The 144179-nt window shown below is 38.4% G+C and overlaps 5 protein-coding genes and 4 pseudogenes across 6 annotated transcripts; 4 read left to right on the top strand and 5 right to left on the bottom strand.

The window, feature by feature from the left end:
• Window positions 1-14724: 14724 nt before the first annotated feature.
• On the bottom strand, window positions 14725-18419 carry LOC143561012 (protein MID1-COMPLEMENTING ACTIVITY 1-like). Its single transcript, XM_077049175.1, has 7 exons — window positions 17767-18419; window positions 16036-16925; window positions 15845-15954; window positions 15680-15751; window positions 15237-15343; window positions 15068-15161; window positions 14725-14953 (listed from the first exon to the last, which is right to left on the bottom strand). The coding sequence occupies exons 1-7, from the start codon at window positions 18175-18177 to the stop codon at window positions 14901-14903; spliced, it is 1737 nt and encodes a 578-aa protein (XP_076905290.1). The 5' UTR covers window positions 18178-18419; the 3' UTR covers window positions 14725-14900.
• A 31748-nt stretch (window positions 18420-50167) lies between these two features.
• On the top strand, window positions 50168-50660 carry LOC143561011 (heavy metal-associated isoprenylated plant protein 27-like; annotated as a pseudogene).
• Window positions 50661-52763: 2103 nt separating this feature from the next.
• On the bottom strand, window positions 52764-56123 carry LOC143561022 (uncharacterized). The gene is made up of 3 exons (XM_077049183.1): window positions 56105-56123; window positions 55559-55749; window positions 52764-53461 (listed from the first exon to the last, which is right to left on the bottom strand). Exons 1-3 carry the CDS (start codon window positions 56121-56123, stop codon window positions 52868-52870), a joined length of 804 nt encoding a protein of 267 aa, XP_076905298.1. The 3' UTR covers window positions 52764-52867.
• A 10920-nt stretch (window positions 56124-67043) lies between these two features.
• On the bottom strand, window positions 67044-68123 carry LOC143561021 (uncharacterized). The gene has a single exon (XM_077049181.1). It carries the CDS (start codon window positions 68121-68123, stop codon window positions 67044-67046), a length of 1080 nt encoding a protein of 359 aa, XP_076905296.1.
• Window positions 68124-68294: 171 nt separating this feature from the next.
• Window positions 68295-70034, bottom strand: LOC143561020 (uncharacterized). Its single transcript, XM_077049180.1, has 3 exons — window positions 69375-70034; window positions 68887-69268; window positions 68295-68707 (listed from the first exon to the last, which is right to left on the bottom strand). The coding sequence occupies exons 1-3, from the start codon at window positions 70032-70034 to the stop codon at window positions 68295-68297; spliced, it is 1455 nt and encodes a 484-aa protein (XP_076905295.1).
• Window positions 70035-75460: 5426 nt separating this feature from the next.
• Window positions 75461-78163, bottom strand: LOC143561019 (replication protein A 70 kDa DNA-binding subunit C-like). The gene is made up of 11 exons (XM_077049179.1): window positions 78011-78163; window positions 77929-77968; window positions 77487-77586; window positions 77282-77406; window positions 77131-77215; window positions 76704-76836; window positions 76414-76625; window positions 76214-76334; window positions 75929-76108; window positions 75775-75843; window positions 75461-75682 (listed from the first exon to the last, which is right to left on the bottom strand). Exons 1-11 carry the CDS (start codon window positions 78161-78163, stop codon window positions 75461-75463), a joined length of 1440 nt encoding a protein of 479 aa, XP_076905294.1.
• An 18859-nt stretch (window positions 78164-97022) lies between these two features.
• On the top strand, window positions 97023-100190 carry LOC143561015 (uncharacterized; annotated as a pseudogene). Its single transcript, XR_013140221.1, has 2 exons — window positions 97023-99672; window positions 99762-100190. The product of XR_013140221.1 is annotated as an uncharacterized LOC143561015 (transcript).
• Window positions 100191-106038: 5848 nt separating this feature from the next.
• Window positions 106039-111097, top strand: LOC143561010 (NADH dehydrogenase [ubiquinone] iron-sulfur protein 7, mitochondrial-like; annotated as a pseudogene).
• A 5845-nt stretch (window positions 111098-116942) lies between these two features.
• On the top strand, window positions 116943-123422 carry LOC143561017 (uncharacterized; annotated as a pseudogene).
• Window positions 123423-144179: the final 20757 nt, after the last annotated feature.

Here is a 144179-nt window from a genome sequence, read left to right as displayed (position 1 = left end):
ACAATAAGCAAAACATAATTTGACTATAATAAGGAAACTAAATAAAAAATAAACTTTAAATAATAATAATAAACTTATTAGTATAATAAGATCGTATCAATTCTCGAACCCTTGCAAACGTCATTTTTCCCAAGGAAGAAATGTCGTTGCCATGGCGGTCGCCACTCAAGTCGTACAACGACAAGTGGGGCGGTCTCAACGTAGCACCACGGCGGCTACCATTCGCGTCTTCTGATGTTATTCGGGAGAATGTCAACGGACCACCACAAGGAGCACAACACAGGTCACCTTGTTGCACCTTTTAACGGTGTTGGCGCCAATGAGCTAATTGTATTGTTGTAAACTTGATTGGCATATTTATTAACCATCAAATTACCATTCGGTTGCTTATATTTATTATTATTTTCTGAAAGGAGATTACAATATATAGGAAAACAAAGACATAAAAATAGAAAAATATAAACAATAAGCAAAACATAATTTGACTATAATAAGGAAACTAAATAAAAAATAAACTTTAAATAATAATAATAAACTTATTAGTATAATAAGATCGTATCAATTCTCGAACCCTTGCAAACGTCATTTTTCCCAAGGAAGAAATGTCGTTGCCATGGCGGTCGCCACTCAAGTCGTACAACGACAAGTGGGGCGGTCTCAACGTAGCACCACGGCGGCTACCATTCGCGTCTTCTGATGTTATTCGGGAGAATGTCAACGGACCACCACAAGGAGCGCAACACAGGTCACCTTGTTGCACCTTTTAACGGTGTTGGCGCCAATGAGCTAATTGTATTGTTGTAAACTTGATTGGCATATTTATTAACCATCAAATTACCATTCGGTTGCTTATATTTACCAGTTGCATGCCCACCTAAGATCACATCCCCCAATCCTTGAGTAATTTCCTCATTAACAATGGTTTCAGGATCATACTTGGCAATTGTATTGACAGAACTAGCGTGGAATTGAGTAAACATTGTTGTAGTGAAATACCCAAGTAAGGAAGGGTGAACTCCGAAACCAACCATTGAACCACCAGAATGGTTCATCATCGAAAGAATTCAATGAATAGGGAAACCGCTCGTCGCCATAGATCGCGTAAAAGAGAAAATATCTTTCGGCCTGAGAGATCCACAGGGCGGGACTAGATACTGTAAAAAGAGGTAATCGTGGATTCTCTCGTGGATTCTCTCACGTTCGTCTGATTATGTCCTGTAATGTCCGTCCGGTAACGTCCGTCCGATATTGTAAGTGTTTAGATCTATCCAGTATTTTTAATTGTGGAATTTCTAGTGTTATTAATCACACTTTTGTATTGCTAGATATGTCTGATGTCTCTTATAATGATCCACTTTTTGTTAATATATTAAGTGCAAAGTATATTTGGATATTATATGGTGTAATTCTAAATTTGTAGGTGAAATTGTTTGGATTTATGTTTGGAATTAATATGTAATCGTTTATGTTTGTCCATTAGTGTATGTTGTCCATTAATATTCACATGTTTGTTTGTCAATTAATGTCCATTAGTGTCTGTTTGTCCATTATTGTCCGTTAATGTTCGTTTACAATATTAACGGACGGACACGGACAAACTCAATTTCTTAATGGACGGACATGAACATGAATTTCGTTCGGTAGAGTGTTCATGAACCGCCCGTTTGTCCATCAAAAGCTTAACGGACTGACACGGACATGCTATCGTCCGTCCGGTTTGGTCCGTGTACACCCCTAATCATAAATGACATTATAAGCTAAACTATAATAGCATTGTAACAAATAATAGCATTTTGAAAATGCCTTAGTTATTATGTATCCAGGATGGGTTGAATGAATTAGCATGGAAGGTGTTTGATGAAATGCCTGTAAGGGACTTGGAATCTATGGCATGTGGTTATATATGTAAAAGTTAGTAATATGGAAGATGCACATAAGTTGTTCAGCAAAATGCCCCAGAGAAATGTGATATCTTGGAATGTCATGATGAATGGGTATTCGGATATTAGGAACCGGGGACTTGTTGTTTTGAACGATGTTTAGGACATGTGTTACAATGAATGACGTTACGATTGTGAGTGTTGAAGAAACGTGGATCTACTCACTGGTAGCAGATCTACTTTCCTCGGGTATGATTAAACTGTTTCACCGATGGTTCCTTTGAATCCGTGTTCTTCCACCTACAAAATGAACAGCGCCGTTACTTACCCCTCAGAAAGGGACAGAGGGGTCCTCTTTGGGGTAACCCTCCGGCGTGAGAATCAGTATCTTTGTGGAGAAGATAATAAAGTGTGAGTCAGTGAAATCTCAAGAGTATTGCTGAATCGCTGAATACTCTTGATTGTGTGACTGTGTGTTTTTCTGTAACTGACTGTGAGTGAATATAATTCAATATGATTGAATGTGATATCACTGCTTGTAACTGTCAATGATTGAGTGTGAATGAATGTGTCATCAAAGTGGAGTTGATGCTGTATTTATAGTGCTAGGGTTTCCACTGGCTGGGCTCAGCCTCGTTGGCCTCCTCCAATCGCACTGCGCCACGTGTCCTCTGGGACACCTGGCGCTTTCTCGTTGGTTGAAATCATGTGGTAGCACATGTGTCATGCTGAGTTGTCGACCTTTCATTTGGCAGCTGTCAACATCAGCATATTCTTACTCCTTAAAAAGATGCCTTCTAGAAGAGTGTCTGACGTGCACAATCAAGGTTGCCCTGATCCTGATTTGGATAAGGACGAGGTTGATTATGTGCACGTGTGATATGCGCCCATCCTGAGGATGCGCGAAGTCTTCTTTTTATTCTCACGCGCAGATATTTCATGCGCAGGTGTGATATGCACGAGCGTGTGATATGCGCCGCGCGCTGGTGCGCCACGCGCATATGTGACACGCGAGCATATGTGATGTGCAAGAGCATGCGATATGCGCCGCGCGCATATGTGATGCGCGAGCATATGATGCCTGAGCATGTTTTGTATGCGCGATGCGCCTGGGTTTTGGCTTTGTGCCTTCATAATGTCTTTATCTTGTGGGTTGACCCGCCTTGCTTGGTGTTGAGGCGGGTACATACCTCTTCAAGCCCCCCCAGTCTAATGTGTGTCTTATCTTGCGCGAGCGTGGTAAGATAGATATTAGACTCACTGGATTGTCCTTTTATAGGGGGTTTTGTCGTTTTCTTTGTTGTTTCCATCGTCGCGCGAAGTTCTATCCATTTGGTTGAAAACGAAAGGTCCAAACACGTGGTTGGTTGGTGATGACGTGCGCCGTAAACGTGTCAGGCGTTTCGTGTGCTCGAGGTGCTACAGTTGCCTTTCACGTCCCCTCACACAGCTGTCTTGAACACGTGTCGCACTCGCATTGGTTAGTACCTGCGAGTGGGGGCGCGTCTCTGTTCCGTGGCAGGTCGGTTACATCTTTTTGTCCCCTCACACAGCTGTTAGGGACACGTGTCGCGCCGTCGTTGGGTTGCCCCTGCGAGTGGGGGCGCGTGAAACCCGATCAGCTGCCACATTTCTCTCTCCTGGGCCTATAAAAGCAGGCCCTTAGGAAATTTTTATCTTCATCTTCATTGTTGCTAAAATTCAAATTTCTGCTTTCACATTCTGATTTGAGTGTTTACATCGATTCGAATCCTCGATTATCGGCTATTACAGTTGTATGTCTGATAGTTCATACTCGTCTAGCCCTTCAATCACCTCCGTTGCCTCTCGAAGACGCCGTGTGAAATCTGTGGTGATGTCGACATTGAAGCAAAAGGGGAAGGGGAAGAAGGTTGTTGAGACCACATCGGAGGAAGTAGGGAGGACCAAGGCCACCAAAAGGTGGAATGAAATCCCCTGCAAATTGAAGCAGGCAGATCTCGACAACCTGATCACCTCTCAGGGCTTTCCCACCCTGTTTGGCTGCATGTTGCCTAGGTCCGGGCAAACGGCGGCGGACCCGCCTGCCGGCTATATATCCCTATATAGCCACTTTTTCTCCCACTGCAACCTTCGTCTCCCGATGACAAGGTTTGTGGGTGCACTGTTGAAGTTCTATGGGATTCACATATCCCAAGTCCATCCGTTTGGACTCGTGCGCGTGACTCACTTTGAGTTCATGTGCAAATCCCAGCGCGAGGAACCCACTCCTCGGCGCTTTCAATATTTTTATAAGGCCAAGATCCAAGACAATTGGATCTCTTTTATTCCTCGCAGTCAGAAAGTGAAGTGCTCCACTGTTTCATTCAAGAGCCTTCATGACTGGTCTGAGAGGTTTTTTTACATTAAGGCCGGTGTGATCCCCATCCGTATGACCATGCGCTCTATTACTTCTGCGCCTGCGGATGAGGGTGTCCTCAAGAACCCAACTGGCGCATGGGTTAAGAAACTGACCGCCGAACCATCCCCCGCGAAGAAAATTTGCGAGGAGGCGCTGGTTGGGGTCGGCATGAGCAGGCTCTGGGCCGACAGCGCGCTTGAGCCCGTTATCCAAGTCGACGGGTTGTGTAAGTTTTTTTTTTTTTTTTTTTTTTTTTTTTTTTTTTTTTTTTGTTTTTATATTTGCGCGAGCATCGTTCTTTTGCTGATATCATTTAACTTGGCTTTGCGCAGTCACCAAGGATTACATCCTTGCCGCTTATGATGAACATGTGGAGGGCGGCTCCGTCGAACTTGGCGCTGGGGAGGTTGGTTTCCCGGATCGCTTCGATGACCTGTTCATCCCAGTAGATCTGGATTTTGACTTTGACGGTGACGCGCCTGGTAAGTCTTCGCACTGCTGCTCATTCCTTTAGAATACCCAAGTTTATTAACATTTCTGTCGCTTGTTTTTGTAGATGCGCTTGAAAACTACGAGCTAGAGCTCGCGGAAGAGGAGGAGGAGGAAGAGGAGGCGCCTCTACTAAAGCGCAAAGCTAAGGGGAAATCTGGCGCAGGGGCCAGTAAGAAACAGAAGAAAGAGGACACCCCTGTCGCTCATCCCCATGCTCAAACGAAGGGACCTAAGGAAACCCAGGTGTTTACCACAAAGGTTTCTTTAGCTTCTCTGCCTGTGAGAGTGGGCAGACCTCCTGTCCACTTGAGGTATGGTGGCGTCGCCTCCTCCTTTCGCGCGGCTGAAGAGAGACGCAGTGCCGCGCCTGCAACAGGTATACTTTATTTATCTTCATCTGGCTGATTTGTTATTAAACCTTTGCTCCTTTAAATGTTTGCAGAGGCAGCGACGGTAACAGATCAGCCGCAGGCGCCACAAGGTGCCACGGCTGCGCCGGGGACTCCATCGAAGTCCCCTGTTCTACCCTCTGAAAAGGGTAGAATGGATTTTATGGCGATGTTCGATGCGCGAACAGAATTGCGCCAAGGTAAGTTTTGCACATATGTCTTCTAAATTTTTCCCTTTGGAGTCAGTCATAAACAATTTTTCCTTGTTTATTTGTTCATAGGAGTTGTAGCTGGCGCAACAGTTGCTGGTGATACTCCCGGCGGCACTTCCGGCGCCGCTGGTTCTGGTCCTGCTCCTGCTAGTGCTGAATCTCCCCTTATTGGGATTACCAAGGAGCAGGAAACCGTATTGCGCGCCGAACTGGCGGCGTCGAGACCTCCCTCGCCTCCTCCTGCACGAAGCCCTCCCCGCGAGGCTGGTTTGGAGCCTTCCAGGTCGCAGGAGAAGATGCCTGTTGAAGAAGACGAGGAGGACGAGGGGGTTCAAGTTGAAGACTCCTTGGGAGACCGCGCCAGCCCTGCGATGCCGCAAGTGTTCGCAGCGCAGACCTCTGGTGGGGCTGGCGCTTACTTTCCTGCTTCATCCCCGCAGGTATGTATTGATTTGTTGGTCCGCTGCGCGTATCTCCATATAAGTATGTTTTATGACTTAGAACTTTTCTTGTGTTTTGCAGGAAGGTGTCCCCGTTTACCGCCCGAGATGGAATATTAATGAAGAGAGTTCCTTTCAATCCATGGGCGTATGCGAGGACTTCTGGGCTCATGCCGTGCCTCCTACTGAAAGGAGGTATCAGGAGGAGCGCACCCGCGCGGACTTGCTGAACGACCATGTTTTCGCTGGGTCGGCTTTTTTCGCTGCTTCCCAAGAGCTTCGTCGTGATTATGTTAAAGTACGCGACGCTCTTGTGGAAGCCCAGCGAGAGGCTAAGGTGGCCGCCTGGAACCTGTCTGATGCTCGCGCGCGAGCTGAGAAACTCCAGGCGGAGCTCAGTGAAAACAGAGCAAGTGCCAACACCGCATACATCAAGCGCGGGCATGAGCTCCAAGCTGCGCGGGAGAAGCAGCAGTTGGCGGAGGCCGAAGTTGCCAAGTACGCGCGCAGAGTGCGTGTCTTGGAACAGCAGGCCGAGGCGCGTGACCAAGCTATCGTCCAGAGTATCACTGAGAAATCATCACTGGAGAGCGAGGTTGCGCGCCTGAAAAGGGATTTGGCGGCCGCGCAGGCCGATAGAGATGAGGCCTTAGCGACGGCGGCGTCTAGCCAGGAAGCACTTGGTGCTGCGCAGGCGGAGAAAGAAAAAATTTTGGCGGCAGCAGCGTCTGATAAGGAGGAACTAAAAAAGACTAAGGAAACTGTTGAGTTATTAAACTCTCAGGTTCCTGCCCTCGAGACGTCTGTTGCTGGCCTCGCGCAGGATCGCCAATGGCTGGTGTCACAGGGCATGGCTCGCTGCGCTTTGGCGATGAAATATTCCGCCGAGTTTCAAGCCCTTGTGATGGACTGCAATGCCGCCGCGCGTTTGGTGGGCCGAGCTGAAGGGTTTACGGATGGGTATGAATATGGCATGTTGAGGAAGAACCCATCCGAGTACCCTTACAAGAGCGATGCGGCCTGCGCGGACATGGCCGCGGTGGGGGAAAAGTACATGAATACTCCCATCCCCATCCTTATGCAGGTACCTTGATCTTAATGAGTTTTTCTTGACTAACTTTTCTAAGTGTTTTGTACTCATTACTTTCTAATGATTTACAGATAGCTGCGCTTGCTGACCAGCCCGACCTCGGCGCGCTAAAGAAGTTGCTTGATGATTGCGAGAGGGGTGGTGGCGATGATGGTGGCGCTGGGGATGTTGCCCCTGCCAGCGGCTCTGGCGCGGCGAAAGAATCTGCTCCTGACACCGTTGTGATCGAAGACTCCAATGAGGAGGAAGAACTTGACTATGGTCAGTTCGGGGATGAGGAGCAGACCGCGCCAGATGCTGCGGGAGATGATGAGGGTGATGAATCGGCTGACGTCGATGTGGAGACTTGAGAAGCCCTTCATCAAGTTTTATATATATTTTTTTTTATACTTGTAATTTGTAACTCATCATATTTGTAAATTTCGATCCAATGGAATGAAACTTGTTCTCTCCTTTTCATATCTTGCGCATTTCCATTCATCTCTTCATGTTTGGTTGTATAGATATAAGATATGCTTGCACGTTAAAATAAGAACAAGGTTGTATGGAAATTATTCACTTAACCTCTGTTCTATTTTGTTTGTGGTTCTCGCAGTATCTTGCTCATGCTGACATGCGCGCTAACTTTTCGTTATTTTCTTTTTCGCGCGTCGTTGTCGCGCGCTATGGAAGTATGAGTTTAGCCATTACATGTCAGCTTGTGTTACTCAGATATCCACTATGATTCCGCGCGCGGCCTCGACCTGAGACCTTAACATGATATGGCATGTACTTTGCCTTAGTTGTGTTTAAGGATTTTTATGATCAGGCTGCGCGGGATGTAAGATGGATGTTTGTGAGTGTTTTGAGCTAAGGCTCTTTGTTTTGGGCTAAGGCCCTGACGTTTTTAGAGTTAAGACTCGTTAACGCGTTTGAGCTAAGGCTCGCGCATGTATGTTTTACTTCGCTTTATTTTGTTTTGAAGTCAATATAGTGTTGTCATATTGTTCCAATTTAATAAAGGAAGTGTGAAACATGTATGCAAAGGTAACAGAACAAATATTGAAAGATAGCGCGACAAATATTGAAAGATAGCGCGAATCATCATTCATGATGGCTTAAAAGCCTTGATTACAAATTTGAACTTTTACATGAAGCATTTTCTAAGTTGTGCCGCGTTCCACGAGCGCGGTATCTTTTTTCCATTCAAATCTTTTAAAGCGTACGCGCCTTTCCCCAAATCTTCTGAAATTTGATAAGGTCCCTCCCAATTGGGGGACATTTTTCCTGGGGGTATTGCGCGACTAGCTTCATTGTTTCGAAGGACAAAATCATTTTTCTTGAAGTGGCATTCTTTAACGCGCTGATTATAATATTTTTCCAGCTTTTTCTTGTATCTGGCTTCATTAATGATAGCCGCTTCTCTGCGTCCTTCAAGCAAGTTAAGGTCCAATCTTCTTTCGCGGTCGTTATCAGTTTTGCTCATCATGAGTACCCTATGGGATGGGCATCCAATTTCTGCTGGGATCATAGCCTCTGTCCCATAGGTTAGGCTGAACGGGGATTCGCCATTGCTAGTTTTGCTTAATGTCCTGTGCGCCCACAGGACATTAGGTAACTCTTCGACCCAAGAATGGGATTCTCCCTCCAACCTTTTCTTCAGCCCATTTAGCAAACTTTGATTCGCGCGCTCCACTTGACCATTCCCCTGAGGGTGGTAGACGGATGTGAAGATTTGGTTGATGTGCAATTCTCTGAGCCAGCTTGATATCTTCCTGTCAGTGAATTGTTTGCCATTGTCGCTCACAATTTCCATGGGAAGGCCAAAACGGCAAATGATGTGGCTCCAGATAAATTGCTTCATCGCCTCAGCTGTGATTTTTGCTAGTGGCTTGGCCTCAACCCATTTTGTGAAATAGTCTATCGCCACTACCAAAAATTTCACTCGCCCTTGCGCTTGCGGCAGGGGCCCTACAATATCAATGGCCCATTTGTGGAAAGGCCATGCGGAGGTGACTGGAATCAAGTTGTTCTTTGGACGCATGGTGTTTGGCGCGTAGCTCTGACATGCCTTGCATTTTTGGATTTCTTTTAGCGCATCCAAGTACATGCCTGGCCAATAGTAGCCTGAGCTCATCGCCTTGGCAACCACCATGCGCGGGCCAGCGTGAATTCCACAGATTCCTTCATGAATCTCCCTAATCACATAGGTTGCTTCTTCAGCATCCAGACACTTCATGAGCGGTCCAAGATAAGAGCGCCGATATAATGTACCATCAAGTAATTCATAGTTCTGTGCCTTGTGTCTTATCCTTCTCGCCTGTGCGCGATCGTCCGGTAACTTCCCCTTCATCAGGAATTCTGTTATTATAGTTATCCAGGATGAAGGGGTTGTATGAATTACAAGGACCGATTGCGTTTGCACTGACGGGCTGCTCATTACCTCCACCCTGACATCTTTGCCAAAGTGATCAAAATTAGTTGATGCCATTTTACTCAACGCGTCAGCGGACTTGTTTTCGCTGCGCGAGATGTGTATGATTCTGAAGAAGTCAAACTGCTCAACGAGCTTTTTTGCCTGCTCTAGATACAGAGGCATTGTGTTCTCCTTGGCGTCATATAGGCCGTTGACCTGAGCAGCTACCAAGTAAGAATCAACATGCGCCTCTAGTCTTTTAACCCCAAACTTGCGCGCGATGCGCAGACCAGCCAGCAGGGCTTCATACTCAGCCTCATTGTTGGTACTCTTGAAGTCCAACCTGATAGCATAAGTATATTCACGATTATCAGGGTCCATCAGTTTGAGGCCTGCGCCGGACCCTTCGCTGTTGGAGGCTCCATCAGTGAATAGCCTCCAAACATCCTCTTCATCATTTGCTCGCGGGGGATCTACCTCGCGCTGAGCTTCTTCAATCTTTCCGTCTGGGATTTCCGTGATGAAATCCGCCAAAACTTGACCCTTTATCGCTGGACGGGGCTTATAAGTGATCGTGTGTTCACCTAATTCCAGCGCCCACTTTGTCAGCCTTCCGGAGAGCGCGGGGCGTCGCAAGACTTGCTGGATGTTGTAACCAGTCAGAACTTCAATAGGATGACCATTGAAGTATCTATGGAGCTTGCGCGACGCGTGTGTTAGTGACAAAACTAACTTTTCCATGATGGAATAGCGCGTCTCAGGGTCTGTGAGCACCCGACTCACATAGTATATCGGCGTTTGTATCCCCTTGCGATCCACCAATAATACTGCGCCGATCGCGCGGTCTCCAGCTGACAGGTACAATGTAAGGGTCTCGCCAGGAAGTGGAGCTGTGAGCGCTGGCAATTTAATGAGACATTCTTTTATCTCAGTGAAAGCTTGCTCAGCCTCAGGCGTCCACTTGAATTGGCTCTTCTTCAAACAGTTCCTCAAGGTGTTAACGAATGGAGTAGATTTGCTGGCGTGGTTCGCTAGGAACCTGTTGATTGACACCAATCTACCATTCAGCTTCTGAACCTCTTTCATGGTGGATGGTGAAGGCATGTCAAGGATGGCTTCCACCTTTTCAGGGTTCACCTTGAAACCATCCTTAGTGACCATTACACCAAGAAATTTCCCCTCTTCTGCGCCGAAAGTACATTTGCTCGGGTTGAGCTTCATGTTAACCTCCGTTAGGCGCTGAAGAGTTTCCTCGATGTCTTTGAGCATTTGTCTCTCCTCCCTGCTCTTGATCACCAAATCATCGACGTAGACTTCTAGATTTCTTCCGATTTGTTCACTGAAAACCGAATCCATAAGTCTCTGATAGGTTGCGCCCGCATTCTTTAAACCAAAGGGCATTTTTGTGTAACAAAAAACACCCTTGTCGGTTCTGAAGGCCGTCTTGTCTTCATCCTGTGGTGCCATTTGAATCTGGTGATAGCCTTTGTAGGCATCCAGGAAACATTTGAGCTTGAATGGCGCCACGGAGTCCACCTTTGCGTCGATGTTTGGGAGGGGGTAACAATCTTTCGGACATGCTTTGTTGAGGTCCTTGAAGTCAATACACATTCTCCATGACCCGTTGCTTTTCTTTACCATCACAGGATTGGCTACCCATGTCTGGTATCGAATTGGGCGGATGATGTTTGCGCGCAACAGGTCCTCCACTTGCTCATTCATGGCCTTCGCCTTTTCATCCCCCATGATTCTCTTTTTCTGTGCAATTGGCTCCACCGACTTAAACGTGTTAAGAGAATGTTGCGCCAATTCTCGCGGGACCCCCGTCATATCGGAGTGTTGCCACGCGAAAACCGACGTGTATTTTGTAAGCAACTTTTTCATTCTCAATCTCGTTTCGTCTGAAATGGTAGCGCCAATTGTGACCGTTTGATCTGGGAATTTTGGGTTTAAAATCCACTTCTCTGGCGCATTGTCAGCCATTGTAAGTTTCATTCTCCCTTCCCGCGGCGTGCTTGTCACTGCGCACAAATGATCGCGGTAAACAAATGCTACGCCTGTTGGTGTAGGGATCCCCAATGCGCCGTGCGCTGGCGACGGTACAGCATTAAATTGGGCAATCGTTCCCCTACCCAGGATCATATTGTGGCATGACGTGGTGGGCAAGACCAAGAAGTTGACAACTTCAGCTCGCTTGTGCTCATCATCCCCCATAGTTAGTTCAAACTGAATCTGGCCTAGGGGATGTATGATTTCATTTGAGACACCACAGATTGGTGCGTTCACAATTTCGAGCCGCGCTTGGTCTGCCGGGTCTAACTTTCTGAAACACTGCTCATACATAATGTCAGATTCGCTTCCAGTGTCCACCAGGACCTTTGACACTTCGTAATGAGCAATGTGTGTGGTAATGACGAGAGGACTGCTTATTGAAGGGCCTCCCCTGATTCTTGGGAAGATGACTTGCTGCTCGCGCCAATCTCCGTGTATTTGCGCGCTTCTCTTTCTTGACGTCTGCCCTTGTCGTCCCCCCTCAGCCACACAGATTCTTTTGTACTTCTTGCTGGCAGAGGCTCCCTCCGGTTGCTCATCTTCTATTCTTTGGTTTTTTACCAAGTGAGCCAGCCTGCCCGACTTTACATCCTTCTCGATCGCATCCTTTAAATGATGGCATGCGTCGGTGTTGTGGCCCGGGGACCTGTGAAATTCACAATATTTACCACTGTTTTGCGGCCCCTTGTAGTGTAGTTGCTTGGGAGGCTTGAATTGGACATTCTCAGTAGTTAACACCTGTGACGGTGTTTTAGTGAGGGGAGTCCATATTCTTGGCAGAGGTCTGCTAGGATCTCTGCCGCCCTCCCTCTTGTCACCCTCCCCGTGTTTACGAGCATCCTTTTGGGGCTGGGGTGAGCTTGGTTGCGCTTGTTTTTCCGCGGAAGAAAAACTTGTTGGCTGCAACCTGGACCATACAGAGTTCTGTTTGGCCCTCTTCTCTTTGCTGCGCGGTGATTCAGTTTGATGCGCTCTTTCTCTTGCCCTATCTTGGGCAATCTGTTTCTCATTTCTCGCGAAAACTCGCGATGCCTCCATTAACTTGGCCCACGTGGTGGGCATACCATCTTTGCTTACGAGAGCTCGTCGTAACTGATCACTGCGTGCGCCTTGTATAAAGGCCACGCGCAGGAGCTGCTCAGTTATGCCCCCGATTGCCAGGGACTCCTGATTGAAACGAGTGATGTAATCTTCAATCGTTTCATCATTCCTGCGTATGCAGTGCATGATGTCATCAGGATCGCGCGTGTGCCTGCGCTGCTGTACGAAGTGGGCTTGGAACTTTTCTAATAGTTCCTCGAACCCATCAATTTGCCCTGTCGGCAAGCTCTCGAACCATACCCGCGCTGCACCCGTGAGGCAGCGAGCAAACATATGACACCATGTTGGCATCGTCCAGCTCTCTAGGTTTCCTGTGTTATAGAAACCCTGCAAAAAGTCATCTGGATCTGTTGTGCCATCATATTTGCCGAGACCACTTGGCATCTTGGTCTTGTGCTGGATGGGAGCCTGCGCGATGCGCGCAGTAAACTTTGAGTGTTTTACCAGGATGGCTGGTCTGTAGGGTGTGGTTACGTCAACTTGCCCTCTGACCGGTGGGCTGTATGGCATGTGCAGATCCAGATCTGCTCTGGCTCCAGGCGCCATGTTCACAGGCGCGCGGAGCTGCGAGCCTCCTGCATGAGTATCCCTTGTCTTCCTCATGCTATGCACTTCTTCATCACTGAACTCAGTGTGTGCAGTGTGAACAGAATGCCCTTCTTCCGGCGCGCGCGGCCTTTTTGTAGGCTGCTTATCAATCGCTTGCCTTTGTGTTTGGTCGGCTAGCTTCTTCTGTTTGATCATTTCAGTGTACTTTTCCATCAGACGCCGCTGCTCATTTATGAGCCATTCATTCGGATCGTTTGCTTCATCTTCTGGACCCATTGGTCCTTTCAGCTTCGCGCCGGCCATATTTTGTAACGTTTGATCGTCTGGAGGAGTTTCAGTCTGGCCGTGAGGGGTTGTGACGAAGGGACGGTTGCTGGTGGTACGCGTAGAATCACGCGGAACCCTCAGAACCTGCTGTCCGTCGTTAACACCCTCACGTTCAATATCCTCCAGAGCTTGATCAACGTTACGAAGTCCAGAAACCATGGTGATTGATTTTTTTTGTAGATCTGGATGAGATCTGATTGCCGTTTGTAACAGTGGATGGCGCCAATGAAGAAACGTGGATCTACTCACTGGTAGCAGATCTACTTTCCTCGGGTATGATTAAACTGTTTCACCGATGGTTCCTTTGAATCCGTGTTCTTCCACCTACAAAATGAACAGCGCCGTTACTTACCCCTCAGAAAGGGACAGAGGGGTCCTCTTTGGGGTAACCCTCCGGCGTGAGAATCAGTATCTTTGTGGAGAAGATAATAAAGTGTGAGTCAGTGAAATCTCAAGAGTATTGCTGAATCGCTGAATACTCTTGATTGTGTGACTGTGTGTTTTTCTGTAACTGACTGTGAGTGAATATAATTCAATATGATTGAATGTGATATCACTGCTTGTAACTGTCAATGATTGAGTGTGAATGAATGTGTCATCAAAGTGGAGTTGATGCTGTATTTATAGTGCTAGGGTTTCCACTGGCTGGGCTCAGCCTCGTTGGCCTCCTCCAATCGCACTGCGCCACGTGTCCTCTGGGACACCTGGCGCTTTCTCGTTGGTTGAAATCATGTGGTAGCACATGTGTCATGCTGAGTTGTCGACCTTTCATTTGGCAGCTGTCAACATCAGCATATTCTTACTCCTTAAAAAGATGCCTTCTAGAAGAGTGTCTGACGTGCACAATCAAGGTTGCCCTGATCCTGATTTGGATAAGGACGAGGTTGATTATGTGCACGTGTGATATGCGCCCATCCTGAGGATGCGCGAAGTCTTCTTTTTATTCTCACGCGCAGATATTTCATGCGCAGGTGTGATATGCACGAGCGTGTGATATGCGCCGCGCGCTGGTGCGCCACGCGCATATGTGACACGCGAGCATATGTGATGTGCAAGAGCATGCGATATGCGCCGCGCGCATATGTGATGCGCGAGCATATGATGCCTGAGCATGTTTTGTATGCGCGATGCGCCTGGGTTTTGGCTTTGTGCCTTCATAATGTCTTTATCTTGTGGGTTGACCCGCCTTGCTTGGTGTTGAGGCGGGTACATACCTCTTCAAGTGTGCTTATGTATTTGCACCAAGGGGTTAAGTTGTCGGATGCTTTTGCTGTCTTTCAGGTTTACTAATTTATATACATACATTTCAAGAAATAAGAGCTATTTCTTCACAAAAAAAGGGTATATTTTAGTTTGCTACGTACAATAACAATATATGTTAAGTAAAATATATTTTAGTGCAGTTAACTTATACTAAACAAATAGAATTGTTTGTTGATCATCAAGTCAAACTGTAATCATTTTCAAATTCATCGTCCACATATACAAAACAACTAACCATCATCAAACCAACAAAACAGATGAAAGAATCAAGAACACAATGATCCAAGACCACAATATGGGTTGTTGAAAATAATATGTTATATGGTCACTCTAGGATTCCATGTATTGCCATGAAGGAGGGCTTGTTTTTGTCTTTTGGGGACCTGCAAATGTTGATATGCAACCCATATTGATCACAAAATAATCGGTTATCCCCGAAAATAAATTTATGTTGACATCAACAAAAACAAAAAAAAAGAAACCTATTTATGGCATACCATGAATTCCTCGTATCTCAACTTCTCGAAGTTCTTGGACTAGGGCACAATAACAACAGAAAAAATGTACCAATAAATCATTACACCACCCTCCCTGTGAAATATTGCAGCATATATTAAGTTTTGGCATCTGAATGAATATTCAACTAATTTATGTTAAGAACATTACCTTGATGTTTAATGTATTCCGAAGCTTCCTCCTGATACAACAAGTATAGCAACAGCATGATGCTATTAGAGAGTATGCCAAAAGCTCATTGCAGGCATCTGCAGAAGCTGATGCAAACACAAATGTTGGTGTGAGCTTCTATACATTATAGAAAATTAATAAAAATAGAAAAGTGCCCACCTTTAGTTAAATGATCACATCAAGTTAAACTAGTCGGCAATTACAGTACTTTCAATTTAGTCTATTTGAGTTGTGTCGGATATTAAGAGGGTCAAATGAACCATTTAAATGGGTCAAACATGTCAAAAGGAAACTTTAATGCTTACAACTTCCTAAATCATTTATATCCAAAGATTTATATTATCATCGTATTAAAGTTGTCATTCAAATGAAAAAGGAAGATTCTAAGGTGCTAATTTGAATTGATAAGTATAGAATCTTACTCATGCGTCTGTTTGTAGCCACAGTAGCAATTTTGGAGAGGGTTCCACATGGGAAAAATAAGGTTTTTAGGCCTACACAAAGAATAACAACTTGCTTAGTTTACAAAACCAATAACGTCAAGATTTTAAATGGCTTACAACTTCAAGAATCACTGCAGGACATACACATCATAAGCTCGGAACAACAGCCAAGTGAGCCCGAATGCCATTCTTCATGTCGATGAATTCTTCTAGAAGAAAGTAAATCTTGTCTAGATGAAGTGGAAGAAGTGCTACTGCCATATCATCACATAAAAGTACTCTTACACGTCACACGTACATATATAGATCCTTATATGTGTAAAATATATACCGACCTTAAAGCTGATTGAATAGCTTGTTGCACGTCATTCCTAATTTCATGTCCTTCATTGCTGCTGACATTTGGATAATATGGTATAGCCTTCTCAAATTGAACATTCGAAACTGATTGAACAATTATTTGCATATCATCACTAGTTCCATGCTCTTGATTTCTGCTAACATATGGATAATATGGCATATCTTTGTCAGATTCATAGTTTGAAGCCGAATGAACAACTATTTGCATGTCATTACTGTTTTCGTATTCTTGATTGCTGCTGACATATGGATGATATGACATATCTTTGTCAGATTCATAATTTGAAGCTGAATGAAGAACAATCTGCATATCATTACTATTTTCATACTTTTGATTGCTGCTGACATATGGATAATATGGAATATCCTCCTCACATTGATAATTTGAACCCGAATGAACAACTAATTGCATATCATTACCATTTTCATATTCTTTATTGACATATGGATAATATGGCATGTCCTCCTGACATTGATAATTTGAACCCGAATGAACGACTATTTGCATATCACTACTAGTTTCATGTTCTTGATTGTCGCTGGCGTATGGATGATATGGGATATCTTTCGGACATTGGGGGTTTGAAGCAAAATCTTGGGCGATCTCCATCAAATTTTGAATAATTTCACTCGGGTCAGCATCCAGGTAAGATTGTGAATTCTGTAGTTCAGAATAAAGGTTTTCATTTTCTTTCTTGATAATCTCATTGAAAGGTGAGTTTGGGTAGCTATAAGAAAATGATCTCCTTAAAATGGCTACATTAGTAAAGGATGGATCAGGGTTCATAATAACTTCTTGCACTTTTCTGTCTTCATCATCCAATGTGTATTCGTGCCAGTCCATTTCTATATATTCCAATCTTTCCTGCTTAATAGATTTGATTGTAAATCTCTTTTGGGTTGAAACGGGTCATTTTAATATGAGCGCGTTGACTAACACACACGTTTTGTCAGTTAACTTTTTTTTTTTTTAAAGTAAGCCTTAGGTGAAGTTCGACACGTAATCCAAATCCACGACATACAAGTAAACGGGTTGAATTGTTTGGTTGAGAAGAGGGGTTGCAATTCCTAATTTGACACGGAAGTAATGAAGTTTTACTGATCATTTCTAACTTGCTTAATAAATACAACTGTTTAACATGTTTAATTAAACGGGTCAACCCGTTTTAAATTAGTATAAAAAATTAAAAAAGTTTATATATTGTCAACCCATTTAAAATAAAAAAATTGTATGTTCAACCCGTTTACTTCTCGTTAACCCATCTATAACCATCTGTTAACATGTATAACCGGTTTACAGCCCGTCAATCAGTTTGACTTGTTTAGATAAATGAATTTCACGGGTCGTGTTCAGGTTTACCTATTTTATCCATTTAATTAACAGGTTGACCTGTCAACCCGTTTAAAATTAGAATATAAAATACAGCTTTAATATTGTCAAACCACTTACATCCAGTTAACCCATTTATTACCACCCGTCAATCAGTTTAACTTGTTCAAATACACGGGTTGCATGGGTCGACGGTAAAAACTTTTAAATGTGTGTGGGTTAAGATCGATGTTTTTACACTAGTAATATTCGGTCGTATTCAAGTTCATCAATTAAACCCGTCAACCCAGTGTGACACTAATTTGGTCCACCCATTCGAAGCTGAGAATGCCAAACAAAATAGAAAATTCATTAATAAGAAAATCAAGTTATATACCCTAACTCGAGAATCATTGACGAGACTGATGAGCGGGATGATCTTCAAATACCGATCAATCTCATCTTGAGCCTTCCGGAACTGGTAAACAATGGTCCACCCCATTGCAAGCAGGTACAAATAGCTTCTAACTTGACACGAGTTAACCAAAATGTAAGACCTCCTCAATGCATCCTCAAGCTGCTCTAACGGCTCCCGGGTTGCTGGATACTTCTTAAGCTCAGTAATCTTTAACTGATCTAAAAGATTTCCAATCAACCTTAAATGCATTGCAAATTGCCTGCAGTTGTTCTTGTGCAAACGTGCTGTGCTTGCAGCTTTTATGATCATCCCGATTAACCTCACTGCATCAAACCCTGTTAGCTGAGCCACATTTGCAATCTCCCCCAAGTGATCCCAAGCGGTCGCCATTGTTGATGAGTTCAAGCTTTGATTTCAGGGTTTTGGTGAAGAAGAGATGCCATGCATTTTTTAAGCGGAATCATGGATTAAGCTACGGATAAAGAGTTTAAATTTGTCATATTTTGGAACATTTTAGATAGATGTAATCATATCTTAACATCACCATCTATGTTTGTGTTTGTGTGTCAATCTGAGAAGGGTGGTGTGTCACTTTTGTCTATGTTCTACGTCTACTTCATTTCCTTTACATGCACATAGATAAAATGGAACAAAATATATATGACTGCTTTCATTTCTTAATAATAATTAGATTACATGAGTGGCGTGAGACGGGTGCCTGTGTCTGTGTAGTCGATGATGTCTAATACTAAAATAATAATATAATTCATTTGCTAAATGATTTGTAAAATTAAGATTATATAGATATCATGTTATATACACATCAATTATTATGATAGTCAAGAAAGAAAAGAAGGTAAAAAGAACATGTTACGTTTAGTTATGGATGCTAACTTCCACTCTACTTCATGATTATAACAATCATATCACACCTAACACTTTCTATATGTATATGCTTTGGATTATAAATCCTTCTATATATTTTGATTTTTGCTATAATTTAAATGTTGAGAAATGTTTTACAAGTATTTGGACAACGAGAACTAGACTAGAAATGACAAGCTATCAAAGACGAGGGACTAAAACTGAAAAATAATATCCAGGGACCCATCGCGCTACGCGATGAGTCAAAGAGGACGGCCATCGCGTACCACGATGGGCCGTGATGACTCACGGACACGTGTCACATCCAGGTGACACGTGGCACACACCAGGACACGTGGTAGAACGTGTCAGACCACGTGGCGACACTTGGCACACATGTCAGGCCACGTGGCGTGATTTCAGAAAAGGAGCCGTCGCGGTACGCGTCGGCGGGAGAAGTAGGACCCATCGCGTACCGCGATGGGATCCAAAATTTGCTATAAATAGGGGGGTTGGCTCATTTGCATGCACACCACAACCACTCTCTCTAGAATTTACTCTCTCTACCTCGGTTTGCGTGCCGAACATCGTTTTGCGTGCAACCGCCCCGACAATTATAACCTCGTAATCCATGCCAAAACCCGGTGTTTCCTCGAAGTGCGTGCCACTCAAGAAACCCGACATTTCGTCTCGAAGTACGTGCACGACCCGGCGACACCCGAACGTTGTCTCGATTTGCGTGCCAAGAAGGGTTGATCAAGAACGCCTCGATAAACGTGCATATAGAGTAGAAGTGATGCCCATATAAACTTAGGAATATCTAACACCGAATACCCGTGCGAGGTAAGGGGTTCTGCCTAAGTTATTATATTATTATTATAAATGGCTTAGACCATAGTCGGAGTTATAGTCAAACCTTGATTATGATTAAGAGTTATATATAACTTTTCTTAAGCGAAGGTTATAGTTAAATAGTATTTCTTTATGATTAAGAAATATAATATTCATATAAAAAGAATATAAAATTAATGTTTCTTCTTGAAGAAGAAACATAGTATGAAAATGATAAACAAACAAAGGGACTAAAGGTCCAAATGTTTTGAATAAACAAAGGTTTTTATCAAGGTTAAAGCTATATAAAACGGACTAAAGGTTTGAAGCTAGATCGATGATCTAGTTATTTATATAAAGGTTATTCTCGTACTATAGGTCCGAGGTAACAAAACAAGAAGAAGGAATCAGAAAGCAGGAATCAGTATCAGAAACTGATTATAAACAGACATGGTGAATACGCCCCAAACCTTTTAAACTGAGTCTGACTGTTTAAAAACTTTGTGTACAATAATAAGAAACGTACACTCTGATTAAGAGTATACATGTGTCTGGATCCAAACATACATGGTGACTCGGAGTTCCCCGAGGCCATGCATATCATCAACATGCCTCTGAAGGTCTACGGGACTGTTCAGAGAAATGATATTATGTATATAATTAATCGTACATGGCACTTAAGGTAATTTTATCCCAATTTAGTTGGGTGCCTAATTAATGAGTAGTCACAAAGGTACTATTATTGGTTTCACAAAGGTATTGAAAAGAGATTTTAGAGTCAGCGTTATTCACCAGCTTTGTGCTGACGTATTTTTCCCCCATGTTACAGGGAACAAGAAAGGTTAGACAAGCAAGAAGGAATAAAAGATTGGAGTATAGTCATTAAATGCTATCTAATGGCTCGGATATTTTATTTCAAAATATTACAAAGAGTTGTGTTTTCTAAAGAAATGTATTTGAAACAATTGAACGGGTATTATAACACGAGAGTTTAATAAGTTTTCAAAGTAATAATATTTTATTTAAAGACTTCCGCTGAAATAAAACCCGCAACTCTGATATATTTACAAAACAGGTACCAACTATTGGTCACACGCCCAGGCCCTAAAGTGGGGTGTGACAAGTTGGTATCAAAGCCATCAATCTTAGCGAATTAGGTATTTAATTATACCTAAGCTTTGATTAAGGATAAGTTTTGAAAACTTATTATACAAGTATTGATTCAAGCAACATAGATACTTAGTTGAAAAGTATCCAGAAATCATTCGCAATTAAATACGGTTAAGATATAACAAATAAGATAGGAGCGTCTACCTATCCCTAAATTTAAATCTCGCGCAGATGTCCGATTGTCAATCTAGCGAAGAATCCGTTAAGCCTCGATCTGGTAAAGGAAAAGGATTTATGGGAACGTCCTTTCTCCCAATTCCTATATCTAGTGATGAAAGTACATGTCAAACAAAAATGGAGGAAGATTCGGATTCATATGATTCTGACATTCCACTAGCTCAGATAATTCCAAACACATATGGAGCAGGATCAAGTAGATCCAAGAAACCAACGATGTCAAGAGAAAAAGAATAAATAACTTATCCGGAAGAATATCCTCGGAAACAAGAATGTTTTCCGGCAACTCAAGATCCTTACTTCGCTTGCACTCAAAAGGAAGAGACAATGAAAGAGACGGAAGTGGAAGAAAAAGAAAAGGAGACTATCAAGAAAGATAGTAAAATTAAGAAATTAGTCATTCGATGGAAGTAATAGAACCTTAGTAGAAAGTATAATTGTAACAAGTAAATATGCACTCTTGTAACTATAATAAGATACATAAAAGATATGTTTTAAATTCTTCGAATATTTGACTTATCTTTTAAAATTTTATTGTAGTATGTCAAGAGAAGAAAGTGCAAACTCTCACAATAGTCCTCCAAAGAAAATTGTAAATGTAGAAAACAAGGATAATGAAATTCCCGCTCAATATATAAAGGGAATTCAAAAGATGATTAAGGAAGTTATAAATGACTTTTCTACGAGTCAAAGTCAACCAAAATCTAACAAGAGAAATCGAAGTAAGTCTGTTTCTTCGAGAAAGGAAGAAACTTATGATAGCTCTACGGCGATAATCATTCAAAGAATAAGAAACGAAAGAAACTCAAAATCAGTGGATGTTCGTTCAAAGACTTCAAATATTATGGACCAAAGGAGTTTCACAGAGATAAAGGAGCCATCACAACCGTGAGGTGGCTTGAGGAGATGGAAACAATAATGATAACAAGTAAGTGTACTGATGAAGAGAAGATTCAGTATTCCGCCTTAATGTTTAAAGAAGAGGCGCATGAGTGGTGGAATGCTCTGTTGATGAGTAAAGGGAGAGAAGTGATGTATAACTTAAGTTGGGAAACATTCAAAGGTCTAATATTAAAGAAATTTTGCCCAACTCATGAAATGGATAGAATTCAAACGGAGTTATGGAATCACAAGGTTGTTGGCACAAATCTTAGGGAATATAATACTAAATTCCTAGAATACTGCCGACTGGTTCCACATCTAGTAACTCTGGAATATAACAAAGTAACTCGTTACATATATGGACTACCAAGAGAAATAAGAGATATGGTACGATCCAATATGCCAGAAACAGTTGATTGGGCTATGGAATTGGCCGGATACTTAATCAATAGCATGATAAGGAATCAAGAAGAAGAAAAGAAGAATGATAAAGAAATTAAGAAACCAAAAGATTCCGGAAAATTAGAGAAAGAAGAAAGTACTCCCAAGTCAGCATGTAAGACTTTTGGAAGAAAACATATTGGCAAGTGTCGACTAGAAAATTCAAATAATTGTGCATACTGCAAGAGAGCAGGACACACAATAGATGAATGTCGTAAGAAACTAGGAATATGTTTTACATGTGGAGAAACGGGTCACTTTAAGACTGAATGCCCGAAAAGAAAAGCTAGTCAAGACTAAAGAATGACAAGATCATATCAAAGAAATGTCAAGATAAACTAGCTAACTTTTGTATAATAATTGTAACTCGTTCTTAAACGAGAAGTTTTGTAATCAAAGAAAGGATATTTAAATCCCTAAGTTATAAATAAAATATTAGCATATAGATCGTGTTAATATACAAGAATGCTTATATTTGTTACCTCTAAAGAACAATCAAGAGGTTCACATATTGAAAAGTTCATCTGAACTTATAACAAAGAAAACGTTGAGAAAATTATCATCTAAGAGGATGATATATCAAACGTTAGAAATATATATATATGCAAGGACAATATATTATCGAAAGGAGCTCATACAAGAATATCTACCCAGTAAGGTTGATCAAAAGGTGTAAGTCCCCCCGGGGCGTCGCCGATCGATACAAGATCCGCACGAGGTCTAGGAGTGCGGAATCCTCCTAGACTCGTTTATTGGTGTAGAAGACGAAGAACACAGTTACACATACATAAACACACGAACAAACACAAGAACGAAATAAACGAATCTGCAGATCCTTTCATATAATAATCATAACTCGTTACATACCAAACACGAAAACAAAGACACGGCCGACCCGAGGTGAGCTCTACCTCGGGTCGTCCCACACGACTCTCCCTCTCTGTTTCTCTCTAGACAATTGAACTACACAAAACACACTCTAACTTTTCTGGATTCCCAACTCTAAACAAGACACACCTATATATAGATACAAAACTTCGCGGGCTTGGGCTTGGGCCTGTAGGCGAAGTTGTTATAACTTCGCCTATGGCGAAGTTGTTCTAACTTCGTACTTCGTTTCCGCTGAACAGAATTGCATAGCGACGGTCACAAAATGCACCAACAAAAGTTTAAAGAAAAAGAGCTCGAATATATTCAAGAAAATACAATCGCTAAGTATAGCGCATGAAATTAAGTCAAAGGATACTATAGAGAACGTCATTGATCAAGATCAACGATAGAATGGATTCGATAGACTGAATCTAAGAAACAAGTTAATGGAATAGGTTTGATAGACTGAATCTGAATAGATTCGACAGACTGAATCAAAATAACAATGTAGTTAACATCGGTAAATGTTTAGAATACATAACGGTAAGGTAAAAAGTTAAACACAACTGATCAATGTGTTTAGCAATTTATATTTACTAATGATATTCTGAATAATTGACTGGTTACATCATTTAAGGATGTAAGTTAACAACAAAACGAAGAACCTAGCTATTCTGTATACAGATTGTTACAAAAGAACCAGATTAGATAGGATCTAATCATCAATCAAAATGTAAGAACTATTCACACTTCAAACAACGAATCTCGAGGACGAGATTCATTTCAAGGAGGGGAGGATGTAACATCCCCAAAATTTTGATCAAAATTTGACAAACTAAGGAAAGTTGAGGGATCAAAAATATTCTCAAAATAAGTAAAGAGAAAATATTAAATAAGGAAATATAAGAAAATTAAGGAAATAAAAATATTTCCTAAGTTAAGTTTACTTACATGAAAGAAATTTCATCCTACATTGGAATATGTAAGAAAGTGGAAGCATTCCACTAAGGTATAAATAAGGAAGATGGAATCCATCCCACATGGAAAGTGGTAAAGAAATGGAAGCTCTTTATAAGAAAGAGATTTTCCATAGTAATATTCTTTTATGAATATCATGCACCAAGTGGTCCTAGCGGAGGGTGCGTAGCACCCGACGCGCACGCGCTCGCGTTCGGGCGAGGACGCGGACGAGGACGATGGCGAAGGGCGTTGGGCGCAATGTGGCACTTTGATGGCGCTACGCGATGAGTCCAAGAGGACGGACATCGCGTACCGCGATGGGCCGTGATGACTCACGGACACGTGTCACATCCAGGTGACACGTGACAGCACACCAGGACACGTGGCAGACCACGTGGCGACACGTGGCACACGTGTCAGGCCACGTGGCGTGATTTCAGAAAAGGAGCCGTCACGGTACGCGGCGGCGGGAGAAGTAGGACCCATCGCGTACCGCGATGGGATCCAAAATTTGCTATAAATAGGGGGGTCGGCTCATTTGCATGCACACCACAGCCATTCTCTCTCTAGAATTTACTCTCTCTACCTCGGTTTGCGTGCCACAGACCTGACAATTATAACCTCGTAATCCGTGCCAAAACCCGGTGTTCCCTCGAAGTGTGTGCCACTCAAGAAACCCGACATTTCGTCTCGAAGTACGTGCATGACCCGGAGACACCCGAACGTTGTCTCGATTTGCGTGCCAAGAAGGGTTGATCAAGAACGACTCGATAAACGTGCATATAGAGTAGAAGTGCTGCCCGTATAAACTTAGGAATATCTAACTCCGAATACCCGTGCGAGGTAAGGGGTTCTGCCTAAGTTATTATATTATTATTATAAATGGCTTAGACCATAGTCGGAGTTATAGTCAAACCTTGATTATGATTATGAGTTATATATAACTTTTCTTAAGAGAAGGTTATAGTTAAATAGTATTTCTTTATGATTAAGAAATATAATATTCATATAAAAAGAATATAAAATTAATGTTTCTTCTTGAAGAAGAAACATAGTATGAAAATGATAAACAAACAAAGGGACTAAAGGTCCAAATGTTTTGAATAAACAAAGGTTTTTATCAATGTTAAAGCTATACAAAACGAACTAAAGGTCTGAAGCTAGATCGATGATCTAGTTATTTATATAAAGGTTATTCTCGTACTATAGGTCCGAGGTAACAAAACAAGAAGAAGGAATCAGAAAGGAGGAATCAGTATCAGAAACTGATTATAAACAGACAAGGTGAATACGCCCCAAACCTTTTATACTGAGTCTGACTGTTTAAAAACTTTGTGTACAATAATAAGAAACAGACACTCTGATTAAGAGTATACATGTGTCTGGATCCAAACATACATGGTGACTCGGAGTTCCCCGAGGCCATGCATATCATTAACATGCCTCTGAAGGTCTACGGGACTGTTCGGAGAAATGATATTGTGTATATAATTAATTGTACATGGTACTTAGGGTAATTTTATCCCAATTTAGTTGGGTGCCTAATGAGTAGTCACAAAGGTATTATTATTGGTTTCACAAAGGTATTGAAAAGAGATTTTAGAGTCAGCGTTATTCACCAGTTTTGTGCTGACGTATTTTTCCCCCATGTTACAGGGAACAAGAAAGGTTAGATAAGCAAGAAGGAATAAAAGATTGGAGTATAGTCATTAGATGCTATCTGATGGCTCAGATATTTTATTTCAAAATATTACAAAGAGTTGTGTTTTCTAAAGAAATGTATTTGAAACAATTGAACGGGTATTATAAACCGAGAGTTTAATAAGTTTTCAAAGTAATAATATTTTATTTAAAGACTTCCGCTGAAATAAAACCCGCAACTCTGATGTATTTACAAAACAGGTACCAACTATTGGTCACACGGCCAGGCCCTAAAGTGGGGTGTGACATCTTATTTGTTAATACTTTTTTATGTTCATTTAACGAATTAATTTTTTTGGGTTTTAACGCTGAAATTTTATCAATGGTGTCTATGTCATAACGAACGCAGCGGATACTGACCGAATTTGTGTCGACTCATTGTCGTAATGCTCGAGTTTTACCAATGCTCGTGTTTCAATGCTATGGTTTGCCAGCTGCCCTGGCGCGTTGCGCCAGATATAAAAACTAGTTTAACATATAATTTGAAATGGCCGCTACTTTTACAAGTTGTCGACATAAGAATACTCACTATCTGTAGCTTCGTATCTCGTGGTCTATGGTTGCACCATCGATATACTCCATACCGACAGTTTTTTTTGAAAGGCTAAATTTTATAAAAGATCACTTACTAGACGCAAGGGAACTCAAGATACAAGAAAACAAACCAGAATAACGACAAACAACCTATCCTTACAAACAAGTTGCTACAATGGAGAATTCACAAAATTAAAACGACACAATTATCCCACTCTAGACCCATACTCTTGTTTCAATTACTCACCCAAAGAAAAGACATTACCTTAACGTCATTTATCACTTTCACCGGCGAGAATGTCTTCTTGTTGAACACCATATCATTACTTGCCAACCAAATCACCCAACAAGTAACCATCACAATAGCATGAATCATCTCGCCTTCCATCTTATTCGTTTTGAGTTTCAGTGGATATTTAAATATTTTTCTAACTGATTCAAATGAGATAAAACCTAGTAATTTTACTCATTCAAGAATAATGGCATATATCCATCTTGCCACCATACACCGAACCATCAAGTGCACGGAGGACTCCAACGCCCCATCACACAAAACGCACCTACTATCGCACAAGTTTATACCTCTCACCATAAGTGCCTCTATTGTTGCAACCCTATCCGATAGGAGCCTCCAAACAAAAAATTAACTTTAACACGAATGCATTTATACCAATAATTACCTGCCACCAAATGACGATTTAGACTATCCACTTCTCATCTTAAGCTTTTCACTATGTAATTCACCTTTGATCCAACTGCTTCTTTCCACAACACAAGTCAGGCTTCTTTGTAATTTCCACCCTGGATAACAACCTGATACAATCTGCCAACTCCACTTTTGTTTGTGCAGCCCTTATGGCCCTGGCCTACCGCCATGTTATGTCCGCCTCTCTATTCTCATAACACTTTTATACCAATACATCCTTTTTTTTCTCTCTCCCATATAGTAAAGGGAACTCATCTTTCAAAGATTTTTCACTTGCCCAAATAGGCAAATATCAATCCAAAAAAGTGTCTTGTCCCTCCTACTCACTTGCACCTTTAGTCTAGCCGATAAGTTATGTTCTTTATTCGTTAATACCAACTCTGACATGTTAATATTCTTCCAAATACCGCCTACTGATTTTTTTACTTGGATGCTAGGCCAACTTTGTTTACTAGTATGAATAGCAGTGACGACTTTAACCCATATGGAGGAGTTTCCATTCTTGTACCGTGACCACCATTTTGCGAGTAACGCCACATTTGTTGCCTTTAGACTCCCCACTCATAATCCTCCTCTATTCTTGTCTCGTATTAACTTTTGCCATGCGACCCAACTAATTTTTTGTTTATCCCCATTACCACCCAAAAGAAATCTCCTTCGATTAATATCTAAATTTTTAAGAACATTTGTAGGAGCTTTAAAAGTAGAAAAATAATAAACCCCCAAACTTCCAAGTACCGACTTAACAAGCGTGAGTCTTCCACCGAATGATAATACATTCGCTTTCCACTTTGATAATTTGGAATTAGATTTATCAAGAATTGGTTTCCAATTGTTTATGAGATTCATATTGGCACCAATTGGTAGACCAAGATACACAAAAGGTAGTTTACCCACATTGCAATTTAAAATCGAGGCCATCGAACTAACTGTATCAAAGTCTACTTTAACCCCATACAATGTGCTTTTTTGTAAGTTTACTTTTAAAACGGGCGCCAAATGAAAACATACCGATAGTTAACCTTAATATTTGACGGGCATGTTGGAAATATGGACCGGTCCACTTAAGTTAACGCGGTTGACCGAGTTATGATCCGTAAGAGTTGCACCTTGGGTAACGATCGAAAAATCCGCTTGAATTAGTTAACCGGTATTGACGATATTTAACGGGCTTTTAAACGAGTTGAGCTTTGGGGTTAGGTTAAGTTTTTTTATTGATAATTAAGATTATCAATATATTATATATATAATATATATTAACCTAACGTGGAGGCATGCATAATATTGGAGCCGTAAAAGAACAAAAAACCAAACGCACGATTTTGGTTTTGACGGCAGCAAGCACACAAGTGCCGTACGGTGCCGCAAGCTCGTCTCCAGTCACCGCCGTTGCCAAACACGTCACCGGCCATCACCGCAGGAGTCACGCGCCACCTGCTGCCACGGTTCGTTGCTATCCCGAGCCTCGCTAGTGGCTACCGTAGTGCACCGACGCCGCCCCGTTGTTTGTTTCGTCACCTAGCGCCGCTTGTTAACTCTCGGTGTCTCAACCGGTTAATCATTAACCGAGGTATTATTTATCTCATCAGTAGTTAACAAGATATTGTGTATTATTACTGCTCTCGTATGGCTTTGTAACCGGATCCTGTAAGGTTCCATAAATTGGTGATTACTCGTTTTTGTATTCCGCTGCGTATTCATTATTAATATGATTAATAATTATGAAACCAATTTTATTAAACCGAATTTAAAAGTTAAACCGTTGACTGATCACCACTGGAACCCAACAGTGGTATCAGATCCTTGGTTACAACATACGAGTCGAACCGGTCTTTTCACCATATCTGCATCATAAACTTCAAGCTAGTTGAATTTTTTTGATCTAGATATGTTTTTTGAGCAATCTTGGTTTGGTCAATTTTTATTTATTTTATCTGACCAAAATATTGCTCAATTTTTTTTATTAAATATGTAAATCTGGCCCGACCTTGTGTGATTGGTTGTTTGATTTTGGCCATATGGTTGGTTCAAAAGTTGTATTTTTTTTCGGTTTTATTTTATGGTTTTTGGCCATTTTGATGGTTCAAAATTGTAATAGATAGGGTTTATTTTTTCATTACTTGTATTAGTGAATATTGTAATGAAGAAGACCCGAAGGAAAACCGAGGACGAGCTCATAGAGTTCTTGAAGTCAGTGGGAGTTAGCAAAGATGGCAGGATGCACCAGGAGTCCATCCATGTCGTTGTTTGTGTTGTGACCCCTTGACCTGATTGGTCTTGCTAATAGGCTCTAGCAAGACCAATCACCTTTTTGGCCATTTAAGATTTACATATTCTTGTTTGCTATTTTGGTTGCTTGCTTGATTATAATAGGTTATACCACCAACCTAATACCATATATATTAAAATAATTTTTTTATTAACCAATTGAGTTTTTGCAAAATTAAACTAAATTTGATTTTCCAAAACCTTATAACTTAATAGTTTAACTATTAACTTAAAATTGGTTAGTCATATCGCGACAAACTTAGTTTTAATAGGTTATTTAAAACTAAGTGTCCTGAGAGATGAAAGGGTTCATCAAGTTGTCTCGATTAATACAGTAAAACTGGACTTTTACTCTATTTGGTAATTCTAAAATTAATCACAATTTAAAACCAATAGTTTATGCCAATCCTACTACAAGTCACACTTGAGGCATACTGCGAAATTTCGAGTGTTTGGAGCTAAATCACCGTACTTGTTTTCTAGCCTATCCCCTCAAGGTGAAAGTGTTTCGTTGACACATCCGGCCCTTTCACACGTTACGGTACTAGGTCAACTATTACCTTACTCTCCTGTTACGTGCTACAACTGTCTGGAGACTTAAAGTGGGCTAAGATGAGGCTAAACGTATCTATACAGACAATCGTTGTCTCTATAGGCCTCATAACCGAGAGTTGTGCTCTATTCACAATTGACAATCGTTGTCAGTCTGCCTAACCACTTATTAATGTTGTGTGCTACAGCTGCATTTAATAACTGAAAGCCAGATTCTTATGCTCTTATTTTATTAATGTTATTGGGTCATTAATAATGGACTAAAACGTTGAAAATACTAATTAAATTTACTTTTGCTTTATTAGTCAGATGTCTTCAAACGAAAACTCACCCTACGCCCATAAGTCTATCCTAGAAAAGTAGAAACTAAACGGCATCAAGTTTATCGAATGGCACCACAACTTAAGACTCGTTCTTACAATGGCAAAGCGCCTGTATGTTCTCGATGGACCTGTTCCAAACGAGCTTGAAAACAACACAGCCGCTTCTCGAAAAGTTCTTGAGAAGCATAAGGATGACTCGGCTGAGGTCTCCTGTATTATGCTAGCCACCATGACTTCTGAGCTTGCTAAAGGCTTAGAAGACTTTGGTTCCTATGAGATGCTGGAGCAACTCAAGGGCATGTTCCAGAAACAAGCTCGTTAGGAAAGATTCGACACCATGAAGCAGCTCATCAGCTGCAAGATGGCAGAGGGGTCTCCCGTCAGTGCGCATGTCCTAAAGATGAAGGGGCACATCGATTAGCTTAGGAAACTTGTTTATCCCCTGCCTGATGAGATGGTAGCGGATTTGATCCTCAACTCTCTCCCAAGCTCTTACGACCAGTTCGTAATGAATTTCAACATGAATAGCTGGGTGAAGACAGTGCTGGAGCTTCATGGTATGCTCAAGACGGCCGAGATGAACCTTCCTACTAAAACTAATCAAGTTCTAATGGTTCGATCTGCTGTTGTCAAGAAGCCTAAACCCAAGAACCGGGGTTATAACGGTAAAGGCAAGAAGAAAGTTACTGTTGCTGCCACGCATGCCACCAACACTAACAGGAATGTTGCAAAGGCACCGCCGCCTCCTCCTAAGGAGCGCCAGTGCTACAAGTGCAACAAGATGGGGCACTGGATGCGTAAGTGCCCCGAGCATCTAGCTGAGCTAGCAAAGAGGAGGGCCAATGGTGAAGGCTCCTCTAAAGGTATTTCCATATACGTTATTGAACTTTTCACTGTTTCTAGCAACACATGGGTATTTGATACCGGATGTGGTTACCACATCGTTAATGTCTTGCAGGAACCTGAAAACTGGAAGAAACTGAAACAAGGCAGCATGGAACTCATCGTTGGTGATGGGAAGAGAGTCCCAGTTCTTGTAACTGGCACGTACCATTTTTCTTGTCCGTCTGGCCTTGTAGTTACTTTGAATAACTGTTTGTATGCACCTGGTTTGACCAGGAACATTATTTCGGTTTCTTTACCTTTTGAACAAGGTTTTAAGTACGCTTTTAATGGTATTGCTATTTCTGCCTACTTGAATGATATCTTTTATTTTGAGGCTAAACCTCGAAATGGTATTTATGAGATTGATGTTCAAATTAACAATAATGTATTTAATCTTTTTAAACGTATCAGATCTGGCATCAATGATACGTTTCTTTGGCATTGTCGACTTGGCCACATAAGCAAGGCACGAGTTAAAAGACTCCAATCCGAAGGGATTCTTGAATCCACAAGACCAAACTCTTTTGACAATTGTGAATCTTGCTTAGCTGGCAAACTCGCCAATGACTCCTTCACTCATAAGAATGAACGAGCAAAGGATCTGTTGGGACTCATACATACTGATGTGTGTGGACTTTTCAGAACCATGTCTAGAAACCACGAAAGACACTTCGTTTCTTTTATCAACAATTATAGTCGATACGCTTTTGTGTATCTTATGAAACACAAGTACGAAACTTTTGAAAGGTTCAAAGAGTTTCAAAACGAAGTGGAAGAACAACTTGGTAAAACCATTAAGATACTTCGATAAGATCGAGGTGGAGAGTATCTCAGCTCAGAGTTCATCAGTCATCTAAAAGAGTGTGGAATTGTTTCACAGCTCACTCCACCTGGCACACCCCAACACAATGGCGTGAGCGAGATGAGGAATCGAACTTTGCTAAACATGGTTCGAACGATGATGTGTAGAACTAACTTGCCTCACTCCTTTTGGAGTTTCGCCCTTATGACCGCCTCTCGCATTCGTCAAATACTACAACCAAAGCGGTTATTACTCCTTTCATCCTGATACAAATATGATTTCTATCAAGATGAAAGACCACTTCCTCGAGAAAGAATTTCTAGATCAAGGAACTGGAGATAACATTGTCGATCTTGAAGAAATTCAAGAACCACAATCAACCGCTGAGAAAGTTGGAGCGTCTGATCAACAAGTTGTTGTTGCTAATACATCAGACATGAACACGAGCGTTCACAGAAGTAGTAGGACTCCCGCGCCAAATTCTAAATACCCGTGGCATTTAGATGGTCCTGAAGTCTTATTAGTAGCTGAGTCTAATGACGAACCTGCTAACTACAAATCTGCAATCTTGGATCCGGAATCTGAGAAATGGCGAGATGCCATGAACGCCGAGATGCAATCTATGCATGATAACCAAGTTTGGAACTTAGTTGAGCTAACCCCCGATGGTTGGGCAGTAGGGAGAAAATGGATTTTCAAAAGAAAAACCTACATGCATGGAAATGTGCAAACCTATAAAGCACGACTAGTCGCGAAAGGTTTTACTCAAACTCAAGGGGTTGACTATGATGAAACTTTTTCGCCCGTTGCTATGACTAAGTCAATAAGGATATTACTTGCCATAGCCGCGTACTATGACTACGAGATATGGCAAATGGATGCCAAAACCGCTTTTCTTAATGGACATCTTTTTGAAGATGTTTATATGGTTCAGCCTGAAGGTTTTGTCGATCCTAAATATCCTAATATGGTTTGCAAATTGAACAAGTCCATTTATGGACTTAGGCAAGCATCTCGAAGCTGGAATCTACACTTTGATGAGAAAATCAAAGAGTTTAGTTTTGTCAAAAATGAAGATGAGCCTTGTGTTTACAGAAAGGCTAGTGGGAGCACTATATCATTCCTCATCTTGTATGTGGATGATATACTGATCATTGGAAATAGCATTCCTATGCTTAAGGAAGTTAAGCACTGGTGGGAATCTTGTTTTGCAATGAAGGATCTTGGTGAAGTTGCTTATATTCTGGGAATCAAGATCTACCGAGATAGATAAGCGGCTTCTAGGGCTAAGTCAAAGTGCATACATTAGCAAAGTCATGACACGCTTCTCAATGGACAAACTCCAAGATTGGAGCTGTTCCATTGCTAAAGGAACTGTGTTAAGCAAATCGCAATCTCCGGCAACGGACATTGAACCAAAACACATGTAAGCAATTCCATATGCTTCAGCGATTAGCTCTATCATGTATGCTATGTTATGCACTAGACCTGACGTCTCGTATGCTTTAATCATGACTAGCCGTTTTCAGCAGAGTCCTGGCGTTGCCCATTGGACTGCAGTAAAGAACATCTTGAGGTACCTGAAAAGGACCAAAGACATGTTCTTGGTGTTTGGAGGAGTGGAAGAGGAGCTCACTATAAGGTGTTACACTGAGGCTGACTTCCAGAATGACCGAGATATGTCTCGTTCATAATCTGTTTGGATGAAGAAATTCATAGCCAACCTCAATCAGGTTCCAAATTTAGGAAATTGATCGACGTGATATGTGATTACACATGTGCTATTGCTCAAGCCAAAAAGCCCAATTTTCATCACATGGCCAAGCACATTTTTAGTTCCACTATCTACGAGAAAAACTGGAACAAGATGACATCATAATAAGCAAAGTAGACACAGATCAAAACCTAGCAGACCCATTCACTAAGCCGATGACTGAGGACAAGCATGATCAGCATAGTGATGCTATCGGGCTTAGGCTTGCTAGTGATTGATTTAGTATTTGGATCTATGAACATTTAAACAGTTATACTTTTGAGTTCACTTTTTATTTAATGGTTAAATGCAAACGTTGAATATTATAACTGTGTTCATTTTAATACGTTTAATCCATGAATATTGTATTCTAAATTATCCGTAGTCGGTCAGACTCGTGGGAGCGATTCTGAATTAAGACTATTATGACTTTGGACTCAAAGGGTTGACTTCCAAACTTATAGACCTCATTATGAATGACGTTGGATGTAACTCGCATCAAATCATCTTCATGGATCTTAGTCATAAGATGCATTTGATGTTGGTATGCTCATTTAGTATCCTTAGACCTGAGATACATATTAGAACTCCCGTTTACCAAATGTATTATTTGATCAGTGTCAATCGCTGTCGCGTAACTGCCAGTCATAAAGACATTGGTTGGGGGTATTCTGAAGTTCAGTGGGAGTTGTATATAATCAAGATGGGATTCTGTACTCTTACATGAAATGTAACAGTTAGACATCATGGCGCCTTCGTTGATTCAAACTGGTGAAGTGTGAGGACAAACATGATGACTGAGGACAAGCATGCCGATGACTGAGGACAAGCATGATCAGCATAGTGATGCTATCGGGCTTAGGCTTGCTAGTGATTGATTTAGTATTTGGATCTATGAACATTTAAACAGTTATACTTTTGAGTTCACTTTTTATTTAATGGTTAAATGCAAACGTTGAATATTATAACTGTGTTCATTTTAATACGTTTAATCCATGAATATTGTATTCTAAATTATCCGTAGTCGGTCAGACTCGTGGGAGCGATTCTGAATTAAGACTATTATGACTTTGGACTCAAAGGGTTGACTTCCAAACTTATAGACCTCATTATGAATGACGTTGGATGTAACTCGCATCAAATCATCTTCATGGATCTTAGTCATAAGATGCATTTGATGTTGGTATGCTCATTTAGTATCCTTAGACCTGAGATACATATTAGAACTCCCGTTTACCAAATGTATTATTTGATCAGTGTCAATCGCTGTCGCGTAACTGCCAGTCATAAAGACATTGGTTGGGGGTATTCTGAAGTTCAGTGGGAGTTGTATATAATCAAGATGGGATTCTGTACTCTTACATGAAATGTAACAGTTAGACATCATGGCGCCTTCGTTGATTCAAACTGGTGAAGTGTGAGGCCTCACCCAAACTTGCTGTGTGTTTGATTGGACCACTTTGACTCGAGAACGAAAACAATAATGGTTGAACGCCATATGAGATTGATCTGATCCATGTCTTATTGTTCAACTGGTGTCTTATACGGAAAGGATAGATGACAACGATTACTATATTTTCATTATCTTGCAATAGTGTATTCCAAGATCCTTTGGTTAATGAATTTAAAATGTCATAACCTGTTGGGGGCAGCCATGTGTAGCTAGAGCACCGCTGGTTGTCAGCGTTGAGAAACCTAACCGAATTCGTCCAAGTAGGAGACTGTTGGAAATATGGACCGGTCCGCTTAAGTCAACGCGGCTGACCGAGTTATGATTCGTAAGAGTTACACCTTGGGTAACGAGCGAAAAATACGTTTGAATTAGTTAACCGGTATTGACGATATTTAACGGGCTTTTAAACGAGTTGGGCTTTGGGGTTAGGTTAAGTTTTATTATTGATAATTAAGATTATCAATATATTATATATATAATATATATTAACCTAACGTGGAGGCATGCATAATATTGGAGCCGTAAAAGAACAAAAAACCAAACGCACGATTTTGGTTTTGACGACAGCAAGCACACAAGTGCCGTACGGTGCCGCAAGCTCGTCTCCAGTCACCGCCGCTGCCAAACACGTCACCGGCCATCACTGCAGGAGTCACGCGCCACCTGCTGCCATGGTTTGTTGCTGTCCCAAGCCTCGCTAGTGGCTACCGTAGTGCACCGACGCCGCCCCGTTGTTTGTTTCGTCACCTAGCGCCGCTTGTTAACTCTCGGTGTCTCAACTGGTTAATCATTAACCGAGGTATTATTTATCTCATCGGTAGTTAACAAGATATTGTGTATTATTACTGTTCTCGTATGGCTTTGTAACCGGATCCTGTAAGGTTCCATAAGTTGGTGATTACTCGTTTTTGTATTCCGCTACGTATTCATTATTAATATGATTAATAATTATGAAACCAATTTTATTAAACTGGATTTAAAAGTTAAACCGTTGATTGATCACCACTAGAATCCAACAAGGCAAACATCTTAATGTAGTTGATACACAAATAACTCTTATCTTAGAGTCTACCTTGATTGAATCTTCAATAAATAGAACGTCGTTAACTTAATAACTGTATACTTTTGTCTATAAATACCACATACCTGACTTCATCCATAAATTAGTTTTGTGAGCGTTTTATTGTGTCCAAATCCATAATATTTCATTCCATTTCCTTCTCTACACCTCGAAGGAAAATATCGAATTGAATCCTAAATTAACGGATTAGTGTAAGCTTATACATGCGATCATGTACTCTTCTAATGTACAACTTTGGCAACAACTAAGAGATACAATCGAGGAACATGGGGACTAATTGGAGTAATAAGCCTACCAATATTGGGAGGCTCCTTATACTTCAATTGCGATAACGCAAAAACATTTCATTTTTTATTTGTTAGTTAAAAACAGTCTTGCCATAGAAAATTAATTCTCTATGTGGCCACTATCTGGCTTGTGAATCAGTAATAGAACGTCGCCGAATTATAAGTATGTCAGAAAGAGAAGGGGGAGCGCATGAACATATTTTGTGAGATATCACACACTAAAATTGAATTTGTTAGATGTTGCTATCATGATTATGGTCTTGTAAATGTTTGACATTCTTATTCTACAAGCCATAAGGTAGCACAAACATGGCTCTACTTAGTTTTTCAATCTTCATGTAGACGAAATATCATGAGTGGACCTGAAATAGTCCGGATCCTGTAGATCTGAACACCTTGAATTAAATTCAATCCAAATATTCGTGACCATACGTGAAGTCGATAATGAAAATTACCCGTCATCAGCAACAAGTGGTGATGATAGCATAGGCGGCTGAGCTCATTTCACATCTAATAAATTTGCCGTCATTTAATGACATATACGTGTCATCATAATAATAATAATAATAATAATAATAATAAATTCGTAATTTCAAAAAGTCGAAAATAAACTTTGCTATCACAATAATAGTACAAACTTAAAACTCATAATATAATTAACTTCCACCAAGCTAGTGAGATAATAAGTGAGAAGCCAAGAAAGTTCCACCACCTGGAGGATGTTTCCAGAGTCCATTGCCCACGTGGCGAACAAAGGCCCACCTCTCTTGCCACCACCACCACCACCACCACCTCCTTTATTAACACCGCCTTTCAACCCAACAAAATGCATGTTTTTAAAGCTCACGGCACTCGCTAGCTAATCAGTAATCACACAAACACTTACAAAGCCATGGGTATTGCAGATTGTCTATCGGACCTTTACGATTCCTGTCACGTAGGCCACCCTTCACGGAAGAAAATCAAGAAACGCAACCTTCAGGTCACTCTTCCCATTCCATCCTATAGAATATGTTAAATACTTAAATTAGTAGGTGGTTCAGAATTAAATAGCCTTTCTTCTTCTAATTTTTTATACCAACCAGACAAGTTCGTGTGGATGACAAGCCAAACTTCAAAGAGCTTTATGTAAAACTATAGACTACGTGAAGAAACACTAACCGGACCCCGGGCAGATTACTGGTAACCTGGGGGTTAGATAGATGTTTCCCTCGAAGGTTAGGTCCAGCAGAGTAAGTTGTACTTCAGGGAACCTGCAAAACAGACACCGTAAGCTCGTCACTGAGAAGGGGGGGGGGGGTTCCTCCTTGTGACCACCCTCCGGCGTGAGAATCAGTCTATATTGCTCTTTAAATATAAAAGTATATGAATACTATTAGAGCAATTATCAAGTAAGTTATACGAGATAGTAGATGATGAAATGATAATACCATTTGCTGTCTTTTATAGCCGAAGGTGGGTTTCCAAGGGGTTTAGCCGGCCCAACACGCTACCAACTGTAACCTATGCACGTGCCCTACCTGTGAGTGGTGGATAGGTAGCGGCTGACACAGAGCAGGCGTGCCGTGCACTCTTCGTCTTCTACCAACTGCAGGCTAGGCACGTGGTCTGGCAGGAGTTGGTGGGCAGGCGGCGGCTATTGGTCACAGTGCTGTGGCGTGCTGTCTGCCACGCTGCTGTCAGTGAGCTGTCGCATTCTTGGTCAGATCTTTTGTCTTTACCTCGTCAGGTATCACGCAAAAGATCCTCCATACGGACTGGCCCATTTTGGCGGGAGTTTTCCCCCTCCCGCCTTTGCTCATTCTTTCAGGTGACACTGAATATTTGTAAGTGTTAAGCCTTATGCGTGTAGCTATGCTGTGCGGGTAGCCTTCCCTGATGGCTTGTATCCGCAACTGCGGGAACAGGCGGGTTACTTTACCATTGGGAGGCTTTTCCCTGCGTATGCAGCTTGCATACTGCGCGTAGGCTTCTCTGAGCATGGTGGGTCCTGCGGGAGTAGATGGTCTTTGCGCAGACATCCCTGTTCAAGGTGAGTCATGCGGGACCAACTGAGCCCTGCTGGGACCTACCTCTTCAAGTCCCCCCAGTCCAATGTTCTTCTCACGAATGTCTAATAAAGTGAGGTGAACTTTTGGACTTAAGCAAAGGGTTTTGAAAAGGGGTTTTTGTAAGGTTTTCCATGGGGGTTCTTCCCGCGGAAGTCCTTGTCACTTGCAGAAATTCCCGAGTTTCCTGCTTGGTCTTTGGGTATGATGCGGGTAGGTCTGTAACCTCCTCGCAAGTCAGGAGCATTGAGTCTTAGTTGTGCGGATTCTCCCTGTGGTTCTGGTAGTTTTTGAACATAGTGATCAATTATGTTTAAACCACCAATTCCATCTTGGAGCCTCAAACAACGTAGTACTCGATGTTCCCGCTATGCGGGGATATTATTTCCGTTTTCACAAGCATTGCCCAGAAGATCCTTCCTGGTTTCAATTCTCAGCGGGTGCTAGGTATGTGAAGGGTTTTGCCTTTACACTGTACCTGCATCCGTCTTACGGTTACTTTACTTCCAAGGTATTCCTGGCGTCCATTCCCTGCGGGTGCTAGGTATGTGAAGGGTTTTGCCTTTACACTGTACCCGCACCCGTCTTATGGTTACTTGGTTGCCAAATATTTTGGCTTCAATTCCCTGCGGGTGTTAGGTATGTGAAGGGTTTTGCCTTTACACTGTACCCACACCCGGCTTATGGTTACTTGTTTGCCAAGGTAAGGGGTATTTTCCCGCTTACTTTTTTGAACCTTAGTCTTCAAATTTTTAAATTTTGAAATTTGAAGAGTTGGTGGATGGATAACAACCCAATACCTCAAACGTCGTGCGACGGTTTCTTCTGACTGTGTCAGGACGTGCCAGAAGTTATGGCGACATGACATTATGTGGTCATTCCAGTTGCTTTTTCAGGCGCGTGGGCACGGGATTTCGGGCGCGTAGCCGCGAAATCTCTGGCACACGTCCTTTTGACAGCTGTTGCCAGCTTGCCTTTGCCACGCGTCATAGTTTTATTGCACCTTTGATTTCTCTCTCTTCCGTATTAAATTCATCGCATTAATTGCGATTACTATATAAAGGGGGAGAGGGTTATTTGCAATTCACACTTTCCACTTTCATCTCTTCTTCTCCAGTAATTTCCGGCGAATTTCTCTTTTTCGGTAAAGCATTACTCTGAAATCTCTTCTTTCTTCCACCATGTCTTCTCACGATGCTGATGATCAGAAGACTGCTGGCGAATGCCAGTGTTCTCTTCCTGTCGAGCTGTACCAGTATATCGTCAGGAAGTTCATGCTCGGGTCTCTCGAGCCTGAGTTTCCTGAGCCCCACCATACTGTGTACGATGCCCCTAGTGGCAAGATCGGGGTTTATGCTGCATTCTTTGTCTACGGGAACCTTAGGTTTCCGTTGACAAAGTTTGTGTACCGTGTCCTAGAGAGGCACGGTGTGCACCTGACAGAGGTGCACCCCATGGCCATTGCCAAGGTCCGGCACTTTGAGTGGGTGTGCCGGATACTGGGCCTTGAGCCCCTCGTTGACCGCCTGATGACCTTCTATACTTGGAGGTGCATCCAAGGGTGGTACACTCTTACAACCCGTATCAAGGGTTTAAAGATTTGTACCACCGAGCGGAGTCTTCGCTCATGGAGAAGAGAGTTCTTCTTCATATCCGCTCGAGCCATCCCCATTGCCATGAAGTTCAAGAATGGCCAGACGCTTCCGAACCTTCCCGCCATCAACTATGAGGAGGCGGAATGGTTCGCGAAGATATCCCGGGTCCAGTCCCCGGTTTTCCGTTTTCCGGAGTCGGCGATGGTGATGCTGGGGATGAGCCGGGTATGGAAGGCGGCGAATGCGGATAAGGTTCCGATCGTCCTCGAATATGGTTCGAACTCTGTCCCTTATGGTATGTCTTGTTTCTTTTTGCTGACTTCGATTTTTTCTAACTTTCTTGTTGATTTCAGAGGGTAACGATCTTCAGTCGCTCCTGAATCCGCGGGATGAAGATGGTCCTGCGCGGATGGGTACTCGTGCTCTGGACGAGAACGAGTTGCCCATCTTAGAGCAGACCGCGGGTCGGTTCGTGGAGGTTTACCCGCCGGGCCAAGAGATCTTGAGCCACCGACGGCCAGGTAAGCCTATCTTCTATCCTGAACCCCTTAATGCTGTGCCTGCTGCTGGAGTTAACATGTCTTCTTCTGAGGAATCCGCAGAAGGTCCTCCGCTGGTGCGGAAGAAGAAGGCTGCCGTCGGGAAAGGCAAGGAGAAGGTCGCCTCTACGGCCGACCCGGTAGTCCTATCTGACTCAGAATCAGATAGTGCAGAAGTGGCGGGGAAACCCGGTGGTGAGGAGACCACCGCTCCGGAGGCTATAGCTGTTACCTCCGGGGAGGAAACGACGACGACGGTTACCGGTGTCAAGAGGCCGGTTCCCTCGGGTTCGCCCCCGCTCGTCCGTACGTTCAAGCTCAAGAGACCCCGTAAGTACCATCATGATTCTTGTCTAAATTTATTTCAAATAAATTTCTAACACTTTTGTTTGTGCAGGTGTGGATGTTAACGCATTCCAGGGTGGATTTGGAGCGAGTATTCCCCCGCCAATGACGGTAGGCTCGGTCAGCCTTCCCGAGGCGTCGACCCAGGCGCCTGCGCCTGGTTCCGCTGGTTCCAGCCTTCCTGAGGCTGTTCCGGCTGAGAAGATGTCTCCGCCGGCTGTAAGTGCAATTTTTACAGCATCTCTCACGGAGCCGGCGGTTACTGCTGCTGAGGAGGCGGCGCCAACAATGGCAACCACAGCGGCTGCCACTATGCCTGCGCCCCCGGCACCGACGGCCGAACCATCAGGTATGCGCCGGGCTTCCCGCCGATCTATGCCACCTTCCCGTCTGCCTGACCTGTTGGATGGATTTCCTTTAGGTTCAGGTGATGGGTCTGGCGGCTATCGGCCTGTTATTGACCCTACAGGTACGTAGGGTTCTTTTTCCCTTATATATTTTTATCATCTTTTCCTAACTGCCTTTGTTTCTTTTGCAGTGTCGGATTCCAATGAAGTGTATGTTCCAAGATGGAACATACGCCGAGGAACAACCCTTCGCACCCCTGTGGAGTGCGTGGACTGGGCTCCCCACGCTGCTCCTCATGGTGCGTTGGGGGAAGCCATGGCTAGCTACCAAGAGGGTAGGCTAACCAATGAGCTTCGGGTTCTCCAGGACCGGACGCAGCCCCGCGTCGAGCTGCTTTGTCGTGAAAACGACAAGTTAAAAGCAGCGCGCGCCAAAGATGTATCTGAAGCGCGGGCTCTTCGGGAGGAGAACCGGCAGTTGGCCGCTGCCGCAGCCGAGAAGGAGAAGGCATTCAAGGCCCTCGAGGTTGAAGTCCAGGCGCGACTCGAGGCCCGCTCCAAGGCTGCCCAAGCTGTGAATGAACAGCTTCGGCTGGCCAAGGAGACTGCGCGAAACTCAACTGAGAGGGCTGCCAAGGCTGAAGCTGTTGCTGAGCCACTTCGCGAAGAGAATGAGCAGCTTAAATGTAAATTAAAGGCTCTTCAGCATGCTCATGACGCCTTGGCAATGGAAGATGCCAAGAAGCTGCAGGAGATCCTTGACCAGAGGGGGGTGCTTGACCGCACTGAAAGGAAACTCAAAAGCGTCGAAGAAGCTGCCGCCAAGGAAGTTCAACTTGCCAACCTTGATAAAAGCGGAGCCGAACGTGCTTACAAAGAAAGTCAAGCTACCCTCCAATGGCTGCTTCGAGAAGCGTTGCCTCAGGTATCCTCTTTTTTTTCTTCTCTTTCTACTTGTAATTAGAAAATGTTCTAACTTGTAATTTTCTTTTGTAGGTTGTGCGTCGGGTCCTTTCAGAGACCTCTTACGACGATGCAATGAGCGCAGCCCTCAACGCTTCTCATGAGGATGGGGAGAAGACTGGCTTCCTGCTTGGTCTAGGGTTTGCTGAGAGAGGCTTTCCGCCCTCCAACTTCCCTTTATTCAATGTTAACACTGCAGCTGCTTATGACCAAGCAGTGAACCAGTACGCTGCCTTCCCGCATCCGGTGGTGGAGAAGGTGAATGAAGCTGCTGCTGCTGATGATGGGCTAAACATCCTTAAGACTTTCCTTGGACAGCCGCGCTCTGACGGTGCTGGTCCAAGCGGAGGTGGTCCTGAAGCCTGATCCTGAAGATCCCTTCCCACTGCTAGGATAGACTTAGCTTTGTATAGATTTCTTTTAGGCGGGTAGTTACCCGGCCACTGTTGTAATATATCATTGAAATATACGATTGTTATTCCTTTCATTGGATTCTTTGCTTTATAAACTTATGACTTGCATACTTAGTTTAAATTAGCAATTTTCCAAGTGTTTAGAATAAGTTAACCTGTGAACGTGGTTGATGATGGGTTAGAGTTTTGCTTCCTCCTTCGTGATTGTGCGGGTATAACCGTCACTTGCACTTGGTAGGATGGCTGAACTTTTGCCTTCATCTGACCGCGTGTAGGTTTTTCTTATCCTTTTTTAAGTGTTCATAAGTTAACCTTTTAACGTGGTAGATGGTAAGTTAAGTTTGGCTTCCTTGTTTGTGATTGTGCGGGTAAGACCGTCACTTGCACTTACAAGGATGGCTAAACTATACCTACATCTGACCTGCGTGTAGGTTTTCCTTAGAACTTTTTTAAGTGTTCATAAGTTAACCTTTTAACGTGGTAGATGGTAAGTTAAGTTTGGTTTCCTTGTTTGTGATTGTGCGGGTAAGACCGTCACTTGCACTTACAAGGATGGCTAAACTATACCTACATCTGACCTGCGTGTAGGTTTTCCTTAGAACTTTTTAACATTTTGGCGTTGTGTTTATGCGGGTATTGCCGCCTTCCACACGCAACTACTTCTTCCCGTAAGGGAAGTTCATAGGTTACAAGCTATCAATACATCATGAAAGGAGAATCATTTCCATTAGAAGTGGCTCTAGGCCTTTTCTTTACAAGTTGGAATTGATCTACATATAACATTTGCGTAATTGAGCTCCATTCCATGTTCTAGGGATGGGAGTGCCATCGAGCCTTTCGAGCCGGTATGCGCCCTTTCCCAGAACTTCTTTGATAACGTATGGCCCTTCCCAAATCGGGGCCAACTTTCCTGGGCGTTGTTGGTTCGAAGCCTCGTTGTTACGCAGTATGTAGTCTCCTTCATTGAAATTGCAGAGTTTTACCCGCGTGTTGTAGTATTTTTGCATTTGTCGTTTGTAGTTTTCTTCACGCACGGCGGCTAAGTCTCTGCGCTCTTCGGTTAGCATAAGGTCTAACCGTCTTTCCGCATCATTGTCTTCTGGTTGGATTAAGACCCTTGGTGAGGGTAGACCGATTTCGACTGGGATCATGGCTTCAGTGCCATAAGTGAGACTGAACGGGGTTTCTCCCGTACTGGTCTTCTTCAGCGTTCTGTTTGCCCAAAGGACGTGTGGAAGCTCGTCCACCCAACCGGATCTATGTTCCAAGAGTCTTCTCTTTATGCCTTCGACGATGCTCTTATTTGCTCTTTCCACCTCACCGTTACCTTGCGGGTGTGCCACTGAGGTAAAGGTGTGGGTGATTTGAAGTTCTTTCAGCCACTGCTGTAGCTTCTTGTCAGCAAAGTTGGTGCCATTATCGCTTACCAAATTCTGTGGAAGCCCAAAACGACAAATAATAAATTCCCAAATGAATTTTTTGATATGCTTTGCGGTTGTTTGGGCTAAAGGTTTCGCTTCTATCCATTTGGTGAAGTAGTCAATGGCTACCACTAGGAACTGAACATTCCCAGCTGCTGTAGGAAATGGGCTTGTCACGTCAATGGCCCACTTCTGAAATGGCCACGAGGAAGTGACAGGAACAAGTTCATTTTTCGGGCGATGCGTGTTGGGTGCGTAAAGCTGGCAAGATCTGCATTTTCTGATGTATGCCAACGCGTCCATATGCATCCCCGGCCAGAAGTATCCCGCGTTGTTTAGCTTGGCTACCACAGCGCGGGGGCCTGCGTGTACTCCACAGATGCCTTCGTGAACCTCCCTTAGGAGGTAGTCAGCATCTTGGTTGTCCACGCATCTTAACAATGGGCCAAGAAAGTTACGTCTGTAAAGGGTGTCATTGACCAGCTGATAATTCAGTGCTTTACAGCGTAGTTTTCTTGCCTGTGACTTTGACTCTGGTAACGTTCCTGCTTCAAGGTATTTTATTATTGGGGTCATCCATGTTTCTGTACCGGTTTGGATGACACAAATTTCCTTGTGCGGGACTGATGGTGTTTCGAGGAGTTCAACGCGGATGTCCTTTCCCAAGTGGGTGTAGGCCAGTGATGCAAGCTTGCTTAACGCATCCGCAGATTTGTTTTCGCTGCGCTTGACGTGTATCACTTTACAATCATTAAAATCGCGCATGATGGCTTTGGCCTGGGCAAGGTACAGGGCCATTGTGTCGTTCACAGCCGTGTACGTCCCGTTTATTTGGTTTGCCACTAGCATGGAATCTACATGGGCTTCCAAATTTTTTACACCCATTTTACGCGCAATCCTCAATCCGGCCAGGAATGCTTCATATTCAGCTTCGTTATTCGTACTTGGAAAATCCAGCCGAATAGCATAAGTATATTCCTGGCCTGCTGGATTTGTTAATTTTAACCCTGCGCCTGAACCCTCGTTACTAGCTGCTCCATCAGTGTAGAGTCGCCAGACCTCATTGATTTCGTGTGCTGGGGAGGGTTGAACCTCCTCCTGACACTCTTTCTCCCGTGAAGCGGGGACTTCTGCAATAAAATCAGCCAGGACCTGGCCTTTAATGGCTGGTCTCGGCTTGTATTGAATCGCATATTCTCCCAATTCAATTGCCCATTTGGCTAGACGTCCCGATAACTCGGGTTTGCCTAGAACATTTGAGAGTTTGAAGTTGGTGAGAATAGTGATTGGGTGACCCTGGAAATATCGTCTCAACCTGCGTGAAGCGTGTATAAGTGCCAAGACTAGTTTTTCCAGGGTAGAGTACCGGGTTTCCGCGTCTGCCAGCACGCGGCTAACATAATAGATTGGCATCTGGATGCCTTTTCGTTCTACAAGCAGGACTGCCCCGGTTGCTCTATCTGTTGCGGAGAGGTATAGGATTAACTCCTCCCCCGCTTGTGGTGCTGTGAGTGTTGGGAGTTCGATCAGGCGTGATCGAATCTCCTGAAAAGCTGCTTCCGCTTCTGGTGTCCAGCGGAAGTGCGTTTTCTTTAAACAATTTCTTAGCGTTGACACAAAAGGGAACGACCTATCCGCATGGTTTGCCAAAAAGCGGTTAAGCGCGACTAGTCGTCCATTCAGTGTTTGAGCCTGTTTTATGGTGGTAGGTGATTCCATTTTGACAATGGCTTCGACCTTTTCAGGGTTCGCTCTGAAGCCATCTTTAGTAATAATGACTCCCAAGAACTTCCCTTCTTCCACCCCAAATGAACACTTGCTCGGGTTGAGCTTCATGTTTATCTTTCTGAGCGTGTTGAAAGTTTCGTCAATGTCTTTCAACATCGCCTCTGGCTCGGGGCTTTTGATGACCAAATCATCCATATAGACTTCCAAGTTTCTCCCAATTTGGGCGTGAAACTCTTTGTCCATTAGTCGTTGGTACGTGGACCCCGCGTTCTTAAGTCCGAATGGCATCATTTTATAACAAAATGTGCCATCGGGCGTCCGAAAGGCGGTTTTGTCCTGGTCATCTACAGCCATGTGGATTTGATGGTACCCCTTATACGCATCCAAGAAGCATTTAAGGCGAAATGGTGCCACCGAATCCACCTTGAGATCAATTTCTGGCAACGGATAACAATCTTTGGGGCATGCTTTATTCAAATCTTTGAAATCTATGCACATGCGCCATTGTTTGTTATTCTTCGGTACCATTACGGGATTTGCAACCCATGTTTGATATTTGCTAACGCGCACGATGCCCGCGTCAAGGAGTTCCTTGACTTGGGTTCTGCACGCGTTGGTTTGCTCGGGCCCCATTACTCTGCGCTTTTGTACGATCGGCGTAACGGCCGGATCGCATTTGAGCTTATGCTCTGCCTTACTCCGGGGTACACCAGTCATGTCGGCTGGTGTCCACGCGAAGATGTCTGCGTTTCGCTGCAGTAAGCGCTTGAGTAAGGTGCGTGTTGGATCAACAATTGTCGGGCCAATGGTAACGGCCTGATCGGGATATTTCCCATTGAATGCCCACTTTTCAGGTTCAGTGATGGTTTGTTTGGCCATCTTCGGTTTGGGTTTAGAGGAGACGGATGCGATGCATACCTGGGGAATGCCCGTGATCATCGCTACGCCTTCAGTTGTTGGCCATCCCATCATGCCGTGGACTGAGGATACCACGGCGTTGAATCTTGCCATCCCGTCTCTCCCGAATAGGATGTCATACGTATGATGTGGTTTTTTCATTACAACAAAATCCACATCCTCCGTGCGTGAATAATTCCCATCGGTGAGAGTGACGGGGAAAGATAGGGTGCCCAAGGGAGTGTTCATGCTGCCGTCAAACCCTTCCATTGAAGCGTAGACCGTCTCCAGGCGTTCCTTGTCTTCATCGTCTAGCTTGTCGAAGAACTGCCTGTACATCACTGTCGACGATGCGCCATTGTCAACGAGGGTGCGGGAGGTGATGTAGTGCCCCAGCTGGCTTTTAATGACAATGGGGCCTTCTTTGTTTGGGCCTCCCGGCACTCGCGGGAAGCGCACTTCTGCTTCCTTCCATGCGCATGGTTCGGTCATCGGTCTCTTTCTTCCTCTGACCTTACCATGGACCATGTTGATGCTGATGTCGACGGGCTTTCGTCCGTTACCCCTGTACCTGTTGTCGTTCCTTCCTCCCTTCTTGATAGATGCCACGAGGTGTGCGAGCCTCCCATCCTTGACGAATGTCTCGACGATGTCCCTCAAGGATGTGCACTCCTCAGTGCTATGGCCCTTTGTCCCATGGAAGTCACAAGACTTGCTTTGATCCGCATTGGGTTTCTGTCGGATCGCTGGGGCTTTTGGCCATGGCAGTTTTTCCGTGGCAAATATCTCCGTGACGCTCTTGGTGAGTGGCGTCCAACGGTTTTTCCGGTTCGAAGGGTGCGTGTTGTCCCTTCCGCCAACCAGAGGGCGAGAGCTTGAGGGGGTGTCAAAATTTATCCTTGACTGCCAAATACCTTGCCGCCTCTTTTTGTTTAGCCGGGCGGTTCTCACATTGTTCTCCCTTGTCCTCTGTGTGTAGAGGTTTGTATTCTGGGGGAGATCTCTTCCCAGCTGTTTCTCCGTTTCGGCAAAGCGTTTGGCTGCCGTCATTATGGCATCCCATGTGGATGGCATGCCGTCTTTACCTGTCAGAGTGCGGATGAGCTCTGGGTCGTTCGCGCCCTGAATAAAGGCAGCGCGAACAAGATCTTCGCTAATGTTACCCAGACTTAGCTTCTTCGAGTTGAAGCGAGTGATGAAGTCCAGCAAAGATTCATCTTTCTCTCGAATGCATTTGAGGATTGTCCATTGCTCCTCGGTATACTTTCTTTGCTGGCTGAAGTGTTGGCTAAACTTCTGTTGGAAGTCAGCCCAGTCGTAGATGTGGTTGACCGGTAGGCGATCGAACCACGCTCTAGCAGCCCCGACCAGCGTCATTTGGAACATGTAACACCATGTAGGTTCCGTCCAACTACTGACGGTTGCCCCCGCTATGAATCTGTTCAAATGATCATCTGGGTCGGATATACCATCATATGTGCCTACGCTGGACATTTGTTTGGCACTTTTTGGGGCAATTGCTTCTGCAATGTCCCTTGCAAATTTGGACGTTCCCGCATTTGCAACGTTTGGTCTGAATGTTTTGGAGAAGTCTCGTGGACTTCCACCTGTGCTTTTTGGTTTGAAGGCTTGTCCAAAATGCATTCTCGGTTGGGAATCCGTTTCCTTACGCTTCCCTTTTGCCCTATGGCGAGGGTTCGCGTCGGAGTCGGATTCCTCCGAGTCATCCAAGTAATCTTCGAATTCGTCAGCCTGTTGGACGGAACGCAAGCGTTCGTCCAACTCAGCTTGGAATTCCCTTTGACGTGCCTCCGCCCATGCCTTAACTTCATCGAGTGTTTGGCGGGGGAGTCTTGTTCGTTTCTCTAACTGGGTATCGATGAATCCCAGTGAGCGATTATTTACTACACTTGCCCCAGCTTGGGTAGCTGGGGTAGTGTTCGTAAAATTTACTTCACTTGCCCCGGCTTGGGTAGCCGGGGTAGTGTTTGTAAAAACTGTGTTGCCGGTATTCCCCCCAGTAGCTGGGGTTGTGGTTACCGGAATTTCTTTAACCATCTTAGAAGTTTGAAAAAACTGTTGAAAAATGAAGTTCTAGCTTTTATGCACGGATGGCGCCAATGAAGAAACACTAACCGGACCCCGGGCAGATTACTGGTAACCTGGGGGTTAGATAGATGTTTCCCTCGAAGGTTAGGTCCAGCAGAGTAAGTTGTACTTCAGGGAACCTGCAAAACAGACACCGTGAGCTCGTCACTGAGAAGGGGGGGGGGGGTTCCTCATTGTGACCACCCTCCGGCGTGAGAATCAGTCTATATTGCTCTTTAAATATAAAAGTATATGAATACTATTAGAGCAATTATCAAGTAAGTTATACGAGATAGTAGATGATGAAATGATAATACCATTTGCTGTCTTTTATAGCCGAAGGTGGGTTTCCAAGGGGTTTAGCCGGCCCAACACGCTACCAACTGTAACCTATGCACGTGCCCTACCTGTGAGTGGTGGATAGGTAGCGGCTGACACAGAGCAGGCGTGCCGTGCACTCTTCGTCTTCTACCAACTGCAGGCTAGGCACGTGGTCTGGCAGGAGTTGGTGGGCAGGCGGCGGCTATTGGTCACAGTGCTGTGGCGTGCTGTCTGCCACGCTGCTGTCAGTGAGCTGTCGCATTCTTGGTCAGATCTTTTGTCTTTACCTCGTCAGGTATTACGCAAAAGATCCTCCATACGGACTGGCCCATTTTGGCGGGAGTTTTCCCCCTCCCGCCTTTGCTCATTCTTTCAGGTGACACTGAATATTTGTAAGTGTTAAGCCTTATGCGTGTAGCTATGCTGTGCGGGTAGCCTTCCCTGATGGCTTGTATCCGCAACTGCGGGAACAGGCGGGTTACTTTACCATTGGGAGGCTTTTCCCTGCGTATGCAGCTTGCATACTGCGCGTAGGCTTCTCTGAGCATGGTGGGTCCTGCGGGAGTAGATGGTCTTTGCGCAGACATCCCTGTTCAAGGTGAGTCATGCGGGACCAACTGAGCCCTGCTGGGACCTACCTCTTCACTACGGTTAAGTTAAAGTTTGGTGAAAAACTCTAAAAAGAAATTATGTCTATATATAATTAATTCGTTACCGAACTGTTTACAAATAAAGACAACTTTCAAAAAACGCGTAGAAATGTTTTAACGAATCTTAAACCGCAAACTAATAGAAGTCATTTGAATTATGAAGCTGTAAGCAACAGGTCATTTTCGCTGAAAAACACTCTTTTAAGTTCGCTTGTCACCCTAGCGAACTGCTTACAGGTATAAAACTTTAAAAAAAAATACTTAATACATAATAAAAAAAAGTACGGGAGAGAAAAGATGCAGGGTAAGTTGTTTGCTTGGCTAGTTAAGATGCAGGGCATTCCATTGCTGTCACTTTATATATATGTAGGGTTACAATTACATCTCTGTTCCCAATGCGCCATAATCAGTTTGAAAGACAACACAATACTGTTTATCACGCGAATCTTACGTTGTCTCCATATTTTGTCCGCAGACGGGAGATAAAGGTGAAGATGGACTGTGAAGGGTGCGAGAGGAGGGTCTGAAAGTCCGTAGAAGGCATGAAAGGAGTGACTTCGGTGGAGGTGGACCCAAAGAAAAGCAAGCTAACCGTTGTAGGCTACGTCGAGCCGAACAAGGTGTTGCATCGAGTCCGCCACCACACCGGTAAAAAAGCCGAAATGTGGCCGTATGTTCCCTATGATGTTGTTGACCATCCATATGTGCCGGGAGTTTATGATAAAAAGGCGCCGCCTGGATACGTTAGAAACGTGGAGTATGTGGATCCTCAGACCAGGAGTTTGGCTCGGGCGAGTTCGACTGAAATCAGGTATACGACGGCGTTTAGTGATGAAAACCCGACGGCTTGTACGGTTATGTAGTTGATTATGTTGTTCGTGTATGTAAATAAATCTGATAATTCTGTATGTGGTTTGCACAATTTTTTTGTTAATGGTTTGTGGATCGTTAATGTTTTTTTCTTTTAATATTTTTTTTGTAAACTAGAATGCATTATCGTTGTGTTTCCAAGTTTAATTTTAATATTCCAAGTTCAATTTTAATAATGATAGAAAGAGAAAAAAGTTCTAATTTTAATAATGATAGAAGGAGAAAAGAAGTGGAATTATGATAGAAAAGAAAGGAAGAAAAAGGAAATAGTATCATATTTCTGAGTTTAATGAAAAGAAGAGAAAAATGAAAAGAAGAGAAAAAGAAAAAATATTAAACATTTTATGTGTTGAGTAGGGAGAAATAGAGTTTAATGAAAAGAAGAGAAAAAGAAAAAATATTAAACATTTTATGTGTTGAGTAGGAAGAAATAGAAAAGAAAATTACACTTTTATTAATATACTCTTTTACTTGAATTAAATAATTATTACATGTAAAAACATTTTTGAGCTAGAGTTTGAATAAACCCAATTGTTTAATTTTCAACAGAAACAATTGGTTTATTGTTCCTCTAATCTTTGCGGGTGCCATTTCAGACAAATAAAGAGGAACCGTCTGCATAATCAAGAAACACGATAACATAGAGAATATATTAGCTCGATTTGATTAGTTTCTCTTTGTAATTATTCTTATTGTATCCTTGTATATATAAATATGTATAACTTGTTAATAATATGCATCTTACACAACTTTTATTGGTTTATACAAGAAAAAACTTTATCTTTAACTGAGAGTGTACACGAGCCAAGCCGCTCATGAATTACTCGATATTGGCTCGCTTTGCGCTTAATTAAAGCGAAGCTTAAACGAGCTCGAGCCCAAGCCCAAGCTCACACCTAAAATAGGCTTGTTCAATAAGCGAGCCCGAGTTTCACTTATTGAGCTTAAGCTGACTTGCGAGCCTAAAAAAGCATGCACTATATATTCATAACTTCTATTTAATATATTAAGTATCTGTCTATATAAGTGTTAGTTTACTATAATATATCAAACTATGATAAAACAGCTTCATATATATGCAATTGAATAAATGAAAACTATATGATACTATATATAAATTAACTAACAACAGCGCGAAACAAGTCAAACTCAATATGATGTGTAAATGAAGTTAATCAATTCACTTGCATTCAAATTCCACTACTGTGACCCACAAATCTGATTTTGCTCTCTCTCTTTAAAATGAATATAAATAAAAGCACAATAAACATTTACAAACAGATTCACTAGTGCATATGAAATCTTTGATTAAAGCAGATTTTTATGCATATGGCATCATCAGGTTGATCCGCACGACATTTATTTCAAACCATGGCATCTGCAACACTAGCCTCGCTCCTTCAAACAGCCTTCACCACTTGTTCCTCCACTGTTGGCCACAAAAAATACCCTTGAGAAAAAAACTTGATTAGCGGGTACTGCACCTTTGTTAGTTGCCAAAGTTCCAAATATACCCCCAGTAAAGGGAAATTTGAACACGTAACTGACTTGTATACGCTTTTTCAGCCACAAATTTTGACCCGTTAACAGTAGTTATTTATAATGTTCACAAAACTGTGATAAAACCCAAATTCAATTTCAGTTTAACTTGTTTCGACCGAAAGATAATTGTCATGACAGCACAGACCGCTAAAATAGACAAGCTAAACAAAATATGTGTATGCAATACATTAGCATTTTGACTATTATATCCTTTAAGTAAAACTAAAACAACTTGAGCACGTCTTGGTTTACGAGGGCTCTAGCTCAAGCTCGGCTCGTTTCAAGCTCTTTTTCTAAAATTCAAGCTCGACTCATGAGTTGGTTTCTCAAGATCGGGCTTGACTTTCTAATTAATTATTAATTAATTTGTATACACTTTTTAATTGTTTTGAATATTTATAGAAAAACCATTAACGGGCTTAAGCTCGGCTCAAGTTCGTTTAGTACCGTAGACGGGCCAAAGAAGGCCTGTGATTAACCACACAAAACACTGTGATTAACCACACAAAACACAGTATACATTATAGTTTTGTGTCAAAAACTGTTTTGGACAGATTTCTTCTTCTTTTTTCGTTTTATTGTTAAATTACTTATTTGTCCGTCTAATACCACTCATATAAACAACCCCAAAATACAATGTAAATTAGCATCATAAACTATCCAAAGATCCATAACGAAATAGTAAAATAACCAACAAAGAAATAGTCATAAATGTACGAAGTTACTAAGAAAAAAAGAAAAACTTCAACTAAATAAACGCATCCTAAAATCGTTTAGTTACCGGAATCCATCGTATCTCTTAGCAAGCCCAACCGTATTTGAGGAGGACAACTAAATAGCGCTCGTGCATCTGCTTGGGTGGCCACCATGTACCTTAAAGCCCTCCTTATTTCATGAGATTCCAAACCCATTGGTTCCATAGTATTGTAAATTTCCTCTCCTGTGTACTCGCGATGATAAACTCTGTCTAGTATTTTATTGTCTTCTAAATTAGCATTAGCTACACTACCAACGTTATTCATAATCATAGAGGCTAAATCTTCATTATCTTGTTCAACCTTTCTTTTTCTAGTTTTGCATTTCTTTGCACTTGATGACTGCTCAGCTAAAGAAGATGTGGGATGTAGCACTTGAATATCATCGTCATTATCAAATTGGGTTTCCAATATTACATCATTTGCAGCATAGAAATCATCCACTTCTGGAAAAGTTTCTAAGTTAATGTTTTCATTCTTTTGGAATCGTGCATTTCTCTCTTTACCGGTTTCAGCTTGTGCACAAGATGCCATGTCCTTTGCAAAAAGTTCTAGCATTTCATTAAAGTTTGTGACTTTCTTTGTCTTCAACGCTTTAGATTCAGGGTTCGACTATCTAACAAAATCAAGATAATTATTTCTATAAATTATAATCAAAATATTCATGTGTATAATTAAAGTAACCCGAAAGAACGATAAGCTTGAACCTAAGTTAAGGATTTTTGTTTTTTTTTGTGTTTGTGTGCAATTCTACAACTAAACTCTACACATATAGCTTTTATATGATTGCTCATATTAAAATCCCAGAAACAAAAAACACATAATAACCAACTGTCAGTACATGCCAAATTCACTCATTTATCATATACAAAATAACAAAAAAATAAGGTTGTTTGATGTGCTAAAAGTAGTTATTTATTTATTAACTAAAAATAAGTTAATCTATACACTAAGTAATAATTCTAGACTCTTAACTTAACTATAACTACTAACCGGCAAGTGAACCCGTCGAATCTAGTACAGCTAAGTAAGTCCGAATATCGAACCCAAGAGACTCTTTAAATTACGTAAATTAACTAGACTAGACTCAACTACAGACACGACTATTTATTTATAATTATTGGGGGGGTTTTACTAAAAACTAATATTAAATTAATATTAAAACTAATTAATAAAACTTAAGACGACTTAAAACTAGACTTAAATCAGATGATGATGAACAACCACCTAGGCTAGAATCCCTAATGTATCAATTATCAAATGGTTGAAAAATGCTAAGTTATGGAACCAGGATCTTAAACTATTCACTTAATGGGAAACCGAACAGGACCCTTTACCCTTCTCAAGAAGACACCTATGGAATCTTAATAAGCTATTAAAATTACCGGTTTTAATTAGATTCCCTTACGGTCGCTAATTTATTTTATGACAAGTACCTCTATAAGAAATCCTACCTTACAGCGCGGAAATTAAAGGTAATTTAAAGAATTCACTCGACTAGATCATAGACAAGGCAAATAAACCAAACCTAGACGGACTCCTTACAGAGAACTAAATCTAGCAATTCATCAACCAAGACCTATCACATAATCTATCACCTTACAGCTATTTAGATTAGTAGCACGCTTAGGTCTACTTGATTTATTAATATTGTTCCTATGATATTATTGCAGATCAACCATAAACTAGTCAAAAACACATAGTAGACCTAATAGAATCCTATTATATAATATACAATTACCAAGGAAACTATGAAACAATAAAACTCGCCAAACAAACCTAAGCACACATATGCATCGAATGAAATTCAAGAAACCTTTTACTTAATCATAAACCATAGACAAAAACAAAATCCATACAAAAATCCAACGTCAACAAAAGTTCATCACAAGCCTAGGCGGTCTAAGGGTTTAGCCAACAACCATACTCAAGAACAAAAAAAAATAACTTGGTTCATATAATGAATTCATAACGATGATAATAAATTCAAACCAATAATAATGATATTTGGACGATTAGGTGTTGAACCCGGACGCTCTTTGCTCGAACCAAGATGCTTGCTTCTCTTTCTTTCTTTCTTGCGCCTCCCTCCTACACCGGGCAGCCTCCTGAATTCGAGTAATAATAATATTATGTCACCGCTCCCCTCCTCTAGCTTGCTTCCTTTTATTCCTATCTCCACCGACTTTCTTTTCCTACAGCCAAGAAACGAAGCGTATAAGGCAAGCCCAATTAAATCCATTTGCTCTTGGCCCACAAACTTGATTTATTATTAACGACAAGCAAGTTTTAAAACATTTCCTTCAGCCCATAATTTTATTTTACTTCTTGAGTTGACATACAAATTAATAAAATATCTCAAATTCTTTGTCATAACTCCACGAGCCCCATCAGCTTTAATTTTCATTATGAGATATTAATTATAAATATTTTTTGTGTAGCTCATACAAAATTAAAATATAAAACAATTAAGGGTAATTTTAATTAAAATTGAAGTCAATAAAATTTCAAGTGTAGAAAATATTCATATTATTTATGTATAATTTAGGCCACATCACTGTTACTTTTAATTGTTTACTTAAGACAGTATACACATCTTATTTAAATTGAAAATATACAAGAACTCTTCATGCTTAGTTGATAACCTATTACGCCCCAACCAGAAAACCACATAAATAACCAGAAGAAACTCCTTAAATTAAAGATTACATGTATTAGTTTATCCCAGACTTCATCCTCTGCTTCAATTAACTGAGTAGTTGAATTCCATGAGAATCCACTCAGTGACGTTCCATGAAACAAATCGTACCATTTAGAAAAACGTTCTTTCAATGTTTTTAGTCGGTTCTTCAAATGTTTTTTGGACACATTCATTTGAAACTTTGTGCTCAACTCCTCAACTATATTGTCATATACATTTGAGGTAAAATTTCCATACCAGAAATAGTATGGGAATAGTTCGGGCAGTGGTCAGAGTGGGTACAATCAAAGAGACTCTGGGGGTTATAACAAGGGTAATAAAAAAAGTTATCACCAAGGACGACGAAATTCCTTGGATAACAAAGAAGAGTCTATGAAAGATGTTATGGATTTGTTGAAGGAAATGAAGAGAGATCAAGAAGCTCAAAATAAGGCATTGAATCAGAGGTTGGAGCTTCAAGAGAAGGCAAATGCCGTAAGAGATAAACAGGTGAGTCAATTAGCAGAAGAAAAGGCAAGCCTAAAAAGAAATCCATCTAGACTACCAAGTGACACCTTGAAGAATCCGAGCCATCAAAGTTATAGTTCGTCAAACTCCAAAAATGCACATGTATGTGCCGTCACAATTGAAGATAATGTGGAGAATGACATGGTTGAAGAATTTGAAACAGGGGCACTACTCATCCCTATTCAGATTGGTGAGTTCAAGACCACCAAGGCACTTGTTGATTATGGTGCGAGTGTGAGTGTTCTACCGGGGAGTGCGTATGACCGGTTTGATTTTGGGCCTTTACAAGAAGTTGATACCATCTTGGTGTTAGCCGATTTAACTCGAAGACGACCTCAGGGGAAGTTGGTTGGTGTTGCGGTAAAGGTTGGTGATTTTTACTATCCTGAAGACTTTCTTGTTCTTGATTATGCACCCGCTGAGAAGGAAGAAGAACCCCGGGTGATATTGGGGAGACCGTTTTTGGTGACATCAAATGCTCAGATTAAATGCCGAGACGGAACAGTTTGCATGACCTTCGGTAACCGTAAGTTAATTTTAAGTATATTTTCAAATTCATATTATTATTCTTTTGAAAATAAATATTCTAGGTCATATGCTACTAATGGGTGTCTTTCTCATGTAAGTGAGAATGACACCAAAAAGGGGAATAGTGTTGTTTTTTACAGGTCTAAGCGTGAGAAAGAGAATGAAGAGTTGAATGCGGTAGAAATTCAAAGCGGAGATCTTGTTAGTTCAACAAACGATACCAAGACAGTGATTGAAGTGATGGTCAATGAGGAGAAGGGTGGAACAAGCAAGAAGAAACCACCAAAGAATGAGAAGGTAAATAAACCACCCGGATTCAAAAATGAGCAAACGAGTTTGACGTGTTTTGGGCCTAGGTGGGAAGCATTAGAGTTACCACTAAGCTGGAGAAGTACACGAAGTGAGATGGAGGAAGGTAAGTACTCCATTCTACCACCATAACCGCCAAATAAGGTAACAGTTCGGCTGAAAACCTTAACAAAAACTTAGCCCTGACAGGGAGGCAACCCGGATTTTATTTTTTTGTTTGTATATATTTTAGTTTTGTATATATTTAATCACTTATCTCGAGTGTTCAGTGTATTGCAATGATCGAGTGTGGGGAAGACGCAACGCAGAGTGTTTCTCGGGTGTGTTGGTAAGAAAAATATCAAGTAAACAGAGTGCCATGTATGTATTATAAGTTTACATGTTGAAAATATGGCTAAGGATTCAAGAAAATTAAAAATTTTGAAAGATAGAAAAATTTTTCAACATAAAAACTTCGGCCAAAACTTCTGTGAAAAGTGCGTTTAGTGCGGTGCTAACATCACAGGGTGAGACCTTAGCGTCGCGCTAACATCTACCTACATAATTTTTTTATTATAATATGGGTTGCACGTGGGGCTCACCACCGTGTTTATTTTCTCCTTTATCATCTTTTCCACTCATTCCACCCTAACACCATCCATCACAAACATCACACACCGCCACACCCCACCACCGTATACCACCACTGCTGTCCGCCGCACTACACCCCGCCGCTGTATTTTGTGTTGTATTTGAACTTTGTTGGTGTTGTTCACTATAAACCCTCACGAGAACTCACTCGTCCACCCGGCTACCGGGGGGTTTAAAGGGCTTGTTGCATATGCTAAATGCAATCGTGATTCCTACGAAAGTGAGTTAGGACTTTTAACAATTTTACTAGTTTAACAAATTTTATTATGAAATTTATTTAACTTGGCTTGGTAATTAAAATTAACGGTTTTGTAGATGGTTTAAAAGACATATCCTAACAGTTGTGAGAAGCATGCTTCTACACGTGTGAGAGTTTGCAGATATTGTTGAGTGAGTTGAGGAGACAGGTTCATCTGGAGAAAGCACGAGTGCACACGAGTTACCTATATTAGGTGATTTCGTTTTCATAATTTTCTTTGTTTTATTAGTTGCGTTGTTAAAAGTGTAATTGTATATTTATTTAACTGGGCTTAATGTGGTGGGAATATCAAATTATACAATTACACTTTTAACCCACATTACAAGCCATGTTATCCCTTAGGAGCCAATTGTTTCCTATCCTAGTTTTTCTTTGTTCTTTTTAACCCACATTACAAGCCATGTTAGCCTTGACCTTTTATTTTAACCTTGTGGATGAAACTCGGTACAATAAGAGTTGTAATTGAGTTATTTGTCAAGCATAATACACAATGTATGTATTTCTCAGGTCCATCCATGTTAATGTAATGTCTGCTGTTGACATGTGTGATATTTGTCAGTAAACTAAAATAAAATTATAAAATCAAAGAAAAACTCAAAAAGAGTCAATGTTTGAGTCAGTACTGTTTCTAAATATTAGTGAGTGTTTGTTCGTTTGTCTGTTAAATAAATTAGGTTTCATCCACCATCAGTCACTAAATAAATCCACTTCAACACCCTAACCTAAGCCACAAAAAAACCATTACTTAAATTCTCTATGCAACCGATGGGTAATGGGTGGAGATATGACTTGCTTCCAAGCTTATTACATTATTTTCATACTTGGTATAGAGGGCAGAGAGATACTAGCACATTTTTTGTTGGTCTAGATATTAAATCGAGATGAGAGATGTTATATTATGAGGGGTATGAACATGTGTGCTTTAACCGGAAACAAAGTACACTCGTTTGGGCGGTTTCAGAGTTTTAAATTGTAACATTAAATTATTTGGTGGGTTATCAACCTTGATAGTGTTAGTTATTGGGAACTGGGAATGACCTTATACCTCACTAGTATTAATCGTGGTAATTGATGGATCATCGGTCGAGGTGTATGTGTTGCATGAGAGTTTGCTTGAGGGCAAGCAAAAGATAAGTGTAGGGATGTGATGGTCGGGTAAAAGTCATGTATATTATTATTTTATTTGTTTAATTTTAGTTTAAATATTATGTGAACTTTGGTACTTCAAGAGTGTTTATGTGTTTTAGGATACTTGACGTTAAAGACGCTTATCAGGATGAATTACGGGATTGGAACGAAGATGTAGAAGACTCATGATGATTGGCACGCTTTCCTATACAAAATAAAAAGAAGAAAATAAAGAAAATTGTGTCAGACACCCTTAGTGCGGCGCTAAGGGGTCCTGAGGGTGATGTTAGAGATACTCTAAAGTCGACAACTGAGTCTTTAGCGCGGCGCTAAAGGCTCACCCCTGGATGTTAGCGCCGCGCTAACATCCCTTCTGACGAGAAAATTACCCTAACTTTGATATAATCAGTTATGAGCCCCTATTTCGACCTATCCTTCATTCTAGCAACCAAGTACAAGCCATAGGACGATTTTGCACCATCCCGTAGCCTCGGGTTCATTAGTTCATCGCATGCTTTCGTCCTCTCATCCGATAAACGAATCCTTCGTGATGTCGATGTCAGACTAAACCATTGTATTCACTTTAGGCTAGAGTTTTGTGTAAACTAACTTTGATCAGATTTTATGTTTTGAATGAATATAAAATTGATTGAATGTCTTTAATATTGTTTTACATTAGAATTGATTGTTTAAATAGTTTATGATTTTGATTATCAAACTTTGCATCACTTTTCTAGTTGTGTTCATCACATGTAGGGTTAGCTCTTATGTCATTGGACCAGTAATCGTTAGTCATTGCTTAAAATATGTTATCATTAATTATACTGGTAATTGGGTAAACCGGGGTTCAGTTGTGTCAACAATTCGGTTAGGGTATCGGTTGTCATCACAACCGAACTGTTAGGTTTAGTAATTACTGCGCAATTAATCTTATGAATCTGTGATTAGCTGGTCATCACATTACCTGAACCTGAAGTGAATCATTTTCTCATTATTGTTTACATTTCACTTAAAGTAATCGTGTGTTTTTATAAATCAACTTTTCTAAACTACTTGACATTGTCTGTCCACCCAAGTTAATTAATTAGTAGTTATGAACTTCACTTGCACTTTCCACTGATTCCTTGTGGAGATGACCTTACTTACCCATACTAGTTATAGGTATTTAAGTCTTATAAATACTTGTTTTATATTAGAGCACGACATCTACATCATGAAGAAGCTGGCTTGATGGAGACACATGGCATGATATGAAGAGACTGACATCCGAAGAAGATTTATCATGATGTTTTGATACAGTATTTTAAGTTACGTTTTAAAGACAAATTTGAATGTTTGTAAATAATGACTGAAGTTTTATATTTTTGTGAAAATTTTTTAATTAACTATGATATTTGGAACTGTGTTTATGAGTAAATCCAACGCCAATGTAGGGCACCAGGAACGGGGCCTTACAATTAATTTTCCTTATTTTTCATGTTTATATATATTATCTTTAATCTTCTTCTTCCTTTCTCCATGCATCCATTGTTAAGGTGTTATAGATCCATTGTTCCATGGAATTTGATAATGTCGTGGTTTGAAAAAGCTTCAAGTACTATTTTGCCATTTAAGGTGTTATAGATCCATTGTTCCATGGAATTTGATAACTGTCCTTTACTAAAAAGTTAATCTATAAAAATCTAATCGAATGAATCCTAATCAAATCGAATGAACCTTAATCGAATCGAATGGTTCAACTTCTATTCGAATAGGCCCTCCATTCGAATCAAATCTTCTATCCGAATGAATCCTCAATTCGAATCAAACCTTCCATTCGAATGGACCCCCATTCGAATCGAACCTTCTTTTCGAATGGACCGTCAGTTCGAATCGAACCTTCTTTTCGAATGGACCGTTAGTTCGAATCAAATCCTCTATTCGAATGAGTCATCCATTCGAATCAAACCTCTATTCGAATGGACCTCCATTCGAATCGGATGGTATCTGAACCTCTTTCCTTATTTCTTTCTATTCAAATGTTTTCCATTCAAATACTCTTCATTCGAATACGTCCACTGTAGCGTATTAATATCATTATTACTACATATAATAGCACCCATTATCGTATTTCCATATAATATCATCTTTTAAACGCTTTCCTTTCTGCCCTTGACCAAGATCTAGCTTACTTAGCAATAAAGTTTAAACCTTTACTGATTTCAACCCGTTTAAGCTAGATCCAGGGCTATTACATGAACTGTACATACTAACAAGTCCATTAAGTCTACTTTTAACATCAAGTTTACATTTTTACAGTATAAAATTTCCGATTTGTCTTAGTACCAGATATTAGGACAAATCGTTCTTAAAAGCTAAACCTTTATACATAAAACATACCTCTTGACGTATTTTAAGCTACGACTTAGCTTCTCGTATAGCTATTGACATGTTTCTTGCTTGATAATCAAAGACCTAATGGGATCTAAGCTTGGTTGGATCTTGGATCTCGGCCGTGATATTAGGGAGTGTTTGTGTGTGTTTTTGAGTGTGTAAGGAGGCTAGTGGATAAGAATGAGGGATTTTAGGGTTTTAGGGAGGTTTAAGGGGTTTATATACCCTTAAGCCAATGGACCTAAGACCCCTCACCATCCCTTATTCCATCTTTCATTAATCAAGCCCACACTCTATTATTTTATTTACCTTAATTAAATATTAACACATTTTTAAATAAACACGATCCATTTTTATTTATTAATATAAAAAGCAGGATGTTACACAAACTCAAGTAGATTGAAGATTACACCAAAATAGGATGACTTGTCTGAATAAGCTAAAAGGAAAAGTTGGCCCTTCCCTCTTAAGAAGCTTAAGCTTCCCAAGGAATATCTCGCATTGCCTATAAAATGAGACTTCTGCAAAACGGTAAATCATCTCATTCTCTCTACTCTCTCTTCATATTTACTCTCTTTTTACCTTAATTGTATCACTAATTTTGATGCTGGAGGCTAATCGCAGGTACGGGTGTGCAAAAATGGATATCCGAAGTTTCGGATATCCGATCGGATAGTAAATCGATATCTGAAAATCGAAAAAAAAAAACTATTTTTAACTTACAACATCTCAAAAATCCAAGTTTTCCAATACAACAAACTAACCACAAATTGTTCAAAATAAACACAACTCATTGTTTCAAATTAAACAATCTTCTTAAACAAACATCTTGAATGTTGAAAACAACTTATGGGGACGAAATGATGGACGACAGCCATAGAGACTGGAGATGGCATGGACAATGGTGTTTCGTTAGACAAGGGCTGGAGCCTAGATGTGGTAAGGACGACGGTGACCATGGTGGTCGGAAACTCAGCGGCAGTGTCTCGAGGTGGCTGGTGGGAGTATGAAAAGATTGAAAGAGAGACCAAGATGTAGATATGGAGAATGGAGTATATCTGCAGGATGAGGCGTTTAGATGTTTACAAAATTATTAGGGTTTTAGCTCTTATCTTTGTATATATAATAAAATTAAAAAATATTAATTTTAATATTTCGGATATTTTGGATATCCGAACTATCCGGAAAAAATCCCAAAAATACAATCCGAATCCGAATCCGGAATTTCAGATACCTGGGTTTCGGATATCTGAATTTTCGGATATCCGAAATTTCGAATAGTTCGGATACGGATAGTCGGATAGTTCGGATACGGATTCAGATTCTTTTGAACACCCCTAATCGCAGGAGGCCCCTTCCTGGGGTGAGACTAACCAGTCGTGTTCTCTGATCTTATTATGTTAGAAATCTCTGTTATTAATTCATAATGCCATACTTTCATTGTCACTATGCCCGTTTTATCAACAATGTCATTACGAACTTTAATCATGTCTTTAGTTTTCCTAGGAATGTTTAACAATAAGCCTGACAACTATCACATATATCTTTTCCAGTATGCATAGCTTCAAGGTAATGTTGAACTTTCAAACTTTCCCTATAAGCCAAATCTTAAAAATTGATTTCTTTTTCCAATTGCCTTCATTCCTGGTGCGAGTTCTCTTTCCCGATACAATATTTCTATTTTCAAATTCTGAAAATTCCTCTAAACCTCACTCAGCCCTTGTATGCTCGGTCTTTCTGTCAAACTGTTTGTTTTATTTGACTTCGATAACTGTGTTTTTCTACAACTATTTAACCATATCAAACTCGAATTAATAATGGTCACATACAAGACAAGTGATATGTGATGTTATGAATAGTTAATTTAGGTGTAACTTGTTACACGTTTTATCAAGTTTTTTAAATTTACTAAATTAATTATTATTTTTACAAACCATGCACAACAAACAATGAACATATCATAGTGTAGTATAGTTTAGATAAGAACTACATATCGCATCAAGGCTACGACTTCCCCTGCTCGACTCTTGCTGTTGACTTACCGGTTTTAAAACAATGGGTGGAGAATGGGTTTACAAGGTAGAATAAAAGGGATAAATTAAAGTAATTTAGACAAATCCATTATAATAAACAAGGTGTTTTCTTATATTGAATTCACTTATTTAATAGTAATATTTCATGATTAGTTATGCAGTGGAAAACTACCAAGTGAAGGGTCCCCGATGGTTAAAAGTTTCAAGCTGAGAGCAACTATGGTTGGTCTAAGGTAACCATTTTGGCAACCAAATGGAAGGCTGTCGGGCTCCCGCAAAGGATAGCATTTCCTTAAGTTGTCTTCAGAATGCAATCGCGTAGGCTGGTAGTTTCCAAGTTAACTTGGCTCTTGGTCAGGTTAAAAAGCTATAGAACTATTTGGAAAGTTGGAATATGATATCAAGTTATCAACCATCTCCGAGCAGCTCAATAAAGTGAGGGTTTTCTTATTTTTCATTTTGTGATCAATGGAAAGAAGCTCCTGGTCAGGTTACATTGTTTCCCTTAGTTTACCATATTAGTACAATGAATTAAAACAGGTTTAATGACATCTTTCGGTGTTTCTTGTTTTAACACTCTTAGTTCCTGCCCTCAGTTTGCTCATAGTCATGGTAGAGATCCACTAAGGTGAACAACACGAACTATTGATGTTACCGAACTAATGAAAGCAGTCGTCTTGGTCAGGATTGCTCAACCTCGTTGGATTACCCAGTCCATTATCAAAAGTAGTTGACCTTTGACCTATTAGATCTGGTGTGATAGTAGAAGCCTCCCTAATGATCGCGTGAAATAGCATAAGCCTCCTTAATGATCGGGTGAAATACTAGAAGCCTTTCACCCCATATGAGGCGTTATCTAAAACCTATTACGTAGATTTGGTTCAGTACGAGAAACCCCTATAGGAATATGAGTGTTAAAAAAACACCAACATAAACTTGGTAGCTGGATCAAAACGTTGACACTGACAAGGTCATTTCCTTAATGAATGAACCCGAACAAGAAATTTCGTTAGGTTAGGTGTTAGTAAAACATTTATTTATCAGATAAAATCTTAACATACAAACATGAATAAGGCCTTGTCCGGTATGATTCGGTTTGTTTACAGCCCTAGTAACAACTAATCATATAAGATCGGTAGTTGACATGATATAACCTAAATGACTTGAATAGCTCCAAAGTTATTTGGTAGCGCTGCGATAAGTGGCTAAAGGGTACAAAGGTAAGCAACTGATTAATTTGGCTGATTATTTGCATTCGTTGTCTTTATCATTTGCAGTTGAGTTTTTGGCAAGGAGGTTAAAAAAGGGACCGTTTTAGAGTTTATACCAAATGGGGCGTAGGGAAAAAGTATTTATCAAAATAGAGATTTTGAAAACTATTTATCAAAATATGTTTTTTTGTAAACAACATAACTTTTCTCACTCATATATATATATATATATATTTAATGTAAAAATAAATTTTAATTCAAGTAATATAGACCGGAAAAGAAAAGCTGAAAATAATATATTTTTATTATTATTTAAATTAATTTTTTCATCACTAATACAACTGTAGTAACAAAAAAATAAAAAGATTTGTATTGCTATTATTATTTGTTTTATTTTTTTAATTACTTTACCCTTGTTTCTTTTAACTTGAAAATGTTGTAAACGGAAATGATAAAGAAATGTAAAAAAAAAATATTAAACTTACAAGTAAATAAAACATATATTAAAAACAAATAGTAAATTTCATTTTCTTTTTCATACTTATACTATATGTTATATGCATTTAAAATTACTTGCATTCGTTAACTTAAAAAAACGTAGTTGTGTTGATTTTTTTTTCCTCGACAATCAGTATAAATTTTGTTGAAAACAAAGTTGTGTTGAAACTAATGTTTTTTTTTCTAGTATCGTAAGTTATATGAGTGTTGGTACTAGCTGGTACCGCGACAAACTAAACCAGCTCCGACCGAACTACATTCATATTGGTAACGTTTTTTTTCTGAGTCGGCACATAAGTTTGTTTTCTTGTGGTTTCACAGTTGTGTTTAATATTTTGTTGAAACATAATTGTTTTCTAAACAAAATATTTTTTATATTGTAAGTTTTTCAAGTATCGGTATCGTACTAGTACAAATGATAAACCGAATTCATTGATCCAATTCAAACTTAAATCACTCTTAATATAAAAAAACAATTTGAAGAAACAATAATAAATCGATAAATAAAAACAACAAAGATGATAAAAAAACCCAAAAATAATAATGTTAAACTTTTCTTTTAAATCAATTTTGTAAAATAAAAATAAAATAAATTATTTTGAAAAATAGTTTTCAAAAACCAATTTTTGAAGTATTTCGAAGAAAATAGGAAATTAATTAACTTTTTATCCATCTTTTTCAAATAGAAAATATTTATCCAATAACTTTAGAGTGAGAAAAAATAGCTTTACTTAAAAAGAACCTATTTTAGTAAATAGTTTTCAAAATCCCTATTTTTATAAATACTTTTTTCCTATACACCATTTTGGTAAAATAAAATAAAAATAAAAATAAAAAAACCTCATTGTTTTTATATTTTGTGATTACAAAATATTGCTCTTTTTAGTTATTTTAATTTTATACAATTTGACGGATTAATCTATTTGACAAAACACGTACACGATATAATGGCGGACCAAAAAAACTTTCTTACAGGGTTGAGAATTATTTTGGCTCGGTACTCAATTTTATATATAAAAAATTGAATTTTTTGTTTATTTTCGACAATTATTATGCATTTTTTACTTAACATTATGTCATTCTTCTTTGATATTGTGTTATATTATATATTTTGTTCGTCATTGTGTCATTTTTTATTCATCATTCATCCTTTTGTCTTTTTTTCTCTCCATTGTTTTTTTTTACTTTCTTTGTTTTTTATTTTATATTTTGAGTTAAAAAAATTTATTATTTTTTTAATTCTTTTAAGTGGTTTTCTTTAAGCCACAAATTTTTTACGCACTTATATTTTAGTTTTGTGTCACTTTGTTATAACCTTTTCCTCGACATTAAGAGGGTGTTTGGGATTACTTCTTTAAAATACTTATTGTTTTTTGGAAAGGCAAAATGTTTAAATTGTCTTTTCAAAAGCACTTAAAAGTATTAATTTAATGCTTTTAGGTGCTTTTGGAGGGACATTTTAGACATTTTGTCTCTCCAAAAAACAATAAGCATTTTAAAGAAGCAGACCCAAACATGCCCTAATGCTTAAAAGGATTTTTTTAAGACTTGTTTTTTTCCCTTCTTACACTAGATACATATTTCCATAAATTCCAAAAATAGGACAACCACATATATAGGCTAAGGTCCTAACTAGAAACCCATCTCGTTTATTTAACTTGCTCATGAACCTCGTGTCTTTAATAACAAATTGACACGTGACAAAGACTTAACATTATATATATGTATACTAGGTTAGTTGCCCGTGTAGAACACGGGTTTAAGAAATTTTATTTTATAATTCTAAAAACATTTGAAATATTTGAAGAAACAATGTGATATTAAATATTAAAGGTAGAAACATATGTTTAATTTACTAACACATTAATCTTAAATATTATATGGTTGGACACAATATAAATGGTAACATAAATGTTAGATTTATTCATGTAAAGTGAAAAAAGACACAAAAACTGATAAATTGTTGAAACTAGGAAGAAAGTAAGTTACAATCAAATTTGACAAAGTGAAACATAAATTACAAATCTCGAAATATCTCTTTGTAAACAACATTAGATGTCTTATTTGTAAGTTTGCCATCTGCGTCGAATATTAATAATTTGACTCCGTCTCTACTCTTCACTCTTGATAGTGCCACATACAACTGTCCATGGCTGAAAACCGGATGCTTTAAATACAAACCAACTTTTGATAGTGACTGTCCTTGGCTTTTGTTAATCGTCATTGCAAAACATACTGAAATTGGAAATTGTCTTCTCTGAAACTTGAAAGGAATCTTGTTATCTGTAGGTATCATATTTACTCTGTGAATATATGTGCGAGTACCAATATTACCTCCAGATATTATTTCAACTACTACGACATGTTTTTTAAGAGATATGACTCGCAACCTAGTACCATTACACAAACCAATTTGATGGTCAATGTTTCGGAGTAACATAACAGGAACACCCACCTTTAAGACCAATCTATGATTTGGCAATCCGGAAATTTTAAGACCGTTTAACACGTCGGGCGAGTATAAATTTTCTTGCAACGGATCAACGAAGTCTTCTGTTGGACATATACTATCTGAGCTAAGGTACTCCTTTTCATCTCTGGGAAAAAGTGAGATTAATCGATCATTAATGTCTTGGACATCTTCATTGGTAGGTGCAAGTATTGCTCTTTCACGAAAGAATTCAATAATTTTGATATTTTGTAGAATTGAAGGATAAACAAAATCAATTAAACTTTGAATCGGATCATACGAGTCATTGATCAAAAGATCATGAGGTATGTCTATTGTTGCTTCACCATCATTTGAACCACCGACATTTCCCTCGCCTATATCCAACAGCCATTTAGCAAACTGGTTTGTCTGCTCAATATCAGATGCTTGAGCTCCGATGGTTAACCGCATGTTTTTTGTTAACCTAAGAAGTTTGCATTTACCCCAAATATAGGAAGAACATAAAGATGCATTCACAATCTGTTGTCTGCTTCCGTTTGTAATAACAGGAAGAACTTGCCTAAAATCACCACAAAAAACAATAACTTTACCTCCAAATGGGATTCCCGAATTGATAGAAGTATTAGGAGTTAATACGTCCGTCATTGTTCTATCAAGAGCTTCAAATGCATGTTTATGTGTCATTGGGGCTTCATCCCACATAATCAATTTTGTTTCCTTTAGTAAATGCGCATCATCACTTCCTGGTTTTATGCTGCAAGTTGAGTCCTCGTTAAGATTTATAGGAATATGAAATCTGGAGTGTGCTGTTCTACCTCATGACAACAGCAATGATGCAATACCACTTGAAGCAACATTCAATACAATTTGACCTTTAGATCGTATTGCCACAGATAATGTCTTCCACAAAAATGTCTTTCCTGTTCCACCATAGCGGTAAAGAAAAAATACACCTCCTTTGTTAGCTTCAACTGCGTTCATGATTTCGTCAAACACTTTTCGTTGTTCATATGTTAATGAACTTATAAGGCTGTGAGACTCATTTTGTAAAGTGATTGTGTCATAAGAGAGTTCGTCAACAATTAAACGATTGTTTGAAGAAGCTATAGAATCGTGATCAGGATACGGCATAGTTTGAAATCTACGTAGGCTCGAGTTATTTCGAAGTAGGTACTTCTCAATCTCACACAAAGTTAAGTTCTTAATTTGAGTTTCTGGAAGTGATAAATCTGCAAAATTGTATTAATAAAATATAAACAATATTATATGAAGTACGTATATGAACAAAACATAAAAACGAAAAACCAAATTTATTAAGGATGGTAAAAATTGAAAATTTATAATTAATCTTCATTTGAAAGTATAATATGGTTCATATATTTTAGTACTGAATAACGAATTGGAGTACTTGGAATATTCAATATTCTTTGTTGTGTGTAAATAATGCCATCTGATAGATATTCCCATGTTTTTTCCCACACAAAATCAGGTCTAGAAAGAGAGCTGGACAATAGCATTGATCCAAATAAAGCACGAAGATAATAACCAGAACCGGATGCACTCGCCTCCTTAATTGCTTCGATATATTCCATGTCATCATCGAGTAGTCCACGTGCATAGCAAGCATCTCTAAATGTAGGATATGTCTGGCCATCTACCGTTCGAATATCATCAAAAGATTTTGGTCCTTTGACTTTGTTTAGAAGAATTCTTAAGAAATACGCCTCACCGAGAGACGGGGAAACTTGATGAATTCTTCCAATTGAAAAACCCTGCTTTCGTCGTTCCCACTTTCGTTGTTCAAGTTTCCAAACAAACTTAGTAGGAAATTCAACATAAGTAAGGATCATTAATTTGGTTACACAACATCCAAGCTGAAAACATTGATGAAGAAACTGATGGTTTGTTAAGGACATCATCAATATCATCATCGGGCCCGTACGTAACCTGTTGTTGACCAGGGAGATGGAAAGGAAGCCTAATTACTGAAGGCGAGTTGTAATGTACTTCAAATGCAAATATCCTCCATGCTGCTTCACACGCAGAAAGGTATCGACAATCATAATATTCTCTAATTTCATCTCTTGCTTTATCTTGATCATCTTGATTGTCAGCGTCTACAACAGCAACTGTAGCCCTGTCAGGACCTTTGTTAATGTATTTGAATAAATACTTTATGGATGCAGCCTGATTACACCACTCAACGTTAATATGTGCTTGATATCTTTTCAGAAGCGTTTTATTATATGGCACGACACTTCTGTTGTCTAAGTCCACAGCAGACTTTTTAACTGTGCATCCAGAATCTCTTCTTCTGTATATAGGATAACCATTTGAATCAATAGAATTGTGAGGTGTAAACTTTTTAGGGAACTTTTTAGAACACCTTCTATTAATCATGCATGAACAGTTCATGTTATCATAACCACAAGAACCATGCATCATGAATTCACTCACAAGGGAATATAATTCATGATCTTCCTTCTTGTCTGGAATCTCGGCCGAAATAAACGGGTCAATATGATCAACGGTAGGAAGCTTGTGATCAGCATGCATGAATAAACATATATGGGCATGAGGCAACCCACGCTTTTGAAACTCTACGGTATAAACAACTACATAAAAAATGAATATTATTAATGTTCGATATAAATTGAAAGTTGCTAAAAAGAAGACTATGTTTAACAAATACTATTATATTAAGTAAATAATAAAGTAAATCACCTGCTTGAACCTTTCCCAGAACTTCGTCTTTTTTAAGTCTTTGATTATTGCATCAAGCTTAACTTTAAATAATCTACACATGATGGCAGGCCTGTCTTCAGGATTAATGGTGGTACTATTCAGGAATCTTTTAACTTCAGGCCATTTAGGATTGCATGTTATAGTTATGAAAAAATCTGGATATCCATACCACCTACAAATAGCCATGGCATCTAGGTAGTTTTGCATCATGTACCGAGAACCTCCGGTAAAAGATGAAGGTAATATCACACGTTGACCAACGCGGGACATGTCTTGGTTTTTGGTGTTTTTTAAGTTATGAATATTCTCATATGACTCACATCTAAGAACCTTTTGTTTTTTACGTATGTAGTTGAGTATTTCGGTTTCAATCATTGTGTATATATCAACTAACTGTTGTTGAAAAAGTCTTCTTCCATTCAGAGGCAATGAGAAAATATTTGGCCTATCTTGAATTCTGTATGCAAAAAATTCTCTCATGGTGCAGTTTGGCCGTTTACTTTTTTTTAAGCTTCTAAAATCTCTATGAGGGATGTCAACCTTGTAACAATCATCACCGTAAATATAGAAAAGTGGATATTGAAGAGGAACGTATGAAGGATGCAATTCACTTATATGCTTTAGACTTCCCGTTTTAGTTTCAACAATAATGTCTCGAGGCTCAATATTACCAATATCACCAACAATCAGCGCAGCAACTTCAGAAGAACTCGGCAAGTTGTATGTTCTTCCATCTTGTTGTCTTCTTCCAATAAGACGCAACTTAAGGTTAGCATGAGGATTTTCTTGAAAACGATCTCTTGCCATCCTATAAGATTTCACCAGCTCATTATGAGAATCTAACATACATTGTAGATCCTTTATTATCTCAAGATCTAGCAAGTTGGAACCTCTTGTAGATTGTTTTTTTGATTGACTGGTAGGAATAAGAATATTCGTTTTCATTATTTAAAAAAATGACATAAGGTCAAATGTGTAAAAATAGTGAATTAATTGAGTTAATACATACCTAAATAAGCATTGTCTATTTGAGACTTCATTTTCCGTGTCATATATGTATAGTTGCGAAAACTTTGGTTTTGATCCATTCTCTGGCAAAAGACTTCCAATAGAATGATAATTCTGACCGCTAATCCTAAACACGAATGGAGCGTTACCTCTATTAATGGAGGAATCAACCTTTCCGCCCATTGATGTAAACGCGGACATAGAATTGTAGCGTCTAATGTTCTTTAAGAAAAACTTGCTTTTAGGACCAACATTGCTAAATAGATCTTTGTAAGCTGGCGGAGCATCTTTAAATTCAGGTAGCTCGACCTTACCGTAACCACAACATAGGAAATAAGTTGTTTTTCCTTCTTTTTTTTCCTATTCCACCCTCATTTTTCCACAATTTTTCATGGCATAATTCACATATAAGATTCTGATCACCATGATCCAAGTAATCTGTTAAATTAACTGGTGGTCAAAAAATGTATGTGCATTATTAATTGGAATTGTTGTATTATAAGTACCTGTTGAGATTCCTTTGAATGGGTCTTTAACCAAAACTTCGACATCAACTTCTTCATCTAACGTCAAGTCAAGCATAGGTATAGGATTTGTAATCCGCGAGTTACTTATTAGTTTACGCTTTCCTGATGATAACTTTGTTAAAGAAGTAGATGCACAATTGCTGGATGCCATGATAGGTGAAGAAATATAAACTCGACGAGTATCACATAATGAGGTAGACCTGTTGTTTTTGGAAGTAGATGCCCCTGGGGAAAAAATTAAGATTTAAAATATGGAAACATGAGCAAGTTGATAATAATTGATATTATCGTTTATGTTTAAATTATGAAAAATAACCAGTAAACGGGTATTTTACCACTATTGATATCACCTAATGAAGTTGGATTCTTTGTATTTTCATGAAAAGTTTGCAAACTGATTTGATTTGTAATCATTGTATTTGGTGTCACATTTTCTTTGCCCTGTGTAATTGATGTAGAATTTATTGATGACGAAAAAGGTTTATTAGACTTTTGGGAGATAGGAGCAATATTAGATCTCCTGCTATCTAGAAGTAGCTTTCTTGATTTCCTGGCCTCTGAAGCATTTAACTTATGAACCTCGGCTGAAGATATAGCGGTTCTTTGCATGTCCCCTACATAAAGAAAATAATTGTAGAAATGTTGTTCTACACGGACAAATTTAAATTTTCTGAATTACAAAAATGAACGTAATATAATACAAATTGAAAACTTACAATTTGAAGCATGACCATTGACAGGCGCTTTAGAGGATGATGCACTTTCAGGGGTGTTGCTTTTAGACATTTCCTTGTATAATAGAGTGCAAATAGAAGTATAAGAAATAGATTTACAAAGTAAAAAACAACTATTTAATGTTATCTATTGATTTTATAATACTGATAAATTAAAATTTTTTTGTGATATGACTTCGTGTTTTAAAATTACATATACAATTTCATTGAGCATTTACAGTTGAAAACTTGAAATTCATGCTAATGACGTAAAGACAGGGAAAATAGTTTGTAGATATTACAAAGTACAAAAGTTTTATATCTAATACGAAACTATAATAATTATGTTATATATATATATTTATATATATATATATATTAAAAATTAAACTTGTATTTGTGTTTTAAATCTATTGTAGTTAAGGACAGATTGTATATTCTTTTAAAGGTAAAACGTGTATAAATGACTTGAAAAAAATCGATGCTAAAAACTAAACACATTCCCAGTTTAGACGGATTGAAACTTATAGCAGTGGGAGCAAGGAATTATTTACTTGAACAATATTGGATTTATTGATATGTAGATCTACTTTCCTGAATTTTACCGCCTCTGAAGCATTTGCATAACGAACGTTGTTTACATAAGCTGTAAAAAATAAAAAAAATAAAATAAACATATTATTAGATGATGAGTTAAGTTTAACATAAGTAACAAATAAATTTATTTACCATTAGAAATGTCAGATAAAGTAGTTCTTTGCATGTCCCCTACAAAAGAAAAGAAAAAAAAAGATAAAAAGTTGTTGCAAGGGTTATATAATACAAAATGGAAATCTTACCATTTGAAGAATCGCCGGTGTGTGACGCTTTAGAGGAAGATGAAATTTGAGGGGTTTTCCTTTTAGCCATGTCCTTGTATATCTATAAGGTGCAAATATAATTAAAGTCAACAGTATGCAGTCAAAGACTTTATATTTAGAGGTGATGGGATTCCACCGTTTGTATTACACGATTGAGCTTAATTAGAATACAAAACCTTAAAAGTTATAAAATCGAAAAAGGATTTATCAGTACTATATTTTTAACAGTTTAGATGGTATTGGTTAATAAATGCCACTAAAAAGGTATTTATTTAATTCTTATTATTGTTAATTAATCTTTGTTTTGATATAGCATATGCATGCAATCATACGGAAGCATAAAATCAATAAAAAGGCCTTTTTTATATAGGTAACATATGGGTATTTTAGTGACATGAGGACTTAAATATTTCCTCTTCTAATTTAGGTCTAGAGTGTTATTTGTGCAAAAACACTACGCACACGAGATATGTAGAAATACGTGTTTGTTTTATAACTTTTATTTTTAGATATCAGATATATGATCAAAGAAAAGAAATAGAATATTATTATTAACATGTATCAATTAGAAAAAAATATAATAAAATTCTAATTTGTCTTGTAACATATTAAATTTGTTATGTGAAATTGCATATATTTATAGGATTATTCGTCCGAATAGACTCACATCATTAACCACTTACAACGATGAAAAGTTATCACAACTCTAAATGCCTAACAAATAATTATATGCAATATACGACAACTGAATATAGTTGTTTTTGAAGCATAACGTAGTGTTATAATGGTCTATGGTGTGCCCTTGATTGGTGTAAAAGCCAAGAAAATAAGAGCAATCAAGATTACAACCGGAATCAAGAGGAGCAGTTGCGGTGGCAATACCAACGGTAGAACAACCAACATGAATGCGTAACTTATTTAATGTATAAAGTATTTATTATGAAATATAACATTTTACTAAATAAAAATAAAAGAGTAATGAATTAGTTACTTGAATGACGAACTTTGGTGTAGTACTATGATAAAATATCACACCCGGTAGAGAAGAGCTTTGTGGAACACTCTGTGTAGAGAAAAGCTTTGTGGAACACTTTGTTTATTAAAGAATATAAAGCAAGGGCAAACAGTTTACATATATATGCTATTTAAAGTTGAAATTAGTTAGGTAAACTTTTCCATATAGGCTTACGTTAGGTAACAAAATTATTTGATATGACAAACATATTCTTTTATGTTAACAAAAATAGATTAAATTTAAAAGTTAAAAATCAATCTATGCCCATGATTTACGTTAGTAAATTTTGTCCCTAATTAAAACAATTATAAATTGGGGTAAATATATATTTATATAAGTCAAAAGTTAACATAGATAATGGATTGAGCATAAACCAGTCAACCTAAAAAAGTATATATTTAAAATAAATTTACCTAATTAAAGAATTATTGAATGGGCGTATATTAGTCCGAATCTTTAGCTGCAGGAGTATTGAATTTTCGTCATCATAAATTTAAATTTAATGTCTATACGAAAAAAATTCTGTATTATATTGTTTTTGAATGTCTATTTTTTTTAAGTTTTTCGTGTCTCATGTTATAAAAAAAATTCTCTTTTTAAAAGTCCAGACTTAACAGAGTAATTTGATTGAGCATAAAAATAGAATTTTTGTCATCATAAATATAAATTTGATGACTTCAATGAAAAAGTAATATCCATGTAGGTAGTTTTTTGTAGAAATATAAATTTTGTTAAAGTTTTTCGTATTGTATCTTAATTTTGCATGTAGGTACTTTAAAGTCATACATATACCTACTAATGTAGAATTGTATTTTAATGAAAAAATTAATTAATAGTAATTGGAATATTTTTTGTAGTAATTATACTTTAAGGAAGTGAAAATTATTTGTCTATAATATTAATTTGAAGTTTTGCAAAACATATGTACCACATAAAAACATAGCAATAACCAATCATAAAATTTTATCAAAAAAAGGAATCTCCATGTAGTCAAACAAAAAGAAAAATCCCCAACACAATCAAAACAGAAAATATAAAGAAACATAGTCTCAGCAAACCATGCAAAAAAAGACAATAAAAAGGAAAGTTTTTTAAATTAAATAGGAACCGACTACTACTTCTCGGTTTTAGGAATCAACAACGTCTCATTCCAATTTGCATCACGCAAATCCTTTGTGTGAATCTTCTGTTGTTTAGTTGATGACAGAGCGGATGACTCGTCAACGTCGTATACATCTTCAAGATTACGCTTCAAATCAACACTGGCAGCCGTGCCCATACTTTCATTGCTATTGGAAATCGGGGTCCCATTGTCAGCGGTACATGAAATAGAATCCTATATAATAAAAAAAGTAAGGAATTATAAATTCAATATAGTTAGTTTGATTTAAGTAGATAGCGAAAACATAAGTAAAAATAGTAGATAACCTTCAAAGAAACATCCGTCTGTAATGGCAACTCTGAGTTACTTGGGTTCACCGAATCAGAATCTTCAACCTTCATTTTGTATGTAAACTCACATGCTTTACATGTACAGTTTTGACCGGTTTATTATATATAAATGAAGAAATTAACAAATTACCTGATTATTATAGAAATTCTTTTCGAGCTTTGAAATAATGTTCAGATCTTCAGTCAGTTTTGTAATGGAAAAATACTCAGCATTGTTATCAAGATTATAGTTCTTGATCTCGATCCTAAAGGCGAACTTTCTTTCTAATAAAACGTTGAAGGCAGCAGGAAGAGTTAAAAATTCAGCCGACTGTGAAAAGCATCAAATGTTTTAATTTCAAATATAAAAAGTTATAGAATTTCACTATTATAGTAATGTTATTATAAAACGATTCAAAAAAGATAAAAAGTTTACTTGTTCCTGTTCGTCCAGCACGTCTTTAGCAATTCGTCCTATAAGCTTGTTAGCCTCCCGCTCAAACATTGTAAGAGTCACAGTCCCTGTGCAATCCTGGACTCGTATGGGGATCTTGTATCTTAAAAATATGATTAAAATAAATTAAAAAGATAAAGCATGGTTAATATTGTAAAAAAAAAGTTAAAAGATTTGAGAACCTAATCATAGGAGATGATACAATAGTCTGGGTGTAATTGTCATTGAGACATTTGTACTGCTTCGCCACTTCAAAATCGGCTGGATTCTCTCCCTTATCAATTCTGACGGTTGTGGTTTCAACTCCATTTTTACATAAATCACAACTACGATAATTCCATGATTTCTCAATGCATAGAGCTTTGATCTTACCAACAACAATAAGGGATTTAACCTATCCAGAAATAAGAGAATTTTAATAATGATGTTTCAATGAATCTAAAAACAAAAAATTTAAAAAACAATGACATACCTCTTTGATTTCGTTAATTTCACGAATGTTGATGAAATCAATATCATTAAGAAATTCGTCTTCCAGTGACGAGACCATAGAGGTACCAACGGACCGATGAGAGGATGTTTCTTCACCAATGTTAGACAGGAAACTGGTGTGATGAAACATTATTTGTTATAATGAGTAGGTAACTTTTAATAAAAAAAATCAAGACTTGTGGATGGTCTATTTTCATGTGTTATCGTGTTTTGATAATAGCTTTTATCAAAACAGAATCAATTTTTAAATAATACTATTACAATTGTACGATCACAAATTTGGTATGGAAGAATGGGCTGTACAGATTAAATTTTTAAATTATAGCATTACAATAATAGTATTACCTTTAGAAAGTAAAGGTAAATATAAATGGTAATTATTTTAAACATATATAATAACAATGTACCTTTTCTTAAATTCTAGGATTTCATCAATTGGTGAATTTATAAACAACCGCGTCGCATCATAAACATTAGAAACAGTCCTGTTATCTGTAACAACATAAATTCGTTAGTTATTTAAAGTACAATGAAATAATGACATGATTTTTTACTTACGTCCGTATATATGCAGATTTCCGAATTGAAGAATTAGGAAAACATGAGCCTGTTGCTTATTTTGCATGTAGTTCAACATTTGCTGACAATATTCCTCCCACAAGGTTAATATGATGTGTCTACCTCTGTAAGATTGTTGATATGGATAACATAAATATAGTTAAGTGCAAATGAATAAAAAAAAAGTAAAATTTGAGTTGCTTACTCCAGATCTTCTAATTTGATCTCCATCTTGATTGCTTCTTTGCCACCTCTTACCGGTTTCTTCTCCACCTCATAGCATTTGTAAACATATCCAATAATATCTAGTGTGAAATAAAGTTAGAGCGTTAAGAGTTTTAATGTGTGTTAAACAATTAAGAGTAAATAATAAATAAAATAATACGGTATCTAACCGAGTCTAGTGTACTGAGGTAGAGGGCCTTTAAAATGGAACCAAAATTGGTGAATTAAAAACCATACTTGGAGCCTTTGAAGATGGTGCATTTTTTTAGGTCTGTTTGCCAACGGAAAGAAATTTTCTGGCCATTGTCCACATGCTTGATTTTTGCGTCATTGTCGGCCAGTGTGGGCCTAAAAATGAAGTAGCACTCATTCTCTCGGAGATGTTCTTCAAACTTAGGAAAGTAAGTTTTGAACACGCTTGCCTGCATCTTTGTTCCCTGAAAATTTATGTAGTTGAGAGTGCTGAATATTATAAAAAGAAAAAAAAAATTGGTAAATATTTACCTCCTCATCCATTATAATCATTTCAATCGACCAAATTTCGTTAGGGTTCTTGTTGTTTGGTTTTCTCCATAGTCTAACAACTCGAACTTTGATTGTATAGTTTGTCTTGGTAGCATCAAGTTCCCTAAGTTTGATCAAATTTTTTGGCTCCATGTTTCTGTGTATTAGAGACATTGTTAAAAAAGGTGTTGTATTTCGTAAGTAATAAGATATAACAAACTATATAAATTAAAGGGAGAGAACAATTGAATTACCATGGCAGTTAGATCGACTTCGATGGTGATGAGGGTGGATTGTTATTAAAGAATATATAGCAAATGCAAACAGAATAATTTGATATATATGGCAAACATATTATTTTTATGTTAACAAAAATAGAAGAAATATAAAAGTTAATAACCAATCTGGGGCCTTGATTTTCGTTAGTTATTATTTTCCGTAATTAAAAGTATTAGAAATGTGTTAAATACAAAGCATAGTCAAACAGAATATTTTCATATATATGCCAAACAGTTTACATATATATGTTATTTAAAGTGGAAATTAGTTAGTTAAACGTTTTCATATAGGCTTACGTAAGGTATCAAAATTATTCTGTCACTTGATTTTATTTAGTTATTCCTTTTATGTTAACAAAAATACATTAAATTTAAAAGTTATAAATTAATCAGTGCCCATGATTTACGTTAGTAAATTTTGACCTTAATTAAAGCAATTATAAATTGAGGTAAATATATATTTATATAAGTCAAAAGTTAACATAGATAATGGATTGAGCATAAATCAGTCAACCTAAAAAATTATATATTTAATATAAATTTACCTAATTAAAGAATTATTGAATGAGCGTATATTAGTCAGAATTTTAAGCTGCATAAGTATTCAGTTTTCGTCATGATTAATATAAATTTAATGTCTTTACGAAAAAAAATGTGTATTATAATTTATTTGAATATCTATTTTTTTTTATAAATTTTTTGTATCTCATGTTACAAAAAAAGATTCTCTTTTTAAAAGTCCAGACTTAACATAGTAATTTGATTGAGCATAAATCAATCAAGTTAACAAATTGTATATATAAAATAAATTTAACGAACAACGAATGTATTCAAGTTGATGACAAAGTAATATAACTTGATCTAACTTAATTATATAAATAACTAACGAACACCGAAGATGACGCTTATTAATCAATTAATGCCTAAGTAGATAATGAAGTCGATTTAGTGTTTATATAAATAATTAACGAACACCAAATCAAATGAGAAAGCAACTATAACATACCGGTGGTCCGAACATGCTGCTGCAACACCGGAGAAGTGGAATCGATTAATGCCTAAATACATAATGAAATCAATTTAGTGTTTATATAAATAATTAACGAAGACCGAATCAAATGAGAAAGCAACAACTATAACATACCGGCGGTCCGAACATGCTGCTGCAACACCGGAGAAGTGGAATCGATTAATGCCTAAATACATAATTAAATCGATTTAGGGTTTATATTAATAGTTAAAGAACAACGAATCAAATCAGAAAGCAAAAACTATAGCATACTGGCGGTGGCGGTAGCTGGTGCGGTGGCGGTGGCGGGTGCTGCAACAGAGTAATATATAAAATAACTTGATCTAACTTAATTAATAAATAGCTAACGAACACCGAAGATGACGCTTATTAATCAATTAATGCCTAAGTACATAATGAAATCGATTTAGTGTTTGTATAAATAATTAACGAACACCAAATCAAATGAGAAAGCAACTATAACATACCGGTGGTCCGAACATGCTGCTGCAACACTGGAGAAGTGGAATCGATTAATGCCTAAATACATAATGAAATCAGTTTAGTGTTTGTATAAAATAAATTTAACGAACCGCGAATGTAATCGAGTTGACGACAGAGTAATATAACTTGATCTAACTTAATTATATAAATAACTAACGAACACCGAAGATGACACTTATTAATCAATTAATTCCTTAGTACATAATGAAGTCGATTTAGTGTTTATATAAATAATTAACGAACACCAAATCAAATGAGAAAGCAACTATAACATACCGGCGGTCCGAACATGCTGCTGCAACACCGGAGAAGTGGAATTGATTAATGCCTAAATACATAATCAAATCGATTTAGGGTTTATATTAATAGTTAAAGAACAACAAATCAAATCAGAAAGCAAAAACTATAGCATACCGGCGGTGGCGGTGGCTGGTGCAGTGGTGGTGGCGGGTGCTGCAACAGAGTAATATATAAAATAACTTGATCTAACTTAATTATATATATAACTAACGAACACGGAAGATGACGCTTATTAATCAATTAATGCCTAAGTACATAATGAAATCGATTTAGTGTTTGTATAAATAATTAACGAACACCAAATCAAATGAGAAAGCAACTATAACATACCGGCGGTCCGAACATGCTGCTGCAACACCGGAGAAGTGGAATAGATTAATGCCTAAATACATAATGAAATCAGTTTAGTGTTTGTATAAAATAAATTTAATGAACCGCGAATGTAATCGAGTTGACGACAGAGTAATATAACTTGATCTAACTTAATTATATAAATAACTAACGAACACCGAAGATGACGCTTATTATTCAATTAATGCCTTAGTACATAATGAAGTCGATTTAGTGTTTATATAAATAATTAACGAACACCAAATCAAATGAGAAAGCAACTATAACATACCGGCGGTCCAAACGTGCTGCTGCAACACCGGAGAAGTGGAATCGATTAATGCCTAAATACATAATCAAATCGATTTAGGGTTTATATTAATAGTTAAAGAAAAACAAATCAAATCAGAAAGCAAAAACTATAGCATACCGGCGGTGGCGGTGGCTGGTGCAATGGCGGTGGCGGGTGCTGCAACAGAGTAATATATAAAATAACTTGATCTAACTTAATTATATAAGTAACTAACGAACACCGAAAATGATGCTTATGAATCAATTAATGCCTAAGTACATAATGAAATCGATTTAGTGTTTGTATAAATAATTAACGAACACCAAATCAAATGAGAAAGCAACTATAACATACCGGCGGTCCGAACATGCTGCTGCAACACCGGAGAAGTGGAATCGATTAATGCCTAAATACATAATGAAATCAGTTTAGTGTTTATATAAAATAAATTTAACGAACAGCGAATGTAATCGAGTTGATGACAGAGTAATATAACTTGATCTAACTTAATTATATAAATAACTAACAAACACCGAAGATGACGCTTATTAATCAATTAATGCCTAAGTACATAATGAAGTCGATTTAGTGTTTGTATAAATAATTAACAAACACCAAATCAAATGAGAAAGCAACTATAACATACCGGCGGTCCGAACATGCTGCTGCAACACCGGAGAAGTGGAATCGATTAATGCCTAAATACATAATGAAATCAGTTTAGTGTTTATATAAAATAAATTTAACGAACAGCGAATGTAATCGAGTTTGATGACAGAGTAATATAACTTGATCTAACTTAATTATATAAATAACTAACGAACACCGAAGATCTCGCGTATTAATCAATTAATGCCTAAGTACATAATGAAGTCGATTTAGTGTTTATATAAATAATTAACGAACAACAAATCAAATGAGAAAGCAACTATAACATACCAGCGGTCCGAACATGCTGCTGCAACACCGGAGAAGTGGAATCGATGAATGCCTAAATACATAATCAAATCGATTTAGGGTTTATATTAATAGTTAACGAAGACCGAATCAAATGAGAAAGCAACAACTATAACATACCGGCGGTCTGAACATGCTGCTGCAACACCGGAGAAGTGGAATCGATTAATGCCTAAATACATAATCAAATCGATTTAGGGTTTATATTAATAGTTAAAGAACAACAAATCAAATCAGAAAGCAAAAACTATAGCATACCGGCGGTCCGAACATGCTGCTGCAACACCGGAGAAGTGGAATCGATTAATGTCTAAATATATAATGAAATCAGTTCAGCGAATGTAATCGAGTTGATGACAGAGTAATATAACTTGATCTAACTTAATTATATAAATAACTAACGAACACCGAAGATGACGCTTATTAATCAATTAATGCCTAAGTACATAATGAAGTCGATTTAGTGTTTCTATAAATAATTAACGTACACCAAATCAAATGAGAATGCAACTATAACATACCGGCGCTCCGAACATGCTGCTGCAACACCGGAGAAGTGGAATTGATTAATGCCTAAATACATAATGAAATCAATTTAGTGTTTATATTAATAATTAACGAAGACCGAATCAAATGAGAAAGCAACAACTATAACATACCGGCGGTCTGAACATGCTGTTGCAACACTGGAGAAGTGGAATCGATTAATGCCTAAATACATAATCAAATCGATTTAGGGTTTATATTAATAGTTAAAGAACAACGAATCAAATCAGAAAGCAAAACTATAGCATACTGGCAGTCCGAACATGCTGCTGCAACACCGGAGAAGTGGAATCGATTAATGCCTAAATACATTATAAAATCGATTTAAGGTTTATATTAATAGTTAAAGAACAACGAATCAAATCAGAAAGCAAAAACTATAGCATAAGGCGGTGGCGGTGGCGGGTGCTGCAACACCGGAGAAGTGGAATCCGGTGAGAAAATGGGGTTGGCGATGGCGGTGGCGGGTGTGGGTGCGGCTGCAACACAGGAGAGGAGACGAACGGAGATGAAGGCATTCTACAGCCTGATTACACCAGTGAGGAGGACATGAAGGATGAATTAGGGGTTGTTTGAAAGATCTGGTGGTAACAATTAGAATCGGGCCGGGTTAATGGTTTCTTAATGGATTGTGGACAGAGGCGGGAATGGATGAGTGAGGGTGGGTACACGTGGCTAGAGGAAAGCTTTATTTATTTAATTGTATAGATATCACGTTGAATTGCTTGAACACGTGGTTTATCAACATTGGTATACTACGCGGCCGCTTTCAGTTCCTTCATTGATGAATGTACGAATCGAAGTGAGATCAACGGTCAAGGACCCTTCTTACAGATCGATTAATATTTATACACTCTTTTGAACCCATGTATTTACATAAGATTTGTCAAATAAAAAAATGAATAAAATTCATTATTTGAAATAAACACACAAAATTAAAGGTAAAATAAAATAAAATATATAGTACAAACAATTAGTGGCGGATGCATAAATTTTTTCAGGTGGTGCACTACTTTTAAATGCTTTAATTTTATAGAGTCGGATATAAAAAATTCAGCGTCGGTTCGATGGTTCTGGCCAAGTTCATTACATAATAAAAATACGATAAATAATAAAAAAATGTCACCGTCATTAGAAATTAAAAACGCATAATACAAATACAATAGTTTTTATAATGACCACGAAAAGCTAATGAACCATTCAAAAATGCTTCTAGCCGAAGCATGTAATCGAATTCTATATTGTTTTTTATGTATATCAGTTCCTTTATCAACAATTACAAACTAACAAATTAAAAACTAACTAACAAATTAAAACTAACAAACTAAAACTAAATAAAACTAAAAATTAGAACTAAAATTTAACAAATAACTTAACAATTAACAGCATCAACTAAACATTAAACAAACGAATCTAAACTTACATTCACAGTAGGAAAACTAAAAGAAGAGAAGCAAGGCAGGAGGAAGGAGCAACGGACCAACGGTGCCACGGTGGTGTGTGTTCGACCGGAAAAGAAAAGCGACAACGGTGGTCGGGTAATGGTGTGTCGTGAGTGAGTGCGTGAGTATGAAGAGAGGATAGTGAAAGAGGCAGGCGTTGTGCTACTTTATGTTTTATAAAACCCTAATTGATATAAGCTTGAATTTAAAACCCCAAATAAAAAGTTGAAAAAAATTGTTGGTTCCCTATAATATTTTATAACCTTTAGTTTAGAAAACCAACAACTTACCAACTAGAGCAACAATGATATTGTTAATAAGGTGGTTCGTTCATAATTTATAAGGTGGTTCCCTATAATATTTTCTATATATCATACACTATTATTTCGAAACTCGGGTGGTTCCGCGAAACCACCCATTTGTTGTATAGACTCGCCCATGCAAACAATAAGAAGTCTAGAATCTCAAATTTACATTTATGTGAAAAACATATAAACGGATTAAATATTGCTATGAGTTCAATACTGCAATGATTTCAAAGAAGCATTAAAAACAAATTCAAACGGATTCCCAACAACAATTAAACCAAAAAATTATAAGTATATAGAATTATTTTGTACGTGTCATATGAAAGTAACTTACAGGAAAAATTGTTTTTGTAAACAATTTTATTTCTTTTGTTGAAATTAATTATAAGTGTTTACAAAATAAAAAAAAACACAATTGACGGTTTCTAAAAAATCAACTCGGATTTATAATTTTTCAGCAAAAAACATGAACCATGGGACTTTAACTTTATTAGGTATAATTAATCATGGTTTTAATGTTTAAAAGTATTTTTCTGAATGATTATGTTCAAAAAATGAAATTAAAGATTCAAAATTATATAATCACATTAATTGGAATTTTAAGTTAAATAGTATAACTAAAACTTATATATATATATATACATATAAAAGGTTATACTAAAAAGACCAATGTATCTTAAAAGGATATGAAGGAATGTAAGCCCTTAGATCTAGAGATTAGTGACTAAAATTGAAAAGTTACAAAAAATCGTGGTGTGTTATATTTTAAGTGTGTGTTTTTTGTAAGGCCCCGTTACCGGTAGCCCTACTTTCGTGTTGGATTTACTCATAAACGCAGTTCTAAATATCAGAGTTAATTAAAACATTCGCGGAATATAAAAGCTTTCATAAAACATTTCATAACAAAACACCTCTTGTCTTAAAACAACATCTTGCCTTTCAAAATAAACAAAACATTAAACTTAAACGTCTTGCGTCTTCCGATGCCAGCCCTTTATTCAGTGCCACGTGTCTCCTCACGCGAGCTGCCTCATCCTACTCACCTGCGTACATACTAAAAGCCAGCTACGCTGAGTGAGTTCTAGTTAATCACATAATCATACAATACCTTCTTACATTTCATACTTAACCTCTTAACTTTCTTACGTACACACGTAAGTGCATATACTTTCATTCTTACCTTCATACTTCCTTTACATACATGATCATACGTTTTAAAGAGCCTTTCGCCCTATAACCTCACAGATATTATAAGGGTCTGGTCCCTAACATCACAGATATTATAAGGGTCTGGTCCCTAACATCACAGATATTATTAGGGTCTGGTCCCTAACATCACAGATATTATTAGGATCTGGTCCCTTTGCTTTGTGTAACTGTACCGTACCTGTTCATACACACTTTCCTTGACAATACGTGCAATCTCCGAAGAGCGTTCACGTACCATCATCATAACATACATACATTATGCATACATCATATATTCATACATACATCCTATCTTTCATCATACTTATCAATCATATCTTAACTACCACCTGACGGTACATGCAATATCCGAAGATCGTTCACGCACCGTCAAACAATCATCATACATAAATCATACAAGGCATACACTTACCACTTAAGATAAGTGTATTAACTATCACATCGAGTATGCACACAGCCCCGAAAACATAACAAGGAAGTGGGGCTAGAAACTCACCTTAATGCGGTTGCGTTCACCGTTTACGGTTATCCCATTCTTTAGCTGTGCGCGACTAACTGTATAATAATTATACGTTTCAGTAAACTAGAGCTAGTTCGCTGTGCTCCCTTAAGCGAATCAACTAACGAATCACCTTCAATTCGTTAATCCCCCATAGCGAACTAGGGTTAGGTCAGGGAATGTCAGAACATTCCCTGACATTCCTTATCCTCGTACCACTATTCCGGCGCCGCCTTTGCCGGAAAGCCGCCGGAAAACCGCGAACACGTCGGAAAACGAGTTTTAACTCGTTTTTCACCGTTTTTCGTCCCTTTCGATCCAGATCTGAGCTAGGGTGACCCCTAAGCTCATCATAGGTTCGGTTTATACCCGATTCCACCCGGATCTCGTGACTTAAACGGTTTAACGGTGTCGGCTCGTCGTTTAGTGACCATAACTAACGGATTTTAGCTCATACAACAAAATACTATCATACCTTGGGTCGGGATCCGATTCTTCTTCTATATTTCGGCTAGAGAGGCTAGAGAGAGAGAGCTTAAGTGTGTGTGTTTGAGAGGTGTAAGGGATATGTGTAAATGAATTAAATGGAGGATTAAAGGTATATATATTTTTTTGATCATGGGCTTAAGCCCATGGTCTTTCCTTCATTCCTCCATAACCCTAGTCCATAACCCATATCCATTTACCCAACACAAGTCCATCTCGTATTCTATTCAACTAAACCGATAACGACTCGCTATAAAATAAACGAACTTTATTTTATTAATATAACCGAAAGTAGGATGTTACAAGTCTTCCCTCCTTAAAGAGGTTTCGTCCCCGAAACCTACTATTACATAAACAGATTCGGATAAAACTTGCGCATCTCATCCTCAGCTTCCCATGTAGCGTCCGATCCCTTGCGATGCTTCCATATCACCTTCACTAAAGGTATAACCTTGTGACGAAGCTGCTTCTCCTTGCGGTCAACTATCTCGATCGGTTGCTCAATGTAGTTCAACTGTTCATCAACCTCAATGTCCATTAATGGCACGTGGGACGTGTCATCAGCTAGACATTTTCTCAGATGAGAAACATGGAAGGTTGAATGAATTCCTTCTAACTCTTCTGGCAAATCCAGCTTATAAGCCACTTCACCTACACGATCTATAATCTTAAACGGTCCAATGTACCTTGGACTCAACTTTCCCCTCTTCCTGAAACGAATGATTCCTTTCCAAGGCGAGACCTTGAGCATCACATTGTCACCAACGTTAAACTCAATCAGTCGTCGCCGCTTATCAGCATACGACTTCTGTCTGTCTTGAGCAGCTTTCATTCTTGCCTTGATTTGATCGAACTTCGAAGAGGTTTCTTGCACAACTTCTAGGCTTCCCATCTCCTTCTGACCAATCTCTCCCCAACACACCGGGGTCCTACATCGTCTACCGTAAAGCATCTCAAATGGTGGCATACCAATACTTGAATGGTAGCTGTTGTTATAGGAGAACTCTGCTAGATGCAGATGATCATCCCAACTTCCTCCAAAGTCTAAAACACAAGCACGTAGCATATCCTCAAGGGTTTGGATCGTCCTTTCCGACTGTCCATCGGTTTGAGGAGGATACGCCGTACTGATGTTCAATCTTGTTCCCATAGCTTCATGGAACTTCTTCCAGAACCTCGAAGTAAACCGTGTATCTCTATCAGACGCCAGCGATAACGGTACTCCATGCTTGGTTACAACTTCTTTAATGAACAAGCTTGCTAACGTTTCTGACGAGATGCCCTCTCGTATGGGCAGAAAGTGAGCACTCTTGGTCAAACGGTCCACAGTCACCAAGATAGTATCATGATGCTTAGCTGTACGAGGTAGCTTAGTTATGAAATCCATTGTGATGTGTTCCCATTTCCACTCAGGTATCTCTAGCGGTTGCATCTTCCCATAAGGCTTTTGATGTTCGGCTTTGACTTGTAAGCAAGTTAAGCACTTACTAACATAATCCACTACATCATTCTTCATTCCTGGCCACCAGTAGTCTCTTTTCAAATCTTGGTACATCTTCGTAGCTCCTGGATGAATAGAATATCTTGACTTATGAGCTTTATCTAAGATTCGACCTCTAAGATCTCCATGGCGTGGAATCCACATGCGGTCAAACCTAGTCTTAGCACCATGAGTGTTTTCCATTAGCTCGTCTTGTTAGCCGTACACTCTTTCTTTCTTTACCAACTTCTCGTCTACTAGCACCTCTGGCTGCACCTTGATGATTTCTTCGAAAAGGTTTGAATTCATAATCAATTTGTATGACTTCACAGTTGCAAGGACTTCCTCATTCTTACGGCTTAGTGCATCGGCGACCACGTTAGCTTAGCCAGGGTAGTACTTAATATCGCAGTCGTAATCCTTTATCAACTCCAACCATCTTCTCTGTCTCATGTTCAATTCTTTTTGCTCGAAGAAGTACTTTAAACTCTTATGATCTGTGTAGATGGTACACTTAGTACTGTACAGATAATGCCTCCATATCTTAAGAGCATGCACTACAGCTGCTAACTCTAAATCATGCGTCGGATAAGTACTCTCATGGACTTTCAACTGTCTAGACGCGTAAGCTATCACCTTTCCTCGTTGCATCAACAAGCAACCTAACCCTTGATGCGAGGCATCTGTACAAACAACCAAATCCTCATCACCATCGGGTAGAGTACGGATTGGAGCTTGTGTGAGTCTTTTCTTCAACTCCTCAAAAGCTTCTTCCTGAAACCTACCCCAACTGAATACTACCGACTTTCGGGTCATACCGGTCAATGGTGCGGCTATCTTGGAGAAACCTTCGATGAATCTCCTATAGTAGCCAGCTAACCCTAGGAAGCTTCGTATATCAGTCGGATTCTACGGAGTCTTCCAATTCGTTATCGCTTCAATCTTAGTTGGGTCCACGGTAATCCCTTCCAGATTAATCACATGACCTAAAAATTGCACTTCTCTTAACCAGAACGCGCACTTCGAAAACTTAGCATACAACTTCTCTTTCTTCAGAGTCTCCAATACCTCTCTCAGATGCTCAACATGGTCAGGCTGGCTCTTTGAATAAATCAATATATCATCAATGAAGACGATAACCGACTTATCCAACATCGGCCGACACGCCCTATTCATCAGGTCCATAAATGCTGCAGGAGCATTTGTTAGACCGAATGACATTACGAGGAACTCGTAGTGTCCATACCGTGTTCGGAACGCTGTCTTAGGGATGTCTGCCTCCTTCACCTTCAGCTGATGATAGCCTGATCTGAGATCTATTCGTGAGAACCAACTTGAACCTTGCAGTTGGTCAAACAGATCATCAATCCTTGGCAAAGGATATCTATTCTTTACCGTAAGCTTATTCAACTCACGATAGTCTATGCACTTTCTCATACTTCCATCCTTCTTCTTCACGAACAACACTGGTGCGCCCCACGGGGAAACACTTGGTCTTATGAAACCTTTGTCGAGGAGTTCTTGCAGTTGGGACATCAATTCTTTCATCTCGGACGGAGCTAGACGGTAAGGTGCTTTTGCGATGGGCTGGGCTCCTGGTATTAAATCTATCTGGAATTCTATCTCTCGCTCCGGTGGTAACCCCGGAAGATCCTCAGGGAATACTTCTGGGTAGTCACACACGATAGGAACATCTTTCATTTCTTTGTCTCGGCCGTAGCGTTGACAACATACGCCAGGTAGGCACCACATCCTCGTCGTAATAACCCTTCGGCTTTTATCATCGAAATGACGTTAAACCCTGAACTTTCTTTATCACCGTAAACCGTCACCGCACTACCATCTAAAGACCTTAGCTTTATTATTCTACTCTTACATACTATCTGAGCTTCAAACTCAGACAACCAATCCATTCCCAAGACTACATCGAACCCTCCTAAGGTCATAACATACAAAGTAACAGGGAACTCATGTCCCTCTAACTCTATCTTACAATCCTTAACCATTTTAGTTATTTTAACCGAAGTGTCACTGGCGGTTTCTACTATAAAAGTTTCAGACACTCGGCAGCCTTTCATTTTTGCTAGTTTACTAAATGTCGTAGCTACAAAACTTCTATTCGCACCAGAATCAAATAATACGGAAGCAGAAATGCCGTTTACTAAGAACGTACCGGTCACAACATCAGGAATCTGTCTAGCTTGTTCCTGGGTCAGCATATAGGCTCTAGTCCTCGGCATTGCTTGATCAGAATCCTTCTTCCCACTACCTCCAACCTCACCTCCAGTGCACACTCTTGCCATATGGCCTGTCTTGCCACATTTGTAACATGCTGGCTTCGCACCGCACTCATTGGCATAATGCCCTACCTTCCCGCACTTATAACAGGCATTCGACCCCATTCTGCATTCTCCACCATGAGCCTTTCCACATTTGGGACAAACATCAGAACTTCTACCCCACTTGCACTCACCACCATGCATCTTTCCGCAGGTCTTACACGATCTCTTCTCCCACACTTTCTGCTTCTTATCTTTGGAGTTTCATAACTGAGTACCGGGTCGCTTAACAGGAGCAACCCACTTCTTATCTTTCTTTTCCTCTTCCACCACTGTGTCATCCGCAGCCAGGTCAGCATAAACCACCTCTGCGAGTTCGACAACAGAGTCAAAGGTAACTGGTTTACTCGTACTGACTAGCATGCGGACTCTCTGTGGTAATCCCCTCACATAACACTTGATTCTCTTAGCCTCAGTGTTGACCATATTGGGCACCAACCTAGACATTCGGTTGAACTCAGTGGTGTACTCACGATGTGTCATCGTCCCAGCTTTCAAGTTCAGGAACTTCATCTCCGCCCTCTCAACCTCGGTGTCAGCACAGAACTTCCTTATCACTAACTCCTTTAGATCCTCCCACTTCATCTCTTTGATCTCTTCACGGGTCTTCCTCTGCTCCACACTCTCCCACCAATACATAGCCTCATCTTCAAATGATTGGGTGGCATAACCGACAGCTTGGTCAGGACGACACTCGCTGATTCGGATAATTTTATCCATGGCGGTTATCCACTGAAGAGTAGCGATTGCGCCTCCTAAACTAGCCAGCTTCGGTGGGTCGCATCCCTTGAAGGACTTATAGTTGCACCCACCTCGGCCTCTCTTCCTGTCATCGACTTTCACAGACCTTACCTCACTTGAATCACCCTTTTCCCTCTCATCATCCTTCCTACCATCACCACCTACCTCTTCAGCAGTTCTTTCACGGCTTCCAGCAGACCCTCCAGGAGTTATATTCTTCACAGCAGTGGCTACAGCTTGAACAATAGCTGCTTGAATTGCGGGATCCAGTTGAACCCCTTCGTTGGTGGCCGGACCTCCTCCAGCTCCACTGCCCTCATCTCCGGTGTTAGAAGCTGTCTCAACCGAAGGTTGCTGGACACGACTAGGCCTGCCGCGTCGTCCAGTGCGACCTCCAGCTCCAGCAATGTCTCCAGCTCCAGCCATCGTATTCAAAAAGGGAAAACACAAACATCATCACTCAAGGAACTATTTAGTACAAGGACAGTAAGGCTAACAGGTAATAACAGTGGCCAGCTGTGATTAGCTGATCACGTTACTTTCCGTGTCCTATACACTTCCCTTATGAGTCCATTTGTGCTGGTTCTATCCTAAACAGTTAATCAATCAAGTAATTCTATCCCTAACATTCACATATCCTTTCTTTAGCAATCAAGCTAACATTAACATACATATTTAGTCATACACTTTACCGTTACTGAGCTTGCTTGAGTGACACATGGCATTCTTGAACTGGCATCTTCTTTCTTTTCTTGCTTAAATCCCATTCTCTGTTCGAGTCTAAGCATGTAGGATGCTTAAATCTCTCGAACTTTGCTCTCATACCAACTTGTAAGGCCCCGTTACCGGTAGCCCTACTTTCGTGTTGGATTTACTCATAAACGCATTTCTAAATATCAGAGTTAATTAAAACATTCACGGAATATAAAAGCTTTCATAAAACATTTCATAACAAAACACCTCTTGTCTTAAAACAACATCTTGCCTTTCAAAATAAACAAAACATTAAACTTAAACGTCTTGCGTCTTCCGATGCCAGCCCCTTATTCAGTGCCACGTGTCTCCTCACGCGAGCTGCCTCATCCTACTCACCTGCGTGCATACTAAAAGTCAGCTACGCTGAGTGAGTTCTAGTTAATCACATAATCATACAATACCTTCTTACATTTCATACTTAACCTCTTAACTTTCTTACATACACACGTAAGTGCATATACTTTCATTCTTACCTTCATACTTCCTTTACATACATGATCATACGTTTTAAAGAGCCTTTCGCCCTATAACCTCACAGATATTATAAGGGTCTGGTCCCTAACATCACAGATATTATAAGGGTCTGGTCCCTAACATCACAGATATTATTAGGGTCTGGTCCCTAACATCACAGATATTATAAGGGTCTGGTCCCTAACATCACAGATATTATTAGGGTCTGGCCCTTTGTTTTGTGTAACTGTACCGTACCTGTTCATACATACTTTCCTTGACAATACGTGCAATCTCCGAAGAGCGTTCACGTACCATCATCATAACATACATACATTATGCATACATCATATATTCATACATACATCCTATCTTTCATCATACTTATCAATCATATCTTAACTACCACCTGACGGTACATGCAATATCCGAAGATCGTTCACGCACCGTCAAACAATCATCATACATAAATCATACAAGGCATACACTTACCACTTAAGATAAGTTTATTAACTATCACATCGAGTATGCACACAGCCCCGAAAACATAACAAGGAAGTGGGGCTAGAAACTCACCTTAATGCGGTTGCGTTCACCGTTTACGGTTATCCCCTTCTTTAGCTGTGCGCGACTAACTGTATAATAATTATACGTTTCAGTAAACTATCACTACACATATCGTCTTTCTAGTTTAATCATTACCCTCAACGAACGGGGGGTCCGGGGGCAGCGCCCCTGGCAGCGGGGTTCTAGGGGCGGTAGCCCCTAGTGGGGTCCAAGGGGCAGAGCCCCTGGCTGGGGTTAAGCTGCCAGGTCAGCTTGGAAAAATTTTATTTTCATTAACTGTCGTGACACATTTTCCATTAACATTTTGAATCGTTAATTAATTTGCTACTTAAAAGTTCAAGGGCCTAATTGTAATTAAATCATTCTTTTCTAAGTCCAGGGACTGTTATTGTCATTCTGTTAAACTTCTAATTCGTTATTGGTTCATAGCGAATTGGATTATCCTAGCGAACTGGTTCTTATAACGAATTGAACCCTTAACAAACTGGACTTCTTAACGAATCAGTCCATATAGCGAATTGGACCTTCTAATTCGTTATTTCTTTTAACGAACTAATCATAACGAATCAAGGGTAATTCGTTACCCTTTTTCCTTAACGAATCGGAGACGAATCATAGATGAACTAGAGCTAGTTCGCTGTGCTCCCTTAAGCGAATCAACTAACGAATCACCTTCAATTCGTTAAGCCCCCATAGCGAACTAGGGTTAGGTCAGGGAATGTCAGAACATTCCCTGAGATTCCTTATCCTCGTACCACTATTCCGGCGCCACCTTTCCGGCGCCGCCTTTGCCGGAAAGCCGCCGGAAAACCACGAACACGTCGGAAAAACGAGTTTTAACTCGTTTTTCACCGTTTTTCGTCCCGTTTGATCCAGATCTGAGCTAGGGTGACCCCTAAGCTCATCATAGGTTCGGTTTATACCCGATTCCACCCGGATGTCGTGACTTAAACGGTTTAACGGTGTCGGCTCGTCCTTTAGTGACCATAACTAACGGATTTAAGCTCATACAACAAAATACTATCATACCTTGGGTCGGGATCCGATTCTTCTTCTATATTTCGGCTAGAGAGGCTAGAGAGAGAGAGAGCTTAAGTGTGTGTGTTTGAGAGGTGTAAGGGATATGTGTAAATGAATTAAATGGAGGATTAAGGGTATATATATTTTTTTGATCATGGGCTTAAGCCCATGGTCTTTCCTTCATTCCTCCATAACCCAAGTCCATAACCCATATCCATTTACCCAACACAAGTCCATCTCGTATTCTATTCAACTAAACCGATAACGACCCGCTATAAAATAAACGAACTTTATTTTATTAATATAACCGAAAGTAGGATGTTACAGAGCCCGTTGTGGCAAACTGCCGACAGCGGTTTCTCCTATGTCTGAAGCCCAAAAGCGCCTCCTAAATAAAGTTATGGGCCTTTTATTGTTTTTCGTCAGTTTTTACATTTTTATTTTTGAGTTTGTGTTTGGCCCATGGCCTTTTTTAGGCCCATTTCGTGTTAGAAACTCTATTTATATGATGTTTATGTAATATGAAAGGACAGACTTGAATTTTGATAATAAAGATTTTTCACTTCATTTCCTTGACCTTTGGGTGTGATTTGGAAGTTTTGGAAGTTCATCACGGGTATTCACTGAATCAACGTGACTTAATCTTCTCGACTCGGCTCATGAACAACCTACAAGAGACCAACAAAGGCTATTTCTTAAGTTGTTTTAAGAGCATCCACATCCTATTTCCTATTCATATATCCATGTAATTAACAAAAAATTATCTTTTTCATAAATTTTTCCCTCACTTTTTTAAAACCTTCCACATTCTATATATTTTTACCTCATCCATATCCCTCTCTGTATATTATTATTACGTAGTATTATTATTATTATTATATATGTCTCCCTCTCATTTACAATTTTATTCACTAACTATTTTGTCTTATTATCAATCTTTTTATCTGCTTAATTTCTAATATATTTTTATAGAATTTTGAATATAGAATGATTATGTTCGGGTTAATCGGAATCGAGTTAACCCGAGATCGCCTCAAAACGGGGGCATATAACTTTCAAGTTTTTGGACGCAACACTCTCATATGTGTTCAATTGTGTTCGTGAACGTTCAATATTGTGTTTGTTTACGTCTATTTATGTTTGTTCACTAAAGGTTTTTAATACTTTTACCGACTTCTCTAATCTTATCATATAGATTTAAGCAATTTTGTTAGCTACAGAACAAAAGTATATTAGTATTATGTGATTAATTTATATGTAAATTTAACATATCAATATGAATGTTAAAAAGAGACCAACACAAACTTGGTAGCCGGACCAAAGCATTGACACCGACCATTTTCGGTTACCCAAGTTAAATAAAACATTGTTTGTGTTCATTTGTGTTCGTTCGTGAAAAAGTTCATGTTCTTAAAGAACGAGCACTAACAAGAACTTTTGTTTAGTTAGCTGTTCATGAACCGTTCGTTGATAAAAGCTTAGCGGACTAACATGAACTAGGCCTAGTTTGGTCTGGTTCGTTTACAGCACTAGCTCGCACTGTAAGTCGTAGTTTGGTAATTGTTTTGAATGGCAATTAGTAGGTTGTAGAGATTAAGCTTCTGTATTGTATTGTTTATACTTGTTTTGAATGGAAATTAGTACGTTGTAGAGATTAAGCTTTTTTTTTTTTTAAAGATGCTACAAATATATGAGATTAAAGGAAACTGGTAGCAAGTTAGAAACTTTTGACTGGTAGGCTTTGTTTGTGGTGCTTGAATTCTGTGTTTTGGTGTCTTTTAATGCCTTTAGGAGTGAGGACTTTACTCAAAGTAATCATAGTTGAGTGCTTTTAAGTTGAGGTCCTGTTTGCAGTTTTGATTTCTGGTTATGTTTGAGATCAAATTTAGACTCAAGTTGAGGTTATGTTTGCAGTTTTGTTCATGTCCTGTTGTTGATTCTGATCCTGTTTTGATGATTGTTTTTGGTTCCATGCTTCCAGTGATTCCACTCATGTTTCACATCTTACACATTTTTACTACGTGTTTTAAGAAGAAGGCCTGGGAGAATGATTTTAATTTGTTAAGGTGAAAATGTTTATGATGAATACTGGAGGTTCTGTATAATTATTAGGCATTTACATCATTTGAATTATGTAGCTGTAAATCTGTGAACTTTCATTTCAACATATGATATTTAGGTGGTTCTTTGTATATGTTTATATAATTATTAGGTGTTATTGATAATTGAATAATCAAAACAGACCATTAGTGTAATAAGATGCGCTGCATGAGATATAGGCATATAGCTTAGATGTGCTTCTGTAGGTTGGAGTTGCATTATTGCCTCTAGTGATCCTGAATTGTTAAGAGTGTTTGGATGATTTTCATTATTAAAAGCATGTAGTAGAAAAAATGACCTAAAAAACTCTCTTATATTCACAAGTATTTCATGTTGAAATATCAAAAAGTTTTTCTATCATCTAGTTCATTTTTTTTTCATTATATATTATTAATATGAGCATTGTTGCAAGGTGTATGATCAGATGCCTGAGCCAAGGTGGGTGATCTCAATGGGTAGCTGTGCAAATGGCGGTGGGTACTACCACCACTCGTACTCTGTTGTTAGGGGTTGCGATAGGATTGTACCAGTTGACATTTATGTCCCTGGTTGCCCACCAACAGCTGAAGCTCTTTTATACGGGCTACTTCATCTGCAGAAAAAGATCAATAGGCATAAAGACTTTCTTCACTGGTGGACCAAGTGAGATCTGCGTTGTGTTATGTGCGTCTGATATGTGTTTTACCAAATAAATGGTGTATGTGCTTATGTGTTCATGTAGAGAGCAATTATGAGACACCTCAAGAGTGGCTTTTGTATGCTTCAATCTGTAATATTATGTGTTTGGTTGTTTCTTTAAGATGGGTATTGAATAAGGCACCCAAAAATGATTGTTTTGTGTAGACTCTTGACCAATATATGTCAACAACAGTTTTCTACGTACTTTATAGATACATTTTTAGTTTTTCAAGCATGTTGGCTAAGAAATTTTATTTGAAGAAAAGTATATTCATTTGTATTTAAGAAAAAGGTAAATAAATCATATATTAAAAAAAAGAAGCATTATTAGAATCTTTTATTATCTTCAAATTATTAATCAAATCTTCATGTAATGTAACATGTAAAAGTGAGAAAATTTTAAATCTGTTTGTGACGGAAATTATTAGGAGTTTACAAAGTGATCACAGTTTAACAGGCATATACTTCATTACACTATCTGAACTTTGGTGTTTGTGAATTGTATCACGTAAGATGATAGGTCAATTTTTTACTAGGACCACTGTGGAGACAGTCCAGCCACAGCATTGATTCAAGTATTCAACCCTTAAAAGGGGTTAGAAATTTATGGAAAAAAGACATATTGTTGACTAGAGGTTCCTTTCTGTCGTTGACTTCCAAACTTACACACGGCTTTGGGAATGCATATATATTTTTCACTTGAGAATCCATAAAGCAACACTCGTTCGGTTTGTTGACAAATAAGCAATTAATAATATTTATATAATGTGGCATACTAATGCTACTGCTCATCTTCTTCTTATGATCCTCTTTTTCTTGTTATCACAAACCACCGCCACTCATTTCAAGAATTCATCATTAGAAGGAAAAGCTTTGGTTGCAACTAATTGGTGGCCACAATATGTAAATGCTTCTTCAGAGGATATCGATCATTGCACTTGGGATGAAATCAGATGCAATGAAGCAGGAAGTGTCACCAAGATAAGGTTTTACAAGCAAAACCTGAAAGGTAATCTGGGAAGCCTTGACTTGTCTTCATTTCCAAACCTTGTTACCCTTATTATTTATAACTGTGGTCTTGAAGGAAGCATCCCAGAGCAGATTGGTTTGCTCTCAAATCTCACATTTCTTTCACTTAGTGGGAATCAACTCTCAGGTAACTTACCTGTTTCCCTCACCAATCTCACCCATTTAGAAGACCTTGATCTTTCTGCTAACAATTTCAGTGGTGAGTTACCTCTTTCCCTCACCAATCTCACTAGTTTAAAATACCTTGATCTTTGTTTTAACAATTTCAGTGGTGAGTTACCTGTTGCCCTCACCAATCTCATCAGTTTGGAATACCTTTATCTTACACATAACAATTTCAGTGGTGAGTTACCGGTTGCCCTCGCCAGTCTCATCAATTTGAAACACCTAATTCTTTCTATAAACAATTTTAGTGGCGAGCTACCTGCTTCCCTTGCTAATCTCACCCATTTAAAATACCTTTATCTTCGTAATAACCAACTTAGGGGTTCAATTCCACCATCTTATGGTTCCATGCTCAATCTCACACGCCTATACTTGAGCACAAACCATCTCAATGCATCCATCCCAAACGAAATTGGTAATTTGCAAAACCTGAAGGGGTTGAATCTGGGTGACAACAATTTCGAAGGTCCAATTCCCTCAAGTTTTGGTAACCTAAGTCAGTTGGAGTATCTGAACCTTGGCAAGAATTCCATTAGTGGTCCCATACCTCTAGATATCGCAAATTTGAGGAAATTACAACAAGTCGACCTTAATCATAATAGTCTTGTGGGCCCTGTTCATCCTGAATTTGGAAAAATTTCTTACCTTGATTTTTCATCAAACCGGTTGACGGGAAACGTGTCGTTTCAATATCCATGTCGTCTAGTACTTCTAGACCTCTCCATGAATATGATGACTGGAGATATCACCAATCTAAGTAACGACTGCGTTGACTTGAACTACTTGGACATTAGTATGAACAAACTTACTGGTTCAATTCCTCACTCTTTGGGTTCTATAGTCAATCTAACCGTCCTCAACTTGAGCACAAATCAACTAAATGGATCCATCCCAAAGGAAATTACTAATTTACAAAAGCTACGAACGTTGAATCTGGGTGTCAACAGTCTTGACGGTTCACTTCCCTCAAACTTTGGTAATCTAAGTCAATTGAAAATATTAAACCTTGCCATGAATTCCATAAGTGGCCACATGCCTCCAGATTTAGCAAGTTCATGGTACTTACAACATGTTGACCTTAATCATAATAGTCTTGTGGGTTCTGTTCATCCTGAACTTGGAAAGATTTCTTATCTTGATCTTTCATCAAACAAGTTGTCAGGAAATGTATCGTTTCAGTGCAATGTTTGTAATATAAGGTATCTAAACCTCTCTATGAATCATATGACTGGAGCTATCACAAGCTTGCTTGTTTGCAATGACTTAGAGTACTTGGACCTTAGTGGTAATAATTTTTTTGGAGTAGAACTAAACAATTCGGAGTTCACACATTTAAAGTTCTTAAATCAGTCTCTGAGCAATAACCTAACAGCAATTGCCCATGGTCCTTCTTCAGCCCAAGACAGAGAATCTAGCTTGTCATGCAATGCTTCTAGTGGACAGTCAACCTCCAAAGAATATATGCGAAAAAACAAACAAGTCCACCATTTGACCACTTTTGTTCCCATAATCAATGGACTTTGCATGCTACAAAATCTACATGCCTACTGGAAAGAATATCCAGCCAGAAAGAAATAAACACGGAGACGTGTGCTCGATACTGAATTATGATGGAACGATTGCGTATGAAGACTTCATCACTGCTACAGAGGATTTTGACCTCAAATACTGCATTGGAACCGGTGGCTATGGTAGTGTTTATGAAGCCAAGCTGCCTAATGGTAAAACATTTGCTTTGAAAAAACTACATCATTTTGAAGCTGAGCAATCGGCATTCAACCAGAGTTTCAAGAATGAAGTCCAAATGTTGACCAGCTTAAGACACAGAAGCATTGTCAGACTGTATGGTTTTTGTTTGCATAGCAAATGTAACTTCCTTGTATATGAATACATGGAAAAGGGAAGCCTATTTTGTGCCTTAAGTGACATGGAATTAGCAGTTGAAGTGGACTGGATGAAGAGGGTGAACATTATCAAAGATGTAGCCCATGCTTTGGCATATATGCATCATGATTGCAGCCCTCCTATTGTTCATAGAGACATATCAAGCAACAACATTCTCTTGAACTCGGAAATGGAAGGATTTGTTGCTGACTTTGGAGCAGCCAGATTGCTCGACCCGGACTCATCCAACCAGACAGTAATTGTAGGAACTTTGGGATACATTGCTCCCGGTATTTCTACCTAATCCTGCACTTCTTTTATTCCTATTAGCAATTAGAAATATTCTAATAATCCTTTGGTGTATATACTTTCCATGTAGAGCTTGCCTATAACATGATTGTAACAGAGAAATGTGACGTGTATAGCTTTGGGGTGGTGGCACTTGAGACAATTGGTGGGAAGCATCCTGGAGACCTCCTGTCATTGCTAAACCATTCAACTGGTCATGGTATAATGCTGGAAAATATATTGGACAAGCGACTCCCTTATCCAACCAACAGGTCAATCGAAAAGGAAATCATGCATGTTTGTAACGTAGCATTTGCATGCATTCTCACAGATCCCAAGTGTCAACCGACAATGAGAAATGTGTCTTAGGAATTATCAAGTTAAGGGCATTGATCAATCATTAACTATACTTTTATCTTGAATGTACTTACATATGCCTACTCTATTTATCACATTCCAAAGTTAGCAGATTATACGGCCCAAATATATGTATTGAGGGTTTACTATTTGTGTTAAAATGTCAATTTGTGTTAAGTGGGCCTGATATTTTCTTTTAATTATGCTAGTACCTGTTGCACTTCAATATTGAGGGTTTACTATATGAAACAAAATCTCAGCAGGGGGGATCCCTTGTTGTAGATATTCATGGCAAATGCCGTTATCGGTGAACAACGAGCCTTGGCGTACAGACCAGTGTGGACGATGCACTAACGAGATTGGTCTGACCGTAATACCATGCAGGCCCTTTATCATCATGAAAGCGTGAGGCAGATGTCTGGGGACCGGTGGAAACAACGTTTGCCCCCCAGATATGCAAAATGAGGAGGAGAGTTGGGAGGCGAAGAAATGATGGACTCCTTGAAACTCTGAGAAACACCCCCTTGGTCATCCTTGCCGGGTGGAGTATCTTTTAAAACAATGGGATCGTCAACGGTTTTAGGTAGAGAATTGGGTGGAGGCTCAGACGTTGATTTGGGCGGTGATGCGGGTGGAGAGGCAGGTGGAGTTGGCTTCCCTTGGTCCGGTGGACCCTTGGGATTTTCCTCTGTAGAATCTGCAAACACTTCACTTCATCAAAAAACATATTACTCAAGAAAAATAATTAAGAAGTACAATCACCCTGGTATTACTCAAGAAAAAGGTAATACCTGGAATAACCTTTGTAGACGCAACAAGGTTGATGTGTTCGCCTGGTTCCACCTGCTTGGGTTTCTTTGGAATAGTAGGCTTGGAGAGACGTGATTTACCCTTCCTAGCCGGCTTCGGGGCATCCGCATCAACGACATCATGTGTGTCTTCACTTTTCAAAGCTTCAGAAGTGCTTTGTCCCGCATCCGCAGCCTTACTTGAGGATGGATGGTGTTTCCTCTTGCGGATTAGACCTGCAATAGCATTCATGATACTCTGAGCATCAGTAGTATCAACTGAGGATTCCTCTTCTTCTTCGTAGGGTGATGACTCATCACTAGATGAGAAAAGTACAATCACCCCACTAGAAGTAAACGCTGACAGAGGACGAGGGTTTAGAGCTCCCTCACCTTTAGCAAGCACCTCCTCATTATTCGCGAACATAGGCTCGGATACCACAGGTTCCGGGCGTAAAGCAGCGGGAAACAAGAAATTGTCGCGGGTGCGATCAAGAAACGGTAACTCTTTCGGATCTCGAGGGCGACGTGCCATAAGTCCCTCGACGCACGATCCAACAACGTGCACAGAATCCATCCCTCACCTGAACAAGTAAATAGTTAGCATTTTTAAGAAACAAAAGAAAAATCCTTGAAGAATAAAGATAAACGTACTCTCATCTGGCTTATGATAGAAGGGTTCCAAATCTGGTAAGGGACACAAGCGGCTAATACCAGCACAGAACAATGCACCCTCGGTTATCGCACGCATTGGGGTAGGTGTGCGGGACCATGGAAGGTTCGCGTGTTCAGCAGCATGTATTTCCAGGAGCTTGTCGGCAAAAGAACGGCGGACCATCGGGAAGGGAACGGCGTCTTCCTTGATCCATAAAAATTCCGGGCGCCATTCATATGCACTGCGTGGCGGTTCTATGCAAATGACACCCTTCCCTGTGGTTGACCATCTGTACCATCTACCGCGGCTTCGGGCGCCATTCATATCTATCGCGGCTCGCCATTTTGTAGAAAATGACAAATTTATCGACAGATGGTACCAGGTTGTTGGCACGACAACGAAATTCGAAGTGCCGGATCCTCATCAGTCTAAATGGATGCACTTGTGACAAGTGAACCCCGTAATTCTTCAAGACAGCCCAACAAACTTCGTCATAGGAAATCGGAGATTCCCGGTGGAGAAGTCCTCAGCATAGAGGGCCATCTTCCCCTTCGGAGGCTTGCTGGCGACAGACCCGACAGCAAGGAATTCCGGTCCCCACTCCGGTGCCAAACCGTAGACATTAACAATGTCTTCATGGTCTCTCCTCTTCCAACTGACACCGATATTGTCAATGGAAGGATTACTTTTCTTCTCCCCAGCCATTACTTCAGTGGGCAATGGAAAACAGCGAGCTATGTTGAACAGCTAGAAAAACTCAGATCTGCTTTGATTAGAGAAAGAAAAAGATGGAGATGATAAAGATTAAAGAAGAATCGGGGTCTCCTATTTATACCCATTTCAATTAATGCGGTGGAAATTGAAAGTGGAGAGAGAAATGGAAGGTCCAATGAGAGCACGCCATGTCACACGGGAAAACCGAAAAAGCGATAAAGGCGTACAATTAGGATAGTAGGTAGCCGGTGCCCACGTTGCTTCAACTGTCACGTTGTCATTTACATATACAAAATAAAAATATCTTTATCCCAACTTGCAAGCTCAAAAATCCCCAAAAATATCTGAAGTACAAAATTTCACCCGCATAAATACTTCATGTGGAGGAAACAATGGACTGGGGGACTTATAGAGGTAGGATACCAAAAAGGCCCAAATACCCTTAAGTATTACCCACGGGTAAGAGGGGACCCCCTCATTTGTCACCCGCGGGACATATAAATCACCCACATAACTCAAAGACAAAGGAAGAAAAATAGTACATCCTAGAGACTATGTGCGAGAGGATCTAGACGCCCTTAGAATTCATCCGAAGGAGACTGTTTTCACCCGCAAGGATGGCCAGATGGCAACGCCATGGGACATCTGTAATTAACCAACTCCCTTTTAGAAGATTTACCAAGATCCTTTTTTGGAAAGCATGAGACCCTTCCGAGAAGGACAGCTGGCCATTTTGTTACAACCATGCACATGGCCAGACTTATCTCATCCTATCACATATGGACACGTGTCTAGTTTGTTACAACCATGCACATGGGATGTATAGCTCAACCTATCACATGAGGACATGTGTCTAGGCGGTTACGAGAGCATCTTCTAGAAAGGGACAAATGGGCCAATTATATTCCCACATCGTTCGGCTATAAATACTACACAATCTCCATCAGGTATACACATTCACTCCCAACTATCTACTAAAAATACTTAAGTACTTTATCTTCATCGCGACTGTACTTATTCTCAGGCCAGAGGGTGGTTACGGGAAGATCCCCCCTCTTGTCCTTTCCGTAACGAGCTCACGGTGGTTGTTTTGCATGTTTTCCTCTTTGGACTTGGGAGATTGGACTTGTATCTTTGTTAGTAGTATTTGACCCATGCCCTGTGGAATCATTGGATCTAATCCCTTAGGGGATTAGGTCCATGTTTCTTCATTCAGCTATAGCGAATATGATGCGATAACATCTTGTATTTTAGTATGATTTTAGAACTTCGATAGCTACTGGATTTCCTGTCGAACGAAGTTCCTGATTTTGATGTAGCGGAGGTACATAACTATTAGACCCCATTAATCAGTCATTGTGGATCATGCCCTTGAAGTGAAGGTGCAACCAATTTTGGGTTTGAGGAGAGTTTTTCTGGTGTCTCACATTGACCAAGTTTACTACACCATCACTTGGGCTCCACTTATGCGAGTAGGTTGTGTCTGCTAATGAGGTTTTTGGGCTTCAAAAGGTAATTCAAGTTATCATTTTTACCTCATTTTGGTGTCTTTAAAGGGCTTGTAACAGGTCTTTGAACAAAGGCTGATATCGATAAGTAATTTGATCAAAGAGTAAGGTGTGTGGGGTTCTTGGGGTTAAAAACCAAGTGGGTTTTGTTATTTGAGTTGGGTAGCGTGGCAAAAATTCGGTTCTATTTTATTTAATAGAATATAATAAAATTAGAGATTAAACGAGTTATGTGACGCGGAAATGTGGTTTACATCTTTGTTGTGTTGGTTATTTTAATGATATTGGATTGACTTGTCGATAGAGGAAATAACATTAGAGATTAAACTAGTTAGGTGACGCGGCTGTGTGGCCTCAATTTAAATCAAAAAGCTATTTGGGCTTTATAATAACATTAGATTTGATATTTATTTACTTGGACTTAAGAGGTATGTGAAATTGGCTTAATTAATGTTTAAGCTCATGTGAGAATTAATCTAATAGATTGATCGATGTTTTTCCCTGGTAATTTATTCCTCTAGAACACATATAACACAACAAAGTAGCAGTTACAATTCTCTCTAGTTCTTCACTGATATACAAAAACTATCAAATTGAATTCCGTGTTCAAAATTCTCTGTCGATTTAATCCAATAAATCAATGTGTGTAACTCATAAATATGTTTATCTTTTAGTGATTACACGATTCAGAGAATGATTCAAGTTACAATTTACTCATCTACAATCGAATACAAGAATACCATGTTTGTTTGTTTATTTAATTAATTGATTTTGGGTTATATACTACATGTTGCGTACAATATATGCAACATGTTGTTAGGCGACATTATCTTGTATTTGGAGATGTAAGTATTTGGTATGCCTTAGGGTGTTAGCCCACGTATATAAAACAGTCCTGGTTGCCTTTAATTAGTTTTTACAACATACTAATTTTGAAGTAGCAACTTGATGTTCAAGATTTTTAAACACATGTAATGTTTGGATGCTATAAATAATGGATATTATCCCAATACCTTTCAAAGTCGTGCAATCATTAAATAATAACTTTTATGTTTATATTTGACTCGTTTTATGTTTCAAGCACGATCTTTTCCTAATATGATCTTTAACCCACTAATGTTTCATTACAACTCGGGTTAAAGACCTCTAGACGTAGGTACCAACCGGCACGACAAGGGCGAATGTAGTTCACAACTTCAATTTTTCGTCGGTAGTGTAAGATTTGTTTTCGTATTTCGCTACCGATGGAAAATATTATGTTACCTCTATTAGTTTAAAGCCCAATCAGTTTTAAAGTTCCAATCAAATAAAACCCAAACATAGGTTATATAACCCAAATCAAATAACAACTATTAACATTTTTTTATTTTATTTGAACGAGAAACATCAAACATAAACAAGTTCAATGGAATCATAAGTTTTTAAAAGTTCAAATCTAATAAAGCCCACAAAATTTAAAGCCCAAAGAAAATAAAAACCATTGACTTTTTTTTTCTTTTGTTTGAACGAGAAACATCAAACAGAAACATGCTCAATAAAATCATCATTTTGAGGTTGAAGTTTCTAATACGGTTTTGGATATGAAATTCAAGAACATGACATATCTAAGATAGTGGCATTTTCGGAGATGTATCCGAATGATTTTAGTAATGAAGAAAGATGATGTATTTCGGGTGATTGTATGACATTTTATCACACTTTAAAGAAAGATGATAAATTTGCTAAATTAGGTGGAATGTGTGACCTTGTTCGTGTAGTGATGGAAACTTTTTATTTATTGAATATTGAAGCTAGCGTTGGTTTTACCGATTGCAACAACAACCATTGAATATGTTTTTCTAAAATGAAGCTTATTAATACGGGTTTGCGCAAACGAATGAGTGATGAAGATTTGAACAATTTTTTATTTTGTGCGTTCGAAAGTGAAACATTTGATAAAGTAAAAGAAGATGATATAATAACTTGATTTCAAGCTTTCAAAAATCAAATGTGAGAAATTTGCACCCTATGTGTTTAAATATATTTATTATTGTGTTTCTATTTTTGTTTCGCTTACAATGTATGAAATACATTATATACAATTATTTTTTAACACTACCCCTAAAATTTATGTCTGTACCACAATAACGAAAATATAATTTTTTCGTCCCACTACCTCTAACTCTGAAATTAGAAAAATACCGAAAATATGAAAAACCGAACACTGTTATCGACAACGACTGTGTTCGCCCGTACCCGATAAGTCATAAGCTCATTTCTAAACTAAACCGCCCCACCTCCTTTCTTCATTATCATCATCACCTTCCCCAAAAACAATACCGATCACCTCAAACCCTAGAGGTTCCAATGGCTCTCCTAGCTCCACAACTTGCGTCATCCCAACGCGCCGTCACATCGATCCACACAACCCTCCCGTCATTATCCAAAGCGCTCACCTCTCCGACACCTTACTCTCAGCCAGGCCCACCGTCAACAGGCTCTACAGAAGGGTTATAAAAAACAGCTGAGTTTGTGATATCGAAGGTAGATGAACTGGGCCGGTGACATTTGGGCTGGCGTGCTATGCGGTTGAGATGATGCATACGAGAGCTGCTAGGTATGACTTGGATACGAGAGCCCCAGACAGACAGTCTGATTGTATGATTGTTGCGGGTACTCTTATTAACAAGATGGCTCCTGCTTTTAAGAAAGTATGTATGATGTTTTTACCCTTAACTTTTTATATGCTTGTTCTGTGAATATGTTTATAGTTCAATTGTGTTCGTGGACGTTCGATATTGAGTTCGTTTAAGTTCATTTATGTTTGTTCATTAAAGGTTTTTAATATTTTTATTGACTTTTCTTATCTTATCATATAAGATTTAAGCAAGTTAGTTAACTATAAACAAAATTATATATGAGTATTATGTGATTAATTTATATGTAAAGTTAACTTATCAATATGAATGTTAAAAAGAGACACCAACACAATCTTGGTAGCTGGACTGAAGCGATACTGACCATGACCATTTTAGGTTAGCCAAATTAAATAAAATATTGTTTGTGTTTGTGTTCGTTCCAATGCGTTTATGAACAAGTTCATATCCTTCATGAATGAACATAGACAAGAAATTTTGTTTGGTTTGCTGTTCGTGAACCATTCGTTTATAGCACTAGCTCGTACTGTAAGTCATAGTTTGGTAATTGTTTTGAATGGAAATTAGTAGGTTGTAGAGATAAAGCTTATGTATTGTATTGTGTATACTTTTTGTATAGGGTTTCAGGACTATGGACTGTATACTGTTTTATGTTTGTGTGTCTTTTTTTAAAAAAAGATACTACAAATATAGGAGATTTGAAGGAAACTGGTAGCAAGTTAGAAACTTTTGAACGGGAGGCTTGGTTTGTGCTGCATGAATTCTTCGTTATGGTGATCTTGAGGGGTGAGGACTTTACACACCATAATCATAGTTGGGTGCTTTATGTCGATGTTATGTTTGCAGTTCTGTTTTTTGATTTCTGAGATCAAGTTCAGATTCAATTCGAGGCCCTGTTTGCAATTTTGTTCATGCCCAGTTCTTGATTTTGGTTCTATCTCACTTTTTACACATTTTTGCTACTAGTTTTAAGGAAAGGGCCTAGGAGAATGATCTTGAATTGTTAAGGTGAAAATGTTTATGGTGAATACTGGAGATTCTATACAATCATTAGGTATTTATATTTGTTAGTAATATATTTGTGTATTTCGGTTACAGGCCATCATATAGTTAGCTAGAAAGCCTATGGGCCCAGATTTGATAGTAATTAGGGTTTCACACTTGTATATATAGGTGTTCCTACCTTTGTATTATTCACTCATTAAATAAACATCTCTTTCACTACCAACATCTCTTTCTTTACATGGTATCAGAGCTAAGGCTCTCGGTATAAATCTGAATCCAGCTCCTAGTTTTCATCTTGTTTTCCTGCCCCGACACTCGTTTCCGGATTTGTTTCAAACTTGACCAGCCACCCCCGCCGGAAAGTACTGTTCACCAGCCAAAATTACTATTTTTTTTGTCGACAATACTATTCATCACCGGAAAACACTGTTCACGGGGGAAAGGTACTGTTCATCTACAGGAAAACACTGTTCGCGCGTGGAAAAAGTAATGTTCATCTCGTCTGAAAACACTGTTCACGCTGGAAAGGTACTGTTCATCTGACGGAGTTACCGTTCATCGCTGGAATCACCGTTCACGCCGGAAGTTACTATTCACGCCGGAAAGTTCCTGATTTCTATCTCGTGATGCATACTACCATGGGGGACGAAAAACAAACGTATACATTTACCAAAGAGGAGTATGATCTGATTCAACGGTTTCTTGCCTCCCAATTGAATCCTCCTCAAACCAACTCAGCACACCCGGGTAAGTTTTCTAGCCCGGGTAAACTTGCACCCTGAGCCATTCGTTGTTGTGTCTTCCTTGGTTATTCTCGTGTCCAGAAAGGGTATCGGTGTTACAGCCCTTCTCTTCAAAGATACTTTACGAGTTCTGACATCACCTTCTGTGAGTCATGTTATTACTTTCTCGAGCCTTCCACTTCAGTTTATGACTTGTTTTCTGAGACCGATGTACCCGAGTCACATATTATTCCCACCTCTCCTCTGTCAGTGCCCACTACCCATCCGGTCTTTGAAGCAACAATTCCGGTCTCTGCTGATTCTAACCCACCAATAGAACCTCCGCCATTACTTTTCACATATGCTAGGCGAGGTAAGGGTCAAATAACAGAGACACTTGATTCACAACCAGACCATAACTCCAGTATGTCCCCAGATCCTTCACCTGCATCCGAGCAATCAACACCCCTAACTGATACATCCTTACCCGATACTACACGATTACCGGATACCACCCCCGATACACCTGTTTATGACCCTCCTGGTGCACCACTACCCGATATACCTATTGCTTTTCACAAAGAACCACGACATTGCACTCGCTATCCGATTCAGGATTATGTTGCCTATTCTCACCTCTCTACTGAATCTCATGCATATACCACTACCTTCATTCCTACCCGATTCCCAAAAATGTGACCATAGCTCTCGCTCACCCAGGATGGAGGTAGGCTATGGAAGAGGAAATTGGGGCCCTAAGATCCAATCATACATGGGATCTTGAAACACTTCCTATTGGGAAGCGTATTGTTGGTTGTCATTGGGTGTTCACAGTCAAACTTCACACGGATGGTTCTTTGCATCGCCTAAAAGCTCGGTTGGTCGCCAAAGGGTACTCTCAAGCATATGGCATTGACTATGATGAAACTTTCTCACCGGTTGCTAAAATGCCATCTGTCCGTATTTGTATTGCCCTTGCTGCCATTAATCATTGGACGCTCCACCATCTTGATGTTAAGAACGCCTTTCTTAATGGTGTTCTTGAAGAGGAGGTATATATGGAGCAGCCACCAGGGTTCATTGTTGAGGAGGCCTCAAAAGTTTGCAGACTACGTCGTTATCTATATGGTCTCAAACAGTCTCCCAGGGCATGGTTTGGTCGATTCTCTATTGTTATGGGACAGTTTGGGACGACTCGTAGTGCATACGATCACTCCGTCGTTTTTAGACACCAAAATGGGAAAAGAATTATTGTAGTTGTTTATGTGGATGATATTATAATCACAGGCGATGATGAGGTCAGGATTACCAAACCAGTTTCTTCAGTCTCAGTTTCAGGTTAGCGACTTAGGTTGACTGAGGTACTTTCTGGGCATAGAGGTATCTCGCTCTCCACAAGGAATACTTCTCTGTCAACGAAAGTATGTCCTTACCGAATGTGGCTTATTAGGCTGCAAGCCAGTTGATACTCTGATGCTTCCTACAACGAAGCTCCTCCCGAAGGAAGGGGATCCGATGAAGGATCCAGAGCGATACAGAAGATTGGTTGGTAAACTTAATTATTTGACTGTCACACGACCGGATATTTCCTTTACTGTTAGTGTTCTGAGCCAATTTATGGTGGCACCATACACCAGTCGCTGGGATGCTTCCCTTCGTGTCTTAACATATCTTAAGACCACACTAGGTTTGGGTTTATATATTCTGATCAGGGTCATTGTCGTGTGGGTGCCTTCACAGAAGAAGGAGATGGTCGGATATCAGGATTCTCAGACGCAGATTGGGCAGGTTGTCCGATCTCTAGACGATCTACCACCGGATATTGTGTGTTTGTTGGAGGAAATCTTGTATCATGGAAAAGTAAGAAGCAACACACTGTATCACGATCGAGCACTGAATCGGAGTATAGAGATATGGCAGATGTAACATCGGAGATGACATGGGTACGTCGTCTTCTCATAGAGCTCGGGGTTGTTTCTATCGACTTGATGCGGTTATACTGTGATAATCAATTAGCAATTCACATAGCCAAGAATCAAGTATTTCATGAGAGAAAAAAACATATTGAGGTTGACTGCCACCTTATCAGAGATCGAGTAGTAGGCACACAAACAGATCCTCCATCCATTCAACTTGTTCATGTGAAGACAAACTTTCAGCTAGCAGACATTCTCACTAAACCTCTCCGGGAAACTCAGATAGATTTTATTTGTAACAAGTTGGGCATGATTAACATCTATGCACCAACTTGAGGAGGAATGTTAGTTATATATTTGTGTATTTGGGTTACAACCCATCATATAGTTAGCTAGAAAGCCCATGACCCTAGATTTGGTAGTAATTATGGTTTCACACTTGTATATATAGGTGTTCCTACCTTTGTATTATTCACTTATTAAATAAACATCTCTTTCACTACCAACATCTCTTTTTTTACATTATTACTTTATTTGTGGAGCTGTGAGTCTAAACTATCATTTTATAACAAACTAGGCAGTTGTTTGTATCCGTTTGTACTAAATGATTTTGTGATATTGATTTTTGAAGCGTCAAAATTAGATCATTAGTTTAATAAGATGTGCTACATGAGATATGGCTTAGATATGCTTATGTAGGTTGGAGTTGTATTATTGTCTCTAGTGATGCTGAATTGTTCAGTGTTGGATGATTTTTGTTATTTAAGCATGTAATAAATAAAATGACTCAAAAGACTATCTTATATTCACAAGTATTTAATGGTAAACTTTGACATAATATTTTTCTATCATTTTAGTTTATTTTCTCATTGTATATCATTAATATGAGCATTGTTGCAGGGTGTATGATCAGGCAAGGTGGGTGATCTCAATGGGAAGCTGTGCAAATGGCGTTGGATACTACCACTATTCATACTCGGTTGTTAGGGGTTGTGATAGGATTGTACTGGTTGACATTTATGTCCCTAGTTGCCCACCGACAGCCGAGGCTCTATTATACGGGCTTCTTCAGCTGCAGAAAAAGATCAACAGGCGTAAAGACTCTCTTCATTGGTGGATCAAGTGACAACTGCGTCATGTTATGTGCGTTCGATATGCATTTTACCAAATAAATTGTGTATGTGCTTGTGTGTTCGTGTACATTGCAATTACGAGACACCTTAAGAATGGTTTTTGTATGCTTCCGTATGTAATATTACGTGTTTGGTTGTTTTCTTAAGTTGGGGATTGAAAAAGGCACCCAAAAATGATTGTTTTGTGTAGACTCTTGACCAAAATATCTCAACAAACTGTTGTTATGTCTGTTGTAAGGCGGATCCATGATCTACCCGTTATATTTTACACACTTACAGATAAATTTTAAATTTTCAAGCATGTTGGTGGAGGTGTGCAAAATCGGGTATTTTTAAAATCCGGAACCTGTTCGGAGCCGGGTTTTTTCAAATTGGGTACAGAATGGGACCGGTTGCAGTCAGGAACTGGGTAGGAACCGGACCCGACCCGTTGGAATGATATGGGAACTTAGTGGAACCAGGTAGGGTAGGAACCGGGCCCGGTTTATACGAAAAAACCGGGTACACTAGGTTTTTTGATTTTTAAACATTCTAGCCGTTAGGAGCCGGTTCAACGGCTATATAGCCGTTTTTGGACCATTGGAACCGGTTTTTAACCATATACACCTTACACACATACTATAAATAGCTAAGTGGTGCGTAGAACTTGTTAAACCACTTTCAAACTCTAAAACACACTTTAAATCATAATTAAATTTTAAACCGGCAATCAATGGTAAGTAACGACGATGTTGTTATGGTCATCGAAACAAAAAAATGCCCCGAGGTTTGGGTTCATTATGATTTGTGTGTCATGACCGACTCACAAGAGATGGCCCACTGCAAGTATTGTTTCAAGTTTCTGAAAGCGGGGTCGAATTCCACCCTACGCAAACATACCAATAAGTATTGTCGTGAGAAAAAAAGTTTGGATGCCAAGAAAGCGGAAGCGGGAGAGTCGTCCGGCTCTACAACTCAAGCACCTACCGCCGCCGGTAACAACGCTTAATCGTTGTAGAGCGCGGGATTAAAAGGACGGACCTTGTTTTTTATTTTAACTTGTTATGTTTAATATTGTGATGTTTAATAATGTTTGTAATATGTTATGTTTTTTTATAATAAAATGTTCGTCGTTATTGTAATCAATTGAAATAGTAACAAAAAATAACATGACTAATAAAAAATAAAACAATACTATAAACAAAGCAATACTAGTTAATAAACAAAGCAAAACTAAAAATTACTTGAAATTTGATCGTGTTACAAATTAAGTTAATAAAACAAATAAAATTACAAGTCTTCAAACTCTTCTTCTTACTCCTCAGCTGATGTGTTGCAAAACACATAGCGTTTTATCCCGTTTTTGTGTTGTTTTGTGCGTAAACCATTAAAGAATATAACTTGTTCTTGCATTAAATTAAATTTTTGTATATATAATAGGTCCCATGTTGAAGAGAGAGAAAAAACAAGTTTAATGAAAAAAGAATAAGCTCAAACGGGATTCGGATGAAGCCGGTATGCGCGTTTGAAGATAAACGAGTCAGAAAACGAAGAAACGAACACCCAGGTCCCGGCCGCGCTATGCGACCAGGTGAGGCATCCATGTCCGCACTATGCGACGTCCCACATGTTACAAAGGCTGCCAAGAATGTTCAGCAATCAGCTATCCCATCTATTTTGTCTTCTAGTGGGCCTTGTGGGCTTGTTTTAACCTATTTTATATTAGGAAGGAGGTGTTTAAACATATATATATAAAATGCTAATACCCTATGAACGAATTAACATAATATTTCCAGCCACCACACCTGCTCTAGAGGAGAAACCAAGGAGGACAAGCTTACGGTTCTATCTTTTATCCTTCGGTTGTCGGTTTTGACTATTTTAACGTTTGTGAGTTCGTTTTTGATTTTTAATCATTCGAACCTTTTGTAATCAGATTTATATGAACATGTTTATCATTTATATCTATTCTATCTACTGTTCATTGATTATGATTGGCTAAACTTCTTAGTTTTTACCTAGGTTTGATGATTATTGTTCGGTTTTGATGAGTTGAATGGATTGTTTGGTTAATATGACTTGAATTGCTACTGAAAGTTTGGTTTAATAATGAATTAGGTTGTGTTTAGTGGCTGCCATATTATTGATATTATCTCATAATATCGTGCTTTGATTAATTGAATTGGTTTTTATTGATAGTTGTATGTTCAATTCTTTACTTTGTGTTTAGAGTTTGCGGTAGGATCAACCGTAGGTTTTTATTGAGATTGTTAATTGATTAAATTCAGCGGGTTAAACACCTTCTTAGAGACCGAGAGGTGATAGGAAGTAAATTCGTCTCATAGCTTTTACTTGTTAGGATTAGGATCGCGTGAGAGCGGGTTTGGTTCTTGTCGGGTTCGGGTTTGTGAGCGATTAGTTGGTCTAATTTAAGTTAACCAAATTGTTCCTCTATCCTTGGCTGCGTAGTATTCGTTTCCATTAGGGTCGTGTGTCGGTGAGTCCAAGAGGAGAGTCGGCAATAGAACACCTTAGCGTTCGTTTCCCGGTTTGTTCTTAAAATCAATTAAGTGTAAGTTAGGGTGTTAGTGAGACCGAGAGGTGATCTAGCTTTCTTGAGCGAGCTTTAGTTGTGTCATCTTTAGATACCGGTGTTGTGGGATCATTCAATCCATTAGCTTGTTAGACCATCAATATGATTCTTACCTAGGTAGACGTTTTCTCCATTGTCAGTTAAGTCTCTAAGTTTCATTAAGTGTTTCGTCAAGTTAAGTTAAGTTAAGTTTATTAATTTAGTCAAAGTAATTTAGGTCAAGCAGTTAATTTATTAAAAATCAATTAAAAAAATTCTATTATTAGGAAGGTCTTGTCTAGGGTTTAGTGATCATAGGCGTTCTCACGTGTCCTTGTTTTCAATACTCGGACTTCTTAGGTCTATACTACTTGTGATCGGTATACTTGCTGGTTGTGTGTGGATTTATTAGGAGTTTCGTTTTATAAATTTAAAGCTTAGTTGTGAGTTCCTTAGAAAGAGCATTCATTAGACACACATCATCATCCTCGTCTTCTTCACCACCCGAATTCCCGGAAAAAAGCCCTTCCTCCACCTCCTCATCATGAATTGGACGCTCTAGTGGTATTTCGTCTTCAAAGTTTGCCTTGTGTTGTATACGATCCATCGCATCCAAATGATCTTTTAGGCAAATGCAAACCTCTAGAGACTCGAGAGTTAGTTTTGTTATTCGCATCGATAATACCCTCCTACTAAGAGAAAAAAACCAATTCCGAAGCAACCGTTGAAGCTGGGATGCTAAGCAATCACGAGCCATGGCGGATAGAATAGGAAATTCGTTTTGTTTTCATTTCCACCAAGCCAAATATCAATGTTGTGAATTTCATCGACCGTTGCACCCTCAACATATTTTTCTCCACTACATCGACCAAGTTCACTTGTTTGTGTGTTTCCTCTTTGCCTCTTAGCCGTCGATTCGTGAACAACATTCATCAAATTTGTAAGCTTGTCCTTGCACGACTTACTTTTTGTTTGCCTCACAAAAGACGACCTTGTACTTGAACCATAAAGTTGAAAATAATGATCATAAAGTTATTGAAAGTGTTTTTCAAACTTATCCTTCGCTTCCGTCGACAACTTCGGGTCGATCTCGTGCATACCCATTTTGCCAAATATTTCCTCTATCGATGTCTCAACCCCGTTAACATTCCAATTGGGGTTTAAAGCGGCGGCACAAGTAAACACCGGCGGTATGTCTTCATAATATTTTAGGAACTTCTCCTTCATTACCTTAACAATATCTTTGAAAAGTTCGTTCTTCTCCTCAAACTCTTTAAAATTCAAGGACATGTTGTAAAATTCTTACAAATCCCAACAAATAGTAGGATAATAAACCCTCGATAACTTAGTTGTTGCGGTTTTGAAAACATCAAGATACTCCATCAAATAACCGACATTGACCCAAACACTGCCGGGAAGCATATCGGCCTCACATCGATCAACAAGATTGTTATGAAAACTTTATAAAGTTTGGCGTTGGGAAATGAACACTTGAGCATATGACAAGTTGAGTTCCATCGGGTTGGAACGTCCCAATTCGGCCCGAAATATTTTCTTTCAATCGATTTGCAATAGTTCTTATGTTCAGATGCCTTCTTTTACAACTTTTGAAAGCATATTGTAACATAAGTCTAAAGAAAGTCAAACCTTGACCCATGTTTTCATTGCCGAGACCTTGTTGAACAACCAAATTGATAATATGTACACATCGAACATGAAAAAAGTTCATTGTAACAAGGTGGTGAATATTTTATGATAAAATTTTCGGCCGCCTTTGAATTGTTTGATGCGTTGTCAAACGACATCGAAAATATTTTATTTCTCAAGTTATAAGTAGTTATTACCTCATCCACCAACTCAAACAATTTTTCGGCGGTACGTGGGTACGGGAAGTTTTCAAAAACGATGGTGTGTTTCATCAATTGCCAAGACACTGAATCAACCCAATGAGCGGTGACACAAATGTATGATTCAGGTAACCCGTGTGGTGCCAACCAAACATCACTAGTTAAACTCGCATCGATTCTAAAGTTTGAAAAAAGTCGATTAACTCTTTTTTTGCACACTCCCACAATTTGATACTATAACGTCTAAGGGTAGTACAACTTACATGTGTGTATCGCGGTTGTAGAGTTTCTCGAATCAAGGCCGTCAACTCCGGGTTGTCAAAGTGGTTAAACGGCAAACCTTGTTGAATAACGAACTTTGCCATTCTATCTTGAACCTGGTTCGTGTTGTAACAAAAGAGTGTACAATCTTTACCCAATTTGACTTGGTCGGTTGCGTGAACTTCTTTCAAGGCCTTGCAAAATTTGTTGTCAATGTGTTTTTTTAAGTCGAGTTAGAATCGTGCTTTAAGAAAGTGCCACAAAATTTGCAACGAGCCTTAGTATCACCACTCATCAATATAACCAAATCTCAATTCTTCCATACTTCTTTGTTGCGGGTATGCTCGAGGACCGCAACAATTTCGTGGTCATCTTCAACATGAACCGGGTCAATTAAAATGGATGGAGTGGCATTCTTGTTAGCCTTGTTGTTAGACTTTTTTGTGATTGCAATAGTAACAACTAGAACTAAGTGGTGGAAGTGAGAGGCGTAGGTTGGTCGGGCTTGTAAAACGAGAAATATTTTTGAGTGTTTTTGAGTTTGGTGGTGAAACAATGGCTAACTAATCAATTTATATGGGTTTCGGACATCAAAAACCGGTTCCAACGACTATATTATCGTTGGAACTGGTTCCAACGACTATATTTTGAGCTCCAGCAGCATTAAATGTCAAATACCGGGCGGAACCGGTTTTTCCGGGTAGGAACCGGAACCGGTTTGAAACCAGAACCGGGTAGGAACCGTTTTAAGATATAATATCCAGAACCGGGTTGGGATTTCGGGTATATAAATACCCAAACCGGGTATTGGGTACACCGGATGCGACATGGAACCGGTTCCGGTCGGGTCTACCAATTCGGGTCCCATGTTGGCTTAGAAATTTTATTTAAAGAAAGTACATGCATTTAATTTATAATTATGAAAAAGGTAAATCATATATTAAAAAAATGTATTATTACAATCTTCTATTATCTTCAAATTATTATTCAAATCTTCATGTAACACGTGAAAGTGAGAATGTTGTAAATCTGTTTGTTGACTAAAGGCTCCTTTTTGTCGTTGACTTCCAAAGTTAACAGTTAACACGGCTTTGAGAATGCATTTATATATATCCAATAACACTTGAGAATCCATAAAGCCACACTCGTTCAGTTTGTTTATAAATGAGCAATAAAATAATGTGGCATACTAATGCTAATGCTCATCTTCTTCTTATAATCCTCTTTTTCATGTTATCACAAACCTCCGCCACTGATTTCAACAATTCATCATTAGAAGGAAAAGCTTTGGTTGCAACTAATTGGTGGCCACAATATGTAAATGCTTCTTCAGAGGATATTGATCATTGCACTTGGGATGAGATCAGATGCAATGAATCAGGAAGTGTCATCGAGATAAGGTTTTACGATCATGATAAGCTTGAAGGTAATCTGGGAAGCCTTGACTTCTCTTCATTTCCAAACCTTACTAGGCTTACTTTAGACATGTGTGGTCTTGAAGGAAGCATCCCAGAGCAGATTGGTTTGCTTTATAATCTCACCTCTCTTTCACTTTGGGGGAATCGACTCTCAGGTAACTTACTGTTTCCCTCACCAATCTCACCCGTTTAAAATACCTTTATCTTTCTGATAACAATTTCAGTGGTAAGTTACCTGTTGCTCTTGCTAATCTCATCAGTTTGGAAGACCTTTCTCTTTCTTATAACAATTTCAGTGATGAGTTACCAGCAGGCCTCACCAGTCTCATCAATTTGAAATACCTTTATCTTTATAATAACAGTTTCAGTGGTGAATTGCCTGTTACCCTCACCAATCTCACCAGTTTGCAAGTCCTTGATCTTTCTTATAACAAAGTCAGCGGTGAGTTGCCTGTTTCCCTTGCCAATCTCATCAGTTTGGAATACCTTATTCTTTCTATGAACAATTTCAGTGGTGAAATACCTGCTTCCCTTGCCAATCTCACCCATTTAAAATACCTTGATCTTAGTAATAACCAACTTGGAGGTCCAATCCCATCATCTTATGGTTCCATGCTCAATCTCAGACGCCTAGACTTGAGCACAAATAATCTCAATGCATCCATCCCAAACGAAATTGGTAATTCGCAAAACCTAGAAATACTGGATCTTGGTGACAACAATTTTGACGGTCCAATTCCTCCAAGTTTTGGCAATCTAAGTCAATTGTATGATTTAAACCTTAGCATGAATTCCATAAGTGGACACATACCACTAGATATAGCGAATTTGATGAACTTACAAGGTGTCGACCTTAGTCATAATAGTCTTGTGGGCCGTGTTCTTGGAAACCTATCTAGGCTTTCCTACCTAGATGTTTCATCAAACCAGTTGTCAGGTAATTTGTCCTTCCAGAAACCATGCAGTTTACAACATCTAGACGTCTCTATGAATCATATCTCTGGAGCTTTCAAAAGTTTTCTTGTTTGCCAACACTTACTGTACTTGAACCTTAGTAGTAATAATTTTGTTGGAAGAGAACTTGACGAATTTGAATTTCCGATTTTAGAATTCTTAAATCAGTCTCTGAATCATAATCTCACTGCATTCAGCCCCAATCTGAATAGAGAACATATGCCAAGAAACAAACCGGTCCATCTGACCATTTTTCTTCCCATCATCTTGGGATTTTGTTTCTTGTTCTAAGTTACGTCTGTTACACTAATCACAAGGCTTCCTTAAAAAACATCAAGACGGAAACACAAAAGCATGGAAATGTTTGTTCAATACTGAATAACAATTGCGTATGAAGACTTCATCACTGCTACTGAGGATTTTGACCTCAAATACTGCATTGGAACAGGTGGCTATGGTAGTGTTTATGAAGCCAAACTACCTAGTGGTCAAATATTTGCTTTAAAGAAACTACATCGTTTTGAAGCTGAGCAACCTGCATTCGACCAGTGTTTCAAGAATGAAGTCCAAATGTTGACCAGCCTAAGACACAAAAGCATTGTCAGACTGTACGGTTTCTGTTTGCATGACAAATGCAACTTCCTTGTATATGAATACATGGAAAAGGGGAGCCTATTTTGCGCCTTGAGCAACAGTGAACTGGCTGTTGAAGTGGACTGGATGAAGAGGGTGAATATTATCAAGGATGTAGCCCATGCTTTGGCATACATGCATCATGACTGCAACCCTCCTATCGTTCATAGAGACATATCAACCAACAACATTCTCTTGAACTAAAAAATGGAAGGATTTGTTGGTGACTTTGGCGCAGCCAGATAGCTCGATCCTGATTCCTCCAACCGAACGGTAATCGTAGGTACTTTGGGATACATTGCTCCAGGTATATCTACCTAATCTTGCACTTCTTTTATGCCTATTAGCATTTGGAACTTTTCCAATAATCCTTTGATGTATATATTTGTAGGTTCCCAGCCGGATCTACACGGAATATCTCGTTCTACGTAGGTGCGGAATCCCTACGTAAGACGATACGAGCGTAGAAGACGATACACGTTAACACGATCAAACACACGTTACAATAAACAAAGACACGTTGTATTGCAACTGGAAACACGTGATTCACTGATCACCGATTACACAAAAACTCGTAAACTCTAATGATAACTCCTTTTTTTTCAACTAAGCCGTAACCTAGCCTATTTAACATTCGACAACTTCGCCTAACATGTTTAGGCGAAGTTGTCACTAACTTCGCTTGTTCCACAAGTTCGCCTATATAAGCGAACTTGTGAGCTAACTTCGCTTAATACAAAATACAAATCCAACTAACTCGATTACAGACACTAGACACTGAACTACTGACATCATGTACCAACAGACTCCCCCTTGGCAGTAGCTTCATATCTCTATCTTCAAACACGTGTCTTGTAATCCCAAAAATCTTGTATCTTTCATCTTCAAGCATGAACGCCTTCTCGTACACAAACCGAAACAACTCTTTGATACTTCTTTGCTTCTTCTTTCCAAGCAGGAATATAAAATATCTTTTTCTCGTTTAGCACCTGCAGATCAGCTTGAGACAAATTCACTAAATGCATAGGATCATATACTCTCATCAGCTCTTGTTCATCTTCATTCTCCATTACTGCTTCAGCTGTTCCACAATCAACATACCACCACTTCAGATCCTTAAGCACATCCTTGGGCATTTGTTTCATCGGCACTTCTTTTAAACACCGGATCGGCTTATACTTCATGATCATCCAAGGCTTGCCATCTGCTCTCATTCCTCTATCTTTATCTTCAATAAGTTTTCCTTTCTGTGGTTTCAACAGCTCGAACTTTTTCTCCTTTATACTTTCCTTCCAAACAATCTTTCCAATGACCCTAGCCATGTTATCATCACTCCTGTTTATCAACCCCAACCTGGCTAAGTCCTTCACTTCACATTCAGGCAACGTATTCAACGATCTCAACAGTCTCTTGAAATACTGAACCCCATCATACCTTTTAATCACAAAGAGCCTCAACTGCTCATCATATAACCAGCATATAATCCCCTTTTTCGATTCAGCATAACCCCTGATGTTGTAACTTTTCTTGAACATAGTAGGGACCGCCGGTTTCTTAGTCTTTACAAACCACTGAGCGTAGCCTTCTTTCCATCTTGGCTGCTCCTCCCATTCAGTCTCATCGCTTCCCATATCTGCCTTATCAACTTCCGGAATCTCGTGCTCAATGTTCTCTTGTGGGTTCCCCGCGGGGCGTCGCCGATCGATACGAGATCCGCACGAGGTCTAGGAGTGCGGAATCCTCCTAGACTCGTTTATTGGTGTAGAAGACGAAGAACACAATTACACACAAACACATACACGAACAAACACAAGAACGGGATAAACGATTCTGCAGATCCTTTCATATAATAATCATAACTCGTTACATACCAAACACGAAAACAAAGACACGGCCGACCCGAGGTGAGCTCTACCTCGGGCCGTCCCACACGACTCTGCCTCTCTGTTTCTCTCTAGCTACTTGAACTGAATACATAATACTCTAATTTTCTGGATACTCAAACCTAAACAAGACACACACATATATATATAAACAACTTCGCGGGCTTGGGCTTGGGCCTGTAGGCGAAGTTGTTATAACTTCGCCTAAGGCGAAGTTGTTCTAACTTCGCCTATGGCAGAAGTTGTTACAACTTCGCCATAGGCGAAGTTGTTCTAACTTCGCCTATGGCAGAAGTTGTTACAACTTCGCCTATGGCGAAGTTGTTACAACTTCGCCTATGGCGAAGTTGTTACAACTTCGCCTATGGCGAAGTTGTTATAACTTCGCCTATGGTGAAGTTGTTCAAACACGAAAACAAAGACACGACCGACCCGAGGTGAGCTCTACCTCGGGCCGTCCCACACGACTCTGCCTCTCTGTTTCTCTCTAGCTACTTGAACTGAATACATAATACTCTAATTTTCTGGATACTAAAACCTAAACAAGACACACACATATATATATAAACAACTTCGCGGGCTTGGGCTTGGGCCTGTAGGCGAAGTTGTTATAACTTCGCCTAAGGCGAAGTTGTTCTAACTTCGCCTATGGCAGAAGTTGTTACAACTTCGCCTATGGCGAAGTTGTTATAACTTCGCCTATGGTGAAGTTGTTCTGACTTCGTACTTCGTTTCCGTTGATCAGAATTGCATAGCGACGGTCACAAAATGCACCAACAGACTCCCCTTTGACCGTTGCTCTCAATTCTAACAAACACAAAAGATCATCTATTACAAAACATGCACCAACAAACTCCCTCTTAACTGATGATCTTCTGTTTGCTCTTCAACCAGCCGTGTCTGAAACTATCTTGTAGCTTCACAAATTTACCAATCACCCAGCGTCTTCCATATCAGATCTCCCGTTCAGTGTAAGCTTCTCCGACTTTATAGATTGAGGTCTTTGAAATGCATGCATCCCCGTGCCTAATTGATCATCTCAACCAATCACGTGAGTCCTTCTGACTTCACCAACACGTGAAGTTGGGCTCCTTCCACAACTTCACCAACACGTCGGCATACGATAAGGTTTAATCTTCAACTTCTCAACATCAAGTGATCAATTTCATCACAAAACCACCTTGACAGAATCTAACACACATGACCATTAATTAATCCGAAGCATCTTCAATCACCAGGGATAACGATCAAGAACATAAACACTTTAATTCCCGATTAAATCCAACTTGTTCCAGAATTTTCACTTTAATAAATAAGCATCACGTTTCAGGATCCAATTCTTGAACGCCTTGAAAATAACATAAATAATTTGCTCTGACCGCAATCCAGTAATGACAAAAACCTTCAGTTCAATTTGACTTTCTTCAGTTGGTCAACCTCGAACAACAACTATTTTATTGCCCACAAACACCCAAATATGTGTCAATATCCAGTTTCAATCAATATCCCATTCACAACCTCAACTCCAAATCCAGAGTTGACACGTATTTGTTCACACGTAAGACCAAGAGATAACAAGTTTCACTCGTTGACGGAACAACGTCTTAGGTCTCACAATAATCGTGTACACCTGGCCATACAGACGAAAACTCCAAACAATTTTTTTTTTTTTTTTTTAACTTCGCCTAAAAGTCAACTTCGCCCCTCCTTAACTTCGCCTGTCCATAACTTCGCCTGTCTGATAACTTCGCCTAAACCCTAAAATTTAAGCGACAACTTCGCCTGAACCCCATAACTTCGCCTGCGGCGGCTGTTCGGCCAAAAACGCATCAGAAACGTGCCAGAAACACCAAAACGCAGATCTCGAACCATAGCATAAGAGCCTAAGGCTCTGATACCAGTTGTAGGTTCCCAGCCGGATCTACACGGAATATCTCGTTCTACGTAGGTGCGGAATCCCTACGTAAGACGATACGAGCATTGAAGACGATACACGTTAACACGATCAAACACACGTTACAATAAACAAAGACACGTTGTATTGCAACTGGAAACACGTGATTCACTGATCACCGATTACACAAAAACTCGTAAACTCTAATGATAACTCCTTTTTTTTCAACTAAGCCGTAACCTAGCCTATTTAACATTCGACAACTTTGCCTAACATGTTTAGGCGAAGTTGTCACTAACTTCGCTTGTTCCACAAGTTCGCCTATATAAGCGAACTTGTGAGCTAACTTCGCTTAATACAAAATACAAATCCAACTAACTCGATTACAGACACTAGACACTGAACTACTGACATCATGTACCAACAATATTTGTCATGTAGAACTTGCCTTTAACATGATTGTGACGGAGAAATGTGACGTGTATAGCTTTGGGGTGGTGGCGCTTGAGACAATTGGAGGGAAGCATCCTGGAGACCTCCTCTTATCCCTGAACCATTCGATCGGTGATGGTACAATGCTGGAAAATTTATTGGACAAGCGACTCCCTTATCCAACAGATAGGTTGATTGAAAAAGAAATCATGGCTGTTTGTAATGTAGCACTAGCATGCATTCTCGCAGATCCTAAGCGTCGACCGACAATGAGAAGCGTGTCTCAGGCACTATCGTGCTGAGATCATCATTTGCACTATCTCTAAGCTGTATCATATAAACACAAAGTTATTAGTTATGGTGGCGGTATATGCAAATCAAAACACAATAAAATAAAGAACACATTGAACAGGGGCTGCCCAATGTACTGCTATTTGTCACTCTCTGTGTTTTCTAAATATATTTATCATAAAAAATTGGTCAAATATGCAAATAATACCTTAAGAAGAATTTATTTCTCACATCTATTAGGTGATTAGGTCCAAGCAAGCAGCATCCAAAACTGTCCATCAAGTGGTTTATAGGGAACAGTCTTTAAAAATTGGAATTAAATTCTTCTTTTGTAATTTAATTGAATGAGCAGCTTATACTATGACTTCCAATTGCAAAATTGTCAACAACAATTGCATTATTAATTGGTCCTCCTGTGACAGAATTAGGACAATAAAATCGGACATAGCAATACGAATTAAGCGAATAATTAATCAAATAGACATGAGAAGAAGGCGTTCGATGAAATGATGCAATGAAATTACTTCTTCGTCAGATTAACGAGGAGGTATTATTTTACACGACAACAGTTGAAGTGAAAAGATACATCTTCTGCAACTGCAAATGTGTATAACCTGAGAGGGCTTTGGGTAGTTTTAAGAAAAGGTGAGGCCCAAAAGTAAAAGTGTAAGTGAATGTTAAAAGCCCAAATATTGGCCCAATATAAATGATATCCAGTAAAGTAGGGACGTTCGCCGTTCGCTCGGAAATTGCTTGAAAAATGCTCGCTCATTTTTCACTTGATTGTAAACGAGCTGCTCTGCTTGGTTTGGTTTGTAAACAAGCCAAGCAACAAGCAAATGTCTACTCGGTTCGGTTCAGCTCGAATATTTTTAATTTGGTCTATATATGATTATATATGAATAAATATATAAATTTATAGACAACACACATTAAATAAGTATACAATTTGATAAACCCTTTTAAACTTTTCATATTCCGTAAATATATAGCTTCATTAGTTCAATTCACGTTTTCAGAACTCTAGAACTTTGTTTACATATTCATTATATCTTACTTCAAACTTTTTTCTCCTAAAAATTTACAACCTATAACATGTTTGTCTAAAAATTATTAATTTGTTTACAAAATATATTATTTACAGTCTTCAAACTTGTTTTTCATTGAAATTTTTAGAGTGATCGAAAAAGAAATAAATATTGCTCGAAAATCGCTCGGTGTTGATCGAAAAATGCTCGGTTTGATTTTGGCTCATTTCGAGTTTCACTCGGTTCGAATTTCAGCCGTTCAGTTCGGTTGTAAATAAACCAAGAAACGAGCAAGCATCCTAATGGAGGCCCAAGTATTGAAGAGCGTGTCATGTTTATTTGGAGGCCCATTATCGTGTTTCCAAAGGTGGCCCACGAAAACGGGCATAACTTGGCATACGAAGCTCCGTTTCAAGCCCATGACCAGTCAAATCGAAGCTTGAGACAAGAAGCCTGTAAGGCCCCGTTACCGGTAGCCCTACTTTCGTGTTGGATTTACTCATAAACGCAGTTCTAAATATCAGAGTTAATTAAAACATTCGCGGAATATAAAAGCTTTCAGAAAACATTTCATAACAAAACACCTCTTGTCTTAAAACAACATCTTGCCTTTCAAAATAAACAAAACATTAAACTTAAACGTCTTGCGTCTTCCGATGCCAGCCCCTTATTCAGTGCCACGTGTCTCCTCACGCGAACTGCCTCATCCTACTCACCTGCGTGCATACTAAAAGTCAGCTACGCTGAGTGAGTTCTAGTTAATCACATAATCATACAATACCTTCTTACATTTCATACTTAACCTCTTAACTTTCTTACATACACACGTAAGTGCATATACTTTCATTCTTACCTTCATACTTCCTTTACATACATGATCATACGTTTTAAAGAGCCTTTCACCCTATAACCTCACAGATATTATAATGGTCTGGTCCCTAACATCACAGATATTATAGGGTCTGGTCCCTAACATCACATATGTTATTAGGGTCTGGTCCCTAACATCACAGATATTATAAGGGTCTGGTCCCTAACATCACAGATATTATTAGGGTCTGGTCCCTTTGTTTCGTGTAACTGTACCGTACCTGTTCATACATACTTTCCTTGACAATACGTGCAATCTCCGAAGAGCGTTCACGTACCATCATCATAACATACATACATTATGCATACATCATATATTCATACATACATCCTATCTTTCATCATACTTATCAATCATATCTTAACTACCACCTGACGGTACATGCAATATCCGAAGATCGTTCACGCACCGTCAAACAATCATCATACATAAATCATACAAGGCATACACTTACCACTTAAGATAAGTGTATTAACTATCACATTGAGTATGCACACAGCCCCGAAAACATAACAAGGAAGTGGGGCTAGAAACTCACCTTAATGCGGTTACGTTCACCGTTTACGGTTATCCCCTTCTTTAGCTGTGCGCGACTAACTGTATAATAATTATACGTTTCAGTAAACTATCACTACACGTATCGTCTTTCTAGTTTAATCATTACCCTCAACGAACGGGGGGTCCGGGGGCAGCGCCCCTGGTAGCGGGGTTCTAGGGGCGGTAGCCCCTAGTGGGGTCCAAGGGGCAGAGCCCCTGGCTGGGGTTAAGCTGACAGGTCAGCTTGGAAAAATTTTATTTTCATTAACTATCGTGACACATTTTCCATTAACATTTTGAATCGTTAATTAATTTGCTACTTAAAAGTTCAAGGGCCTAATTGTAATTAAATCATTCTTTTCTAAGTCCAGGGACTGTTATTGTCATTCTGTTAAACTTCTAATTCGTTATTGGTTCATAGCGAATTGGATTATCCTAGCGAACTGGTTCTTATAACGAATTGAACCCTTAACGAACTGGACTTCTTAACGAATCAGTCCATATAGCGAATTGGACCTTCTAATTCGTTATTTCTTTTAACGAACTAATCATAATCAAGGGTAATTCGTTACCCTTTTCCCTTAACGAATCGGAGACGAATCATAGACGAACTAGAGCTAGTTCGCTGTGCTCCCTTAAGCGAATCAACTAACGAATCACCTTCAATTCGTTAAGCCCCCATAGCGAACTAGGGTTAGATCAGGGAATGTCAGAACATTCCCTGACATTCCTTATCCTCGTACCACTATTCCGGCGCCGCCTTTCCGGCGCCGCCTTTGCCGGAAAGCCGCCGGAAAACCGCGAACACGTCGGAAAAACGAGTTTTAACTCGTTTTTCACCGTTTTTCGTCCCGTTCGATCCAGATCTGAGCTAGGGTGACCCCTAAGCTCATCATAGGTTCGGTTTATACCCGATTCCACCCGGATCTCTTGACTTAAGCGGTTTAACGGTGTCGGCTCGTCGTTTAGTGACCATAACTAACGGATTTAAGCTCATACAACAAAATACTATCATACCTTGGGTCGGGATCCGATTCTTCTTCTATATTTCGGCTAGAGAGGCTAGAGAGAGAGAGAGCTTAAGTGTGTGTGTTTGAGAGGTGTAAGGGATATGTGTAAATGAATTAAATGGAGGATTAAGGGTATATATATTTTTTTGATCATGGGCTTAAGCCCATGGTCTTTCCTTCATTCCTCCATAACCCAAGTCCATAACCCATATCCATTTACCCAACACAAGTCCATCTCGTATTCTATTCAACTAAACCGATAACGACCCGTTATAAAATAAACGAACTTTATTTTATTAATATAACCGAAAGTAGGATGTTATATTTTTTTTCTTCAAAAAGTCATTATGGTCAAGTGTTTTAAGTAGTACCTATAATTTAGTCTTGATTCAAGCAACACATCTAAATATAGGCATTAAAAGTTTATAACACAATACAACACCTGATCAAATGGATTAAAACATAATAAATTACAGAAAATGCAAATAAACATAAACTAAAACATATTATCTTGAACATCATAAACTATAATCCAGTGTGTTTTATTTCTTCAAAATTCTAACCGACGTCTTTTAGTTCTTGTACCAAAATTAAATTTTGAATGATTACAATAAACAAGAACACTATATACAAACTAACAATTAAAAGACCATAACCAACAACATATACATGAAAAAAAAACATATTGCCATAAAAATCGTGCCTAGGCGTCGAGTACTCAACGCCTAATACCAGAGTAATTCCCGCCTAGGCCAAGTTCTCAGTGAGTCATCCCCAAGTACTCTCCGACTAAGACCGAGTACTCACCTGACTAAGGCCGAGTACTACTCCCAACTCCCCAGTCAACCACCTAGGTTCCAACCTTGACCAACTATATTCACTTTTGTAAATTGATTTTAAAATCAAATAGTTTATTCGTTGATCAGATTATATATTCTATCCCTACAAGCTTATAAGATCACAAAGTAAACAACGCGGCCACAATATCATATCTATAATATATATAAACGAAAGCTCAAAAATCATGCGTGTCGTTATATGGTCGTTCCCCTTTTGATGGAAGCCACCAGATTCCTTAATTTTTAAATGGAGGCGTCTCATGCATTTGACCTGAATTTGTCACACCCCAACCTACGACGGAAATACCGGGGCGTGAGCTGATTTCCACAGTTCTCAAGGTACTATCATGAAATTATAAAGCGACAACATCTAATTAATTAATTTATTATCAAACAACATTTAAATACAACCAGAAATAAGGAAAAATTACAAATACAAAACCAACTATTCTTGTATATGTTAATTATCCTAAAGTTATCTCTACGTGAGCTTCAGTTCATTAAGTAGTCCAAATCTATAACCTACAAATGCATACAAAATACATATTTGTCAACAACACATGTTGAGTGAATTATCACTAGTTTTGACACAAACAAAAATGATAATATATAATGATATAATGAATGAATAAAGATAGGCAAAACTGTTATCTGTGAGTATAAACAATGAAATCGTTAAGCAAGTAATGAGTGTCGGTGAAACGATTGCCAATGCGATCGGGCTCCGGCCACTACGACGTTCGTATGATCATACTATGAGGATGAGGATGAGGATGAAGATGAGATACCAACCAACTATAAAAATAGTACACACGTAAGCATATACCAAATACCAAGTAGTCAATCAATTGATACGCAACACAAATATCACAGTTTGCATTTGAGAAATAATAGTGTAAGTAATTTGATAGTTGGTACGCAAGTGTCCCCAAAACATTTGAAAACAGGTAAGAATAGGGGAGTGATTAGTCACATGATTTAGAAGAAGAATACACAAGTGAGGATATGAGGAGTTAAACCCCTTCGGGATTCACCGACAATGATTCCTAGTTAAATAATAGTAATATTAATTAATTATAAAATAGATAGCACGATTTAATTAATTAAGATTTCGATGTGACTTGAGTTATGTTGTGAATAGAATAGTTATTGGTTGAATGAAGGATTTCTATAAATTCATAAGATTATTAGCTTCAATATTTATAAAATACAAGTAATATACAATTTATAAATAAAACATGAGATATAATACACATATTTAAATATGACATAAATAAAGGTTCAAATAAATATTACAACTATATTAATAATTATAACTTGCAATATATTAAATAACTTATTACAAACGTTAAATATATATTTTTCATACAATATACATCTTGAAATCTTTAACGGAAATCTAACTTGATAAATATAACTAATGCGTTTAAAACACGTTGGTTCTAATTTTTTTTGTTTAGAGAATTAACATATATAAAATGAATATAAGAAAATTTATAAAGACTTTTTAACGACGAGAAAACATAAATAAAGGTTTCGGGTTTTTATAAAATAATGTTTTCTTATTATTAATAAATACGTAAAATATATACATATATACACATATATATATAAATATACACACACACATATACGAATACTTGTAACGGGATTAGTTGACAAGAAATATAAACTCTATGATATCGGTTTTGCAAAAAAAAATATAGATTTATTATTTTATATATTATTAATACTAAAATTTAAATGATTAAAATATGTTAATAATGATTATAAATGGTTTATTAACCATTTAATCTAGTAAATCAAATAAAAGAACCTAAATATAAAAACCTGGGCTGGGGGAGGCTCGAACACGCGCCCCCCAGCCGGGTGAAGTCTTATACCGAACACAACAAACCATCTGATATAGCATGTTAGTTGGTTACAACATGAGAACATTATATTAGATACAGAACCAGTTTATACCATTATTCAAGAACAAACCCTAGAAATTGAAATAGATCGATTGCCATTATGTATGCTTAATTAAGGTTAGGGCTATTGTTAAGCAGGTTAAAACGATTAAAATTCATATATTAATTACCTATAACAATGACAATTTGATGTTGAATGATGAGTCCTATTGTCGGCTAAAAGAACGAACAAATTGAATAATTTCGTTTCGAGTCGTATAATGAAATTAGACTTAGGGGTTAGGCTCGCGATGATGGTGTGATTATGCAGGCCAGTTTAATTGAAAATAATGCTCGATATCTTGTATAATTAGAAACGGGTATATGCGGATTATCATAATAGGAAATTCGTATAATGTATCATTTTGATTTCTTAATTCATGCTGTCGGTTAGCCAATTAAGGTAAGAGGAATAATATTATTGATCTAATTCCAGATATAGAACAACAATTGTGGCTCAAGAAATCAAATGGATCTTTGGTTGCGGGTTTGAGGCAGGAATACGAGTTAGTGGGTTCATTGAGTGATATAATATAACAAGTTTGCTATCTAGTCCCTTTTGTATGAAGTTGGAATCATAAGTAGGGTCAAAATTGAATATAAATCAAAGTTGTTTTATATATATACATATTAAATATATTAACAATTATTATTAATAATATTAACTCGAATAACGCGATGCTTGATGATTAAAATTTCCGAACTTAAACCGGGTCGGGTAAACTAAAATGGAAAAACTCAGTTGTTACACTGTTATGGGTTTTACCAAACCCAGACAATCCTTAAACGAGTTATAACATCTCATTGAATTAAAAATTAATCTTACCAAATATTTGAAGTGAAAATTCTATAAAATAGGGATATACTAAAAATTAATATTTATTTTTTTTAAATTATTTATTCCAAAATTTATTTACTTTTAAAACGGTTTAATACATAATATTTTATTTTTAAAACTTTGAATGATTCAAACTCCATTGATAAAAATAAACTTAATCTGCTTATCGTGTTATACATGTTTATAAAAAGAAATTCAAAAATATTCAACTATTTAAGTATTCCAAAAAAAAAAGGTTATATTTAAAATAATTTTGTTCTAAATACACATCTTTTTAAAACTATTTTAAACAAATCAATCTAGCTTAAATCTTATATATATATATATATATATATAGGTATTGGTTCATTTCAGAAGTATTCTTAGTGCGAAAAGTGATTACAACCAATCATGTCTTTTCTTTTTATTTTATTATTTTAATTATATGTAAGGGTATATTGGTAATCTATTTTAATATTATATTTGGTAACTTTTTATGGTTCGACAGTTTCTAATATCATCGCCATTCAAGAACAAATACACCGATTCTTCACAATCCCAGTTTTCTAGCAACACAATAACCTAAGTCGATATGTATTGGAGATTGTTTGTGAATGATAATGTCTATTTTGATTATAATATTCACCGATCGATTGTTATGCCTAATATTATTCTGCCCTAAATCGAGCTCGATTTTGATGAAGTTTACATGCGAAGATTTTAACGGCAACAAGATGATGCATCTATTCAATATCAGTAAGTTAGTAAGTTCAGGTTTAATTCAATTACATAATATCAACTTAAATGTTAAACATTCGTTTTTGTGCTCATTGTGTGCTCATTAGGATTATTATATTAATTAGGGTTGAGTAAAACAAAGTGGATATTACTCCAATACCTGATGTCGATTTTATTACATGATTAAAATTACTAGACATTTGATATTAGCAAAAAAAAAACAAAACAATTACTAGACATTTGATATTAGCCCCCCAAAAAAAAGAAAAATACAAATCTGAATCTGAGGTGTGAAGATACATTCATAGAATTGGAGGAAGTTCAATGTAAGTTTTTTTTTTGCTAAAATGTCTATAAGTTTTTCTAAGTTAACATTTGTTAAAAAAACTTACAAACTTTAAAAATGATTGCAGTGAGACCATTTATTTATTTACAAAAGAAAGAATGTTTGACCTTTGATCACTTTTTGAAACCTTGCAACCCTCCTTGAAGTAAAGTAGCAGTGTCGTTACGTGTTTGTTTGTGGTATTAAGTGATGCAGAGGCAGGTAGGAGTGAATCATCACTGTATCGTTTGTTTCCAGAAACAGCTAAGCTTGTAAGTCATTTCATAAATTTATTTATTAGATTATGTATGAGATAATATATGTACAAATATTGGCGGGTTAGCACCTAGATGGATGAAATTTAAATTGTGCTTATTTATTAACCTTTTGGTCATCCGAAGGCGAATGCATTTGAGGAGTTAGCAGCTAATGGATAAAACTTAAATGTGCAACAAAAGCTAGTTATTCCGAGTCCGGGCTGTTTACAATGAGGCATATGGAAACGTTCGTGGGAAGATAGACTGTGGTTGTAGACTTGGACCGGAGTTAGCGAAGTGAAGAAGGTGTTGTGAGTTTAAGGATGAAATGCACTACAAAGATTATGTTGTCTGAGGTTAACACCTACAAACCAGAATTTAAGAAAGCTCTCATGGCAGCATGACCCGTTGGAATATTAAGTCTAATAGTTATAATAAGTGATATTTGCTTCATAGTCGTTAAGTATAGATTGTTTTTTTGAAATGTTTGAGACGATGAACCTTTTGTTATGACTGCCGCTACATGTATGCAGGTTGTTTTTTTTATTACATATTAGTTATGGTTTTCGAATGTTTTGGAAATATTAATATAAGGGGTTTTAAGTTTGGATATGAAGTAAACACGTTCGATATACTTTTTGATGTTCCATATGTGTTTCATATGTGGTGTGTCCACTATGTTTTTTTGCTATTACAATTATTTGCGTATGTTAAAGGACATGTCTTTTTGCTAGTGCGGTTAGTTGTGTATGCTAAAGCAAATGCATGAAATGCCAAACAAGTTTAGAGCATGTGTCAATAGGATTATAACTGTAGTCTTTGAATCCTCTAATGATTTGGAAGTTATACTTGGAGTTGTTATTATATCCACATGTAATGTAAATGTGCAAGGATGATGGATGGGAAAGATAACAGCATCTATGGATTACATTGGAAGGTTATGTCGTTGAGTTCTTTAAGATACGCTAGTTGTTCATCTTCAAGGAGTTTATTATAACATAAATACATTCACATAAATACATAGACAAGCATCGTCTTGTAAGTAATACATACAACCATGCATCCTTCTACTTTAGCATATAGATATGCATTGACACACAATAACGTAACCTGTATATATATAAGCGTTTGATTGTACGTGCATGCTCACATACATACACCTATATGTACATACAACATACATACGCACGTACGTACATACATCCATAGATACATACGTCCATCCATCCATTCATCCATCCATAGATACATACATACACACATACTTACAAACATACATACGTACCTACATACATACGAACATCCATACGTAAATATGTACATCCATGCATACATACACACATAAACACACACACATACATACATACATCCATAGGTACATATGTACATCCATGGATACATACATACATACATGCATGCATGCATACATACACACACATACATTCATACACACACAGAAATACGTACATACACGCACGCATACACACATACATACTTACATACATACATATGTGTGTACAAACAAACTTACATACGAACATACATACATACAAACATAGATATGTGAATGACGCATAAACAACTTGTAATAGAAAATTAAAAATTGTAATGGTACACAAATGTGAATTGATCATATGCATGATAAGATAATGAAAACCGCTATAGAAAAAAAACAGCATATGTTAGAAACACAACGTAACTTTGGCAAACATATAATAAAATAAAAAAACATTTTTATTCATCGAAACTCGAATCCGTATCATGGCTTTCAGCAGAGTCTTCGGTTTCATCGCTATGATAGGTCACACGTGTAGTTCTTTTCGGCCTTTTCAACACTTTTGATTTTCCCTTGGCCTTTCTTGCCATCACACTTATGATTTCATCGCTTTAAAGTATGCATGCACTATCACTATATCGCTCTTAGTTAACAATAATAATTGGTGATGTATACTCAACATCACCCACTATCACATTAGTCAGCAATGTTGTAGTTGTTGGTTGTTTAAAAAGAGATATGTCAAACACTTGTGTCAATCCAAAACTAAAAGAAAGTTCACCAATCCGAAACTGAAAGAAAGTTCACCACCAGTTTCTTTACTCGTTCGCCCGACTTCTATCATCCCACTTACCATTGCGTTTTCGGCACTATGGGTCTGACCAAAATCGTGAACAACCAGCTTCAGCATCACCAACAAAAGCACATTTTGCAAATTTCTAGATCTGACCAGAATTGTGAACAACCAGCTTCAGCATCACCAACAAAAGCACAGTCTGCAAGTATATTAGTACCAGATGTGAATATACTTGGGCCTTCAACACTTTCTTGCCTAACATTTTTATTATTATATGACCAACGTTTACATCCATTGTCCTCTTACCTGTAACAAAACATCAACCACATCCAACATTTTCATAATCATTAGGTTGTAATCCACATCAACTTATAACAAAACAATTACTTAACAACAAAATGGATTAGAAAACTAACCATTTATATTGATATTTTCGTCTTCTAAATCACATTAACCGGATTCGACGCACCATTTCTAAACCTTGAAAACGTTGTTTTCTTCGCAAACCTTTCACTTTTCCTTCCTATCCAACACAAAAAAAAAGTTTACATATATGTATAAAAAATCATAGCTTGTTAAGTACAACACAATTTCTTAATAAAAACAATGAGCCAAGAGAGCAATAAATTTACTACTGGACATTCTGAACGAATGAACTTTTTAGTTTGAGATGCAATTATAAATCACATTCAACCCTTATATGCTTTATGTAATCACCCCTAACTACTCAGTGTAATTACATTTACAATCTCTCACAGAATGCACATCCTGTGTACAGGTTCAAACAAATACATGGCTACCAAAACATCCATTATTACTAATTACAGCCGACCACATTTACACAATTTAGATTGTTGAACTATACACTAATGTGTTACACATCTACAACGCTGACAACTCTTATAATACTAGGTACTACACACAAGATAATAGATGACACCACATTTTAAGATGCACCAACACCTGCATCCCAAGCATAGACTTCACAACTTTACGCATCTACACATCCTACACAAAAGTAACTACTCTATATAAACCTGATGCTCGTCCAACAACACCAACATGCTGCACTCATTTATTAATATCTACACAGTCTAAGAAACTGTGTACCCCGTATCTGACAACCTTAATTCTAACTATACAAAACAACCAGATGCACTGATGTACTGATGATCCAACACAACAAACATAATTACACCATACAACCAGCTGTATAACCGATGCACCACAACAAACAACAATCTAACCTCTAAATACTAGTGCATAGCAATATAACTGCATTACCCCAAATAATAAATATACAAACATAATCCACATAAACACTAAACAATGGTGTAAATCCTCACAACAACCAAGTTGACCAGAAGATTAGTTTTTCCATAAATTGACTACCCTGACACATGAAACAAAATAACTTGACCAGAAGATGTTGATGTATTCAACTATGAAAACCTAAATCATAATTACTTGAACAAGCTTGCATAAGTAACTTCATAACCTACATCTAATCATATAAAAAAACCAACAACCCACCAACACAACAACACATAAAATTGCTGAACATACCTTCAACACCTTGTGTAGGGTTTGATCCCAATAGCATCCGAAAAAACCCCCAATTCGTCTACAAAACCAAGGTAGTGTAATTGATAGAACACCGATTGCTTCTTATACTAAAAGGATTGGAATCACTCGAGTTTAATTGTTTCAATTGTGTGTATCAGTTGGATACGAGAAGAAAACTTCACGCCTCCAGTTGTGTGTAGGAGTTACAGAGTGAAATCAGGGATACATAAGTCGTTCCTTTTTGATAGCTGCACAACAATTACTAGTATGCCCTTTCAAGCTATTAGAATCTGGTTAAAACTTCTTGATATTTACTAAAATGCCATCTTGTAACATACACCATTGATCTTTCTAATCAATGGCTGGAATTTACTTCTCGCGCTTCTCATTATAAGATTACTTCTCGCAAGATCCATTATATATATATAAACGAAGATGTAAAAATCCTACGTGTCGTGATATGGTCGCTCCCCCTTTTTTTGGAGTCACCATATTTGCTTGATTTTTAAATGGAGGTTTCTCATGCATTTGACCCGAATTTATGGGTATGGGTCTTACCAAACCCAGATATTACTTAAACGGGTTATAACATCTCATTAAATTAAAGATTATTCTCACCAAATAATTGATGTAAAAATCCTATAAAATAGGATATAATAAAAATTAATATCTTATTTATTTTAAAAAAGATATATATATTATTTAAATTAAAAAACCAATTTGATAGTAAAAAAAATAAACGGGTTTTGGGTCTCATCAAACCATAAGTATATTATTAACTTTCATAAATATTATTTATAATTAAAAAACCAATTTTATAGTAAAAAAAATAAACGGGTCTTGGGTCTCATAAAAACCGTATAGCTTTTAAACCGGGTTATAACATATCATTTATTTGTGAAATAATTTATCATCAAACCATAAGTATATTATTAACTTTCATACAATAAAAAAAATATAAATTCAAAAAATAAATAAATATTAGAACAAACAATATAAAACAAAAACAAATCAATCTAGCTTAAATCTTATATATATATATATATATATATATATAACAAAACCTTAAATATCAAGCCACTAGATTGCTTTATTTATAAATGGAGGCTTCTCATGCATTTGACCCGATTTCATGGATATGAGTTTACCAATCCCTGATAGCCCTTAAACGGGTTATAACATCTCACTAAATTAAAAATAAATCTCATCAATTTGATGTAAAAATCCTATAAAATAGGAATATATCAAAATGTAATATATGACTTTTTTTTAAAAAAATTATTATTTACAATTAAGAAATAATTTATAGTAAAAAATTTTAAGCGGGTCCTGAGTCTCAACAAACCTAGATAACTTTTAAACCGGGTTATAACATATCATTTATTTGTGAACCCTTTTATCATCAAATCATAAGCATATTATTAACTTTCTTACAATAAAAAAAATTAAAATAGAAAAATATATAGATATTAAAAACGAATAATGTAAAACCGATATGAAAATCCTATAAAATAGGGATATACTAAAAATTAATATATGAGTTTTTTTTAAAAAGATATATGTTATTTATAATTAAAAAACAACTTTATAGTAAAAAAAATAATAAACGAGTCATGGGTCTCATCAAACCCAAATAGCTTTTAAACCGGGTTATAATATCTCATTTATTTATGAAACTCTTTCATCATCAAATACTAAGTATATTATTAACTTCTGTATAATAAATAAAATTAAAAACAAAAAAATATATAAATGTTATAAACGAGCAATGTAATATCCCCGTAGTATGGAGCTTTAAAGCTCTCTGGTTGCTCCATACATTTTCTCAAGCCACCATATTTGATTACTTGTAAATGGAGGCTTCTCATGCATTTGACCAAAATTCACGGGTATGGGTCTTACCAAACCCAGATATTCCTTAAACGGGTTATAACATCTCATTAAATTAAAAATTAGTCTCCCCAAATATTTGATATGAAAATCATATAAAATAGGTATCTACCAAAAATTAATATATGATTTTTTTTTTAAAAAAGTATTATTTATTATTAAGAAACAATTTTATAGTCTAAAAAATGAGCAGGTCCTGGGTCTCACTAAACCTATAGCTTTAAAGCGAGTTATAACATCTCATTTATTTATAAAGCCCTTTCATCATCAAACCCTAAGGTAGCGTTTGGTATGCAGGAATGACATGAGGAATGAAATAATTCATTACGCGTGAATGAAGAAAGTGATGTTTTGTTGCTCAATGGAAAGGAATCATCCATTACACATGGAATCTCATTCCATCAAAACCATTAATTCCCAACCCCTTCTTTTTTTTTCATTTCATTCCTCTCTTACCCTACTTTCTAAACACCACCACCACCTAATAACAACAACTACCACTGCACCACCCAACCGCCACCGTCGCCACCATCGCCGCCGCCGCCACCACCACTACCTTACCACCAGCGTTATCACTGCCACCTGACCATAACCGCCACCACCACTGTCGCTACCTGATCACCACCACTATCGTCGCCATCCTACCATCGCCATCACTACCAATGCTACAACCCCCACCACCACGAACACCCCCGCTGGCTGCCACCACCACCATTTTCGTCGCCGGAGCTACCACCACCGTCGCCAATTCATTTTTATATTTTTTTTTCAAAAAAATTATATTTTAGGATATGAATATTTTTATTATTTCTATTTCATTCCTATAATTTTTTTTTGGATACCAAATAACATAAAGTAATTATTCATTTCATTTCCATAGGTTAACCAAACAAGACAAAGGAATGATAATATCCATTTCATTCCCTTGTTCATTCCATTTCTTCTCTCGTTTCATTCCCTCTTCATTCCATTACTTACAACCAAACATATCCTAATTATATTATTAACTTCTTTAAAATAAATAAAATTAAAATCTAAAAAATATATATAAAATAATATAAACGATAATTTTAAAAACCCCGTTATACGGAGGATAAAAGCTGGTTTAAAAGATAAAAATGCACTTTCAAAATATTGAATATTCATATATAACATCACAAAAACCAAACATACATTCAATTAACAAGATTTTCAATATAGGGGTTTTAGGGGTAACGTTAAAATATAAAGTAGAAAAAATAACTTTTCAGATGAGAACTTTTTCCTTCGTGAAGCTTGTAATATGTATATTACTATATTCCAAAAAATAAAAGAAAAGAAAATAATTCTTAAAACTACCAAATACATAGTTCAGCATATCAGACACAAGTGTATTTATAGCGCCATTTAAGTTTCAACATAAGTTTTAACTTTTAAGAAATAATTTGTTTGTAATTCGGCAGCATTTGTAACATGCATCGACTAAAAATCAATCTCTACAATTGTTTAAAAGTCTAACGTAACCTTAAAATATGTAAAAAAAAAAAGTCACGTTGAAGAAAAATTTATTTAATTACTTTATTGGACATCTCCCAAGTGCGCAAACAATTGCTTAAGATATTGTAACCGTATACGATTATGACCAGTTTATAAGAAAAAAAATGAGGAAGAGAATTAAATTCGTAATTAAAATCCATATTTAAAAGATTTTATTGTTAGAATTCATACATGTTGTTATATTGTATCTAACGTTCAAGATCTTTTCTTACATTTTTTAGGGGAAAAAAAGTTTATTCTAAAGTTACTATTATCATTCTTAGGAAACTATTTATTTTTATTCGAAATATTTTGAGAACTTGATTAGTTGTAAGAATTTGAAAAACTTAATAAGGAACACACAATCAACTATGTAAAAATTCCAATAATGTAATGTGATTATTACACTAGTGTAAACGTCAGTTACACCTATGTAAAAATTCGATTCGCCGTGTAAAAAATAATGTAATATTTTTGTACGTACATGTAACCTACTTATTACATATATGTAAAAAAAATTCAAAACAAAAAATGTTACGTTTAGTTCTTTCATATATATATATATGATCCTACATATATAAGGATATTCATAGGAATGGCCGGTAAAAAACAACAAATTTTTGACATTTGACATTATACATTATGGGGAAGGAACAATTCTATGAAACTATGTCAGTTATTGGTAATTTTAAATCTCAACCATTGATTAACATTATCCAATAACTATCATTTATTCATAGTATTCCTGGGAAACTACTTATTTTAGGTTAACCCTCCCCTATATTAAATAAAAATAAGAAATTTCCTAAGAATGGTAAGAACCAATAGATTTTTGACATGTGGCATTACAACCTATGGTGAAAGAACAATTTTAGAAAACTATGTCGGTTTTTTGTAATTTTAAATCTCAACCATTGATTAACATTATCCAATAACTATGATTTATTCATAGTTTTCTTAGGAAACTACTTGTTTTCAAAATAACTCTTCCATATATATATATATATATATATATATTTGTGTGTGTGTGAGAAGATTTACATTATTCAAACTTAATTCACGAGTTCTTATTAAAAAAAAACAATAACTTCTTTACTAAAAAGTAAGGTATACATTGAGTATAATTATATTTTAGGTGTTAAATTGTTGTAATTGGCCATGAATGTGTGTATAATATCTTGAAATATATTTTAAATGTTGTAATTCATGGGTCAATCCATTTTCACCAATGACCCATGGATATCATGAATTAAGGTTAAAAGAGATTAGAACGTTAAGAGAGAATTTTATGCTAAGATTGAACCTGGTTAAGACAACTAAACATCATTATTTATGTTTGTTAGTATAGTAAGATGATGGAAATCTATGTAGAAATTAAGTTATTGCAAGAATTATGATAAAAAAAATATTGATTCACACATTTGTTTTTTAATTTTAAATTTTTAACCAAACATAAAAACGTCATTAGGTAAACATAATTATATTCTCTCTTTTACTAATTTTATATAATCATCAGCTGCACAGTTTGCTGGTTCCGAACGTGGGAAAGACTCCACCTAACACCTGGGGCGATCAGAGGCTCACAATGCATGCAACTAAAGTTTCTATGATCTCTTATGCAATTGTGAGTTTCTTGTTGCTTTTCCTGCTTTCTCTTTTGCAGGGCCCGGGTTGAATACCCCCGGAGGGAATAAGTACCCACCTCTCGGACGAGTGGGTGAGTCCGAGCTCGCGAGGGGTAACTAATCTAAGCAAGGGAGGGATGCCCCGGATAGAGTATCCCGATCGATAATACTGGTGTTGTTGTTAGCTAGCTAGTGTTTTGATTGTTCCCGCGGTTAGTGCTTTGATTGCTTTCCCTGCTGCTAGTGTTCTTGTTGCTATTGCTGTTAGTGTTTTATGGGGTTGAAATCAAGTACTGTACTAAGAAACTGATGTATTTTAGATATGTATAAACACTCATAGAGGTTCCTTTACATGCGTTTTAAGAGCCTACAATGGTCTTAGAATCGATCTAGGGTTGTGCGCGTGCACGTCATGCGCACGTGTGCGTGTGCGTACATGCGCATACGCGCGTAAAGACATTGCCATGGGTTGGAAGACACATGTATTATCCCCGAAGAGCCTCCAAAGGAAGTAAAGACTAAAAGTACCTAAGGAAGTTCCTTGCTCACTTCTTGGCATCTTCCTTGATAATGTTTCATGTCCGCTAATCGTATTCATGTCCAACCCCCTTCTCTGTTGTCGAATCGACTTCAGCTCATGTACTTCTTTCCTTAAAGCCGTCTAAAATGTATTAAGTTCTTTAAAGATCTTCGGATCCTTTTGAAGCGGAGAAAGGGTGAAAGCTAATAATAACTTTTTTTCCATAACTTACTTGGAAAAGGGAAACTCATGCCTTTCCTTAATCAGTTACTTGCCTCCTTATGCTAAGTGATTCAATTCCAAAGATGGAGGAAGTGTTACCCAGCGTCGAAGTGAAGTTCCTTGTCTCAGTGTCCTTCTTCCTATTGGAAGGCCCCATTACTTTGGCAAAGAAGGCCCTACCTCAGACATTCAATCAACCGGTCTACAATAATTATAATTATTCAAAATATAAATTTATATTGATTATTTAGTCTCTCTTGAATTTCCAGTGGGTATCCTGGGTTTCATGGCAGGTTCATAAGTGTTACATCTAACCCGACCCATTCTTTGTTTCTAGCTTAAAACAGAAAATTAAAGACATTAAGAGTTTTAGTATTGGGATAATACAAGTGGTTTATGCTTTGTATACATAGTTTTCAGTTTTGGTTAGTATTAACGAAAAGAGATTTCGGTGGGCTTATAGTTGTATGGGCTTGGCCGAATTGGGCTTGTAACTACCCTATATATAATTTGTTTATCATTATTAGGGTTTCGGGTTATTGATTCCATCCTGTTAATCGGGATTTCTCAAGTGACTTAAGTACCCGACGTTTGCAATAATAAATGTGTGCCTTGAAGTCATACAATCGTGTTCTTTATTCATCTTTGTTCTTGAATCCCCGCATGGTTAGTTTCCCCCCCAATCACATGTATACTTGGTATCATATTAAAAGATCCATCTAAGGGTCTTATAATTGGTATCAGAGCCTCTAGAACCTATCTCTAGGCTCAGATTGATATTAAGGATTCAAGGAATAGTTTTTTTGAAGCTGGGAAATATGTTGCTGCTACTAAGGAACTTCTACCCGCATTCCCCATCTACTGTCTACTGAGGGATTTGATGAGTGAAAGTTTTAGTTTAAGAAATATATGAAAATAAAGGATGCTAAAGTCTGGAGAAACATTGTTAGGGGTCCGACTGTCATCACTTACGAGATGAATGATGAGGTTAAGATAGTAGCCCCTAAACCTGTTGAGCTTAACACATATGCTGCTTTTAAAAAGGTTGTAGAAGATGGCAAAGCTATATCTACAATAACCTTGGCATTATCACCTGCCATTGCTCAGGGTTTTAGAAAACTGAAGTCTGCTAAAACTTTGTGGGACACACTCATTAAGGTTTATGAAGGGAATGAGGATATGAGGAAGAGTAGACAAGATTTACTTCGTCAAAAGTTCAACATGTTCAATCATGTTCTTAGTGAATCATTGGAGGCTCAACTTCATAGACTTTTCATGCTCATCACTGAGATACGAGCTGCAAAAATTGAGTTGACTCTTATTGAAGTAAACAAGAAACTATTGTGAGAAAGCATGAATCATCATCATACATTCATAAGCATAGGATCTAGTCTTTGATTATAATGATTTGAATCAATTAAGGCTAGTGTGTGTTTTCTGAGATCAATTAGACAGAGTAGACTGCGATTCATAAAAAAATAATCATATTCATTTACTTAAATATAACGTACAGGGTATTTATAGGGATGAGTCAATTCTCTAACAAGCCTAGCGAATGGACTCTCATTCGCTACGCCATTCACTAACAGACTAGCGAATGGCCTTCTACAAAACAAACTCATACGCTAAACAACCTTAGAGTATGGACTCTATAATCCCAAAACCTCATTCACTAATTAACAACCTTAACGAATTGGCAACCATTAGTTATAATCCCTAGGCTATTACAAGAAGACCAAATACTTGTAAACAAAGATTGAGACGAAAAATCATGTATCAACAAACTTCCCCTCGTCTTGTGCTTTGTACTTCTTCAAAAACCGCTTGGTCTTCCGATCAGCTCCGCAATTGATCAGAAAGGTAAAACAAGTTCTAACAACCCTTTAAACTGCATCATGAGCTCATTATCTTTGTTATAAGCCCACCTTATCTAGTTCTTGAATAACACGTGAATATCAGCTTCAGAATGGTTCACGAGCCACATTGGATCAAATTCTCTTAACAAACTTCACATTATCCCCTATCCCAGCACAGTCACAGCCTCACCCGTCTTTTCATCATAATACCACATATTAAAATCATTATGAAAGTTATGTGGCATCACTTTCAAAGGAATCTTCTTCAAAGTCCGAGGCGGCTTGACCTTCAACATTAGCTTTCTCCACCCGGTTCTTTGATCATTCTCATCAGTTCTTTGTTTTTTAAGAACCCGTGGCTTGAAAAACATGAACTCGTGATTTACTTTATATATAAAGTGACTATGAAACCACCTTAGCATCTCTGCATTCCCAAGGTTATTTAGCAGACAGCTGGCTAACGTACGAGCATCCCATTGAGTCATGGAGAGAGTGTTAGTGAATCTTTCATAACAGCACAATCACAACCTCACCCATCTTTTCCTAATAATACCTCCAGTTAAAATACTTATGAAATTTATGTGGTATCACTTTTAAAGAAATCTTCTTCAAAGTACGAGGCGGATTGACCTTCAACATTAGCTTTCTCCACTTGGTTCTTGGATCATTCTAATCAATTCTTTGTCTTTTAGCAACCTGTGGCTTGAAAAACATGAACTCGTGATTCACTTCATATACTAAGTGGCTATGAAACCACCATAGCAGCTCTACATTCCCACGGTTGTTAAACGAACAACTGGCTAATGTACGAACATCCCATTGAGGCATGGAGAAAGTGTCAGTGAATCTTTCATAATACTACTTGCCGTTCTCTCACTTGATACAAAATTTCATCTTGGGCTCGTACATCCTTTACTATCTTTACACTAATAAACTTCTTCATCTTATTCTCTGATAGCTTAGCTAGGACTGGAGATAGTATTGTTGCTGAGCATGTCTCATAGTTTCTAGCCATTTGTTAATCTTTTTAGAATTGTAGTTGAACATCTCAGATGATCCTCTGGACACGGGCTCAGGCACATTAGATTCTTTCTCATTTCCCAACTTCTCTTTCACAGTTCTTTACTTGGCCTATTCAAAGTATTGAGTAGTGAAAAATGAAATCCCCTAATCAGTGATGTTTGTGGTATACAAATCGGGGTATTCCTCAGCCGTTACGTCTTCCATCTCAACATCATCCTAGTAAGTGTTATTGTAGCATCCCGAAATTT

Source organism: Bidens hawaiensis, unplaced genomic scaffold (assembly GCF_021521415.1).
Source record: "Bidens hawaiensis isolate Kalapana, Puna unplaced genomic scaffold, B.hawaiensis_p1.1 tig00020524_1, whole genome shotgun sequence".
Classification (NCBI taxonomy): Eukaryota; Viridiplantae; Streptophyta; class Magnoliopsida; order Asterales; family Asteraceae; genus Bidens; species Bidens hawaiensis.
Note: the sequence above shows the minus strand (reverse complement) of the source record. Positions and strands in the feature narration are given on the sequence as shown.

Excerpts from the sequence above, each read along its gene's own strand:
- LOC143561012 (XM_077049175.1), bottom strand. The coding sequence starts at position 18,177 with ATGGCGACCGCTTGGGATCACTTGGGGGAGATTGCAAATGTGGCTCAG. Across the intron at positions 15,162-15,236 it reads GGAATACATTAAACATCAAG|GGAGGGTGGTGTAATGATTT; the intron begins GTAATGTTCTTA and ends AATATTTCACAG. Across the intron at positions 14,954-15,067 it reads TGAGATACGAGGAATTCATG|GTCCCCAAAAGACAAAAACA; the intron begins GTATGCCATAAA and ends CAACATTTGCAG.
- LOC143561022 (XM_077049183.1), bottom strand. Across the intron at positions 53,462-55,558 it reads TCTGGGATAAACTAATACAT|TCGAACCCTGAATCTAAAGC; the intron begins GTAATCTTTAAT and ends TTTGTTAGATAG.
- LOC143561021 (XM_077049181.1), bottom strand. The coding sequence starts at position 68,123 with ATGACGGACGTATTAACTCCTAATACTTCTATCAATTCGGGAATCCCA.
- LOC143561020 (XM_077049180.1), bottom strand. The coding sequence starts at position 70,034 with ATGCATGCTGATCACAAGCTTCCTACCGTTGATCATATTGACCCGTTT. Across the intron at positions 69,269-69,374 it reads ATGTCCTTAACAAACCATCA|TGGGAACGACGAAAGCAGGG; the intron begins GTTTCTTCATCA and ends GAACAACGAAAG. Across the intron at positions 68,708-68,886 it reads AAGAATATTGAATATTCCAA|ATTTATCACTTCCAGAAACT; the intron begins GTACTCCAATTC and ends ACAATTTTGCAG.
- LOC143561019 (XM_077049179.1), bottom strand. The coding sequence starts at position 78,163 with ATGGAGCCAAAAAATTTGATCAAACTTAGGGAACTTGATGCTACCAAG. Across the intron at positions 76,626-76,703 it reads AAATTAACGAAATCAAAGAG|GTTAAATCCCTTATTGTTGT; the intron begins GTATGTCATTGT and ends ATTTCTGGATAG. Across the intron at positions 76,335-76,413 it reads GTATCATCTCCTATGATTAG|ATACAAGATCCCCATACGAG; the intron begins GTTCTCAAATCT and ends CATATTTTTAAG.